At 34.5% G+C, this 133,740-nt stretch overlaps 4 protein-coding genes and 2 pseudogenes across 8 annotated transcripts; 5 read left to right on the forward strand and 1 right to left on the reverse strand.

The window, feature by feature from the left end:
- Window positions 1-47,215: 47,215 nt before the first annotated feature.
- LOC143595618 (lysine-specific demethylase JMJ13-like) lies at window positions 47,216-79,256 on the forward strand (annotated as a pseudogene).
- An 11,818-nt stretch (window positions 79,257-91,074) lies between these two features.
- LOC143595619 (uncharacterized) lies at window positions 91,075-92,239 on the forward strand. The gene is made up of 3 exons (XM_077074590.1): window positions 91,075-91,149; window positions 91,580-91,689; window positions 91,774-92,239. Exons 1-3 carry the CDS (start codon window positions 91,075-91,077, stop codon window positions 92,237-92,239), a joined length of 651 nt encoding a protein of 216 aa, XP_076930705.1.
- Window positions 92,240-92,994: 755 nt separating this feature from the next.
- LOC143595621 (uncharacterized protein At1g32220, chloroplastic-like) lies at window positions 92,995-95,969 on the reverse strand. Its single transcript, XM_077074591.1, has 7 exons — window positions 95,827-95,969; window positions 94,134-94,233; window positions 93,957-94,045; window positions 93,804-93,859; window positions 93,563-93,709; window positions 93,375-93,500; window positions 92,995-93,277 (listed from the first exon to the last, which is right to left on the reverse strand). The coding sequence occupies exons 1-7, from the start codon at window positions 95,961-95,963 to the stop codon at window positions 92,997-92,999; spliced, it is 936 nt and encodes a 311-aa protein (XP_076930706.1). The 5' UTR covers window positions 95,964-95,969; the 3' UTR covers window positions 92,995-92,996.
- Window positions 95,970-98,868: 2,899 nt separating this feature from the next.
- On the forward strand, window positions 98,869-100,698 carry LOC143595622 (dolichyl-diphosphooligosaccharide--protein glycosyltransferase subunit DAD1). The gene is made up of 5 exons (XM_077074592.1): window positions 98,869-98,973; window positions 99,064-99,111; window positions 100,113-100,200; window positions 100,315-100,358; window positions 100,469-100,698. Exons 1-5 carry the CDS (start codon window positions 98,884-98,886, stop codon window positions 100,550-100,552), a joined length of 354 nt encoding a protein of 117 aa, XP_076930707.1. The 5' UTR covers window positions 98,869-98,883; the 3' UTR covers window positions 100,553-100,698.
- A 2,465-nt stretch (window positions 100,699-103,163) lies between these two features.
- On the forward strand, window positions 103,164-108,990 carry LOC143595623 (glycerol-3-phosphate acyltransferase, chloroplastic-like). Of its 4 annotated transcripts, none has more exons than XM_077074593.1 (13): window positions 103,164-103,443; window positions 105,884-105,981; window positions 106,117-106,203; window positions 106,284-106,381; window positions 106,477-106,534; window positions 106,626-106,727; window positions 106,804-106,865; window positions 106,945-107,055; window positions 107,854-107,932; window positions 108,040-108,159; window positions 108,260-108,373; window positions 108,488-108,644; window positions 108,735-108,990. In XM_077074593.1, the coding sequence occupies exons 1-12, from the start codon at window positions 103,164-103,166 to the stop codon at window positions 108,629-108,631; spliced, it is 1,353 nt and encodes a 450-aa protein (XP_076930708.1). In that variant the 3' UTR covers window positions 108,632-108,644; window positions 108,735-108,990. The 4 variants fall into 4 exon arrangements, with proteins under 4 accessions (XP_076930708.1, XP_076930712.1, XP_076930711.1 ...); XM_077074597.1 differs by having other exon boundaries at window positions 108,738-108,990; XM_077074596.1 differs by having other exon boundaries at window positions 108,741-108,990.
- A 16,600-nt stretch (window positions 108,991-125,590) lies between these two features.
- On the forward strand, window positions 125,591-131,431 carry LOC143595624 (uncharacterized; annotated as a pseudogene). Its single transcript, XR_013146554.1, has 5 exons — window positions 125,591-125,913; window positions 128,107-128,143; window positions 128,840-129,076; window positions 129,218-129,266; window positions 130,877-131,431. The product of XR_013146554.1 is annotated as an uncharacterized LOC143595624 (transcript).
- The last annotated feature ends 2,309 nt before the right edge of the window (window positions 131,432-133,740 follow it).

Below are 133,740 nucleotides of genomic sequence, written 5' to 3' on the forward strand. Positions count from 1 at the left end.
AGGTAGAGAGCCATATAGTGTAAGTGGAGAGGAGAGAGAATGGGGGGGGGGGGGGTAGTTCAGCGGAATATTGCATATTGTATATGCGAGTTTAAGGCAATATAGCGGGTAAATGAAGCAGGGCTGTTTCTAAAATTGAAAAAATATTTGGGACGAAGGCGAAAAATTTTGGCTAAAAATATTTGGGCCTTAAGTAAAGCAGCATTGTGTGGGTTTTTAAAATGGGCTTACTATGTTATGATTTGGGTTGTGTAAAAAATTTTGTATAAAAATAGGTTTAAACATGTCTCCAATAAGACTAGAACCCACAATCTTTTGATTAGGAGTCATACCCCTTTGCTACTAGTCCAAGCTAGTTATATAATTGAGTTTAAACATTAAATATTCAAATCGTTTTTTTTATAAAAATACATATAAGTTAAAAAATAAGGCCTAGCGGAATGTCGGGCTGGGGGTGTCGACCACCCAGCCCGCCTAGGACGGGCCCTGAAATGAGGTGGCGTTATGAGATTGATGGGGAAGGGCTAGGGGTATTCAAAGTCGAATATCCAGGTCTTTCGGATAATGGATTTCACTATCTAAATACGAATCCGAATTTTGAATATCCGATCGGATGGTGAATTGGACATCTGAAATATCCGAAAATATAAAATTAAAAAAATAAATAACAACTTTTAAAATATTTCGGATATCCGAAATATCCAAATAATTATCCGAAAGATCCGAAAATTATCCAAAATATCCGAAAATTATCCAAAGTATCCAAAAAGGTGTCCGAAAGATCCAAAAATCATCCGAAGTTTATAAATAATATTTAGTATTTAATAATTAAAACATGTTATCCGAACTATCCAAAAATTTTCAAATCATTATTCGAATCCGAAAATTCGAATATTCGAGATTCGGATATCGATTTTCGGATATTTCGGATACGAATACAGATTCGGATTTTTTGAACACCCCTAGAAGGGCTACATTGAGTGACCAATCCTATCCCCTTAAGAAGTGATGACATTGAATATCTTTGTAAATTGAATTTTGACGGGGTCAAGAACTCCTGATCTCGTTTAGTTCGTCCCATATTATGATTCTTCTATCTAATTGAGTATTTCATATTTGAATTTAGTTAAGGATGGTAAAACAAACCTAAATGTTGTTTTGGGTAAATATGGATACTTTTTATAATTGAAACGGGTCATAATGGATCAAAAAATTTTCAAAAAGATCAAGATGGATTTTGAAAATGCTAGTGACTTTTGGTTATGAGTTATAATAGGTTTTATTTATGGGTTAGAATGGACTAAATTAAACAGGCTCCATCCAATTTTATCTCAAACAAAACTCACAAAGCCGAATAGAAATCGAGAAATCAAAACCAAACAGAAACCGAAAACATTGAAACCGAATAGCAACCAAAACGAAAAAAAACCGAACCGAAAAAAAAAACTCTAAAAAAACGACCCTGGACCGAAACAAAACCGAGTTTTTTTTAATGAACAGAGACGATGAGAAAAACATTTTAGTTATTTTACTTTTTATGTTTTTGATTTATATTTTGATTTGTTATTTTTTTTGTTAATTTTTTTGAATTTTTTTTAGGGGTTTTGAAACTTTTGTATTTTAACCTTTATCCATCTTGACCCATATCCATCTTAATCCTATTTAAAAAACTTATCCTGACCCATACATATCCTGATCCAAACTCATTCTGACTCATAATCCAATCCAACCCAACCCAACCCAACCTAGTCATGGTCAATAACTAAAATTTTCAATTATTGACTATGGTAATGTAGTTTAGGATTTTGCTATTCACAAAAATAAAAATACATATAAAATAATTGAAATCTAAACATTATAATAAAGTTTTATCTAAAAGTGTTTTAAGGGTCGTTTCACTTAAAAATAAAAATAATACAATATAGTAAATATGGATTTCAAATTGCAAAGTAAAAGAGAACAAATTGAAATTAATATTAGTAGTTAATATTATAATTGGGTTGATTTTCCAATAAGAGAAACAAAGTCTCTAAAGGAGCCAGTTAGGCTGTATGTTATGATGAGAGGCATCGAAACCCTTTCAGAGTGTAGGCGTCATGTGGGCACCGAGGCTTCGAAGCCCTTATCCATAACGCCCTGCTATAGTTTAAAGCCCTTTGGACGTCCCCATTATATATATAAATATACATATATGTGTGTATGAGAGGAAGAGAGAGAGAGAGAGAGAGGAAGAGAGAGAGCGAGAAGCACCGGTCGTCCTCTCGGCGCCAACACCCTCCGTGCCCGCCCCCACCGCGCCCCCGGCGGTGTTCCACCTCCAACGGCGCCCTCTCTCCCCCTTGAAGGTGTCAGGGCCGGTCATTAGGCCATGGTCGACGGACTCAGGCCCGATCATCCGGTAGGCCCAAATTTTTTTAAAGAAAATTATATATATATTTTTTAAAAATTGTATTTAGACGTTAACACCACCAACGACCAACAATAAATAATCGAGAAAAGAAAAGTTGAAGAAAGCATTGTGAATTTTTTTTTCCGATGGTCGGAGACGTCATGAATTGGTTATTTGGTTATCTCTATTTTTTAGTATTTTGTGAGTAAGAAGAAGTAATAAATGTTTTTCACTATTTATTTAATGTGAAGTGGGCTTTTTAGCCACTCAAAGTCTATAACCACTATGACTATTTAATATCAATAAAGTTACCCTTTGTTTTTTACTAGAAAATTTATTCGTTTATTTATCAGTTCCTTTTTAATTTTATTTTTTTTTCATGTTTGATTGTATTAACTTTATTCGACTTTTTCTAGGTTTTCTACCATGTTAACAATATACTTGTATAATAATTTTTATTATTTACGTTAGATTTATTAAATATATTTGATATTTTCTACCTTTTGTTTTCTATCCTTTTACAAAATATATAAGCAGGGCCGGCCCATTGGGGGGGGGGCTGAGTGGTCGACGGCTACAGGTCCGACATCCCGTTAGGTCTGATTTTTTTATATAAAATATGTATTTTTTATTAAACAATATGTATATTTAGTGTTTAAACTCATTTACATAAACATTAGCAAAGAGGTTTTACTCCAAACTAAAAGGTTATGGGTTCTAGTCTCATTTGAGACATGTTTATCTTATTTTATACAAAAGTTTTTTTACACAAACTAAATTATAACCAATTAAGTCCATATCAAAATTAAATTGTTTAAACCCAACAAAATACTTATTTTATTTAAGGCCCAAAACATTTTCGCCTTTGGCGTAAAATTTTTTTGGTCTTTTCAGAGCCAGGCCTGGAAGGCGTCCATAGCGTGGAGTCTTATGGGAAGGTCTGAGGCTCTATCTTAGTTAAAGTGTATTTTAGACGTAGAAGTAGGATAAATTGTCATAAAAAAGGTATTACTATAAAAGAATTGTAGTTAAAAATTCAATAATACAAAATAGCCTTTTTCTTAAGTCTTAGTGAAAACGACATGAATATTATAAAAACCATGTTTTTTTGGCATGCAAGTTTGTTGTGAAACTCTACTTGGGAAGGAAACCATGCAACTACTCTATCTAGTCAAGTTTGGTTAAGTACAGTTTTAAAACTAAGTTACTTGATTTTTTTTATATTATTTTTTCCTAATATGTGATAACCGGTGAAACTCAACTAAACTTGACGGGGTGAGAACACCTTAAGAAACATTACACACTCGGCTTCGTCAACAACTAAAACATGATAGTATGATCTCTTGACTTACTTAAGTACTGTTTGTTTTTTAAAAAAGTCTATGTAGGGTCTTTTGTCTGTGCCGCGCATACGACACACAGGCCTTGCCATATGCAGAATGTTTGTTTTTCGAAGACGTGTCATTAAAAATGTCTGCGTGAACTCTTTTTGGTACAGACTTGGCTCGTCCACTTCTAAGATATCCTAATGTTTGCATAGGGTTAAACACACCACCTACCAAGACCAACTGTCCACCACCACCCACTGTCCGCCATCACCACAACCTTCTACCACAACCTACTTTCTCGCTGGTTGGATTTACTCATTCACATAATTCGTAAAATCAGAGTTAATTAAAACATTTCGCGGAATATAAAGTCAATCATTCTTACATAACTTAAATACTTTGTCCTTGAACTGAAATAACATAAGTCTTAACATAAATATAAATAACGCACGATTCTTCTTTTCTTCGATGCCAGTCTTCTTTTATTTGCCAAGTGTCCCACTTTAAGCAACCTGCCTCATTCAACTCACATGCGTGCATACTAAAAGTCAGCTACGCTGAGTGAGTTCTAGTTAATTAACATACATTGCATTCACTTATTTATTAATACGCGTCCGAAGATACGTATTAATTAGTTACCTATTCTTCTAACATTCATACATACATACATTCTTCCATACTTTATATGTCTTTCTATAATTAATATCTGCGCGTCCTTTCTATATTTTAAAGAGCCTTTCATCCCATAAACTTTGCAGATATTAGTAGGGTCCGCCACCCGTTATTCTTCGCAGATATTAGTAGGGTCCGCACCCCGTATTCTTCGCAGATATTAGTAGGGTCCGCACCCCGTATTCTTCGCAGATATTAGTAGGGTCCGCAACCCTCTATTCTTCGCAGATATTAGTAGGGTCCGCAACCCTTTACTTACTGTTCAACCATACAATCATACATTCGTTCGTTTCATACCTTTATCCTTCAATTATAATATACTTAATTATAACTACGGCATACTAAATTAATAAATTCATATCATTCACATTCATACGCAAACATATACCTAATATACACTTACCATTTAAGTTAAGTGTATAAACCTAAACACATCATAGTATGCACACAGCCTCGAAAACATAACACATAAAGGGGGCTAGAACTCACCTGGATTCTGTTACGTTCACCGTTTATGGTAATTCCCTTCCTGAGTTGTGCGCGGCTAACTGTTTAACATATATATTCATTAATTAACCACGTACTAACATAATTAATTAGATTTGTATTTATTAAACTAGCGTACTTGATAAGCTAGGCTCGTTTGTTTGGGCTAACAAATCTAACGAAATAACTTTATTTAACGACAATCTTTATTCTGCGTTCATATCCTCCCATTATATATATATATATATATATATATGTATATATATGTATGTATATATATTTCTCTTCTTCATTAATACATGTTTATTTCCTTTAATATATTATTGAGAGTGTGTGTGTGTGTATAATATATATATATATATATATATATACAAATATATTCATTTTCTTTAATTGATTATTTATCTTAAAAATATATCGGGTTATACGGAGGTGACGAGGTTGGTTGGTTTGGTTCATGTTGTTGGATTATCTTGGATTAACTAGGAATAGCCCAGTTCACATCGCATGACTCAGTTCGCTTCGTATGGCCTTAGTTCGCTTCGCATGGACCTAGTCTGTTTTGCATAGCCTTCTTCGCATAAAAAGAATTCACATGAAAGTTGGGTTTCGAACCTGTAACGACCGTTAATTTCTGACAAAAGGTTTAATCTTGTAGTGTTATGTACACATTTCGGGCTTGGACCCGGCATTCTCCCGGGAGCTCCTTGCAAACCTCGTAAATGTTCTCACTTAACTTTCCACCCAAGTTGCTACATACTTCAATTTGGAGGGACTTGGATGTAACTATTTTATATCATAAAACAAAAGAAAACTCAAACCCTAAACCTATTTGCAGCCGTCGGACCTGGACCCCCTGCTCGTTTTTCTTCTGCCTAGCCAAGTTTCAGCCGTGAAAACTACAATTCAAGGTCGGTTTTATGATTCCCAATGTCTTTTACACCTTAATTGATCATATTAACGCGCTTATTGGTCATTAAGATTGAGTTTTGATGATAACAGCTTGCTGACAGATTCGTATACGTTTATTGTAGGGTCTGTAACACGATGTTAATCCACTGTTTTTGATCGATTATTGATTCCATAATGTTCTACTTTGAGTCTAGTTTCCAAAAAGGTATAATACGTAATTTTTGGACGAGATTTGAATACTTTTTATGATTTTATAAAATCGAGTGTCAAACCTGATGCGGGACGACGGATTCTGGTCCGTCTTCCCGACATCATAACCTTTTTTCGACAAGTCTAAATTGGTTGGTTCCACTTCTGGAAGTTAATATTTTGAGTTAGGAACCAAACCCAATTGGAATCGTTTAATTTGGCTAGGTAATGAATTTTATAAAAATAAAACCATTTTGTTGCGCAGATGAAATAGCTGCACATACCTTTCTGTATTGGAAGAATTTTTATGATTTTTGGGTCTAATAGAAAATATAATAAAAATATTTTTATAAACCTAAGACATTTTTTAAAGTCTGGTAAAAATTTAATAATTTAATTCAAAGGTTATCCTATGTAATTAAATGCATCTTCGCATGCTAAAATTTGCACGTTTTACTCGTTATTAATCAACAAGTTCGTTTTAGGCTTAACCGGTGGCTGCCCTTTCTCGCATCTTTCGGGGCTGTTATAATTGAAGTTCGTACTCCGTCATATTCTTAGGTATGTTACTTACAATATACTAAAATTTCATGGCCAATGGAGGTGTTTAGGTCGGTCAATCGATTTTAGTTCGAAAACTAGGGTTTATCGGGTGTAGGATTGGCAATTGTTGAGTTTGATGCGTTAAACGATCGGATGACCGACCGAATCAGTTTGTACAGCCCTATGTGGGTTTAAGGGCTGTGGGAAAATTATATTTTTGATGCACGGGGCTGTTGGGGTAGTGCTTCGTCAATCGAGTCGGCGGTGCGTGAATTTTCGTTTAAACGTTAAAGTAAGAGTTGTAAAAAGGAACCGTCAACCCTATCAACTCGGGTGACATAACCTTGATGAATGAAAATATTTAAAATGGAATTTGGTCCATTCGGGGCTGATTCGTTTAACAAATGGTTTTAAGGCTTATTTCGCGCGCATTCGACCCGATTTGATTATCGTTGGGCCTTAGGCCAAGTTGTTGGGCCTTGGGCCAAAGTGTTGGGCCAAAGTGGTTGGGACTTGGGCCAAAGTGTTGGGCCTTGGGTCAAGTTGTTGGGCCTTGGGCCAAAGTGTTGGGCCTTGGGCCAAAGTATTGGGCCTTGGGCCAAGTGGTTGGGCCTTGGGCCAAGTTGTTGGGCTTGAACGGCCCATTAGGCTAGAGTGTTCTTACAGTCTAGTTTAGTAACGCGTTGTGTATAATTTACAGGCCCTTGCCTATGATTGTGACTTAGGGATTTCCTAGCTCATTGTAGGTGTTCGGTTGATTCAGGTGAGTTCATGATGCCCTTTTTACTCTTTTACGTTTTGGGCTAGCATACACACTGAAATACAAATTTAAACGATTTTACTCATTACAGTGAATTGAATAGTTTTACATGGTCTCACTCGTGATGGTGCATTTTGAAAGCTATATTTGAATTATTTTATATGCCTTAGGATATTTTAGACTCGTTCATGGTCTTGTGTCCTTATGGTTACATACATTATTGATGGTCTAGACTCGAGGATGTTAGTAGACTTGGTAGTAATTGAATATGAGTAGACCTATTTGTGTTTGCATGCACTGATGTTACGTGTTGGGTTGTACGTGTGCTCGACCCTGATGTTATTACTTGGATGAGATGTTACGTGTTTGGGTTGTGCGTGTGCTCGACCCTGATGTTATTACTTGGATGAGATGTTACGTGTTTGAGTTGCACGTGTGCTCGACCCTGATGTTATTATTTGGACGGTATTTATAGGGATATAAATATATGGATGTATATAGATGTCTAAGTACGAATACTTAGTGTTGATGATGGCCTAACTGTTCATATCTCGTATTATATTTTAAACTCTTGGAATGTTTTATAATCCAGTGTTTATATTTAAACTCTTGGAATGTTTTAAAATCTCGTTTTTATATTTAAACTCTTGGAATGTTTTATAATCTAGTTTTTATATTTAAACTCTTGGAATGTTTTATAATCCAGTTTTTATATTTAAACTCTTGGAATGTTTTATAATCCAGTTTTTATATTTAAACTCTTGGAATGTTTTATAATCTCGTTTTTATATTTAAACTCTTGGAATGTTTTATAATCCAGTTTTTATATTTAAACTCTTGGAATGTTTTATAAGCCAGTTTTTATATTTAAACTCTTGGAATGTTTTATAATCTCGTTTTTATATTTAAACTCTTGGAATGTTTTATAATCCCGTTTTGATATTTAAACTCTTGAAATGTTTTTAAACGAATTTATATAGGCTTGCTAGCATAAGGTAGGCCTTGGGATGTTAAATATATATATATATATATGTATATACATTATTGCTTGGCCTATATTTGGCGATGTTGTAGTCGTTTCGACTACTGATGTTGTGTATGCCTACTTTGTGTTTGCATGCACTGATGTTACGTGTTTGGGTTGTACGTTTGCTCGACCCTGATGTTGAGCCGTGATCGGGTCAAATATATTACTTGGGGAAGACCCGGGGTGAGGAGGCCCGTATCACGTGCTTGGATGTATGAACCGTGGTCGGGTCAAATATATTACTTGGGGAAGACCCGGGGTGAGGAGGCCCGTATCACGTGTTTGGATATTAAACTGCGACCGAGTCAAATATATTACTTGGGGATGACCCGGGTTGAGGAGGCTCGTGTTGCGTGATTTTGTTTTATTAAACTGTGACCGAGTCAAATATATTACTCGGGGATGACCCGGGGTGAGGAGGCTCGTGTTGCATGATTTTAACGGTTTTGTTAAACCGCGGCCGGGTCAAATATATTACTCGGGGAAGACCCGGGGTGAGGAGGCCCGTGCTGTGTGAAAAGATGTTTAATGTTTTATTCACTTATGATTTGGTTAAGAAATGCTATTTATGATTTTATGGTCTCATGATTTTCCACTACATTTCATACTTATGGAATTTAAATTTTTAATGAATGTCGTTTATGAAAACTTGAACTCACTCAGCTTAAGCTGACTTTGTGTGTATGTTAGATTGACTTTCAGGTTAAGAAGTGGATGCTACCGCTTGGACAAGCTGGATGCTACTCGGGAGGTTGAAGGCATTTCTGGTCGAGGAATTCAAATAAAACAAATATTTTATTTACATTTGATTTTGGACACCTGTACCCGTGTTTGGGATATTTAAATACTTACACTTTTTCCGCTGTTATATACTCTAAACTTGTTTTAAATAAAACGAATCGATTGGTTTTAAATTTTTGTGAATTTGTGGACGTGATTACCAACTGTAGGATTCCCGGGATTCAGGGTCTTACAGAACCCATGACCTCTCGCACCTACCTAAGTGGCTTACCCACTCCACCACTTGCCTTGGATGCTTTCCATGTTATTGTTATTATTATTATCCTAGCTTTTCGTTACTGCTACTGCTGTTCATTATTATTTTTAGTAGTAATGTTATTATAATAACATATGTGTCGCCTTCCATCATACATCATTGCTTCTTTTCATTATTATTGTTACTCGTTTTACTATTATTCGGGAATAATGAGGGCTGCTACTGTTCTATTATTATTATTATTAATTCCATTACTATTAACACTAATAATCTAAACTTGGTTAGATTCAAGTTTTAAATCTTTTATACTATATTTATAAAGAGCCGAATTTTCGATAGATCTATAAATATGAACGAGCCGAACTTAACGAATGAGTTAAACAAATTCGACTCCTAAAGTTCATCATTTAACATCAAGTTTATATTTTTATCAACCCTTAGGCCTCGATCTAAGGTTTTACCAATTTTCATGAAGAACCGACATCAAAAGAACCACCTTTATACTACAAACGTACCTCTAAGCGTAATCCGGTTTAGAGTTTTGGTCTTGACACGAGCTAGATCTTGATTCTTCTTTTTGTTTGGATGCGAAAATCACTAAAACGACTTGGATCTCGTTCTCGGGTTTCAAGGTAGGGAGAGTGTGTGTGTGTTAGTAAAAATGGAAGGGTATGAAATTATGAGATCTAGGGTTTTAGGAAAAGTTTAAGGGGTACTTATACCCTTAGCTCATGGACCTTAGGCCCATTAATTTACTAAGTCCATGTTTTATTGTTAAGTCCATATCCATTAAGCCTACCATCTCTCATTTTAATTTATTTACTTATTATACGGAATTTAAATAACAAAGTTAATTTAAATATTACTTTATTTATTACTTCAGAAAGTCGGACGTTACACACCACCTACTGTCCACCACAACCCACCACCCACCATCCGCCCGCCGCCACCATTCATCACCACCACCCCCACCATCCGCCACCCACCACCACCATCCACTACCCCTATCACCATACAACATCACCGCTCACCACCACCCACTACCACGGTTCGTACACCACCACTAGTTTATTTTAGCAATATACAGACGTTAAAAAAACAGTCTTATTCTTGCAAACTGCAGACGTTTGGTTCACCTCTTCTTCTACAGATGTGGTCCGCATACTGAATACATTTACCTCTGAAATACAAACAACACCTCAGTCTGACACTTCGTAACAACAATGACACCTCCAAGTCTCCAACAACTTGTGTTCGACGATTCATCGGGAGATTTAATCTAACTTGTTGAAGTTAATACAATTATATAAATTATACAAGCCTTAATTACAAATGCTTATAGTCGCCTCATACCACCACTTTTTGACCATTTATAATCATCTTCTAACACATCTATTTCGGTTGTTAGGACAACATAGTACACTTTTAACGCTTATGATTAATCTTACACCCTCTACCCAGGCCTATCCTTATTCATCAGGTAAATATGTTTACTTGTGTCTTCTAAATATGTAAGGCCCCCGCCTCGGGTGCCCTACTTTCTCGCTCGTTGGATTTACTCATTCACATAATTCGTAAAATCAGAGTTAATTAAAACATTTCGCGGAACATAAACGTCAAGCATTCTTACATAACATAAGTACTTGTCTTAAAATAACAAAACATAAGTCTTAAACATAGAATATAATAACACATGTCTCTTCTTTCTTTCGATGTCAATCTTCCTTTATTCGCCACGTGTTCCCTCAAGCCACCTGTCTCATCCTACTCACCTACGTGCATACTAAAAGTCAGCTACGCTGAGTGAATTCTAGTTAATCAATTTAACATACAATACATTCACGTCCATACTTATACGCGTCCGAAGATACGTATTTTGTACTTTACTTACTATTACTCATTCATATATATACTCTACGTACATACGTACGTATTTACACACCTTCCTTACTACTTTCCTAAGGTATACCGTATACTATCCTACTTCTACTATCTCGGATATTATTAGGGTCTGGTCCCTCAATCTCAGATATTTGCAAGGGTCTGGTCCCTTCTATCCCAGATATTAATAGGGTCCGGTCCCTCTAATCTCAGATATTATGAGGGTCTGGTCCCTACTATCTCAGATTTTATTAAGGTCCGGTCCCTTCTATCACAATCTCAGATATTATTAGGGTCTGGTCCCTGCTACCTCAAATATTATTAGGGTCTGGTCCCTGCTACCTCAAATATTATTAGGGTCTGGTCCATTTGTCTCGTTTAACCATACGACCATACCTTTCTCGTCAACTATCCATACGTTCATTCCATACTTTTATTATCGTACGTGCATACTTTACCTGCTTCATGTATATACACAATATACACATATATATTTCCATACGCTCATTTTATACTTTCATTATCGTATATACATATTTTCCTGTCTCATGTATATATATAATATACATATATACATATACACATTCTATCATATAAACATTATGTAATAATAGCAGTCAATGCACAATCATACACGTATCCTACACTTATCACTTAGGATAAGTGTTTCAACTATCACATAGGAGTATGCACACAGCCCCGAAAAACGTCATAGAGAAAGGGGCTAGAACTCACCTGGATCCTGTTGCGTTCACTGTTAATAGTAATTCCTTTATTCAACTGAGCTCGACTAACTGTTAATAACGTACACGTATTAATCCTCTATATTTGTTTATTATTTATTTTCTTGAGTTAACGGGGTTAACCGTTAAATTAACGGAACCGACATGTATTCATCTTTAACCGTTCTTATTAATCTAATATACTTATCCTTATTTTATTAACGAACCGACTTCATTAATTTGCATTCTTAGGGATCTTTATATATGTATATATATATATATATACACACACACTCCTTTCATTATTATTAGTTTACGTTCTCAATGCGTCTAAGAGTTAATGTTTCCTTAAGCGAGTTCGGGTTCGTTAACCATTCACACTTTCCTTATTATCCTTATATTATTATATCTATATTATTATTATTATTAATAGTATTATTTATTATTAATAACATCTTATTATTATTTAGATTTATTAAATATTTATTGTTATTATTATTATTATTATAATAGTACATAAGCATTCTCATCCACTCCTCCCCTAATCCCCCCAACCCCTTCATCTCTCTCTTTCCTTACACTCCCACCCATCGCCGCCACTTCCCATTCCCGGCCACACCTCCGTCGCCTCCATGGCTCAGAAGCACAGGGTTCGCACGGGTGGGCATCGCACAGGTTTCTCGCATCAAGATTTTCGCATAACCGGTTTCGCTTGGACTCGTTTCGCGCGAAATGGGTGTTTCGCAAGAGATGGCTTCGCGCGAAAGGTTTCTCCATCTCGCTTCGCACGAATCCCAATCTCACAGATTGTTTCGCACGGGTTTCGCATGCCGTGCGAAGCTTTGATTTTCGCATAGGGTTTCGTGTCCGATTCCAGTGTCTGTTTTCTGGTCATCGGAGATCCGCCTTGACCGGAAACCTTGGTCCCGTTCAAGTCGGGTTTTATACCTTTCATGTCTCGTTCATATCTGTATATGTATGTGTATATATGTATTTTAATATTTTGTTTGTTTGACCAAGATCTAGTTTTAATTTGGTTCAATCGACACTTGTTTGTTGCGGCCTGATTTGGGTTCAAATACTGTTAATTTTAGGTTGGTGAGAGCCGGTTCGTCTCGGTTCCATTTCCATACTTCATTCTCGTTTATTATTAAGAACGAGACGAGATAAAGAAAGAAAGATAAAACTTTAGACGTTTAAACATACCTTGAATGTTGGATGGATTAGAACTTGAATGGACAAAAAGGGTGAAATGGGTACAGTGGGGTTTTTTTGTTGTTGTTGTGTATGGATAGTAATGATTGGAATGATAATGGTGAAATGATAAGGATAATTTTAGGGTTTAAATAGGTAAAGCTCAAAAGCTTTTAGGCCCATAACTGTCCTTAAGTCCATTAGCCTCTCTTAACTTATCCATGTTCCTAAAATATTAAATTAACTTAATTGACGTCTTTCTACACGACAACTAAAATAATCCCGAAATATTTTTTTTAATTATTTATCGAAACTGGGATGTTACAAAATAAGTTGGAAGTTTTACAACGGGGTTCTATTAGTTATGGAATGTTCTAACATTTCTTTATAAACATTTGTGCAAAGCAACATATCCTAGTATCACATACATTGTGGTCCTAAGGTATTGTAATTAAGCATCTTGCATGGAGTAGCTCCAACTATTGTCAGGGTTATAAGTTTTAACAATACAAAACCAGACGCTCCATGATATGTAAAAATTACGGAAAATATAACCCATAGGCCATATGATTTTCTATATGTATCACTGTTAGTAGGATGGCCAACCTTACATCAATCTACATAGTAAAAGCATAATGCTCTCAACATGGCCAACCTTACATCAATCTACATAGTAAAAGCATAATGCTCTCAACTGCATGCTTTAAATATGGAACACGATAACTCAAATTACATGAGAGCTTATAATTTGTGTTATTTTTTAGAAAGTAAAATTTTTTTATACGCTTTTTAATTAGAAAGCTTATTATTGATTTTTCCATTCATGGCGTACCAACATACAAAGAATAGGGGCAGCTACCCTACACACAGAAATTAAAAATTATTGTTACTTATGCCCGAAAGTCCCAATTGTCCACTATGAAAATAAATCTTAAGTCATCCACTACCGGTCGCTACCTCAAACGTGTAGAAGAGGTGAAGAAAGTTGAAAGGTATGACATGGCATATTGGCATATGTTATGATATTGTTGAATATCATTTGTCTAGTGGGATTAAGAAACAATATGAAAAATAACTAACCAAGGTAGAGATAGAAGGATGGGAAATATCAATGTGGCCAATCAACCTAAAAGTTATGTGGCAACTGACAACAGTAAGACTACAATAATCTTGACCAGATTAATGCAAAAAGATCAACTCAAGTCATGGCCCTCTTGCGCCATTTTAGAAACATCACTATCCATAATACTAGGTCAATATGAATATAGTTGGATCACAAAAGTTTATTTTGTTTTTAAATAACACATCTTTATCAATCACATGAAAATATTTTTAATTGTCTCAAACAATTACAAGGGACAAGTGGCAAGATGAACACGTTTAATTAAGGACCACTTTATCATAGAGCAACTTTTAAATTTAAGCCAACTTAAAAAAAAATCTTATAAACCTTCCTCCTTTATTCGACTTAGATAATCAATGATACAAAAAAATGGTTTATAGCTGGGGGACGCTAGATAAAATATTAATAATTTCTATAAAATTTTGATTTTTGGGGCTTACAAAAGTTACTTTCTTTTGTTCCGGAGTTGATAGTTAATTTAATGACAGAGACAAGGTTTCTTAAACAATTATAAATTCTGAGTTCTAGTCTCAAAAGGTGTAAAAAAATGCAATTAAAAAAATATTGCCTTTTTCTATATATATTTAAATTTATAATCTTTTAAACTAAGCCCTAACATTATAATACTTTACTTAAACTTATGTTAGTGTCGTATTGTTCATGCATTTAAAAATAGCAATAAGGAGATTCCAGCATTAAATTAATAATACAGGGTTCAAACAAGTGTAGTTATTTGTATCCAATCATTATGTAAATGAGCTTTAGTTTAATTGCTATATAATGGAAAGTGAAGACTTGAATTAAAGATAGTAAAATTTTAAATTACCAGGTTTTATCGTGAAAATGTGGGGTAATCTTTTGTCATTAGGTTACCCTAATAACCATAATTTACTTATTGATTATTAAAAAAAAGTTTGTATCCAATCATTAACTTTGAGATGGGAGAAATATAAAAAAAATTAGATGGATAATATTGTTTAATTTGGATGAGGTGGGTTAGTAGCACTTGCTTACATTGTTTTCAGCACCATGCTTTTCCACTTTTAACGTGGTGTTTATTTTTGCTTAAAATATTTGCAGGAGGCTTACGTCTGTGGGGGTGCAGATATAAGTTTCTGAATACTATTTGTTTTTTTTAAATAAGATCTGTAAACTGCTTTTATGGTCTTAAAAAAGAAGCTATTGTTTAACTTCTTCACACATCTTCACATCCTACCAACAGCCAATGTCCAACACCACCACCACCCATCATGCGCCGCCACCGCCACCACCGTCCACCACCACCCACCGTCCGCCGCCACCACCACCCACCGTCCGCCACCGTCCATCACCGCTACCACCCACCGTCCACTACCACCACCCACTACTACTACCATCCACGACCACCGTCCATCACCACTACCACCCACCCGTCGGCCACAACCATCATCCACTACCACCACCCACAGTCCGCCACCACCACTCACCACCACCACCTACCATCCGCCACCAACACCATCCACCACCCACCACCACCGTCCACCACCACCACCACCCACCTGTCAGCCACAACCATCGTCCATTACCACCACCCACCGTCCGCCACCACCACCCACCACCACCACTTACCATCCGCCACCAACACCATCGACCACCCACCACCATTACCGTCCATAACCACCACTACCCACCACCCACCACCACCACCCACCCACCGTTCGCCACCACCACCACCTACCATCCTCCACCACCCACCACCACCACCGTCCACCACCCACCCGTCGGCCACAACCATCGTCCACTACCACCACCCACCGTCCACCACCACCACCCACCACCTGTAACACCCCGACCGATGGCGGATTATACATCGGGGCGCCACATATTGTTTCATTACTCGTGACACTATTTGGTGTCAATATTTATTAATACACATTTATCGCGCACAGCGCAACGCAATCACAAGATAACATAAATCAATATATTATAATTCAAAATATTCAATTAACATAAACTTGTCTTGTTACATTTTAATCTAGGTCCAAAATAAAAGCAAACATCCTATGTGTCCTCAAGCTCCGAATGCAGCTACTGCGAACCTGAACATGTGTTAAAATAAAACGTCAACACTTGCGTGTCGGTGAGAGATCAAGTTTAATAGATATAAATAGATAATAATAGATCTGCGCGCAACATGTGTAAATCTGGTGTTTAACAAGGGTGTAATTAGATTGTGATCAAGCCTAAATAGATCATAGCTCATAGTTCAATCCGTGCTCCCAATTGAGCACAAAAACAAGAAATCATCTGTGCACGTGTAAACAAAAGAAAACCGTAAACGATAGGTCTCCCGTGTTCATCTAATGGATCCATGAAAACTTCGGAATAGGCCGAACAAAGCGGTTAATGATTCACACATACAAATAAACAGCCAAGTAAACGTCCCTACACATGGGATACTGCGCGACGAAAGTTCATAAACAAGTTTAAGACTCAAGTTTGTACGAACACATGAACATCCCAAAACGTTAAAAATAAAAAGGGATTAGGTACGAGATTACTCACATGTAAACGGTGCGTTGAAAGCTAAAGCAAGAACCAACTTTTAAACAAGCACAAGTTAACCTATAAATAAGAGTTTATTGGTTTAACGATTGGTTTTAAGTCCTGAATATATGTAACCATTAGTAATATGTATCTTAAACAAATTATTATATATATATATATTACCGGAAATGCAGGGAGGACAGAGGAGAAAACGGAGGCAAAGAGAGGAGAGGCGGCTGAGGAACAACGGCAGAGAGCAAGGAGAAGGAAATTAAGTGTTTGTGTGTGTAGTGTTTAAGTATAAAGAAAGTAGCATTATATATAGGAAAACCCTAGGGAACACAATCCCTAGAAAAGGGGAAAAGATCTTCTACAGAATCAAGCAAAAGATATCAAAAAGCAAAAGATCAGAAAAGTAAAAGATATCAAAAGATATGGTAGCTGCAGGGGACAAGGGAAAAAGGCTGACAGGAACAGAATAAAGCAAAGGAGGTGTCAGGTAAAGGTTCTGGAAAAGCAGATCTCAAAAGATAATGTCAGTCACTTTTTCTGCCAACCAATAGGGTTGGTGCGCATGCTGCGCCGAAAGTGGCTTTTCAGACATAAGGCAGGTTAGGTCAACAGCACAGAAGATAAGATATCACAAAGCAAACGGGCTGGATAAAACAGAAGAAAAGACTTGAGGTTTAGCGCGAGAAGACTCGAGCGCACGCGCGAGGGCGAAGGCAGACCGAATAATTCCTAGCGCGCCGCGGGAAGAACTACAATCCTCAGCGCGCCGCGGGAAGAACTACAATCCTCAGCGCGCCGCGGGAAGAATTACAATTCTTAGCGCGCCGCGGGAAGAATTACAATTCTTAGCGCGCCGCGGGGAGAACTCCAGTACTTAGCGCGATGCGGGAACATTTCGCCTAGAAACAGCTGGTCTTCACGCAGGCTTCCTTGTAAGGAGTCTGGCGCGTGGAGCTGCGCAGACATCCTTAGGCGGAAAGAACCAAAGGACAAGCAAGGAGTTAAGAGAAAAAGGGGGGTTCAAGGCGTAAGGGTTAAGCAGAGGGGCGGGACGGCGACAAGAGAGAAAGAGGCGGAACGGCGGAAAGAAAGAGAGAAGAAGGCGGGAAGGAAATTATTATTAGTAATATACAAATATATATGATTTATTAAATGTTAAATTACAAATGTTATTAATCAAATTTTAAATCATAAAAAGAATCGGATTCGAAAACGGGTACCTGGGTCGGGTCGGATAGGGCAGTTGTCACACCACCACCACCACCATCCATCACCACCACCACCCACCCATCGGCCACAACCATCGTCCACTGCCACCACCCACCGTCTGCCACCACCCACCACCACCACCTACCATCCGCCACCAACACCGTCGACCACCCACCACCATAACCGTCCATCACCACCACCCATCGTCCACCGCCCACCACCAACTATTTTACTAGTCTACAAACGTTAAATGACTTCTATCTACTGTGATATGTATGATAGGTAACTAATTTTCAGCTTATGCAAACGATACCCAGTTTATAAAACAAACAACATTATATTTTCATATTGCAGACCTTCAGACCACATCTTCAGTTGCAGACATGAAATAAGATGAAATCAGATTGCAGACAGTTTTTGTCTTAAAAAACAAACAACACCTTAAATGTCATTGTTTTTAATATTGTTTCCCAGTTAATATTATTAAATTTTCCAGAAGCAAAGAACACGACATATAAACAGATGTATGAACATTTAGAAACAAAAGAGGGGGAACATGCTATGTTTAAGATTGCCAAAGTCAGGGAGCGTAGAAGGTAAGATCTATGAAGTTTATAAAGGATACGGATGGGCATGTACTGGTTAAGGAGCAGGATATCAAGCTAAGATGGCAAACCTACTTCCAAGAAGAATATGACTACACAACCTCTCAATGACAGCAACCGAATAATTGCTACTGCCGACGGATCACACGGGAAGAGGTGCAGATTGCACTCAGGAGGATGGGAAGAGCTAAGGCGGTCGGCCCAGACAACATATCCATCGAGGTGTGGAAGTGTCTGGGAGAAGATGAAGCCATGTGGTTAGTTACTTTGTTCAATATTATCCTCAAATCTGGTAAGATGCCAGACCAATGGAGGAGCAGTGTCGTAGTCCCTATCTATAAGAACAAAGGAGACGCCCAATGTTGTGGTAATTACCGAGGAATCAAGCTACTAAGCCATACCATGAAGCTATGGGAAAGAGTGATTGAGGTTAGACTTAGACGAGAAACTCAGGTTACGGTAAACCAATTTGGCTTCATGCCGGGGCGTTCCACCACAAAGGTAATACACATCATAAGAAGATTGATTGAAAAGTACAGGGAGAAGAAGAGCAACCTTCATATGGTTTTTATTGACCTAGAAAAGGCGTACGACAACGTGCCACGCTAAGTGCTTTGGGAAGGCTTGGAGGGTAGAGGGGCCAGAGGAAATATTTAGAGATAATTATGGATATGTATGCCAGAAGCGCTACAAGTGTTTGTGTGCCCGTGGGGGGTACTAACCTCTTCCTCGTGGAGGTAGGCCTTCATCAGGGGTCAGCATTGAGCCCGTTTCTCTTTGCAGTAGTCTTGGACGAGCTGTCAAAGTCGATTCAGGAAACACTTCCGTGGTACATGATGTTCACAGACGATATTGTGTTAGTTGCTGAAAGAAAAATAGATCTTAACATGAGACTAGATGAGTGGCGAACAACCTTAGAGAGAAAGGGTTTAAGGATTAGTCGCTCTAAAACGGAGTACTTACACTGTGATTTTGGTGGAGTAAATGATAATGATGACATCTAGATCACCATTGAAGGGAAAGTAGTTCCACAAGTAACAAAGTTCAAGTATCTAGGATCATTTATCCAAAGTGACGGGGAGTTAGACAATGATGTGGCCCATCGACTTCAGGTAGGATGGTGTAGATGGAGAGCAGCCACATGTATATTGTGCGACTGGAGATTCCCAACTAAACTAAAGGGAAAGTTCTATAGGGTCGCAGTTAGATCTGCAATGTTATATGGAACAGATTGTTGGGCCATCAAGAAGGCACAAACACGGAAGATGGAGGTAGCAGAGATGAGAATTGATATAATGCCAAATATATATAAATCCCTTGTAAATTTTAATTAATATTTTATTAGTTGTTGTTTGGTTTTTATTAGAATTTGTATATTACTAACATATTTGAATAATGTAGGTTCTGGGATTTGTTCATGGTTAAAAAGGGCGAAAAAAGAGCTAAAACAAGCCAAACCGGTGAACCGGAGCATCAGAATTGAACCGGACCGCATCAGAATTGAACGGACCGCATCAGGAAATGAATCGGACCGGTCAGCCACTCCTAGCCCACGGCACCGCGCGATCGGGGGGCAAAATCCCGCCACGCGGTGCTCTGGGCACCAAGTTTCTCGAATTTTCTTCGTTTTTTTATCAGTTTTGGGCCCAGAAAACCTATATAAACACTCCTAAACTTAATCCTGAGCATACCCTGCGAACCAGAGCCGAATTTGGAGTTTCCTGGAGCTTAGGATTGCGATATTTTGCGGGTTTGAAGGCAAGGAATCAGCCGGTGAAGTGCCAATCGATCAAGAACGAATACTACGGGTTTTATCACCTATTTTCTTACGTTTACATTATTTTTCACCATGATTTCCTTTAAGTTTGTTTTATTTGATTTTATAATGATAGGCTAAACATTATAGACTGCCTGGGTTTATGATGAACCTATTTTGACGTTGTGTTTTGATTTGGGATTTATTTATCATTATGGTTTTATGATTTAGTAAAAGGTTTAATTTTATTTAATTGATGCATATGGATATTTAGGATTGTTTGATTGATTGTTATTATTCCATTGTTGCCTTGATTATTGTTTGTCATCATGATAGGTTGCTATTAGGTAATCTATTTTGTGTTTTTAACTATTTTATGATTGATATGCATTAAGATCATAGGAATAATAATTATTAATTATTAAATAATTAGGTAACCGTAAGGAAACTTGATTTTTAATACTAGTGTGCGTTACAACTTCTTAGAAACTCATATGTGTCTCTTGAGAATGGTCAGGGATCCTGTTTGGGTTTTCTCTTAAGTGTCTATTTTACGATACAGTCTATAACTTAATATTTTCCCGGTTAATTCACAACTCAAATTTAGGGGATTCTAGCCTAGGTAATTTTCTCGTCATCATCTGATTTAATCAAACTTTTGTTTTAGTTTATTGTACTTGTTTTTCTTAATTAGATTTTAATTAGTTTCTAGAACACCCCTCCCCCCAATAATAATAAATAAATAGTCGTGTTTGTAGTTGACTCTAATTAGCTAGTTGACGTAATTTAACGAGTTCTATGGGTTCGATTTCCGAACTTAATTAGCTGTACTAGAGTCGACCGGTTCACTTGCCGGTTAGCAGTTTTAGTTTAGTTAAGAGTCTAGAATTTATTACTTATTGTTTAAATTAGCATAATTTAGGGGATTCTAGCCTAGGTAGTTTTCTCGTCATCATCTGATTTAATCAAACTTTTGTTTTAGTTTATTGTACTTGTTTTTCTTAATTAGATTTTAATTAGTTTCTAGAACACCCCCCCCCCCCCCAATAATAATAAATAAATAGTCGTGTTTGTAGTTGACTCTAATTAGCTAGTTGACGTAATTTAACGAGTTCTATGGGTTCGATTTCCGAACTTACTTAGCTGTACTAGAGTCGACCGGTTCACTTGCCGGTTAGCAGTTTTAGTTTAGTTAAGAGTCTAGAATTTATTACTTATTGTTTAAATTAGCATAATTTTAGTTAATAATAAATTTATAACTACTTTTAGCACATCAAGAATGCTACACTGGATGTGTGGGCACACCAGATTAGACCGAATAAGAAACAATGTGTTTCGGGAGAGATTAGGGGTAGCTAACATATCCGACAAAATAAGAGAGTGGAGATTGAGATGGTTTGGTCATGTGAAGAGAAGACATTACGAATCCTATTAGATCCGTAGAAAACATTATTATAGAGGGGAGGAGGGGTATTATAAAACCGGGTATTTGAATACCCTATTTTCGGATATTGAAAAAACCCTATTTTTGGGTTTTTTTTCGGGTATAGATTGGATTTTTTTAAGGTGTTACAATTTTTTGGGGTATTTTCGGGTATTTTCAGGTATTTTTCGAGTAATTTCGAGTGTAGACAGGGTATTTGAAAAACCCGGTTTCGGGTATTGGAAAATCCCGGTTCTGGGTATGTAACCGGTTCCGGGTTTCTGGTATTATCGGGTATAAATCGGTCCCGGTTCTGGGTACGGGTTTTGGTACTACATTGCATACCCTATCCGTACCCTACGGGTAGGGTCGGGTACGGGTTCGGGTATAAAAAACCCTGGTATAAAAAAAACCGGTTCCAGGTATTTTTTTCGGGTTCGGGTTTTTTGTGCACCTCTACTTATAGCTTTGCTATTGATGGGATTTTCCACTGGGTATGATTGATTGATTGAAATTTTATACTTTGTTTTTAATATTATTAACTTTTATACGTTGTTTACATGTAGCAATAAATCAATAATAAAGTTGGAATGTACCATTAAAAATTTGTAATTCCAACTTTCCAGAAACAATATAATATCAGTTAATAATACGATGTAACAAATGAAATGAACGTTAGCAATCAACCAAAATTTAGTTAGTTCACGACTTAGTTTGTGATGTAGTTGTGTATGACGTTGAAGACAAGGACTTTGCCGAATGACTGGCAGAGGTGAAGGAGATGGTGAGTTATACACCAGAGTTCTTGCTTCCAATTGATTGTTCTTCACCATTTTGTCATATGCATCATTCAACCTCTATTGTTCTTGTTGGTACCACTCGTCCGGGGTTAACACAGCTTTTCCAGATCTAGAATGATGACGAACTCGCGTCTCGTCACCTTCAAACCTAGGGAACTCTCCGGCTCTGTCTTCCAGAACCGGAGTTCGAGTGTTCCTGCGAGATTCTACCAAAGTTCGTCTAGCTTCAAAGATCGGTTCTTCGAGAACTTTGATCCATCTCCCTTTCGCCGGAGTGACTATCGGCAGTTGTGGGTGACTCATCGTTTCAGATCACAAAAACTTCAAAAACTTCCAAAAAAACCACAAGATCCAGCTAAAAACCGGATTGCGCCAATGAAGAAGCACATAATCGAACTGGATAGTCCGAATCTACGTTTCCCCAAGTGTGATTATACTGACTGCCTGATGAACCAGATTCCAGTTAATTGCCTGGAAAATCGAACACCGTGAGTCTCGTCACAAGAAGGACAATATGAGGGGTCTTCCCGTAACCACCCTCCGACGTAAGAATAAGTCATGTACTGTGTGTAATAAGTACGAGATACAAGTAAATTGCTCTGATTGTGTGAGAGTGAATGAGTACCTCATTGAGATGATTCGAGTATTTATAGCCGAGTGTAGTGGGAAGGTGATTGGTGGAGTTGTCACTGCCAAGATATTCCATATCTGCCTGAATGGACAAGTGCCGAGCGTTTATAGGATGTGACGGCCTGTCCACATTAGGGATGGTTACCAGGTGTCGTCCTTCCATTGGCTGATGTTGCTATCAGGGAATGTTGAGAAAATCTTCTAGAAGTTGTTTGTTATAACTGCTCTTCCATATCACGTGGGGACCTTCACGTGTGGGGTCCTTTGTGTGTCCCGCGGGTTCCTTTCGCGGATTGTGTTGGAGACCTGTGAGGTGTATTTCTTGGTTCACGGGTGGCACTACAAAAAAGAGCGGTATCTGGGACTGAAAAATCAGTCACTGATACTAACGAATTAATCCCTTTTTTCCAGTCCCAATCCCTTATTTCTAGTCCTAGATAGTAGTTTTAGTGACTGAAAATCAGTCCCCATTGCGTGGCGTCAACGGGGACTAACATTCAGTGTCCAATGCACATAAATTCAGTCCTTAAACTGATCAATGGTACCTCGTAATTCAGTCTCCAATACGTATCTTCTGTGAGTAAAAATCAGTCCCTAGTATTATGATATTTCAGTCTCAATTGCATTTATTTAGGGACTAAAAATCAGTCTTCTAAGTCATGTCTATTTGTCTCTAATGCGTTTTATTATATTCGTAACTCTGTACCAGATCAGTCCCTAAAAAGATGTATGAGAGACCAGTGTTTAGTCTCTAATATCACAAATTTCTATCTCTAATAAAGTGTTTTAGTAACTAAAAATTGTTCTCTAATAATATCTCATTTTAGTCCTTAATATGTTTTTTTTAGTGACTGAAAATTAATCTCAAATGCATTGCCATTTTAGTCTCGAATATCTTTTATATAAACTAAAATTCAGTCTCTAATAACAAAATTTATCAGTCTCCAATACGTTTAATCAAATTCTGAAAATCAATCTCTAATACGCTCATTCAGTAACTATAAATCATTTAACTGTCAATATCACAATTGTAATGCTAAACCAACAATATCATAACTTTGAAACGCTAGACATAAAAAAGAAACAAAACCTGGTTCAGTATTTCCAAACATTAAAATGCTAGTAAATAAAACAAGTAATAAACCATAAAGAATAAGTCTTAACTAACACGCTTGCTAGATCAGGTCTTCGCTACCACTTTCATTGAGTTGTCCACTCGATCCATTTCCTCCATTACTTGCAGATGTAGCTACAACGTTCTCAAAATCTGGAAACTTTGAACTCATGAACATTGACATTTTTTCGTACAGCTCATTAATTTGTCTAAGTTTCTCCTGGTTCTGTTCCAGTTCCTCCTTGAGTGCAACAACCTGATTTTGAAGATTTTCGGTCTCACTTGAAGGTGGTTGAGACGAATTCGATATCATCCAGTGATCCTTTTTCCTCAGTACCGGTCCAACGCCTACCTCCCATGCAGATTTTGTTGTTTGCTTTTTAGCACACACACTTTTAATTGCCTTTTTCTCTAGCTCACGTTTCATATCAGCAATTATAATCATCCCTTCTGAAGTTAACTTAGCCATAGCCTCCTCTTTATGGTGAAGAATATTTTCCTAACAAAAGAAATGGTACGAAAAACAGTTAAAACTAATCGTAACTAGGGGTGTTCATGGTTCGCTTTAAAACTATGAACGCCTTAGTTTACGATTTTCACGGTTTGGGCTTTATCGGGTCTTGATATATAATGCATAAAATAAAAAAAGTAAATTATCAGCTGCCAACAAGAATGCGTATTGTGTGCAGCTGCACATCAGCTCATACAGTAGCGACATCAAACCATAAAAGAGTAACTACCTTACATATTCAATACGCGTGTGATTGTTTAACCATCCATTTTTGTTAGATTTGAAATGCAAGTTGTAATAAGCTTCAAATGGGGTAGGTGCTACTTGAGTCTCGTGATTTGTCTACGATAATAGAAAGCGTAATAGTAGAGAATACAGCCCCATGATAGTTTAAAAAACTGTAACTTGTAAGGTTTAAATCTTACCATCTGGAATACATGATTAGCTATTGAGCGAGAGCCTCCTCTCCTTGTAATAACTTGTTACTTCTGTTAACTTCCATTTCTTATTGTATTTCTATATAACAATATTTACCAAACATGTTAGAACTAGGGATGACAAAATAGCCCGAGCCCGACGGGTATACCCGAAACCCGAAACAAATGGGATGGGTATACCCGAAACCCGATGGGTATGGGCCGGGTATGGGATTAGGATTTAAAAATTTTCGCGGGTATGGGATTAGATGATACCCGGTCCGATTACCCGAAAACACATACCCCTTTACCCGAACCAATAATTACTTTAAAAAATGCATTTACTTGGCAAATATAGTAAGCAATGACTACATTAATAATTACTTTATGCCTACCATTTACCCTACCAACAGCAGTTACACCACATACACCACCGACGACAACCCTTGCCCAACAGTATTCCCAACAATTACGGGTATGGGATTAGCAATACCCGGCCCGTTGCCATCCCTAGTTAGAACTCACAACCTAAGAAAATAAGTTATGATACGTATTTTGAGCTAAGCAAATGCTCCTCTAATGAACGTCGGATCGACCTTGTTCGTGATTTTAGTCCAGCTCTTATCCAAATTCATTGCAAAATTCTACTTAACAGCAAACATACATAAACAAGAATTTAACATATTAACTAAAATGATGTTGGGTTGTAAAAAAAATCAAGAACGTGGTCTAAAGATTTTGTCAAAAAGTTTAGAATTTAGAACAATACACAAACAAGTTGTATATACATACGTACAGACATGAAGCCAATTATATACATACACAAATTCACAAATAATAAGATGCAAAACTAAGTATATTAATCAAACTGAAGGATGGTTAAGGTTTAAAAATTGAGCCATAAAAGTCAACTTCGTGTAACTTCCAACAAAAAACCAAAATTATAGCAGGTTACAGGTCATCATATTTAGTTAACTCAAAATTGTAAAAAAGGGTTATATATACTACATGGGTTAAAAGTTGGAATTTAAACAGAATATCACCACAAAAATAATAGGGTCAGACTCTATTTCTTTCTTTCTTTCTTAAGTTTCATGATCAAACTAGAATAACCATCACACTGGTGGATTTAAGGAAAAAATCTAGTTTGATAAGTTGGAAATTACTTATAAGCAACTGTTGTTTTAGTTTAGTTTGGGCTGAATCTGTTATAAAGAAGGTTCAAGTCTCCTTCTTTTGGTCCAGACTTGTGGTTTTTATACAACAAATCTGGAAAATCCAATCACAGGGGCAGTTTGGTCTTTTCATGCTGATTAAATTGGGCCAGTTATGCAAAAGTCAATTATCGAGCCAAAGTCAAACTATGAGGAAAAGTCATAAGCAGTTCTCGAATAATGTCAAACTTATGTTTTATACTATATTTTCATGCTGATTAAATTGGGCCAGTCATATGAACAATGGTATGCGTGGCTTTATAATAATGTCAATAAGTGTTCTCGAATGCAGTTCGGGAATTTTCGGAGAATTCATGTGCAGGAGCAGTTTGGTTATATAGTTATGATGGATCAATGGCAACCTTTGAGGCAAAATTATAGACATTATAAGAGTGTTCATAATCTGTTAAATGGGCAGGGGTATTTTGTGGAAATACTGGAAATTGTTTGCTTATGATTTTGTGGTTTCTAACACAAACATTTGCAATCTTTATACTTTCTGCTAAAACTAAAACTAGAAAAATGAAGTTCAAGTTGATCTAGTGATTCACATGGTTATAAAAGATCATTTCTAACAGTATATTCACATATCATTGTATAAAAACCAAGCACACTGTTTATCATTCATGGCACCAAATAGGGGTGCAAACGAGCCGAGCCGAGCCCGAGCTCGACAAGGCTCCAGCTAGGCTCGCTTAACTTACATAGCTCGAGCTCGGCTCGTTTCGAGCTCTATTTTCAAAGCTCGAGCTAGAGCTCGGCTCGTTAACTATTTATCAATTATTTTTTAGATAACTATAATTATTTTTATATATTTTTTTCTACTATAATTTTATGCATAAAAATATATATATTATTTAGTTATTTTTATTAATTTTTTCATAACATTATATATATTAATTAATAATTATTAAATATATATTTTAAAAAAATATATAGATGACAAGCTCGTTTAGGCTCGCGAGCTGGCTCGAGCTCGATAAGTGAAGCTCAGGCTCGGGCTTGGTTATTAAACGAGCTTACTTTTAGGCTCGAGCTCAGGCACAGGCTCGATCGAGCTTTTTAACGAGCCGATCTCGAGTAGCTCGGCTCGTTTGCACCCCTAGCACCAAATAGTTAGAACAAGTTTGTTATTCGATCATCATACACAAATGCATAGGTATCCGATACACTACATGAACAGAAACAGTCAAAATTCTGGCTTGAGAGACCTCCAAAATTATCTTATGTCTAAACAGTGTTTTTCCTTTACTATATGTCATCATAACAATATGAACATAACAGCTAACGATGGGTTATAAAACAATTATACTTTCAAGTTACAAATCTGGACTAGAACGCCTCGCAAATTGAGAACCAAACTAAAACAAATGTCAAATAATAACAATCTTAAGGAAATCAGATTTGACTAATTTATTATATTTACACGAATCAACAAATTAACCTAAAATCTAATTAAAGCCAATTGGTACCTCAAATACGACCTGCAACACCGGTTGTTCTTCGCACAGATGAGGGAGTTCAAAGCAGATTTCAGAGCGCGCGTAATTGAGGGACGATTAATTTGGAAGGAACGTGGGTTTATACAAGGGATTGAGAAGTTAATTTTAGTTAACGTTGATAGGTCTAAATAGATAAGCTATTCATTCAATTTTTTGTTTTTTTACTTATAATATCTAAATTACTAGGATTATTATTGTAGTATGATTTTAATACTTCATTATTATTGTTGATTATTATTGAAAGTTTTATTAAACTATTATTATTATTGAGAATACAAGTCTCCAAAACTAAAGATTTAGCTATCTATCGCTTCAGACCCTGCCCGGATATGGACCCGGACGTCTTAACAGGTCAAAGGTCAGACCGACCCGGGAGAGCGGACCGGTGTTTGACCCGGATGACATCATAATAATTTAAATATATATTTACACACACACACACACCCATATATATATATATATAATTCATTTACATATAAAAATATTAATAACCAAAAATAATAATAATAACAAACTTTAATGTTTACTTATGTTTTATACATTGTTTTTTAAATATATATGATTTATGTTTGATCAATAAGGACATCAATGAAGGTTGGTTGGTTGGCTCATGGAGTAACCATTAAAGCTTCTGTCTCTTAAATGACCCAAGTTTGAATCCGACATACACATTTCATTTTAGATTTAATAAAAAATGGGTTTTCGCCGGGTCAACCGGGCCGACCACCACCCGCAAAACCCGGCTGGGTTTTAAGAAACGTCCCAAATACATTGACTCGGCCCGGTATAGGGACCGGATCCTGGTCGGGCCAGTCCGGGTTTCAAAACACTGCTTTCTACAACTTGTTTGTCTGCTTAAATACAGCGTATGAGTTATGTTAAATAAGGCGCCAACCTCTCGGACACTTTTGTTGAGTCCAAAATGATAATAGCTCATAGACATGCATGATGGCGAGATCTTAACATGTCATATTTGATTAACTATGACCATGACTTATCATGAATTACTCATAGATAGGCATAATGGCCGTATAAAATCACGTTAGATCTTAAAATGTTGAAATTTGATTAATTATCCACTTCTTTGCCAATTATGTTTATAATAGCTCGTCATCATTGACCCTATTAAACAATACTTGGCCCTAGTTAATCATTAGTAACCCGATTAACCATTCATGAGCAAATAATCATAATCGACCATATTTTAATATCATTAACTCTAATTGACTATCAACAACCTGCTAGTTGGCCATCAAGCATTTTTTTTTTTTGAACATACAAGCTTTCCTCATACTATTTACATTATACTGCCAATGCCAGGAATCGAACCCTGAACCTCTCACCAAAAGGCCAAAGCCTTTACCATCCCACCAAAGTGGTGATGGCGGCCATCAATCATTTTACTTGGCCATATTGATGAGTTTATTGTCCAAAATGGTTTTGGACAAAAGTTATTTACCAAAATGGGTTGTTAAAAAATATTTACTAAAGTAGATTTTTTTTTTTTTTTTGTAAATTCACAATTCATTTGGTAGATAATTAGCTTTAATAAATCTAATAATTTCTTTATTTATGTTACCATATCAAATTTTAGATTATTCTCATGATACAAATCATCTAGGTGTGACAGAAATAAAAGACGTCAAATGTTAGCTTTAATTAATATCAATAATTAATAAATGACCATGGGAAATGAATTAGAGTTATTTTTTTATCAAAACGGGCAGAGAGAAAAAAATAATTACCAAAATACTTTATTAGAGACTGAAGATTAGTTGTCATACGAATAATTTTCATTATCAGTTTGGGATTGAAATTCAGTCTCCAATAAGTTTCTCGCATAAACCTAATATTGTCCAATTAATTAGTAACTGATAAATCAGTCCCAAATACCATGTATTTGAGACTAATATAGCAGTCCCTAAAAGTTTAAACACAAAACGATTGATGTGACGATGATGTTTGGAAAATGAAGATCAGTCCCTAATATTCGGCGGTTAATAGAGACTACATATTAGTCCCAAATTACTTCATCAAAAATTAAATTTAGAGATTGAAAATCAGTCCCGAAAAAGGTACATTACATGATTTCTAAGACTGATTCTTAGCCCCTAATATTTTTCCTTATATTGTAGAATATGCTCCCAACAAATAGAGACTAAGAATCAGTCCTTGATCTTTCCATACACAAAATACGTCAAATATTGAATATCAATTCCTAATTTGATATGTGTTGGAAATATTAAGAACTGATTTTCAGTCTCTAATATGTTCCTTTCACGTTAGAGACTGAAGATTAGTCATCAAAATTTTGTGCCACTTTTTAGTGTCTATTTATGACTAAAATTTAGTCTCAAATAATGTACGCGACTGATTATCAGCCCCTAACATTAGTCGCAAAAAAATCAGTGCCCAATAGTAATGGTAACTGATAAATCAGTCCCAGATACTAAGCTTTAATGCCCTACATCTATAATTACGGTGTATGCTTTTGAATATATGACCGTTATATATATGTGAATTATTTTTTGTCTTCAACCATGATGAAACTTCCAAAGCAACACTTCTCCCGACTCTTATTCGTTCATCACCCAACTCTTCTTGATTGGCAGCTGCCATAAGACGCAGTGGCAATGTTGTTGTCTGAGTCCTCCTTCTTGTAGTTGAATGACTCGGTTATCTCAAAGGGCATACGTTAGGAGAGTACAATTTCATGGAAAGTCCGAAATCTTGACAAACTAAATGGGAACCCAACAAGCAAATATTCATATATGTTGACAAATTTGAAATTTCATGAGTCGATAGGAGCGGACAACAAATTTCACCATTTATCCTATAGTGTTTAACTATTTATTTAAATCATGATTGCCGGTTAATACTTCACTAAGGATCTATCTTTATGACAAGCTTTAATTTTCAGTTTAGCGAGAGAAAAGGACCTATCTTTGCAAACTTTCGATTTCAATTTACTGAATATTTATTTTTTCACTCTGAAAAATAGAAGGTTTATATGTTTAACAAACATTAGTTTTCAACTTAGGGATTATTTAGTGTGGGTTAAGTTATTCTACGACTAGGAACAAAAATGAAAAGGTTGAGAAGAATTTATAGCCACACAAAAAAACCTATAAAAAATCATTACTCAAAATTTAATTGAAAAATGAAAAAGTAAAAACATAAAAATGTTTCTACCATCTTCCTCGTTAGAAAAAAAAAGGCACAATGTTAAGGGAAAAATTTCATTGTGCCTTTTTGTGTATCATTGTGTTTTGTGTTTATTTTCGTCATTGATTGTGTTTTTTCCTTGACGTTGTGTCTTTTTTTCTTAATATTGTGTTATATTACTCAGCATTGTGTTATATTTTGTTCGACGCTGTGTTATATTTTGCGATCTATAGTGTCTTTTTTTAGTTATAATTGTGTCTTTTGTTCATTTTTGTCATTGTGTCTTTTGCCGGGTTTTTTTTTCTTTTTCTTTTGAACGGGAATAATAGAGGAAACATTCGAGTTTTTATTTTTTTTTATTTTTTATTTATATTTTAAGTTATGATTTTTTTTTTTAATTTTTTACTAAGAGGGTTTTTTTTTAACCACAAATTATGTTCACACTCCTCATTTTTATCTTTCTTGTATTTTAACCTTTCCCATTTAATGTTTCCAATGAAGATCGAAATAAAACAAAAGTATTTAGGGAGTTGCATAGACGCTTATATTGAGGGGTATAAGTAGTCTAAGCGCTCTTTCCAGCCGGTGGTAGACGGAAACTCAACGATTGGATGGCTAATGATTAGGCCGTTCAAACCGCTCGCCGCTCGAACTCGCTCATCGCTCGCTCAGAAATTGCTCAAAAAATGCTCGTTCGTTTTTTCGCTCGATTGTAAACGAGCCGTTCTGGTCTGTTCGGTTGTAAACGAGCCAAGCAACGAGCAAAGGTCTGCTCGGTTCGGTTCCGCTCGAATATTTTTAATTTATTTTATATATAATTATATATTAACAAATATATAAATATATAGACAACACACGTAAAATATAAGTATACAATTTTTTAAACCCTTTTAAATTTTAACTATTTCGTCAATTTTATACTTTTGTTAGTTCGATTTAAGTTTTCAAAATACTAAAAGGTTTGTTTACATGTTCATTATATCTCACTTCGAACTTTTTTCTCCTAAAAATTTACAACATATTATACGTTTGTTTAAAAATTACTAATTTGTTTACAAAAAAAAATCATTTACAGCATTCAAACTTGTTTTTTATTGAAAATTTTAAAGTGAAAAAGAAATTAAAAAATGCTCGAAATCACTCGATGTTCGATCAAAAAATGCTCGATTCAATTTTGGCTCGTTTCATTTTTCGCTCGGTTCGAATTCCAGCCGTTCGGTTCGGTTCGGTTCGATTGTATACGAGCCAAGCAACGAGCAAGCCTTCACTTGGTTCGGCTCGGTTCGTGAACAGCCCTACTGATAATGCTGTCCTCATCTCTTCAAGTGGAACTTATTAACAACACAATTCCACTTCCACCAGGCTCCATAAAATGTAGGGCCAAAAGAGGAGCTTTCCAAACTGGTTAAATACGCAAGTAAAATGGCAAATCCTTATCTCTCAACAAACCAATGTGTTGATCAAATCAAAATTCATTCGGAGGATTTCACTACATATAACATGTATTTTCTATACATTTAAATCTAGCTGGTTCGGTTTATTACAACATCTATGTTGGTGTATCTAATGCAAACTAGTGCTTTACCAGTCCGTTAGACGGGAGCATCGATGCGGGAATGTGGCGCCCACATTAATGCCACAAGCTAAACATCTTAAATCATTATAAGCCCTAACAATTTCAAATCGGATCCATGCAATTGTTGTGGGGTGGTCGTTGAGATTCTTTCTTTTTCTCGCAATCTAAATATCTAATATGTACTGCAAAGAATAAAAAACAATATTCCTATCTTAGCGGTTAGCCCCGCTTTCCTACACGTTCAATAACATATATTCAGCAATCATATATAATACATCAATTTTAAAAAAAATAGAAAGACAAAAAAGTTGACTTGGGAACCTAACATAACCCAACCCGTTTTCACCCATAAAAAATATCTGATTCAACACGAGCCAATTTGAGCAAATAGATAGCTTTGATTTGATTTGTTACTAAAAGAATACACTATATATTTAGAATAAAAGTACAATTTGTTTCCCTTATGAGTGAAAGGACGACCGACTTCATTAAAATAAATGTAAAGCAATAAATCAGAATAATCATAACAATATTAATAACATAATATTTGCATGAAAAGATAGCATTTTCCATCACTGCACAACAAATCAACTAAATTATATTAATTTATAAATACATAAAATAGATTTCACAAACATAGCAGAACACCTGAATAAATTCTACCCAACAGTCAAGAAACAAAATAGAAAATAGTAGGTTTAAGCTCCGATATGCTTTCAATAAGCTTTCAAATGCACATTTTGTGTTCTCCAAAACCTTTCAAATGCATTACAATCATGGCAGCTGGCAATTTGTTCTGATTTGAATGTTCGATGTCATGAATATCATAAGAAATGCAAAGCGATTGTCCTCTTTCATACATTTTTTCGTGTTTAGTATTTCTCTGCTTCTGCAATAGAAAAAGTGAAGTTTGTTAAGTGTGAAATGAGTTTTAACTAAATAGTAAAATACTACAGAAAATGTATATGTAGCAAATGCAAAACAAATGATAAATGGGTAGTTAATATTTAATAACAATTTGATATCTGGCATAAGCAGCAGCAGCAGCAGCCAGATATAAGCCTATTACACATCATGCAGCAGTCAGCACCAATATTTCGTGATATAAAAGAAGATTATGATAGTGTGAAAGATGAGAAATAAAGAAAAAAATCACAACTTCACAGAATAAAGGAGTTTTAAAATCTCAATATATATTACACCACAAGTGAAGTGTCTTATGTAATATACTAGTAGGCTGACTCGCCACGATGCGACGGGGTCAAGTTTAAATTTTTTTCGTTTGGCCTACATTTTAGGTAATAGATACATATCAAAATGACAAAGTTTTGTAGTTAATTGTTGTAGAAGATGGGGCGTGGGGATATTTGTAGCATTATATGCAATCCGGATATCGGTGACAATGTTGTAGTCAACTGTTATTGTCCGAAAAAGTTTTGTAGTTAATTGTTGTAGAAGATGGGGACATTGTAAACCATATATAGTAAAAATATTAGATATTCTTCTCGTAACAATACTTAGCGTAGGAATTACACACTAATTAGTGGCTGACAAAAGGGTAATCAAACATCCTTGGGCAAAACGTTCAAAGACATGCGTTTACACATTCATGTACAAAACAATATCAATATGACAAGCAATCAAATTCTGTACACGAAAAAAAAATTCAGGACCTTGTATGATAGGTTTTTAAAACCAAAATACATACACACATTCATGGTAACTATTTATCTCCATGTTATGATTAATACGGTTTTTCTTTAAACAACCAAGTAAAATAAAAGAAAAGAAGATACCGTAGTTTACCACAATAGCAACCGACACAGATGCGTGGTTGCCCTTCCATCCAATATGCTAGAGCCGAAACTTCAATATGCTTCTTGATTTGCATGCCATCAGCCCATCCAGAAGGGGCTGCACTTTTGACTTAAACCAACACCTAGTTTCTCCTTTATAACACCACCAATTGGAGCAGTAGAGAGTAGGAGAGGGACAACCTTGTGCATTCCTATAAGCAATTGACTTAATACAAAACAAAGTAAACATTAATTTGCTCGATAAAAAGATTAAAGGATCAAAACTGAGTTTCATAGCTTTTGGTCCGCCATCCAGATTTGTGGGTGCACTTAAACACATACTTGGGTAACTCATATTTTGCCTCTGCAGCTGCGTGAAGTGCATCCCAAATTTCTGATTTAAAAAATGTTATTTAGAAATCAGAATAATTAAAAATTAAGTAAATGCCATATTCAACATTTTAATCATTTTAAAGCTCTTAGTTAATGAAGTATTTTTTTCGGTAACCTTGAAAAAGGATTAGAGATAACCATGGGACCTACCTTTTCAACCACCATAAGATTCAACAATATCCCTGAGTTGTCATGCATGCGTTTAAGCTGCTTCCCGGTAATTTGTTCAGAATGCTTCCATGGTTATGTATTAAAATTTTTTTAATAGGTTCTGCAATAAAAAAGAAACCAAAGTACCACATGCATAGTTAAACAAAATCTAGCATTATGCATACGCAAACAACAATCAAACACTTCAAAATTCCTAGTAAAGTTAGACCATCAAGCCACGCCATTAAGCAACTCATTTTGCACGGATTATAATTGATAGAAAGTCATTAAGCAAGAAAACTTAACTGAACATCATAAAAGCCATTAATAACTACCTACTAAAATATCAAATAAATCAAAGAAATACTCAAATTGAGTTGGTACCAGTAAGCAACTCATTATGCAGACAAAAAATGCATGGGCTTAGAAATGATGGCCCGGTTTTCTTAAGCAGTGCAGTACTAATTACTCTTTTATCCGGCCAAAATAAAGCTTATGCCATCTTATATATGTTTACTTGTTCTATTTCTTGATGTCATGCCCACTGAATTTGGTATGTGGCAGAGTTCTAGATAATATGCACCAGAACTTGGGTGGAAAGAAGAATATCAGTGCCATAAGCTAAAGTCAAAGGACTCAAGAAGATAGCTATCAATTGAACGCCAACAACTACGCAACTTACAAATTAGATTCGTATAACAGACATGCATAAAAAATGTAAAATGAAATGGTACTAACACATCATGAATGACCAGTTGATCGCCAACAATGAGGCATATTAAACATACAATTCGTATAGCAGACAAGGAGTCAAAATCTAACACGAAAGATAACAGAAATTACCTTTGGAAAGTACAGGCATGTTTAGCAGCCGCCCCTTCAAAGAAGAAACACACAACCAGTCATTGAGTTAAAATGGAGACAGTAAAAAAGATTACAATCTAGGGCTCCAAATAATAGAACTGAAACACACATGCATTATGATATCTAAAAAAGCTCAATTAGCAATAAAAACTTTAACATATTTATTTTGTTAAATGTAACATTTAGGAAAAAACCCATATTTATTTTGGGTTAAGTTGTCAACTTTAAAAGTTGAAGGATTAAAAATAATTTCAAAAGCAAGTAAGGGAATAATAAGATATGAAAAAACAAAGCATTCTTATGTTAAGGAAATAAGAAAATTCCATCCCACACGGAAAGATGGAAGAAAAGGGAAGCATTTCCCGTGGGTATAAATAAGGAATTGAATTTTCATCCCACATGGAAACAAATAAAGAAATGGAAACTCTCTATAAGGAAGCAAGTTTCCATAGAAATGTTTTAATGTGACTAACCACTTTCCATAGTCCTAGCGGATGGGGTGCAAAGCACCCGACACGCACGCGCACGGACCCGGACTCGGGCGTAATATGGCGTTTTGATGGCGCACGCTCGCATCGCCGCGAGCCACATAAGGGCCGCTTTAGTAATTTTGGAAGATGGAAGTATGATCAAGAAGTGGCAAGTTATCAAAGATGAAGGACCAAAAGTGAAAAATCTGATTCCAGGACCCATCGCTCTACGCGATGAGCCCAGGAACAGCATCATTGCGCTACGCGATGCTCTTCCCTAGAAATCAGAAAAGAAAGGGGGCGCCGCGCTGCGCGATGACCAAGGGATATGGGGCATCGCGCTACGCGATGACCCCATTAAGCAACCGGTGCCACGTGTCCAGCCACGTGTCAATACGTAGCAGTATCTGACGGGCGACCCGTAGGAAAGCAACTAAGTGATATAAAAGATATAATTACGCTTACGGGATTAAGTTAATTCCATGGAATTAGTTGACTACGGTTGCTCGTGTGTTTGTAGGTTTAAGGAGCCAGAGAGCGGTGTTACGAGAACAAGGGCGAAAACGGTGAAGGAAACAGAGCTGGAACGCGAGAGATACGAAGAAATCAAGTCGCGGAAATAAGCTCCACCGTGGCCCACGGTCTAAACCGTGGGCCACGGTCCACCTCTAAATACCCGTACGAGGTAGGGGTTCTGATTAAATTATTATTTTATTGTTATTATAATAGCTTAGACCATAGTCAGGGGTATATAGCCCGAACCTTGATTACTGATAAGCATAATATAACTTTTCATGCAAAGGTTATAGTTAAATAGTATTTCTTAATGATTAAGAAATATACTATTCATCCACACTGGTTATAGTTAAAGTAATGTTTCTTCTTGAAGAAGAAACCTGGTATAAATGTTTCTTCCTAAAGAAGAAACCTGATATATAATTAATAAATAAACAAAGGGACTAAAGGTCCACATGTTTTGTACAAATAAATGATTTGTCAAGGTTATGGTTATACAAAACAGACTACGAGGTCTGAAGCTAGATCACTGATCTAGGTATTTATACAAATGTTATACTCGTACTATAGGTCCGAGGTAATAGTCAATCAATCAATCTGAAAGCTGAAAACAAGAACAGGAATCAGTAACATAAACTGATTTACAGACAGGGGTTAGTAACCGAAACTGATCAAATATACAGGAATCAGTGTCAGAAACTGATTTGCAATCATAAAAGGTGAATACGCCCCGACTTTTTACAACTCTTTTAGAGTCTGAACTGTTTACATAGGATTTACGAATCCTTAAAACGTTGTGTTACAATAATGAGAAACGGGCATACTCAAATTAAGAGTATACATGTGTCTGGATCCATACATACATGGTGACTCGGATTTCCCCGAGGCCATGCATATCATCAAACACGCCTCTGGTAGTCTACGGGACTGATCAGAGAAATGATATTGTGTATATGATTAATTGTACATGTACTTAGGGTAATTGTAACTCAATTGAGTTGGGTGCCTAATGAGTATTATCACAAAGGTATTGTTATTGTTTACACATTGGTATGGTGACTCGGATTTCCCCGAGGCCATGCATATCATCAAACACGCCTCTGGTAGTCTACGGGACTGATCAGAGAAATGATATTGTGTATATGATTAATTGTACATGTACTTAGGGTAATTGTAACCCAATTGAGTTGGGTGCCTAATGAGTATTATCACAAAGGTATTGTTATTGTTTACACATTGGTATTATTGAGTCAGCGTTATTCACCGGCTGTGTGCTGACGTATTTTCCCCCCCATATTTCAGGGAAACTGTATAAGAATAGAACTGACATGCATGACTGATAGAAGATTGGAGACATAGTAATTAGAGATGATCTGATGGCTCAGATATTTATTCAGAATGTTATTAAAGAATTATATTTTCAAAAGGCAGATATTTGAAATATTAAAACGGGTGTTCAACTCCCGAGATTTTAATATAATAATATTTTATCTGAAAAACATTTTATAAATGAATATTATATTTACAAGACTTCCGCTAAAAACCCGCAACTCTGATATATTTTCAAAACCGGATACCAACTAACGAGCGTCACACCCAGGCCCTTAGTCGGGGTGTGACAAAAACCATCAATAAATTTCCCTAGAAATAAATCTCAGTTAGCAAAGTTCATTAAATTGAACAAGCCAACATGACAATAACATTAATAAATTGCCCATTAGCACAGTAACATACACTTAAATCCAAACGACCAAATAGATTTTGAACCTGTAGATCTCACGTAACTATTCGCCTGTTACCACGGTAACATACACTACAATCCAATAAATCAAACAAGTTTCAAACTTGTTAATCAGAAGTAACTCGTGAAGGTCAAATGAGTGCAGAGACACTGTTCTCAACTTCATTTCATACGGATTTTAAGAACAATCGATTATCTATAATGCAAAGGGAAATCAAAATTAAAACAATCGGAATTCAATCAAAATTAAAAAAGAGAGGAAATCAACACATACAAAAGAAACTCTAATAAAAATGAAAAAAAATAAAGAATTAGGGTTCATACAAAGAAGACGAAGTCGGGAACGGTAACAAAAGACAACGATCACTCCATACCTACAATCATAAACACGATGTACACATTAAGCAAGCTAATCAAAACCGCATAAACTACAGGAAACAAAAATTATGCCGCCAATTTACCTCCGACGAACACAATAAATTAAATGGGCACAATGCATGAACATAATAGTGAATCAGTGCTGAGTAAGAACGAACGACAGATGGTTTCAACAGGAAACGACATGCGCAAAGTAAGTGGCCACAAATGAACGACAGGTCGTTTCAACAGGGCTGATTTTGATTTGAGTTATATAGATCTAGGGTTGGGAGGTTACCCACGTCGACCTAAAAAGGGGTGATGAAACCTCCCTCCCATAACTCCCATGGAAATTGTAATTTTTGTGAACTTAGCGAACGGCCAATATTCAATCTTTGATTCTAATCCTTATCAGATGGTTAATATTCAATCTTAGTTGTCCTTATCAGACGGTTAATATTCAATCTTAGATTTACATCAGACGGGCAGGATTGAAACTCACTCTACGATAACCTATTAATATAATATTATGATTTAACAGTGAGTTATTATAACTATTTGACCTCATCATAATTTCTATACAAGATTTCTTTTAAGTGTATAAAATAGTTTGTCATAAATCTCATAATTTCTATACAAAATTAAAATAAGTGTATAAAATAGTTGCAAGTGCAGCATAATAGGTGTCAATCGTGGGCTAAAATTTTCTTTTACTAAAAGAAAATTGGATTTTAATAATCTCAATTTTGATCCATTGGCCGCCGTTAAACCAAACTTAAGAAATATATTCTAACAATCACAGCTTTCAACCTATTTTCCTCCACTAAACATTTTTCTAATAGAGTTTAACCCCGTTAGTTTTTTCATGACGTGGACGATGACATGAATGATGTTAGATCCATCACCATTTCTTAAGTCGGATTTAAAGTCGGGATTATTAAAGCCATTGCTGGCCAATAGATAATAAAAAGTTAGAAAGTTGTTTAAAATTCTAAACCAGAACTGTAATTTCATAGTTTCTTTTAGGCCATGTGATTATCAAATGCAACAATAGGTTGGGTTTAGTACCTGTCACTTTTCATGTGTAGCAGAGGAAAACCAATCCACACACCCTTTAACATTAGGTTTTATACGATATTATAGCCCCTAAACGATCGTATGCAGGGTGTGTGGATAACCAAAGGGTGTATGAATAACATATCCCTTTTTTTTTTCTTCACTGGTTTTATCGGTTTAAGGCTTCAATTTTATTAGGTCGAATAAACAAATCCGGGTTAGATAAAGTTTATCACACAATAAAAATATAATATAATAATAAAAAAGAACCCCTTTAAATATTAAAAATAAAAAACACATAATATAAAGGAAAATTCTCAAAATAGCCCTTTTAGAGAGAGAGTCCCCAAAATAGTCATTTTTTTCAAAATTTTTTAAGATTTGGACTTTCCAGACACATTGGAAAAAGATAATAATTTAGGAGTAGCATGCCAAATTTCTAAAGAAAGTTAGGGAAGAGACCAGATTTGGGAAAATAATGAAGGGAAAGTTCAATTTTTTTTAAAATCTTGGAGTAAAAGTTCAGATTTTTAGTAAACTTTTTTTCTCAAAACCCGTTTTCAGAGACTGTTTTTTTATATTTCCTACCTTTCTCGTCCGTATTTTCAAATTCTAGAAAAAAGAGATTTTGAAATCTCGTCTTGAGAGACGAGATTCTACCACCACCACCCACCGTTCGCCTTCTACCACCGCCACCACCACCACCACCACCCACCCACCCACCCATCGTCCGCCACTACCATCGATCACCACCCACCACCACCATCCACCGTCCTCTACCACCACCGTCTACCACCCACCGGGGAAACAATAGTATTTGACTGAAAAAACACGGGGAAACAGAAGCGAAAGGTTAGTTTCGTTCCAAGTCAAATAGTGGATGCATGCGTCAACATTCAACACCCTTCCTTACAAACCCTTCATATATTTTTCTTTTCCGAATCACAAATCACACACAACACAGTAAACTTCATTCTTTCTTTCTCCGATCAGCAATAATAATAATAATGGGGAAATACATTGAGATGGTAGTGGTGTAAGTTGGGTGGGTGGAGGGGGTGGATGGTGGTGGTGGTAGAATCTCATCTCTCAAGATGGGATTTCAAAATCTATTTTTCCTAAAATTTGAAAATATGGACGGAAAATGTAGGAAACATAAAAAAACAGTCTCTCAAGACGGTTTTTTGAGAAAAAAATTTAGTAAAAATCTGAACGTTTACACGAAGATTTCAAAAAAATTTGGACTTTTCCTTCATTATTTTCCCAAATCTGGTATCCTCCCTAACTTTCTTTAGAAATTTGGCCTATTACCCCTAAATTATTATCTTTTCCCAATGCGTCTGGCAAGTCCAAATCTTAAAAAAATTTGAGGAAAAAAGGGCTATTTTGGAGACTCTCTCTCTAAAATGGACTATTTTGGGAATTTTCCCTACTATAAATACAATGATATTTACTAATTAAAAAAAAACCCACCAACAATTGTAACTATGAAAATAAAGAATACGAGTAGATAGGTGTTTGGGACCAAGTACCGGTAACATATCGACAAATTCTATATGTTATTTGGTACCCATGTTTCAAAAATTAAGTTTTGGTGTTTACGATATGGCACCGATCTCGTCCCTGCATGTACGTTTATGATTCGATTACCGTTATATTACTAACGCCTATGATCCGATTACCGTTATATTACTAACGCCTATGATCCGATTACCGTTATACATGCTTCAAATTAATTACAATAATAGAGTAATAAAAAAATAGAAGTAAAAATATGAATGATATGATATTTAAACACTCTCTCTTACAAAAACATAGCACGATCCTAACACGTTATAGGGTTTGAGGTTTAATTTAAATAGGTTTGGTTTAGTTTAGTTTGGGGTGGACCCACGAGTAAGTTTAGGTAAACGGGTTGAGTTTGGCCAACTTTGAGTTCATGAGTTGACTCATTTGCATTCTTAAATTAAAAAAAGTAGTTTGTCTTATTTATATGTGGCAACCGATTAAAAGAAAAATTCACCGTTGTGGGTCGTGTAAGTTATAAATTAACGAAAGAATGCAAACGAGAACAAATAAATTTAAATAAAAAACAAAGTAAACCCATAACAAAAGATAAATATATTGAATTTTTATTGGTTAGACTTAGACTTTATTTGAAATACAAATGTACCTATCATTTTCTTTCTTTTGCACAAAAGTAACAAGACAAGGGGATCCCGGATCTTCAGGAACTATCGCTATCCCTCTTTGCATTAGGTAACTATTACAAATAAATGATAAGTATAAAATTTATGAACTATTAGCTAGTTCGTTTATAAAATCAAAGACTTGCTTTATACTAGGCTAAAACATCTTGGTTTATTGTGAAACTAGCTTTTGAATCCGTGTATTACACGAGATTTGTCAAATGATAAAATAAGATCCATTATTTCAATTGTGATTATCAAAATACTTATAAAGTAATTAATGTAACTTTAATAGAAAAAACAAACGGGGTTAACGAAAAGTACTTAAATAGCATAATTTTAATGGAAATGTCAGGTGTTGATTTGCAAAAATTTAAAAAATGTACTAAAATTACGTAGTTGGTTAAATCTTAGGTATAAAAATGACAATTCAATAATGTATAAAATCCACACTATGTTATAACCCACTTGACAAAATAGTTTTGACCCATAACCCATGGATAATTAGAATGAATTAGATGAGAGATTAGAAATTAGAAGAAATATAGGCTTGACACCTAAACTTCAACATTTTTTTTATTAGTATTTTAAGATAAGATATCTAAACCAATAAACAACTAATAAAGAAGCAACAAATAATGTGTTATACATTCGATAGGAAAGTAAAGGCATGAGTAGGTTGCATATGAGATGTCTCTTTGTGACTTTGTGTAAGTGTGTTACAATTAATTTAGCCAATCAACGTAACTAATAAACAATAAATGTTTTATTAAAAGTTTGCATTTTGATAGATTTTCAAGTTTCAATACTGGGTTTATATTTATAAAAAATTAAAAAGTCACTTAGAAGTCAGAAGTCAGAAGTCAGAAGTCAGAAGTCAAGCGTTTACACTTCGGTTTAAAACCATCAAATCGTTTTAACTCATCAATGGGTTGGTTTTACGTGGGTTATTTTTTTTTTCTTTTATGTTCGGTCGGTAACGAAACCATAACAAAACTAATTTATTTCTTCAAACTTGGTCAGTATACCGACTATGAGTCGGTTGGTCCTGACACCAACAAAGCATGTATATTCAATCCAATTTTAATTGAAAACTAAGATTCCTATTGCTGCAAAGTTGGTATAGCGGTAAGAGACTTGCTCTTCTTTAGTGGAGACGTAAGTTTGATTCTCACTTAGGCTAGTTTGAAGGATATCTAGGTGAAGGGACGAATCAGAGCTTTAATCCCGGGTTCGAACCCAACAAGGAGCAAGGGTTTACGGATTTTATCTAATTCCCGCCCATCAGGGGGCAACGGTCTCACGGCGCTCGAGAAGTCGACCTTGGGCATAGCCCCAAAAGAGTAGATTTACACGTGAAATTCTTTGCCATTAAAAAAAATTATAAATTGAAAACATAATAATAAGTAAAACATAATTAAATCTAAATGCCATAATTGAAACATAGTTAAGTTTAAATATAAATTCTTTGTCTTTAGGTTTAATAATATTCTGCGGTTAAAAAAAACATAGTTAGATTTATATATTACAATCAAAACAAAATTAATTTAAAGAACTATTTGTAAAAAATACAAAGATTTGTAGAAAAAAAAGTTTTCCAAATATTTTAACTAGTTTTTATCCAATGTATTACGCATTTTTCATTTCTAGTATTTTTATTTATAATATTGTGAATGTATTTTTTTTTTATTATTTTAGTTTATTTATTGTAAGAAGTTAATAATATACGTAAACCTATTTTGATTCATTTATGTTGGGTTATGTTCATTTTTGAATAAAACATTGAATAAACTATGTATTTAATTTTATATTTGTTCGTTTATGTTCATTTGTTATAATTTGAATATTATTTTTTGAAAATTTTTATTTAAGTTGAACACAAAAGAAAAAAATTAACCCGCTTAGAAATTATTCGGGTTTCATGAGACCTATAAAGCGATACTATTATATGTTCAAACTTTTCCTGAAGGAAAAAAAAAAACTTTAGTTGTACTATTGTCAGTGATTCAGAGTCTTGTTTCAGATCATTTTCTTCTTTGTTTTACTTGATTGATTCTGAGCACAAACTTAATAAACCCTTCACTTCCCTATTCTCCATCTATGCTTCTCTCTTTCATTCCTGACCGTCGTCACTCACCCACCTCCAACCCTCTTCTGATGCGACCTCCATCTTGATCCTTGCACCGTTTTCAGTGTTTCCTATTCTTGGCCTTCATTCTACGTGTAGTCTTCTGGTATGTTAAACGGGTCTGGTTCGTCTCGGAAGCTACGACCCTCAGGGGTCCCTTTAGGTATTTGTTTGTTTATTTTGAACAATGCATTGTGTATTATTTGCTTGTTTGTACCTATTTTGAACAATTTGTGTTTTGTTTGTTGGATTGGAAAGGGACCCTAGATTCTTGAGATATTGAAAGTTTATTTTTAAACAGTTTTTTTTCTAGATTTTCGGATTCGGATATCCGGTTTTGAACACCCCTAGTTAAAACACTAAAATAACAAGATGCCGTTAAACAAAAGATAAAGATACTTGTAGCTAATTAGTATTTTATAAAATGGCATAGCGACAGTTAGGTTAAAATGTCTTTGAAGTTAATTCTTCAGATTTAACGTGAAACAAAATATTATTTTAATAATAAAACATTAAAACTGTAGTGATCTTTATGTGTGTTTAGGGTTTGATCATGTGATTGTGTACATGGCAGGTTTAGGCATTGTGATTACGTTTGTGAGGACAATGATGATCTCCCTATCTTACAATTATTTTGGGCGTGGTACTTTGTGGAAAGAGTTGACAAGATTGTTGTTAGTTTGTTGGAATCGGTGGTCTCGGAAATTAGAAATTTTACACGTGTGTACAAAGTTCCTGTTAATTTTTTTTTATGTTAGGGAGAATAGAATATATTTTCCTCTAAAGTTACAAAACTGATTGATACTCTCTTGTTTGGTTAGAATTCTAAGGGTAACTATTAGATAGTATTATTAGATTAGGGTTTTATCAGTAAGAGCTCACGCCCATTAGGTTAGTTAGGGTTTTGTTATGATGTCTATATATTGAAACTTAATCATTCAAATCAACCAATATTTTACCATTATATAACAATAACTTATTTGGTCGCGTCACATCTAGTTTCTTATAATTCCTTTGATATATTGATACTTCATTTTTCAAATCATTTAAAGATTTTCGATTTCTTGCTAAAGGAGATTTAAGAAATCAATGTGAATGTTGCATAGAGTCTAACAGTAACAGTAATGATTGAATATCATGCAGGCATGTTAGGTAAAAGCGTTAGTTAACCGATCGTTTATATAAAGTTTTCATTAAAATTTGTTCATTGGATTTGTGATCTCCCAATAATATATAAATTTTAGCATTCTTGTTATGAAAACACAGTGATGCTTATAGAAAGATTGCTAAAGGGCCAACTACATAACCATTTCTAGTGTAATTCCATCACCTTTATTCGTTTTCAATTGTATCAGCTAGGTTAAAAGCCATTTTCAAAATATATGGGCCGTCTAAAAACCAGCGGTTTGATGCTAAAACTGTATTTAAAAAAGAAGGCGCCCAAAAATACCACGCCCAAAATAGTGTCTGCTTGCAGTATAACAGGTTTTTAAAACAACTTATGGTGTTGGTTTAAGTATGCAAACTTAGAGTTTATTTTTTAGGTTTAGTTTTCGTACCGTAGCGAATAGCGAACTTATTTATCATGACGACACACGCAGACTTTGATTTAATATGTCATATTGTCTACAGTTCTAGTACTAAAACACCCAAGTGGCATGGTACCGAACAAATCAAATCAAAAAGAACATACCATTTTTTGAAAACCCTAATCTTGTTTCTTGCTCACACTCTTTGTTCCTTGTCAATGGCCTCCTCTAGCATCAAACGGTTGTTGCTCAAAACAGGCAGAGTTCTTAACTCTTAATCAATAATCAGCAGAGTTAACTGAAAATTGAAGGCCCTAAATCTTGTTATATTGTTTATAGTCAATTTCAAGGTAAAATTGCACTAGACTACTACTTATAGGTTGATTCTCCACAATCAAAAACCGTCCAACAATTACCCTCGTTGTATTAAGGGTTCAACGGTTTTTGACAAAAAAAATGGTAATTGATTAATTTTTAATTTCTTTTCTAAAACTAATTGACTAATTGTTGCTAATTTCTTGTTTTGATATCCTACTGGCTTAAGTCATTTTCAAGAAATTTAGTTTCCATTTTTGTTAGAGTAGCTTACATGGACTCCTTAACACTAGTGAACTTGTTCACACCTAACTTGTATTTGGGGTTAATTATTTTGGTCTAACTTTTGTTATCTTGTTACTAGCTTACGCTGCTTTTGAGAATGACAGTACGTCTGATGTGATAATTAACTCATAGAAATTGACGGTTATGATGCGTATATTCGATATGATAATTAACTCGTTGAAATTGACAGTTATGATGTTTTATGACACTATTTATATGATGGTTTGTTTATGCTATTAGAACCATAAAGCGATGATAATAAGATGTGTATGCTTAAGTTATGCGTCTTTTTGTTTTCTTAGTAATGTATATGATCCTATATGTATTTATTTGTGCTGACATATGAAAAATGCATTGTGCTACCCGTTTCATTGCTAGTATAATGTTTTGTTTGTGTTGTTTTTTGTTTTTAAAATAATACCTGTGTGTAATTTAAGTCAAGTGTCAACAACAACAAAGGAAAGTTCATAGCATCCTAATCTGTTGTTATGTGTTTTGAGTAGGGGTGCAAACGAGCCTATTCAGTACCAACTCGGTGCCGGTACCGAATTTGCCCACCCCTAACAAGCGAAATGTTCGATTTTATCTTGTGTGATTTACTCGTTTCAACTTTATCAACAAAGTCATATTTAAAAAATATGGGTCGTAAAAAGTATCAAAAACCGACGGTTCGAAGTTAAAACAATATTTGTTATTTAAAAAAAAAAAGACGCCCAAAAATATCAGGCTCAACATATCGTCTGCATGGGGTATAGCCGGTAAAACAACTGATGATGTTGGTTTAAGTATGTAAACTTGATGAGTTTATTTTTTAGGTTTAGTTTCGGTATCGTAGCAAATACCAAGCTTATTTATCATGATGACACACAAAAACTTTGATTTAATATGTCATATTAGTTGTTCTAGTACTAAAACTCCCAAGTGGCTTGGTACCGTACAAATCAATCACAACATTTGAAAACCCTAATCCTGTTTCTTGCTCACACTCCCCTGTTCCTTGTCAATGGCCTCCTCTAGCATCAAACAATTGTTGCTCAAAATTGGTAGAGCTCTTAACTTAACTGTAAATCAATAATCGGCAAAGTTAACTGTACTTGAAGGCCCTAAATCTCGTTATATTATTTATAGTCAATTTCAAGTTAAAATCGCACCAACTACTACTTATAGGTTGATTCTTGTTTTGATTATTATGTTTTGTTAGTAAATTACTAAGAAAGCTACGTCATGGTGTGTAAGCATCCAAAACCTTGGTGCATTTGGGCCGAATATTTAATTAAGTATGCTGAAAATGATTGCTTATTTTTTGGAGGATTCATCACTCCTTGATACTTGATTCATTTGTTTATTATTTATTTATTTGTTTTTTTTTTTTACTTTTTGTGTTGCAGACTTTTACAAAAACATATGAGGAAGGGAACTTGGGCATTGGTCTATTAATTCTAAAAAGGGGGATGATTCCAAGAAAGATGATAACTCTAAGATTGACAAGTTGAATCAAGATGTTAATTGGCTTTCTAAAGCACTTAAGGTGGAATCAAGCCACCCCAAAGGTTTGTGTGCGTGTATGTGTGTGAGTTTTGTCTTTTTTTTTTTCCAACCTAGTAATAACATCCCGTTGCTTATTTTATTTTTATATACAGTTGATAATCAAGAAGAACAAACCGAGCGGTGGGGTCGATTTTCTCACATAATTACAAGCAACAAAAAAAGCAAGGAAGGGATTCCGGAGTGGAACATGAGCAACCTAACCATCGCCTTGTATCTTCTCTACAATCAAAAAGCATCCAACATTCAACCTCGTTGTATTAAGGGTTCAACGATATCTGACAAAAAAATGGTAATTAATTAATTGTTGCTAATTTCTTTTCTAAAACTTATTGACTAATTGTTGCTAATTTCCTATTTTGATATCTTACTGCCTTAAGTCGCTTTCAATAAATTTTTACATGGACTCCTTAACACTAGTGAACTTGTTCACTCCTAACTTGTATTTGTGTTAATTATTTTGGTCTACCTTTTGTTATGTTGTTACAAGCTTATGTTGCTTTTGAGAATGACAATACATCTGCTTTGATAATTAACTCATCGAAATTGACGGTTATGATGCTTTATGACATTGTTTATGTGTTGGTTTGTTTATGCTATTAGAACCATAAAGCGTTGATAATAAACACGTATGCTTAAGTTATGCACCTCTTAGTGTTCTTAGTAATGTAGATGGTCCTATATGTATTTATTTGTGCTGATATATAAAAATGCATTGTGCTACCCATTCGTTGCTAGTATAATGTTTTGTTTGTGTTGTTTTTTGTTTTGTTTTTTTTTAAATATTACCTGTGTGTAATTTAAGTCAAGTGTCAACAACAACAAAGGAAAGTTCATAGCATCCTAATCTGTTGTTATGTGTTTTGAGTAGGGGTGCAAACGAGCTGAGCTCGACTAGGCTCGAACTCGACTTGTTTAACTTACACAGCTCGAGCTCGGCTTGTTTACTATTTATTAATTATTATTTTTATTTTTTTATATAATTATAATTATTTTTATATATTTTTTTCTATTATAATTTTATGTATAAAATAATATATATTAGTTATTTTTATTTATTTTTTCATAATGTTATATATATATATATATATATATTAAGTAATTATATTAAATATATACTTTAAAAAGTTATATAAATGACAGGCTCGTTTAGGTTCGCGAGCCGGCTTGGGCTCAATAAGTGAAGCTCGAGCTCAGGCTCGTTTATTAAATGAGCTTACTTTTATGCTCGAGCTCTGGCTCGGGCTTGATTAAACTTGGATCGATCGAGCTTTTTAACGAGCCGATCTTGAGTAGCTCACGAGTAGCTCGGCTCGTTTGCACCCCTAGTTTTGAGTATTGTGTGCTAATAGTAATGATGTATTAGACTAAACTTAATGTGTTTATAATAGTTTTTTTTTAAGTTAAGCCTTTTTCTCTTTGTTGTTTTTATTTTAATGATGTGTTGCACTAAACATAATGTGTTGGCATAAATTCAGTTACTTAACTCTACTGCATCTGACTTTTGAAAGAAATTGTGTTGTGTAAGTTACATGTTGATATGATTCGTGCTCTTTAAGTTTATGTTAGTGCTGCTGCTTATGTAAAAAATCGTATCTTGTGTTCCTAAGCATAGTTGTGTTCTTTTAGTTTACTAAAATTTACTCCACAGTGTTGGTGTTGGTGCTTTAGTTGTCATTTAAGTTTTTTGTTAATAGTTATTGTTAATAGTTATTTGATTTTGGTAGATATGTGCTAGTTAGTTTCTATGTTGCTGCTAATATGATTTGAGCTCATTATGTTGCATGTTGGTGTTGCTAATTGATTTTTTTAATATGTGTAGGTTGAGGAGATGATATACAATCTAGACTTAGCAATATGGGCATACTACAATAATCCCAATTATGAGGCCCAAGACGGTATGCCCAGTGAAATTCAGATTGTAAAACTTGTGCCACGTTCGGGCCCACTCCGACCAGCTTACTTTATCGTGATTGATACTTACAACAAGCTTGTCATTGTCGGGTTTAGAAGGACAAGTACCTTTTCTGATTTCATTACCGACATAGTAGCTATAAGTGAGACTAGTGGCCCAACTCATTTTGGGATTGCCCAGGCTGCACGCTGGTTTTTGGATCATGAGATGGAATCCCTTAGACACTTACCTCGAGGAGAATGAGGTTGTTAATTTCTTCTTTTTTAGTATAATGGTTACATTTGTTTGGGGATCTATCAATCACATATTTTATTTTTGGATAGTTTGCTATTATGACTTGGTTATTTAGTTATTTACGTATTATTTTAAATTTTGTTATTTTTAAAAGAACATTTCATGTCCCAAAAATTGTCAATTTGAAGTATTCTGTTCTTTCATTTCTCTAATGAGCAAAGAGATGTGGTTTCACTATTCAACAAATTTCATAGGATTTGTATATTTCTATTCTTTTCATTTCATGCTTATCAAACTTGAAAATGCTGGATTTTTTGTTGAATTTGTTAATAAGGTGACTTTTGTTCGTGAATTCCATCTCTCCTACTCGGTTGTGTCACACGATTCGGTCGCTCTCTTTGAATCACCCAACCTGAATCATTAGGGTTTGTGTAACATCTGTAGATGGATCTTGCCTCTTTCCTTATATTTATAATTTATTTCAACCTATCTTTAACCACTATTCACCAAGCTTGTTTAAATCCTTGTTTAATTAACATGTTTTACTCGTGTAAATTGATGACATCCGTATTTTTCAACTATTACCTAACATATTAGTTTTCTTAATAAAGACACTTGATAGATTTTAAGCATTTGAATGCAATTCTAGAATCGGTATCACACATTTGACCAAAGATCATTTATCCCCATGGTATCCGGATGTGAAATACGAGAACCCTACCTTTGAAGACTAAGAGTTCAAGTCATGTAGTAAGCATGTTAGATGGATTTAGTGGTATAGCCATTAAGAAATTTAACACATTTAACCTATATCTTATTTATAAAAGGTTTTCATTAAAATTTGTTCATTGACCCTTTAAAGATTACACACAACCCAAAGTGACCAACTTCTAAGCGGATTTGTGATCTTTCTTGTAATAGGGATTTAAGGTGAGGCTGACCGGACATTCACTAGGTGGTGGGATTGTCATGGTGTTGGCAATAGTGATCCGCCAAAAAACAAGAGAAACAGTCGTTGGGTATGGAACACCACCTTGTGTTTCAACAACACTCACCGAGAACTGCACTGATTATGTTAACACACTTTGCATGCAGGTTGGTATATGAAGGTTTCGTTTTAACTTATGTGTTGCAAAATATTAAATATGGGGATGGCAATGGGTCGGTTTAGGTATTTCTAAACCCATACCCGATTATTAAAGTACATCCCAAACCCATCGGATATTTGGCGGGATTTTATCCGTTCCACGGGTTTCGGGTTAGTGTATCACTGTATCTACTGGGTAACATATTGCCATATTCTTCTACAATCAATATTTGTTTCACAAGGATCTAATATATATTACATCAAAAAAGGAAGTTACATCAAAAAATAAAAAAAAATAGAGTATACAAGTTGTAACGTCCGTAAATTCCGATAAAAAGATTTATCCTTGTAGTGATTGCGTACACCATCGGGCTTGACCCGACTTTTTCCCGAGAGCTCCTGGCTACCCTCGTAAATGTTCTCACTTAACTTTCCACCCAAGTTGCTACATACTTCAATTTGGAGGGACTTGGATGTAACTATTTTATATCATAAAACAAAAGAAAACTCTAACCCTAAACCTATTTGCAGCCGTCGGACCTGGACCCCCCCTGCTCGTTTTTCTTCTGCCTAGCCAAGTTTCAGCCGTGAAAACTTCAATTCAAGGTCGGTTTTATGATTTCCCATGTCTTTTACACCTTAATTGATCATATTAACGCGCTTATTGGTCGTTAAGATTGAGTTTTGATGATAACAGTTTGCTGACAGATTCGTATACGTTTATTGTAGGGTCGGTAACGCGATGTTAATCCACTGTTTTTGATCGATTCTTGATTCCATGATGTTCTACTTTGAGTCTAGTTTCCAGAAAGGTATAATACGTAATTTTTGGACGAGATTTGAATGGTTTTTATGAATTTATAAAATCGAGTGTCAAAGCTGATGCGGGATGACGGATTCTGGTCTGTCTTCCCGACATCATAACCTTTTTTCGACAAGTCTAAATTGGTTGGTTCCACTTCTGGAAGTTAATATTTTGAGTTAGGAACCAAACCCAATTGGAATCGTTTAATTTAGCTAGGTAATGAATTTTATAAAAATAAAACCATTTTGTTGCGCAGCTGAAATAGCTGCACATACCTTTCTGTGTTAGAAGAATTTTTATGATTTTTGTGTCCACTAGAAAAATATAATAAAAATATTTTTATAAACTTAAGATATTTATGCAACACTGGTAAAAGTTTAATAATTTAATTCCATGGTTTTCCTATGTAATAAAATACATCTTTGCATGCTAAAATCTGCATGTTATATTCGTATTGATCGATAAGTTCGTTTTAGGCTTAACCGGTGGCTGCCCTTTCTCGCATCTTTCGGGGCTGTTATAATTGAAGTTCGTACTCCGTCATATTCTTAGGTATGTCACTTACAATATACTAAAATTTCATGGCCAATGGAGGTGTTTAGGTCGGTCAATCGATTTTAGTTCGAAAACTAGGGTTTATCGGGTGTAGGATTGGCAATTATTGAGTTTGATGCGTTAAACGATCGGATGACCGACCGAATCAGTTTGTACAGCGCTAGGGGGGTTTAAGGGCTGTGGGAAAATTATATTTTTGATGCACGGGGCTGTTGGGGTTAGTGCTTCGTCAATCGAGTCGGCGGTGCGTGAATTTTCGTTTAACCGTTAAAGTAAGAGTTGTAAAAAGGAACCGTCAACCCTATCAACTCGGGTGACATAATCTTGATGAATGAAAAGATTTAAAATGGAATTTGGTCCATTCGGGGCTGATTCGTTTAACAAATGGTTTTAAGGTTTATTTCGCGCGCATTCGACCCGATTTGATTATCGTTGGGCCTTAGGCCAAGTTGTTGGGCCTTGGACCAAAGTGTTGGGCCTTGGGCCAAGTTGTTGGGCTTGAACGGCCCATTAGGCTAGAGTGTTCTTACAGCCTAGTTTAGTAACGCGTTATGTATAATTTACAGGCCCTTGCTTGTGATTGTGCACTTAGGGATTTCCTAGCTCATTGCAGGTGTTCGGTTGATTCGGGTGAGTTCATGATGTCCTTTTTACTCTTTTACGTTTTGGGCTAGCATACACACCGAAATACAATTTTAAACGATTTTACTCGTCACAGTGAATTGAATATTTTTACATGGTCTTACTCGTGATGGTGCATTTTGAAAGCTATATTTGAATTATTTTATATGCCTTAGGATATTTTAGACTCATTCATGGTCTTGTGTCCTTAAGGTTACATACATTATTGATGGTCTAGACTCGAGAATGTTAGTGGACTTGGCAGTAATTGAATATGAGTAGACCTATTTGTGTTTGCATGCACTGATGTTACGTGTTGGGTTGTACGTGTGCTCGACCTTGATGTTATTACTTGGATGAGATGTTACGTGTTTGGGTTGTACATGTGCTCGACCCTGATGTTATTAGTTGGATGAGATGTTACCTGTTTTGGTTGTACGTGTGCTCGACCCTGATGCTATTATTTGGACGGTATTTATAGGGATATAAATATATGGATGTATATAGATGTCTAAGTATGAATACTTAGTGTTGATGATGGCCTAACTGTTTGTATCCCATATATATTTAAACTCTTAGAATGTTTTATAATCCCGTTTTTATATTTAAACTCTGGGAATGTTTTATAATCTCATTTTTATATTTAAACTCTTAGAGTGTTTTATAATCCCGTTTTTATATTTAAACTCTGGGAATGTTTTATAACCCCATTTTTATATTTAAACTCTTAGAATGTTTTATAATCCCGTTTTTATATGTAAACTCTTGGAATGTTTTATAATCCCGTTTTTATATTTAAACTCTGTGAATGTTTTATAATCCCATTTTTATATTTAAACTCTTAGAATGTTTTATAATGCCGTTTTTATATGTAAACGCTTGGAATGTTTTATAATCCCGTTTTTATATTTAAACTCTGTGAATGTTTTATAATCTCATTTTTATATTTAAACTCTTAGAATGTTTTATAATCCCGTTTTTTTATATTTAAACTCTTGGAATGTCTTATAATCTCGTTTTTATATTTAAACTCTTGGAATGGTTTATAATCCCGTTTTGATATTTAAACTCTTGAAATGTTTTTAAACGAATTTATATAGGCTTGCTAGGAATGGTAGGCCTTGGGATGTTAAATATAAATATATATATATATATATATATATATATATATATATATATATACATATATATATACACACATTATTGCTTGGCCTATATTTGGCGATGTTGTAGTCTTTTCGACTACTGATGTTGTGTATGCCTACTTTGTGTTTGCATGCACTGATGTTACGTGTTTGGGTTGTACGTTTGCTCGACCCTGATGTTGAGCCGTGATCGGGTCAAATATATTACTTGGGGAAGACCCGGGGTGAGGAGGCCCGTATCACGTGCTTGGATGTATGAGCCGGGATCGGGTCAAATATATTACTTGGGGAAGACCCGGGGTGAGGAGGCCCGTATCTCGTGCTTGGATGTATAAGCTGTGACCGAGTCAAATATATTACTCGGGTTTGACTCATGGTGGGGAGGCTCGTGTCACATGCTTAGGTCTTACCGTGTCCGGGTCAAATATATTACTCGACTCTTGACTCGGGGTGGGGAGGCCCGTGTACGTGTGTTCGACGATGATTGTATTACTTGATGAATTATATATAATTTATTTTATTTATACCTTCTCTATTGTGTATAACTATAGCTTTGAAATAAAGTATGAATTATTGTTTATGAAAACTTGAACTCACTCAGCTCAAGCTGACTTTGTGTGTATGTTAGATTGACTTTCAGGTTGAGGATTAGAGATTTCCGCTTGAACGTGCTAGAGACTACTCGGACGGTTGAAGGCACATCTAGTCGAATAATTAATAACGCAAACTGTTTCTTTTAAATTATTACCATAAGTATTTAAATTTTGGATTTTGGTCACCTTCCCGGGTTTTGGGAATTTTGATGTTATCTATTCCGCTGTTTACTACTCTGAAACGATTTTAATGAGATGCAGATTTCAAATAAAACGAATATTTTATTTACAATTGATTTTGGACACCTGTACCCGTGTTTTGGGATTTTTGATACTTAAACTTTTCCGCTGTTATTTACTCTGAACTTGTTTTAAATACAAAGAATCGTTTGGTTTTAAATTTTTGTGAATTTGTGGACGTAATTACCAACTGTAGGATTCCCGGGATTCGGGGTCTTACACAAGTAAATCATTATTATGATAATATTTGGTGTTAATATTCATAGGAAAAGCATATTGGAGGAAGAAGACATTGGCAATATACTATATATTTTCAAGAAGGCAGAGCTCGTCATCTCTTCTCTTAACAACGAAGCTGAGGAGCTAGTTGATTTTTTAAGGTTTGGAAGCGAGCCTGAATCTAATGGTAAGTTGATAAAAGCACAGTCACATAAATCACTAGGGTTTTTAAAAAGTTTGTGGTTTGCTCGATAAAAGTTCGAAAAAAAGCTCGAAACTGAACGAGTTGGCTCGGCACGTTGGTTCGTTTATATTAAACCCTAAAGTTTAGTATACACATACAAAAAATAAGAAAAAGTCAAAATAATGCATATATTATACCCACTTAATCTTTGAAATATTATAAAGAAATAACAAAATACAATGTTATTATAAGTTTTACATAAAATATATGTTAAAAAATAATATATTTATTGTTTATAAATTGAGCATTTAAACGAGCTAAGCTCGATTTCGATTTTTCAATTTAATAAGGTAAATGTGGCTAGCCCAAGCTCGCCTGGCTTAGCTCAATTACAACCCTATGTTTTACACGCATTTCGGGTTGAGCCACATTCCCGAGAACACACGGTCCATAAAGTTATATTATATTGTTGAATAATACAATGTAATTGATTACAATCTTTTGAAAGAAGGTTTGATTCCTAACAGTTGTTCTTTGCAAAACAGATTCTACACGTGAGATGTCAAATCTAACACCTAAAATATTTACTCATTTGAAGACGAAATCTAGGCAACATTTTCAAAAGTTTCTGCTTTCAACAAACTCATTTGAAGACCACATATGTGATAACTATCATGATGGTTTGGGCATCCTTAAAAGTATGTGAGTTGCAAATGATGGGCCCATTATTTTCTAGTCAAACCGGTAGCAATTGCATCATCAAAACATATCATTTTGGTTCATAACATTTTGGTTCTAATAGGGGTTTTCCCTTGTGTTGGGTTTGGGGAGTAGTGGTTTTACGGTCGGCAGGCTGTTTTAAAAGCTGCTTCAAGTAATGTGACTAAACATAAGAATGTGTGTCTTGACAACCAACATGTATTTATAAATTTTATATATGACACTTTTGGTTTCTTCGCGTATGAAGCAGTGGAGCTACTTACTTGAGTCCAACGGGTCATGCATAGTAATGTTTCGACTCCAAAATCCATGAATGTATTTTTTTAAAGATTAGGATTTGCAATTCAAAATGTGCTAACGGCGTAACTTATTATTATTTTAAAATTTGAAGAATTGGCATCAACAAAATCCAAAAGGAAATGTTTGCTTAAAGTTATGTGAGTTGCAAATGAATGACCCAATACTTTTAGCTTAGCAATGAAATTATCAAAACATAACATTTTGTTTCGCATGTAGCAATGACATTATCAAAACATAAAATTTAAAAAGTTTGTTTCACATTTGTGGCACATACATATTGTATTCAAAACATAACATTTTGTTTCCTGTATGAGAAATTGGCAAATGGTTCGTTTCTGAAACCACAAGGACTCAACCAGTTCAAAAAAATTTTCGAGGACTCATTGTGCCACCGCCTTAAAACCACAGGGATTCAAAAAGTAAATTTATCTTAGCTAAAACCACTACACATAGTTTTAATAACAAAGCATGAATAGATATGGTAGTTGCATAGTTTCCTTTCCAAGTAGAGTTTCGTAACAAACTTGCATGCAAAAAAAAAACATGATTTTTAGTATTCATGTCGTCATTGGCTAAGACTTAAGAAAAAGGCTCTTTTGTATTATCACATTTTTAACTTCAATTCTTTTGTAGTGATACCCTTTTTTTTCTCTCAAGTGCAACACTAGTATATCTTATTGTAAAGTTTTAAATGCCCCGAGATATGATGAAGCTTAAGCTTAACGAGCTGGAGTTTGTAAAGCATGTTTCAAAACATGTTCCGAACCAAAACCTGATCCACACCGACCACGTTAAACTCGTCTTGTGTCGAAACCCGTTTGCTGAACCTATGCGCAACCCATGTGTAGTTAATTAACGTCTCAAATGGATGAGTGTTATCCTAAATGTTAAAAACAGCAGAGTTTCCAAATCAAGGTTATGAATTAAAAGTGTTTTTCTTTTTCTTTTTCTTTTTTAATTTTCAGAAGATCTAATTTTATATTTTGTGTAAAACACAAATGCTATCATTTATAAATTATCTCATATTCTCTCTCATAAGGTGGCGTTTTACAACACCATTTAATTGTTCGGCTCACAACTGTTCGGAACCCGTATAGTGCACATTCCTGCAAGTTTTCTTGTTTATATTGATTAAAGAAGCATTTATTCACATCTTCTCGTCTTTATAATTCACTCAATTTCTCATAGTTTACTCTCTAAATCTCCCATATTTTATAAAAAGAAATGTATCAACGACTCAACGCTATATTTTCTTAGGAGGTGGATGAGACGGTGATAATCGAAGTTGTTCAAGTGAGAGTAAAATTTTAGTTGAGAGTGGCCAAGCATCACGACTAGAACCGCTTAGATGATGACCACCACTAGAACAGGATAGCGTGGCGGCTTATAACCGTTTGATAAAAAGATTATTTATTAAAATACCTTTTGTATGATCATGCTATGTTCCGATGTAATTTTCATATGAGTCGCCAACTAATTTCGAGCGAAGGAAGAACGAAATCCGTGCCAACGAGTTGGCTTTTTTTTTAATTGTTTTAGTATCTTTATTTTTTTATTTTTTATTTTTTTACTTTCTTTTTATTTCAGGTACCCTTTGTTTTTTTTTCTTATTTCAATTATCATTTTTTCCTATGTGCATGTACCTTTTATCTTAGTAAAATGTTGTGGTTTTATTATTTAAAATAATATGTTTATTTATTTAATATCAAAAAGTTAAGTAAATTAAAATTGATTGAGTTATAATTGCAATTAGTTAAAACCACTACGCTTGATTTAAAAGAGGTTTTAGTGAATTAATTGTTGCTTACATAACACTTAGCTGTCATTTTAACTAGATAATTAGCTAAAGAAAAAATTACTATTTGTGTCCCTGTGGTTTTAAGGTGGAGGCACAATGAGTCCCTGAAAATTTTTTTGAACCAGTTGAGTTCTCGTGGTTTCAGAAACGAACCATTTAAGTTCCTGCCATTACTTAACTTTCAGAGTAAAACTTTCATTTTACTGAAACCACAGGGACTCAAATTGTTCGTTTCTGAAACCACAGGGACTCAAATTGTTCGTTTCTGAAAACCCTATGTAACATCGTTTTTTTTTGTTACATGTAATATATATTGTAACATTTAATACAAAACATCGAAACATAAAAAAAATGTTTTGCTATTTTTTAACATATTTTTACTAATTTTTATATATGTTTTCAGGAGAGGGAAAAGGTTAAATTTATATTTACATTTTTTATTCACTTTAATTGTGGACCACATAATTTAAACATTAATTAAAAACATGTGGTTGAAAATGAGTTTCTAGAGTTTTTACAACTCAAGTGGATTTTCATTTTATATATATATATATATATATATATATATATAATGTAAAATTCTTTTCGTTACAAAGAAATCAATATATGGTAATATCTTAAATGTGCTCACCAATTAAAGCCCGTTAAGCCACTGGCGAACTAGGGGGGCTAGCAAAAGAATAGGAAATGGAGTAGTGGTATTTAACTATAACTTGCCAGCCACATAAGCAATTCTAGCGCCTCAAAAATATGCACTACGTGTAGTCTAAGTAACGTATTTCACAGTTTTAAAACTAAGGTACTTAATTATTTGTATATATATATTTTTCTAATCTGAGATTACTGGTGAAAGTCAACCGAAATGGATGGGGTGAGAACTAGTGGCGGAACCAGAAATTTTTTTATATGGGTTTGAGAATTTTCGACGCTTGGATTTTTTTCCAGTGTCAAAATTTTCGGGCCAAGACGAGTCGGGCCAGGTCGAATAATTAAAATGTAATTTCACTATCATAACAAAAGTACATTATGAACACTTAATAAACTACAAAGTCATTTAAATAAAAAGATATTACATATTTTAATTGTCCCCTGCGCATTTTATTTTTTTGAAAACAATTCATAACATCTTCAATCGCGAGTAAAAAATAACTCTCTTTTCAATATAATAAATGCAAGTATAATTCATATTTACGTAAATATGTCTTCACGAAAAGCCACTAGGTTGAAGCGTTCGTTGTGGGTCGATTGTTGTTGAAGTTCGATCGGCGATATCGATTAGGCAATTGGTTGGTCGTTAGTTTCTTTGTTTATTTATTTATTTATTTAGGTGTTGTGTGTAATTATGTTATTATTTTATTGCCCATTTATAATGTTTTGTTTAGTAAGTTTTATAGTTTTTAAAGCCTCATATATTTATGAAAAAAAATTGATTACTAAAAAGATTTTAACAAAATTTTCATAATCAATGGGTTCGTATATCTGTTACCGGGTTTCGCTCACCGAAAAACAATAGGTTCGCTCATTAACTTGATACTATAGGCCATATATAAAACCGAAAAAGGACCGGGTTCGGCCGAACCCGACGGCAGTAGCTATAGTGTGGCCCTGCCATTGGTGAGAACACCGTAAGAAACATTACACACTCGACTTTATTAATGATTAAAACATTATCGTATAATTGACTCACTAAGTTTGACACTTCGTAACAACGACACCTCCAACAACTTGTGTTTGACGAGTCACTATGAGATTTAATCTAACTTGGTGAAGTTAACACAATTATATAAATTATACAAGTCTTAATTACATGTGCTCATACCGGCCACCACTTGTTGACCACTTATAATCATCTTCTAACACATCTATATTGGTTGTTACTTGTTAGGACAACATAGCACACTTTAACGCTTTATGACTAATCTTGCACCCTTTACCTCGGCACCACCACCACCCACCCGTCGGCCACAACCATCATCCACTACCACCACCCACCGTCCACCACCACCACCACCACCACCTGCCATCCGCCACCAACACCATACACCACCCACCACCACCGTCCATCAGCACCACCACCACCCACCACCACCACCCCACCCGTCCCGTCGGGCACAACCATCGTCCACTACCACCACCCACCGTCCGCCACCAACACCGTCGACCACCCATCACCATCAACGTCCATCACCACCACCACCACCACCGTTCACTGCCACCACCAACTATTTTACCAGTCTACAGACGTTAAATGATTTCTATCTACTGTGATATGTATGATGGGTAACTAATTTTCAGCTTATTCATACGATACCGGTTTATATAACAAACCGTATTATATTTTAAAATTGCAGACCTTCAGACCACATCTTCAGTTGCAAACATGAAAATCAAATGAAATCAGATTGCAGACAGTTTTTGTCTTCCAAAACAGACGGCACCTAAATCATTTAAAATTTTACAACGACGTGGTTCAGTCAGTTGCGGAATATTCTAACATTTTTTATAAACGTTTGTGCAAAGTAGCATATCCTAGTATCACATACGTTGGTGTCCTAAGGTATTGTAATTAAGTACCTTGTATGGAGTACCTCCAACTATTGTCAGTCGCTCTACGATTTGTAAAAAATTACGTGAAATATACCCATATTTTCTAAAAAAATTAAAATTAGTTGTTACTTATATCTGAAAATCCCAATTGCGCACCATGAAAATAAATCTTTGAGTATTCCACCACCAGTCACTACCTCAAACGTGTAGAAGAGGTGAAGAAAATTAAAAGGTATGACATGGCATATGTTATGATATTGCTGAATATCATTTGTCTCTTGTTGGGATAAGAAACAATATGAAAAATAACTAGCCAGGGTAGATTAAGCAAGGATGGGAAATATCAATGTGGCCAATCAACCTAAAAGTTATGTGACAACTGACAACAGTAAGACTACAATAATCTTGACCAGTTTAGTGTAAAAAGATCAAGTCAAGTCATGGCCCTCTTGCACCATTTTAGAAACATCACTATCCATAATACTAGGTCAATATAACAGTCAATATGAATATAGTTAGATAACAAAAGTTTATTTTTGAAATAACACATTTCTTATAAATCACATGAAAATATTTTTAGTTGTCTCGAACAAGTACAAGGGACAAGTGGCAAGATGAACACGTTCAGTTAAGAACCACTTTATCATAGAGCAAATTTTAAATTTAAGCCAACTTAAAGAAAATCGTATAAACCTTCATCCTTTATTCGGTTTAGATAATCAATGATAAAAAAAATGGTTTATAGTTGGGGAAGCTAGATAAAATATTAACAATTTATATAAAATTTTGATTTTTTTGGCTTACAAATGCTGCTTTCTTTTGTTCCGGGGTTGATTGTTCAGTGACAGAGACGAAGTTTCTTAAACACTTAAAAAATTCTGGATTCTAGCTAGTCTCAAAAAGTATAAAAAAATGCAATTAAAAAAACAATTGATTTATATATTTATATATAAATTTATAATCTTTTAACTAAACCCTAACATTTAATATTTTACTTAAACTTATGTTAGTGTCGTATTGTTCATACATTTAAAAATAGCAAAAAGGAGATTCCAACGTTAAATTAATAACACAGGGTTCAAACAAGTGTAGTTATTTGTATCCAATCATTTAGCTTAATTGTTATATAATGGGAAGTGAAAACTTGAATTAGAGACAGTAAAGATTTAAGTTTGAATTTGTTCACAACCGGGTTTTATCGTATTGGGTCTTTAAACAGTGAATTTTCTTTAAAACAGAAGATTGTGAGTTTGGACTACCCAACGTTATATGTTGCAATCATGAAAATATGAGGCGATCTTTTGTCATTAGATTATCCTAATAACCACGATTTACTCATGGATTGTTAAGAGAAAGTTTAAAAAATCCAATCATTAGATTGGACATGGGAGAAATATATAAAGTAAATAAAGAAAAAAGAAATTAGATGGATAATATTGTTTAATTTGGGTGAGGTGGGTTAGTAGCACTTGTTTACATTGTTTTCAGCACCATGCTTTTCCAGTTTTAAATGTCATTGTTTTTAATATTATTAACTTTTATACTTTGTTTTTAATATTATTAACTTTTATACGTTGGTTATTCAAAACTTTACATGTAGCAATAAATCAGTAATAAAGTTGGAATGTACCTTTAAAAATTTGTAATTCCAACTTTTCAGAAACAATATTCTTATCAATTAATAAAAAATGGTGTAACAAATGAAATGAACGTTAGAAATCAACCGAAATTAGTTAGTTCACAACATAGTTCGTGATGTAGTTGCATATGACGCTGCAGACAAGGTGTTAGCCACACAACTTAAGGCCATCAAAACGGTGATCAAAGTGTGACGGGTCAAAGAAGCTGAGAAGAAACAAAAACCATGCACAAAAACAGGATAGTAACATTTCAATATGGAATTAATAGCCGAAGATAAGTTGTTGACGAAAGATGAGAAACAGGAGAGTTGTACATGAAAAAAAAAAATATTGCTAGAACTTGATAACCCGTGAGCAAATGATAGAAAATCAAGGCATCTGGGCCCAGTGGCGGATCCAGGAATTTTTTTTAGGTGGTTCCCTTTTAATTTATAAGGTGGTTCCTACGCGTCTTCTATATATCCGTACACTATTATTTCGAAACTCGGGTGGTTCCGGGAAACCACCCGTTTGTATGCTGGATCCGCCAGTGCCTGGGCCACGGACTCATGGGTCCTAGGATTGAGATGGTCTTATAGGAAGAGAGAAAATAAGTGTTTTTAAATGATAGATGTAAATTTGATATGACAGGTGGTTAACTTGTCATATTTATGGGTATATTCATCCCCTTTTAAATTGCAACGTGGATGATCTAAGGAAATTAAAATAAGCGTGACACTTATACAAATGTTGGTTCAATAGTGCCAAACACTACTTTCCAAAGGTAAATTCAAAGTTTTGGACCGGCTACATCCTTCTATTTCATTTTTACATTCATGAGGACGAGGTTGGTGGATATCGAGGGGTCAGGAATTTTATGGATCGTATGCAGCATTGCAACGGTTGCAAATCATAATTTTATTTTTATATAACAAAAGTAAGAGAACTATGCATTAGTCTTTTTTATATTATGTATTCAAGTTTGTATCATATAATATTCTTTTTTATCTTTCATTTTTTTACTTTTAGTCCTTATACTTTTCATAGTTTACAAGCATGTCACAAAATATTATTTTAGTTTTAGCCGTCAACATTTTTTCATTTGTAACTTTGGTCCCCTGTATTTTTCATCTTTTACAAATTTTCTGTTTAACGTTTATGTTTGAATTTAACAAGTTAACGCGCTGCAACGCACGTGTGTGGTTGAAGGTTTTTATGTCTATTTTCCCGTTTAACGGCCCCATTGCAACGCGTAGATGTTAAGTTGACTTAGTTATGTTTTTTCTATATTTTATGTTTCGGTCTAATTTTTGTGTGTTGACACGATGCAACGAGTGTCTGTGGTTCAACTTTTTATGTCTACTTTTTGTTCAGTTTTCTTAATGGTTAGCGTTAGTTACTGGCTACGGGAGAGGGGATGGCAAACGAAGACGGTGGTGGTGGTAACTTCATGCTTTCGAGTGGAGTGGATATGTAAATACACGATGCAAACGAAGACGGTGGTGGTGGTAACTTCATGATTTTGAGTGGAGTGGATATGTAAATACACGATTTTACACATCCGCAGCAACGCAGGGGGTGTAAATACTAGTTATGCATAAAACCCAATTGTGGGTGAACTGTAAATATGGTCAAAGTCGATATATTGGACTACTGGTTGGTGAATCTATAAACAAAACAATTGTTTATGATGTATAATACGAATTAAATATGTTATAAGTATAGCTATTCTCACTTTGGTTGGTTGATTAGGACTTAGGAGTTATACCTTAGGTTTATTTAAGTGTTTCATCCGTTAGACGTCGTGGGCTCGAATCCCACTCACATGCCTTATTTCCCGGGTTTAAGCCTTGATGAAGCACCACTAGGTGGAATAGACCTCACATCAACGAACCCTCTAAGAGTTTTCTAGGAGTTTAGCCAAGTGTTCATTTTTGTATAGTTATGATTAAGTTGCCTAAACACTGCATATTATGCTATATATAAAAATTTATAACTATAGATATATAAAATTTATTATATATATAAGCAAAATGATTACAAGAGAGGGCTCGAGATTTAAAATTGAGCTTGACTAGCTGAACTTAAGCTTTGTTTAGTTAAATGAGTCATGCTCGATAGCTTGAGTTTGACGAGCTCAAGTTCCACTCGATTTATTTGGATGCTTATATATTTATTTAATTTCTAAAAAGTGGTATTAGGGTAAAAGTAAGACCACTTTTTTAACGCATATTAACATGTCACGTTATTATACTTGGAAAAACCAGTGAAAATCACTTGTAACACACTCGCTATTCAAATATTGTACGTATGCTTATTACCCAAAAAGAAAAAAATAAATTGTTCATTATGTAACAAGATAGTTGTGTTATGTTTTGTATTCCAATGTATTGAAATCATTTTATGGAGTCAGATATTTTAGCGTCGAGACAAAATCTTTCAAACACGTAAAAGTCACGGGTCTGAATCCTACGGACTACAACGAAATTTGCCTTAAAAAATAATATTTAGTGACGAAATCACTTTCCATGGAAGACGATAAAACTATTGACCAAAAAGAAAGTCTTTATATGTATATAAACAAACCATCACTTTCTCTTTATAGTACAAAATGATAGTGAATTCAATATATAATTCAGACGTTTAAAATATAGCTAAATTGTATAAAACAGGTATAAATTTAAACTATTATTTTCTTGAGGTTTAAATTAACTTTTCCTTTTAACAATTAAGGATAGTTGTTTTATGCATATTAAAGTGGTTTTTACATTATATCAAGGCGTAATGTCAAGTGTATTAAAGGGACTTTTACATAACATAGTCAATGCGACACAATATATAGATAACTAATGTTTCTAAAAGTTGGCGTAGGAGCATCTATGGGTCGTATTGGGCTCGTGCATGTATGCAGATTACGCTTGGGGATGAATCTGATAGGACTGTACGAGGAGATAGCAGGTCATGTGGGTGTGGGGCGGTGTAATAAAATGGCGGGATGCACGAGCTTGGGCATTGCCAAACAAGGCTAGGAGTTGAGGATGTGGAGGATTTCGTCTCAGTCTTTTATTAATTTAAAACTATTTAAATTTTGATTGTCATGTGTATCTTAGTTTTGTTTCCTTTTTTTGTTTTCTTTTCTTTTTTTTTTTAATATGTTGTCCTCATTATAAGACGGGATCTAGTGTTTCTTGGGTTTTCATTAAGCATTGAACTCTTTCGTATCAGAGGCTCGCTCAAAGCTTTTGACTCAGAATCGTTTGGTTTCAACGTTGTGTTCGTGATGACATTTGTTTGCATTTTCGTCTGCATAAAATCCACAATATAATCGTTGGTTATTATTATCCTCAACAATTGCCACCACTTCCATTTACCATTAATTCAACCGTCACCCCTAAAGCAAATCCAATATTTTTTTACCGAACCATCAAAATTTTGAGGACCATTAAACTCATTCACAAGATCACTACAAGATGTATGATCTATCACAACTCACATAACTTTTTCCCTTAAATCTAATCCCTATATACAAGAACAAGAAAGGCGAAGCTAATGCACACAACAAAATATGATCAAACCACATATTAATGTTTATCTTCTAAGTAAAAAATCCGATGATTGGCGATTATATACTACCTAAATTTTCAAATTTATAAATTTTTTGAAATCGGAATATTGCATGATTAAATTTTATTTTTCTGAACGACTAATTTGTTTACCCTATGTCTCAAGTAAGATTAGAGTCTATTGAAGGTGGTACACATTTTTCACTATACAAAGCTCATGACTGTGTGTTGCATGATGAAATGATCGTAATGTCATGTACTTTGTATTTGTATGGTTACAATCATATTAAAATGGAATTTTATAATTACAAAATGATATTCTTATTATTTGTTAACAATTGCCATTAAATTAAAATATGTAGTGCGCTTATTTATATCCAGTTATCCACCGTGAATTATTGAGATACCAACTTGCTCAAGTTTTTTTTTCTTTTTTATTTAATATATGAATATAACCTCAACTCTTCTGTTTTCAAAATAAAGTTTTTATTATCTATTTTTAAAATGAAAGGTTGGTAAGCATGCATGCATGAAGCAACGGATCAGTTTAAAATAAAGTTTATATTAAAACGTAGATAAAAATAAAACGTCGTAACAAGTAATAAAAATATTTAATTAGGAAAAAGTCAAAAAAATAAATGAAAACAAGAAGTAAGCCCGTGGTATATAAAAAGGGCACCGTTTATACCGAACGTAAATTTTAATATATTTTATATAATTATAGAAGAAAAAATATTTAATTGGTGAGATTTCATTCCCTTTATTAGTAATACTAACTTAAAACATTAGTACATTATTACGAGTGCAAGTCAACCCTCCATGTGCAAATAAAGAAATGAACTTTATTTATTCAATTTATTTATGGTTTATTGGATTTTAATAATCACTATTTAATGGTATTGGACGATAATAATTCATATTCATTTTATTGTCACCAGCGGTCCTAAATTTAAAAAAGTTGGCCCCCAATAGTCACTCGTTAAAAAGGACTTAACGTCGTTATACTTTTTTTTTGAATTTCAAGCTAATGTTTTAGGGCTTTGATGGGAACAAAAATACGAGTTGACTAATGTAAAACTTTGTTTGAAACGACGCTCTAAAATGATGAAACAATGCTTCGATTTGGATCTTTGAACTTACAATTAACAAAAATCAAGCCGTTTGGATCAACGTTTCGAGCTAAGTTTTACACCAATCGACTCGTATCCTTCTTCCGATCAAAAACCCTAAAACATTAGTTGAAATTCGGATAAAAGTATAACGTCGTTAAGTCATTTTTAACGGGGGACCATTGGAGGCCAACTTTTTTAAATTTGGGACCGCCAATGGCTATAAAATGAATAGGGATAATTATCAGCCAATACCATTAAATAGGGATTATTAAAATCCAATAAACTTTTATTTATTTATTTATTTTGACGGATGAAGCGGAATACAACTAAGTTATATCATGCTCCCAATTATTTTTATGAAACTAAAATGGTCAGATTATAAAAACTTTTAAGCTTTTAGTTAAGTACTTGTCAAGTAAATCAAGTTTTTATCCAGCTCAAATATTTAATGGCAATAAGTAAAAACAAACGAGTAGTGTCGGATGGGTAACATGCCAAAACACGTTCTTGTCAAAACAGAACAATTTAAGTAGCATTTTTCTTTAAGCTCAACAAGATCAACAACATAAAGCGGGTGAGCAAAAAAGATAAAAAGGATTGAGAATAATTACATGACTACTCACATGCTTGTTTAAATTATCATTATTAACATACTTCTCTATTCACAATTCACAATGATAAAATAGCATCGACAAAGTTTTGGTGTTGTGCAAGGGAACGAAAAACAACGCGTCTACTATTACGATACCACTATCAGCTAGATTGATGTCATTAAGTAACACACAACAGAATGAGAATTTGTATAAATCAAAATATTTTAAAAGCAGAAGATAAGTTAATGTAGTTGTTTGGAGGTTGTCGCCTTGTTGGTGGCTCTCATTTTAGTTCTTATTAATTACATTCTTCACCTATTCAATAATAGATTGCTACATGATCCCTAGGCGCAACAATGCAAGATCAACAACATCCTTAGTTTATATTGTACTATACTTAGGGGACAAGACATAAGTTAAGCATATATTTCCCTCCATCAGTAGAAAGTTACAAACTACCGAGATCAAGCCATCCATTGCCTATTCATCAGAACGCATAAGGTGCATCCCCGTCGTGTGTTTCATCAGATTCGGGATCCTACAAGCCTAGTAAATTGTCAAAATTATGCACACAAATATGAACTAGTAGAATGCATATATTATATACATAAAATGAAAAAAATAAAAATAAAATAAATTAAAAATTGATAATGAATAGTGAAGTTTACCATGGGTTTTAACAACCAAAGAAAGCATGGCTATATCACCGCGATCTTCAAACAAATATTTTGAGCCTTAAGTTTATTAGCTTTAAGTTAACTCAGCAAGTTATTAAGTTACATAAGTAGGTTGAATGATAAAAATAAAACCAATCTATTAATTGTTGCTTATTTGTTATTTCGTTATCTTGTTGTCTAATATCTTTTTTTCAAAAAAAGAAAGAAAAGAAAAATTAGTTGCCAAAAGTTGTTTGCATCGACCCCTTACACTAGTGAATTAGTTAACACCTAAAGTTTATTGGTGTTATTGATTTAGAAAATAATTGCAATTTGGATAATTTGGGAGCAATTGTTAGGAAAAGTGACACAATGCAAACAACACATCATCAGAATAAACACGTGAAAACGAAAGCGGAAATAAATAAAGCAATAATCATGGCACGGGCTTTTACTCTATATAATTGTTTAAATCCTAATAACGAACATACAATATGAATCTTAAAAAACATTCATGTAATCAACTCTATAATTAACGTTTTGTTATTTCATCTTTAGCAACATTACTTGTTTGCATAAATATAATAATAAAATTACATTTTAAGTTTATCTATTTCACAACAATAAAGCATTATGTCTGGTTCAACCACCAAAGTACCAAACTACAAAATAAAATACAACTAGAACAAAATAATCATAATAAATCTAGTAGTATTACAAAAGTTTATGAATTAAATAATAAATAATAATAATAAGAAAATAAAGTAGTGGCGTGGATGCCTATGTTAATGTTACCCTTTTGATATATGCCGCGAAAAAAACAAAACCCACCCGCCAGTTAATATACACCCAACTAGAAACTGACAGACACCCTCATCGTCTGCCACGTGTCTAACGACGATGCAGATCCTTTCATTTCTGAGTTGTCCGTCTTACCACGTTTAGGGAACCCACCGTTTCCAGGATAAGCATCTTGAAAAGTCGAAAATACCCCTCTAACTTAAAACACTTTAGTCTATTAGGGTAGGCGGGGACCACAGGTACCATAATCGGGTAAGGTCAATGTTTTAAAAACCGGTTTATAAGAGCGTTCGTTCTTCAAATTTATGTAAGTGTATTCTCAAGTTTTTAGAGTATGATTTTGAGTGGTCGTGAGTAGAGCAGAGAGAAAAATTTAGTGTTCATGGTTAAATTTAAAGAAACATTGTGTACACTCTAAATTTTTTTAACATTTTTTAAAGTGGTTGTGAGTAGAGGAAAGAGAAAAGGTAATGTTAAAGACGTAAAAAATATTATTTAATTTAAAAGATGAGAGAAAATGCACTGATTTTTTGTGTAATTTTAGAGATGGCGATGGAGAATAAATTGGGAATGTTCTAAAAAGAATTCTCTAACATATTCCTTAAAAATGTGTGAGGGAAATTTATAAATTATATAGTATGGTTATAAGTGGTTTTGAGTTATGGAGAGAGAAAATTTTATACGAAAAAAATTAAATTTGGGGTTTTACTATTCACACCGTATAATATTTTAATTTTTCATAAAGTGGTTGTGAGTGAAGGAGAAAGAAATGATAACGATAAAAGTATAAATGCGTATTATTTAATTGAAAATGAAATAGAAACTGTATCGATTTTTAGTGTAATTATATGATATATATGGATATATGGTGGGAATTGAATGTGAATGCTTTAACGACTGATAATATTGGTTACCGGTTGCTGCTCATTATCTCTGTATATTTTAGCACGGTTAGCTGTGTGAACTTTTTATAGCTTGAACCGTCAAAATTACTGGTAATACTGGTTTGTATCGCCGTATCAATATAAACCCAAGGTAAAATTTTGGATTTAGACTTTAGATCAAAGACTTTTAACGATCATCCACGAACCATTTATTTCGTGATTTTAAGTTTTAACCAATGTTATAAAAGTAGGTTTACAAGGCCGAGTACTTCCTGAATACTTGCTACAAAGTATGTTGCCGATACGAGTTTCTTTAATTCCGCATAGTTACTAAGAATTGATCAATGGTCGTCAACCTCGGTCAGAATCACATCTAGTCGGTGAACTTGGGTTGATTATGATTTATAAAAATAAAGCATAATTCGTATTTCTATAATATTAAAGGGCAAATACCATTTTTTTTAACTAATGATTAGTAGTTTTTAGAATAATTTATCATTTAAAATTGTATCTCTCTTATTTATACTGATATTCACCAATTTTTTAATATAAATATTAGTAAACTTATAATATTTGACGTATATATAATATCCAAAAATTAATTTTCTTTATATTTACCATGTCCGAGTACTTCGAGTACACCCAACTCCCTAGTTGGCCGAATAGGATCCGCCTAGCGACTTTTGTAACCTTGGTTTTAACCTAGCGGTCTTTGATTAATTTACCATCAAATCAAATTGCTCCCAATGTTGCCATCAAATGACTTTTGAATTAATTTTTAATTTTATTTTTTTATTAGGAATTAACTTTTGGTTATTTTTTATTGTGAAATCATGAAATTTTAAATTGTTTTATAGGTTTAAATGATCAACTCGGTGGAACTGTCCAACACAACCAGTTGTATCGTTTTTATGTTCAAGCTAGTAAGGTTAAAAAAACGGTTTTCAAAATACTGGGTAAGCTAATGGGTTGGTGTAATGGAGCACCCCTCCACCTTAAATTTACTTATGTATTTTCCTAATTTATAAAACTATCTAATCTAATTATAAAACTATCTAATCTTATCTAAGTTTTAATATAGTCGTTTGCTATTGTATGTCATTTCTTTTAAAATTACTGGTATACTTTGAAAAAGAGTTGATTGATATTATATGTCCTTTTCCATTTCCATGTATTATATTATACTTGGTGATGCGCCATTTAAACATTTATTATATTGATGATGTAAACGGGACAGTCTTTTTCTAAAGTAAATAAAATATATTGTTGAATATATGTTGACGACAAAGTAAATAAAATAGATTGGTCATAGGTAGAGTTAATGAATATATTGTCGATGATGAGTCATTTCTTTAACAAAACAACCTTGAATAACATGACATCCTCTTTCCATAATAAGTTGATATAGTTATTTTGGTAACTTCATTGTATGAAAATGTGAATTTCTTATAGCCTGGATGTTCTTCCCGAATCCTGTAAGGTTGTAAAGTTCATTTTTCTTATTAAAATATTTCGCATATCGTGAAATCAATAACCATATAAGGCAGGATAACTTTCATATAGCAAAAGTCATTTTTTTTGGATGATTTGAAGTGTAACTCGATGCTGAAATTTGACCAGACAAATTCTTTACATAGGTAACCAACACGCTTATTAAAGTGAAACGTCACAACGTTTCACAAACAATTATGACACTTAAGTGTAACTATTACAATATTACGAGTTACAGCCATTCGGTATCAAACTCAATAGCCACCAAAATTCTAATATCCTAACAAAGTACAAGATGTAGTATGTTAGCATCTTTATTGCTACTCAACTCCTTGGATAATGGTAGACAAGTAGCTGTCGTTGAACTAAGTTGCTATCGTAAAACAAAGTCACTGTTGACCTTCAACGACCACCGACCCTTAGTCACCAAGTTGTTACCAAGTGATAGCAACTTGTTACTTAATTATAGTAACTTAAATATCTTTTCATGCAACTTTTCACTATGCATATCAATTTAATACTTTTTTTTGTAGAATACAACTAAGACACAATCTGATTATTTTCACACATAGCCGGGCAATGCAGCCCTAACTGGGGCGTTTCCCCTCATACAGCCATACCCCATAATGGGTCAAACCCTTGACCCTATTAGGGCCGTTGCACGGTGTTATGATCATAATAATGCTTTAACTTATGTTAATGACATAACATAACCTTCATACTGGAGCAGAGATAGATGTATTGCATTTACTTCGGAAAAATATGTAAGAACTCGGCAAAAAAATACTCAGATAAAGCAAATTATAAAGTGTCAAATCAACATAATGTAAATAACTGATAGCAAAAATTGATCAAGATAATCAAAATTGATATAGACAAAAAAAAAAAAAAAAAAAACGGCACCAAAATACAATCCTAACCAATGAACGATGATCTGGTTTTGGTTATACCTCATTCCTAAACTGAACCAAGTCGTACAAACTTTTTTAAACGTTTATTGTTGGACTTAACATAAATTCATCATATTGGTTTAAAGGTTTCATGTTAAAGTTCATCTATAAGTGATTAATAGTATATTTATGTCCAAAGTTACATGTCAGAGGTCATTAACAAGTGACTAATATTATATTTAGGCCTAAAGTTACATGTCGAAGTTCATTATAATGAAACACATTTTTTTCAAACCTAACTATATAAACCAAGATGTAAATCCGGCAAGGATCGACAACCGAACCAAGACTATATGTAAAATTGAAAAAACCCATGCACAACTCTAGTTCTGACAACGTATTAACTTTACTTTGGTAAAGTGATTATTTCCAATCATTTTTGCCATGTTATTAGTTTCTTAATACAACATGAGTACAACCTTACACTGTATGGTGTTAAAGTTGATAAAACTACATTTGATATTTACACGTGTCTTTGCATGGTAAGTCAATGACATGGCAATATGAATGAATGTAAGGGTCAAGCAATAGATGTGTGACTAATAAGTGTTAAGAAAAGAATATTAAACAATATACTGACTATAGCACTAAAGAATGCAGTAGAAGAGTAAGTATACGTGTGTCACAACAAGTTACACATGTTGAATCAAATGGTTGTTTGCGTCAAGCATAACGTATCTCCATTGTATAGCTGGTATTTCAACTCATTGTTATGCTCTCGGCTTATGATAAGGAAAAACGGCGTAATACCAACATGTATAAAGTGACATGTGAGGTTAGACAAAGCAACCATCGTAATAATTTGTCAAAAACACTAAATCAGGTGTCTTTTGTTGTGTATGATCACGAGTATGCATTTGCAATGTTTTATCAAATTATTTGGTGAAAATATAAATAACACCAAACTTCTACTCATCCCTAACCAATAACCGTTATCAGTTTATCTCACAAACAAACTTAATGCACACAATCTCTACCAATATACGATTTCAGGGGATAAGTTGTTGTAGCCTAACTATAAATGTTATTTTTTTATATTTATTTTATAATGAATAATATGCTTCCCTTGTTGGAGGGTATTTTGGGAATAAAAACCCCAAGCATCAAAACGACGCGTTTCGAGGCGGCAACAAAGGGTGCGTTTGGTTGAACAAGCCTAACAACTAACCACCCATTTCCTTTATTATTATTATTATTATTATTATTATTATTATTCACTTTCTTATTCATATTTTCAGAAAATAAAAAGTATTAATTAAAAATTAAAAATCATAATAAAGTGCTTACAACCTACAATATTATTCGCGATAGGCTTTAACTCAATTGGTATCAGACTTTTTTAAAAATTTTCATTCAAATAAAAGAATTTGATTACAATAAAGAGATAGGTAAACAGACAACAATAAAGAGACAGGTAAACGGACAACAATTGAGAATTGAAGAATTGGGCTAGAGACCGTAAGGTCTCAAGTTCAAATCCGATTCCAACCGAGTTTTATCGGTGTAGGATTTCAAGCGACGGACATTTTTCCGAAACAGGAGAAAGTGGACTTGGATTACTCAGTGCTGTCAGCGATTGCAGACGTATCTTTTACCATTAAGTTACCCAGATAGCTAGACTGTATTCGTTATCTATTCCACTAAAAAAAAGGTAAGCATTAATTAAAAGTAAAAAATAATAATAATAATAAAGTGCTTACAAGTTACAATATTATCAATTATGGCAAAAAATAATTTATATATATACACATGTAACCTGTCTTCTCTCTCTTCTTTTTTCTTTTTCAGTTTCCTCTTTCATTCTCTCTCTCTCTCCGCCAGAAAACTGCTCTTGTGTCGCCGGTAAACCGCTTATTTACCGGAATAAGTTCCACTTCGGTTAACAATTCGTGACGTCAGCAACAATACGCACCGGTAACAGCTGCCGGTGTCGGTTTTCAAAGCTTTAACTGTCCGATCTCCGCGCTACGAGAGAATGTGGCGGTGATACGTCACGAGATTCGTAATTTCCGGTTTAATTTTGCCGGTTTTTGTTGTTCGGTTTAGGTTTCGGTGAAGTTAGAGAAGACGGAGACGTCCGGTGAGTTCGTTCGGAATGAGATTGTATGATGACGTCATAATTATGTTTATTTTATTTAATTTTATTTATGTTCTGTATTTACGTTGAGATCTCTATCAATGTAGTTTTAATTGCAGTTTATGAATTATTTGTTGTTTAAAATGTGATTGATAATAATAATACTGTTCACTTGCTTTTCATCTGTTCAATATTGTTAGGAATTCGTTAGGTTAACTGTTTATAAATTGTACAGTAATTAGAATGGTGATTTGCTAGGGTATGGTTTTAATTGCAGTTTATGAATTATTTGTTTATTTATTTATTTATTTATTTAAAATTGTTATTATTGGCCTAACATGTGATAATAATACTGTTCACTTGTTTTTAATCCGTTCAGTATTTGTTAGAAATTAGTTAGGTTAACTGTTCATAGGGGGTTGACTTTGTTAGGTTGGATTTTAGTTCTTTATGCAAGGTGTTTTTTTGTGACAATAATAATAATAATAATTCCTTTTACACTTCATCGTGTCAGAGTTGAAGATTGAATTTGAATTCATGGAAGTCAATTATAGTTGACGGATTTGCTACATAACTGTTCAGAAGTCTTGAACAGTTATAACTGATTAACTGCCTTCTTGTACAGTGCAATTTTGACATGGAAATCTGACTTATAATATTATATACAAAGTTTTTGAATATCGTTGTTATTTTACACAATCTAGTGGCTATTGCGGTTTGTGAATTATGTATGCAGTTAAAATGTTATTGACCTTCTAATACGTGATAATAATATCGTTCACTTGTTTTTCATATGTTCAGTATTTGTTAGGAAATCGTTAGGTTAACTGTTCAAAGAATTTGTTAATAACTGTTGGAACAGTTAGTAACTGACTTATAATATGGTTTTGACAGGTGGAAGGAAGGGTTTGTCTCTCCAGAGAGGACACCTTACAATACCTGAAGCATAAGAGGCTTTGTGTCTAATCTAATGACTCGAAGTGGAGGAGATGCATTAAGAAGTTCTGCATCTTTTGGTGATAGAATATACAAGAATCCGGATCCATGTGGGAGAGAGAATAGTTTAAAACTCAAGGCTGAAAAGTTTGGTTTAGATGATCTTGATTTGACAGATAAAGTTCCAGAGTGCCCTGTATACTTTCCAAGTAAAGAAGAGTTTGAGGATCCTTTAGTTTATCTTCAAAAGATAGCCCCAGAAGCTTCAAAATTTGGTACTACTTCAACTCTTTTAAAAGATTTAAAGGGTTATCTTTTAAATATTTGTATTTTCAGGTATATGCAAGATTGTTTCGCCTTTGAGTGCTTCGGTTCCTGCTGGTACAGTTTTGACAAAAGAGAAACCTGGTTTTAAGTTTACTACACGAGTGCAACCTCTTCGTCTTGCTGACTGGAATACTGATGATAAAGTCACATTCTACATGAGTGGAAGGTGGGTAGCCTTTCATGTTAGCTGATATATTATTCTTATTAAGCTTGATTAATGGTTTTTATTCAACAGAAATTATACGTTCCATGATTATGAGAAACTGGCGAACAAGGTTTTTGCACGGAGATATTACAGTACCGGGTGTCTTCCTGTTTCCTACATGGAAAAAGAATTCTGGCATGAAATAGCGTGTGGAAAAACAGAAAGTGTTGAATATGCATGTGATGTTGATGGCAGTGCCTTTTCTTCTTCTCCCACTGATCAACTTGCAAGTAGCAAATGGAATTTAAAGGTTTTCATTTTGTTTCAACTTTTTGATTCTTTTAAATAATCGTTGTTGCATGTTTCTTACTTTACATTGTTTTTGTTTCTTTTCTGAATTCAGAAAGTCTCAAGACTGTCCCGTTCTACTCTACGTCTGCTTGAAACAACAATTCCGGTATGCATAACTTCAGATAAGACTTCTAAATATTTTTTTTTATATCCATTTAGTCATATTTTGTATTTTGCAGGGAGTTACTGAGCCTATGCTTTACATTGGGATGCTATTTAGCATGTTTGCTTGGCATGTAGAAGATCATTACTTATATAGGTATTTGATCTTGTTAAATAATATCCTTATATAATTTATCCACATCTGCCTCATGATATTTTTACATTTTGCAGCATGAATTATCATCATTGTGGAGCTGCTAAAACATGGTATGGTATTCCTGGTCATGCGGCTCTGGATTTTGAAAAGGTGGTTCGAGAACAAGTGTACACTAATGACATTTTATCAGTTGATGGGGAAGATGGTGCTTTTGATGTTCTTTTAGGAAAAACAACCCTATTTCCTCCAAACATATTATCACAACACAATGTTCCAGTTTATAAAGCTGTTCAGAAACCGGGAGACTTCGTGGTAACGTTCCCACGAGCATATCATGCTGGATTTAGTCACGGTATACTAATTTTTATAATCACTAAAATTCCCAATCTACAATATTTACTAATTTTTGATTCTAATGCTTGTATCATTTGCATATTTTAGGTTTTAATTGTACTGAGGCTGTGAATTTTGCAATTGGTGATTGGTTCTTGTTGGGATCAATAGCAAGTAATCGTTATGCGCTTTTAAACCGTGTACCTTTTCTTCCTCATGAGGAACTTTTATGCAAAGAAGCCATGATTCTGCATTCAAGTATGGAATATGAAGATCAATGCTTTGAAGATGGACTATCTCGTAGACACATTAAAGCAGCTTTTGTGAATTTGATTCGTTTCCAACATCGTATTCGTTGGTGTTTAATGAAATTAAAAGGGTACATGGGTGCTGCCACACATTCTCATGGAACCATTCTCTGCAGTGTTTGCAAACGCGATTGTTATGCAGCTTATATTAACTGCAGTTGTTATCTACACCCTGTCTGCCTTCGCCATGGTATATTGAGCTTTTACCTTTCTGTTTTACTTATTATAAAAATATATATATTTAATATGAAATAGAAATTATTAAAAAAATAGAAATTAAATAAAGAATATGTCCGTTTAGGCTGCTTTTAGCTCAATAAGTGAACCTTGGTCTCGGGCTCGTTTATTAAGGAACCTTATTTTTAGGTTCGAGCTCGAGTTGAGCTTTTAGGGAGCCGGTCTTGGAACAGTTCACAGAGTTAGGAACATTTTTTTGTCCATTTTCAAAATCATATAGGCATCAAATAAAGAAGTTATTACAATATTTATCTGAACATATGGATAAAGGATGTAGAAAGTTGCTTGTTAATTTGTAAATGGTAAAAAAAAAAAAAGAAAAGCCTAATAGTATCTTTGATGTGGATATATATTATTCTCTAAATCATAATATTGTTTAATTTTCCATTTCAGAGTTTAAGCAACTTAACCTACCTTGTGGAGACAAATTTACAATCTCTGTAAGGGACAATATACTAGACTTGGAAGATGTAGCCAAGAGATTTGAGCAGGAAAAAGATATTATAAATGAGGCTCAAATCCAATCTAAAGTTGCTACCGACATGATTCTACTATCTAAACTGCACCCACTAACCGAACACGAAGCATACAGTCCATATTGCAAAATCCTTTTCGGACTTGACATGAACAAGTTTGAGCCTAGCTACAGCCTTAAGCGGTGTGGTTATGAGATTCTGGATGCTTCTACAGTCTGTTCTTCATCAGAAAGCTTATCTTTAACTAACCATGTAAGATTACACTTATTAATAATGACTATTGTGAAACACACATCACATGGCATTTGGGATCTAATGAGAATGAGTTTTGGTATAGCAGGTACATGGTGATAGTAACTATACTGTAGATGCTAGAAATACGTGTCAAGAAAATGATGATTCTGACCCGGTAATGTTTCGGGTCAAACGTCGTTCCTCTTTAAAGTCAGAGCCCAGAAATGCAGATGATTCTATTCCTCCAGGTTTTGAAAATCAGGTAATGATCATTTTTAGCAATAAACTGAAAAAACTGAACCCAAACAAAAACAGATGGCTTGGTTTTATGTTTTCGTAAAAAACGAATTTTCAGTTCGGTTTTGGTTTTGAATGTGATTAAAACCAAAAAAGAAAAAAAAACCGAAGCGAACCAAATTTATGGATTTTCATTTTTAGTTTTGAATGCTAAGTAATCCATAAGAATTTAATAAATAGTGTAACTCAAATATTTTTAGCCCAAATGCATAATAATAAATTGATTATTAATCATCAAAAATGGTTGAGTCCAAAACAAGTCAAAATCTAGTTTCTATAATGCATTTGTTTTAGATTTTCGATTACTGAATGATGCTTGTTCGTGTAGGGGCTAAAACGGTTGAAGCGAATACAACCCAAAGGAAGATCTCGGCCCCATTCAGCATCAGAGTGTTCCATTTACTCTAAAGAAGCCGATCAAAGTGTATCAACCAAAGCAACCACCACTCACATCTCAATTAAGTTCAAAAGAACGGGAAATGAAGAAGCCGTGAGTGAATACAAAGATTATAATTTGAACCACGAACTGGGAATAACAGCACCGGAACCACAGCCTCTAGAAAAAGGTCCAAGACGAATTAAAATCAAAGGCCCGTCAATTACAGGGTCGGAGAACACATCGTGTTGACTACTGATTTCTTAGAGCGTTGACTTTTCTAACTAGGATCCACATTGGGTTTCTAAGTTCTAACAAAGTGGAAGCAGTAGAAAATTGACCTCACACAAATTTTTAGGTGAAAGAAAAGTATTATTTTTTTGTGCAGGCCTCAAATTGGGGTGTGATTGGCATGGTGGTGAATTTGTAACGGTTCTTGGTCCGGGTCCGGGTCCGTTTTAAGGGATCCGGTTGGAGATTCTTCTTTTCTTTTCTTTCGTTTTCAGCAAAATTTGGAGGTAAGTAGTCATGATCATTTTAACAGTCTCTTTTAATGTACATCTTTTTATTAACTGTTTAGTTTTTGTGAGATGAAAAGTGTCACAAAGTCTGCTTCTTTCATTCTTTTTTCAGCAATAAAATACAGATATTGTTTTTAACCACTTTGTTCTAAAGTACCCATTTTTTAATGTCTTGTTACTTTACAAATTAAAGCGTATTGGTAAAGGTTGTACTTTATGCTTTATTGGTTGTAATCGATGCCAAACAAATGCACGTGTCGAATAGAAAATAATGAAGATTCTTGGATGACAATGGGCATAGGATTTGATTGATATGTATTCCAATGCTTATGAATCGAATTTGATGATCGTATGTGAGCATCCTTCAAGTGGGGTCCAGTAACTTGATGGATGGTGATTTTTAAAAAAATATATATATGTATAGTTGAATGTGATTCTTTGGTTTAAAGAGAAGTAAGAATGATTCTTTGGGTTGTAGAAAAGAAAGGATCCTGTTAAAGAGTGACAGTTGTGCCAAAATTATAGAAGATAATGCAAGTACACATTTTATATTTGAGAAACCATTATACAAAAATAAAATCTATCTGCCTTATGTTAAGGTAGATTCTATGTAGGTATTTCTGGTCTTTTGGTTATTAACAAAACTGTGTTTTTCGTTAAAGGCCAAAACTGGTTAATCTCAATAACTGGTTTCGACTACTAACCTAACTGGTTTTTGAGTGGAATACTCCTAACATATCTAACCGGTTAAACTAATTAACCTATTGAAATTAACCTTATTACTGGTTGCTATAAACCTCCAAGTCAGCCTATGGTTAATTTCATAACCGAACCGGTTTCACCTATATTGGTAATAACCGGTTTCAGGTCAGCAGATTGAATAGTGGGTCCGTGCTGGGTTTAGTTAAGTTCATTGGATAACGGATTAATTGTGAGGTTGGGTTGAGCTCATATGTGAATTTTGGATCATACCTAGTTGAAAGGATAACATATTAGTGGTAAGGTTGGGTTGAGTTCATTTGTCTAAACGACAACTTAGACCTTCAACTATAAAGGAGGGGCCCATACCTTGCATGTCTTTCAACAGACCCGTGACTATTATGCGGTAATATAACCACCTTATTAAAATGACTGGGAACTATTTTTTCGAACGAAAACTCACTCTTTAATCCTACTCTTAGATTGCAGCTATATGTCACCACGGGACTCTCTTTGGTACATTAAAATGACTGGAAATACTAGCCTACTAGGAGTATTCACTTAGTTAAATTAAATTCTATGCAATCACTTTTGCTAAAAATAAATTTGGTTAATATCACACGTTTTGTGCATGGGTAAAAACTAAAAAGCTATTTGCCTATTAATGTTTTCCAAAGTTTTTCAGAAACTTTTTAAAACAACACCCCAAGTTATGGGTGATGCCATGATGGTATGCAAAGTCAACAACACTATCTAAACACCCTTGATACTAGAGGCGGATACATGAATTTTTTGTACGGTGGCACAATACAGAGCGCCAGAGCAGCAAGGCGCTCGCTTCGACACGAGGGGAGGCGGATGAGAAGTCGAGCCTTGTCTCATGTCTGGGAGCCAGAAGGCTGATTGACAATGGCACAATGCATTAAAAAAAATCAGAAGTAGGCAATTAGGATTAGATTTTAATTGTTTTGGGCCTTGAGATTGAGATTTTGAATAGTTACCTCATGATTGATACAAGATTGGACAGTGGGCCTTGGCCCACCCTTCTAGCAATCTAAACCCGTCTATGGTTCTATGCTCTTGATACCACTTGCTATTTGGCCATAAGAGAAGAAAACTTGAAACATGATTAAAAAAGGAGTAAAGAAAATTATATTACTCTTCTTTGAGTCATGGTCAGGTTTTGCTTTTCTTATGTTTGATTAATTATAACTTTTTCTACAAATCGTGTCCAAATAGTGATTATAGGGGCCATGTTTTAAGAGCTTTAGTTTCCAAAGCTTTAGCTCTAACTCAGAAAAGGAAGCAAGAACTAAATGATGAAAACACAATATGCTCCCATTTGGGTTGAGATGAACCCAAGCCAAAAATCTGAATTTATTTCTCTATATATCGAGAATATATTTAAATTTGTTTAGAATTATTTTCTTTTACATATATGCACTTTTAAGCAGGACAATCACCAACCCTAATTTTACTAGCAAATCACATCTTTTTTTGGGCAATCATAGGAATTGAACCCTAACCATTTAAAAAACCAAACTGATCCAACAACTTGTAACCGTCAGGCCTAAGTCCCTTTGATCGCATAGCATCTGAATTACATTTTTAGCCCGTTTAATTCGTAGAATACGTTAGGATTAGAATATGAATTCAAGCAAATATTCATAGTTTTGTTGAGGAAGTTGTGAATGGCAAACCATTAGCTTCAGAATCAGAAGAAGCTGTTACAGACTGTTGGTACTTAAGTATGTGCGTTTCTCCAGTTGAGATTTTTCTAAATCCATTTCAAATTATGTTCTAATATACAACACCTCAATTCTTAATTATTCATAAATTCAACAATCATATGATTGCATCATACATAGCAACAATATTTAGCATATCTAACGCAAAAACTATAAAAATAATCCCAACACTGTCACCACAAAACAATTCACAAAACACTACCCCACCAACCAGTCTCACGACCAACATTAATCCCATGTCTCAGAGTAAATCAAATCAGTTGGTGTCAGGATTTGATCCAAGGACCCATCTCACTATCACGAGGACTCAATTTCGCAACTTACGATCACCACCATTACCATTACGGGTTCGAACAAACCCTAACCCTTCACCGGCAACATTATTCGTAAACTCAACCATTGGCATTCTTTCCAACCCCTCTTCCTTCACACCACCCATACCCTTTCATATACGCCATTGCAAAGTCTTCCACCTTAACATCATCAAACTCTCCTAATCCATCATCGTCTGGCAGCCTTTGCAAATCACTTTTTAGTTTCATTAGCATCAAATGATCAATGGAAGATGTTGGGTTAGCATGAGAAGTGATGGGTTGGGTTTGTGGGGTCCATTGGTTGGGGATTATTAAGGGTGGTTTGGTTGGGGTGTTGGATGGGTCAAAGTGTGTGATGAATTCTTGGTTTGTGGGTTCATCTGAGGAAGAAGAATGAAGAAACACTAAGTGACCCGGTGCAGATTATAGATAATCTGGGGGTTAAGTAATGTTTCCCACGAGAATGAGGTCCAACAGAGACGGTTGTTCTTCAGGGGACCTGCAAAACAAACACCGTAAGCTCGTCACTGAGAAGGGGGGGTTCCTCCTTGTGACCACCCTCCGGCGTGAGAATCAGACTAGATTGCTCTGAATATAAGTGTATATTAAGAGATTGCTAGATAACAGGATAGCAGATGATCTTACCATTCCAAGATGTTGGAGTATTTATAGCCGAAGGTAGGTTTCCTAGAAGGTACAGCCGGCTGAATAGTATTCCTGTTCTACCAACAGTGGACTATGCATAGGCCATACTGGTTGGTGGATAGGTTACGGCCAACAGTAACAAAGTCGGCTGCACTATTCCACCAACTGTAGATTATGCACGTCCCACCTACTGTGGATTATACGCCGGCCATGCTGGTTGGTGAATAGGTTACGGCCAACAGTAACACTATTCCACAAACTGTAGGCTGCGCACGCCCCGAAGTAAGGGTTGGTGAGTAGGCAGCGGCTAATAGTGACAAACAGTACTAGAGGGTGCTCCTCCTCGTACTGTTGTCGGTGAGCTGTCACCCTGTGATAGGCTCATGGGCTGTTCTGGTCAGATTGTCTGTCCTATCCATACCTTGGTAGGTATAGTACAGAAGATCTTTCAGAATCATACGGACTGGCTCATTTTGGCGGGATTGTTCCCGCCTTGCTCATTCCTTCATGTGACTACTGAAGTATCTATTGTCTTGTGCGTGTAGCCCTGCTGTCTGCGGGTAGCCTTCCCTGATGGCTTGTATCCGCAACTGCGGGAACAGGCGGGGTACTTCACCATTGGGAGGCTTTCCCTGCGTGTACAGCTTGCGTACTGCGCGTAAGGTTCTCTGAGCATGGTGGGTCCTGCGGGAGCAGATGGCCTTTGCGCAGACGTCCCTGTTAAAGGTGAGTCTTGCGGGACCAACTGGGCTCTGCTGGGACCTACCTCTTCAAGTCCAAAACGATCAATGGAAGATGTTGGGTTAGCATGAGAAGTGATGGGTTGGGTTTGTGGGGTCCATTGGTTGGGGATTATTAAGGGTGGTTTGGTTGGGGTGTTGGATGGGTCAAAGTGTGTGATGAATTCTTGGTTTGTGGGTTCATCTGAGGAAGAAGAAGATGAGGGTTTGGATGAGTTCTTTGATGATGACAAAGAGAAGGATACTTTCATCATGTGTTTGGAACAGGACAAAGATATGGTTGTGTTGATAGGTTAAAAGGTGACTCGCATATGTTTTGTTGATGTGGTGGTATTCTTCTCACACATGTATCCACAGACTTCTATTGAGATATTAAAGGAAAAAAACACGGTTTGGGCCTGGTAAACCGATTTGTGAACCAGTCTGCTTAACCATAAAACCGCTTTGGGTCTGATCCAAACTGATTTGAAAAGCATGCCAAAAAAAACAATGGAAAATTTCTAAAATAAGCATTTATTAAAACAAATTTCTAGTTTTAGGTACCATTTGCAAAAAATTCTAAAAATAGGCATTATAAACTAGTTGTGACGAATAGTTTATAGAAACCAATTAGAACTTCCCACGTGCCCTTAAACTAACTGTAACGAGCACGTTCACTAATCATCTATCGTCACGACTAAATAAGTTTCATGTCTCGTAATCAATGCCCATGAGTAATGTATAAGTCCTTTAGTTGTGACGAGTAGATATTGAAGAGGTAGGTCCCAGCAGAGCCCAGTTGGACCTGCAAGACTCACCTTGAAGAGGGACGTCTGCGCGAAGACCAACTGGTTCCGCAGGACCCACCATGCTCAGAGAGATGAAGACCTTACGCGCAGTACGCCAGCTGCTCCCGCAGGAAAAGCCTCCCAATGGTAAAGTACCCCGCCTGTTCCCGCAGCTGCGGATACAAGCCATCAGGGAAGGCTACCCGCACTAATAGTAAGGCTACACGCACAAGGCACTAACTCTCAATAATTCAGTAATGTCACCTGAAGAAGGAATGAGCAAGGCGGGAATACTCCCGCCCAAATGAGTCAGTCCGTACGCTTCTGGAAGATCTTTTGTACTATACCTGCCAAGGTATGGACAAAATAGACAAGATCTGACCAAAGCAGCCCATGAACCAATCACAGGGTGACAGCTCACCGACAACAGTACGAGGAGGAGCACGCTCTAGTACAAAATGTCACTATCAGCCGCTGCCTACCCACCAACCCTCATCGTGGCACGTACATAGCCTGTAGTTGGTGGAAAATGAATAGTACACAGCCGGCCATATCACTATCAGCCGCTGCCTACCCACCAACTACCAGCGTGGCACGTACGTAGCCCACAGTTGGTGGAAAAGGAATATTATACAGCTGGCTGTACCTGCTTGGAAACCTACCTTCGGCTATAAATACTCCAACACCTTGGAACGGTATGAGGATCTCAGATTATCTTATATCATCATATATCATCTGATATTATCTTATCATCTCTAGCTATTTCTCTTAATATACACTTATATTCAGAGCAATCTAGTCTGATTCTCACGCCGGAGGGTGGTCACAAGGAGGAACCCCCCCCCCTTCTCAGTGACGAGCTCACGGTGTCTGTTTTGCAGGTTGAGAAGAATAACCATCTTTGCCGGACCTAACCCTCGTGGGAAACATCTACTTAACCCTAAGATTATCCTTAATCTGCCGGGGTCACTTAGTGTTTCTTCATTGGCGCCATCCGTGGGACAAAGCTAGAACTAATTCTTTTTCAGTTTTTTCAAAACCTCTGGAAAGATGGTTAAGGTTACTCCGATGCCAAGGCCAACGAGTGACCAAGAAACTCCGGTAACCACAACCCCAGCTACTGGGGGGAACACCGGCGAGTACACAATTTTTACGAACACTACCCCGGTTACCCAAGCCGGGGCAAGTGCAGTAAACAATCCTTCACTGGGATTCACCGATACCCAGTTGGAGAGACAACAGACGAGGCTCCCCCGCCAAACACTTGATCAAGTTAAAGCGTGGGCGGAAGCACGTCAGAAGGAATTCCAAGCTGAGTTGGATGAACGTTTACGTTCACTCCAACAGGCTAATGACGAGTTCGGAAACACTCGACAACAGCTCAACATGAGTAATGAGTGCGAGTATGATGAAGATTGGGAAGAATCTGACAGTGACGCAAACTTGCGCCATAGGGCGAAAGGGAAGCGTAAACAAGCAGATTTCCACAGAAGAAATTTTGGAGAAACCTTTAAACCAAAAAACGCGGGTGGAAACCCACGTGACTTCTCTAAAACCTTCAGACCAACTGTTGCAAATGCGGGAACGTCCAAATTTGCAAGGGACATTGCGGAAGCAATTGCCCCGAAAAGTGCCAAACAAATGTCCAACATAGGCACATATGATGGTATATCTGACCCAGACGATCATTTGAACAGATTCATAGCGGGGGCAACCGTCAGCAATTGGACGGAACCCACGTGGTGTTACATGTTCCAAATGACGCTTGTTGGGGCAGCCAGAGCGTGGTTTGACCGTCTACCGGTCCACCACATCTACGATTGGGCAGACTTCCAGCAGAAGTTCAGCCAACACTTCAGTCAACAAAGAAAGTATACCGAAGAGCAATGGACGATCCTCAACTGCATCCGAGAGGAAGATGAGTTTTTACTAGACTTCATCACGCGCTTCAATTCAAAGAAGCTAAGTCTGGGCACTATTAGCGAAGATCTTGTTCGCGCTGCTTTCATCCAGGGCGCGGAAGACCCAGAGCTCATCCGCACCTTGACGGGTAAAGATGGCATGCCATCCACGTGGGATGCCATCATGACAGCAGCTAAACGCTTCGCGGAAACGGAAAAGCAACTGGGTAGAGATCTTCCCCAGAGCACAAACCTCTACACTCAAAAAACAAGAGAAAACAACGTCCTTACCGCCCGACAAAACAAAAAGAGGAAGCTTGGTATTTGGCAGTCAAGGGTAAACTTTGACACCTCATCCGGCTCGCACCCTCGGTTAGGCGGAAGGGATAACATGCAGTCGTCGAACCGGAACTCCAGATGGACGCCACTCACCAAAAGCATCACCGAGATATTTGCCACCGAAAGGCTCCCATGGCCAGAGGCTCCAATAATCCGACAACGTCTAAACGCTGATCAAAGCAAATCCTGTGACTTCCACAGGACAAAAGGCCACACCACGGAGGAATGCGTATCCTTGAAGGACGTCGTCGAAGCATTTGTCAGAGATGGGAAACTCACACACCTCGTGGCGTAATGGACGCTAAGCAGGCTAATGCGTGTAGAACCCCAGTTGGGGAAAACACGAATGAAACTGCAGCTTCAATGTTGGAGACTACATACTGCGTAAACAACGAGATTCCGAACCAGGCGCATATCGGCTCGAAAGGCTTGATGGCACCCCCATCCCAAGAACATGGAAGGGAGCTCAATTACACAGGCTGCATGTAGATCAATTCCAAACTTGTAAAGAAAATGCCTAGAGCCACTTCTAATGGAAATGATTCTCCTTATCACATTGACGCTGATAGTCTTACATTTACTTATGATCTGACCACACTGATATGCCGGTATTCACCGCATAAATAAGTGGAAAAGTAAGTCGTTGCGTGTGGAAGGCGGCAAAACCTGCATAAACACAAAAAACGGTAAAAATTTCTAAGGAAAAGATGAGGAAAACCTTCACGCAGGTCACTTATGGGTGAAGTTTGGTCATCCCACTAAATGTAAGTGACGGTCCTACCCGCACAATCATGATAGAGGAAACTGAACATTAACCTATTGACAACCACGCATCGAAAGGTTAACTTATTCAAAACACTTAGAAAATTTCTAAGGAAAAGATGAGGAAAATCTTCACGCAGGTCAGATATAGGTAAAGTTTAGCCATCCTACTAAGTGAAAGTGACGGTCTTACCCGCACAATCACGAAAGAGGAAGCAAAACTTTAACCTATTATCTGCCACGTTGAAAGGTTAACTTATCCAAAGTACTCAAGAAATTGCTAAGTTAAACTAATTTAATGCGGAGAGAGGAAAGCGCAGGAGCAATGAGAAGATGACACGTGGAAAGCAAGCTGGCAACAGCTGTCGACAGGACGCGCGCCCGAAAACTCGCGCCCACGCGCCTGAAAAAGCGTCTGGAATGGCCATATAATGTCACGTCGCCATAACTTCCTGCATGTCCTGAAACTTTCAGAAGAAACCGTCGGAAGACGCTAACGTCCCTTCAACAGTTTGGACTGTTCTTATCCTTTCACCAACTCTTCGAATTTCAAAAAGATTCAAAGATTCAAAAATAAGAGGGAATATACCCCCTTACCTTGGAAAGCGAGAAACCATAAGACGAGTGCGGGTACAGTGTCAAGGCGAAACCCTTCACATACTTAGCACTTGCAGGGAATCGAAGCTAACAAGATACCTTGGTAACCAAGAAACCGTAAGACAAGTGCGGGTACAGTGTCAAGGCGAAACCCTTCACATACTTAGCACCTGCAGGGAATTGAAGCCAAGAATACCTTGGAAATCAAGAAACTATAAAGACGAGTGCGGGTACAGTGTCAAGGCGAAACCCTTCACATACTTAGCACTTGCAGGGAATTGAAACCAAGAAGGATCTTCTGGGCCATGCTTGTGGAAAGGGAAATAACATCCCCGCATAGCGGGAACGTTGAGAACTAGATTGTTTGAAGCTCCAAGATGGAATTGGTTGTTTAACATAATTGATCACTATGTCTAAAACTACCAAAACCTCGTGGAGAATCTACACAAGTGAAACTCAACGCTCCTGACTTGCGAGGAGGTTACACACCTACCCGCATCATACCCAAAGATCAAGCAGAAAAGTCGGGAATTTCTGCACGTGACATTAGGAAAACCGCGGGAAGAATCCCCACGGAGAACCTTAAAACTAAAAACCCTTTTCAAAACCCCTTGCTTAAGTCCAAAAGTTCACCTCACTTATTAACAATTCATGAGAAGAACAATGGACTGGGGGGACTTGAAGAGGTAGGTCCCAGCAGAGCCCAGTTGGACCCGCAAGACTCACCTTGAAGAGGGACGTCTGCGCGAAGACCAGCTGGTTCCGCAGGACCCACCATGCTCAGAGAGATGAAGACCATACGCGCAGTACGCCAGCTGTTCTCGCAGGAAAAGCCTCCCAATGGTAAAGTACCCCGCCTGTTCCCGCAGCTGCGGATACAAGTCATCAGGGAAGGCTACCCGCACTAATAGTAAGGCTACACGCACAAGGCACTAACTCTCAATAATTCAGTAATGTCACCTGAAGAAGGAATGAGCAAGGCGGGAATACTCCCGCCCAAATGAGCCAGTCCGTACGCTTCTGGAAGATCTTTTGTACTATACCTGCCAAGGTATGGACAAAATAGACAAGATCTGACCAAAGCAGCCCATGAACCAATCACATGGTGACAGCTCACCGACAACAGTACGAGGAGGAGCACGCTCTAGTACAAAATGTCACTATCAGCCGCTGCCTACCCACCAACCCTCATCGTGGCACGTACATAGCCTGTAGTTGGTGGAAAAGGAATAGTACACAGGCGGCCATGTCACTATCAGCCGCTGCCTACCCACCAACTACCAGCGTGGCACGTACGTAGCCCACAGTTGGTGGAAAAGGAATATTATACAGCTGGCTGTACCTGCTTGGAAACCTACCTTCGGCTATAAATACTCCAACACCTTGGAACGGTATGAGGATCTCAGATTATCTTATATCATCATATATCATCTTATCATCTCTAGCTATTTCTCTTAATATACACTTATATTCAGAGCAATCTAGCCTGATTCTCACGCCGGAGGGTGGTCACAAGGAGGAACCCCCCCTTCTCAATGACGAGCTCACAGTGTCTGTTTTGCAGGTTGAGAAGAATAACCATCTTTGCCGGACCTAACCCTCGTGGGAAACATCTACTTAACCCTAAGATTATCCTTAATCTGCCGGGGTCACTTAGTGTTTCTTCAGATATAATTGGCTATCTATATAAGGTGTTCTTCGGATAATTCAAATCGAAGCAATTGGATGTCTATTTCGGGCTTGTGAGTCGAAACATTTTGTTTTAAGATTAAAGCTCTTAATCCGCTAGACTCACCCAATATATAACTTCTGTCGCAACTAAAGAACTTATAAATTATTCGTGGGCGTTGATTAAGAGACATGAAACTTCTTTAGTCGTGACGAGTAAATGATTAGTGAACGTACTCGTTATGGTTAGTTTAAGGACACGCGGCAAGTTCTAATTGGTTTCTACAAACTACTCGTCACGACTAGTTTATAATACCTATTTCTGGAATTTTTTACAAATGATACCTATAACTAGAAATTTGTTTTCATAAATACCTATTTTGGGAATTTTCCCATTAATTATTTATATACACTTTATAATTATAAGTGTAAACATGTAAATTTATTTTTTATTATGGCATGTCTCAAAATTTCATGGGGGTCGTTGTCGTTCTTGAAATTTCATTAGGGTCAGTCGAGATTTTAACACATATAGACTACTAAATTTTTTTCCACATGAGTCGGCGAACACCCCTACTCAAAGAGTAGGTCCGCCATTGAATACATTAGTATATTCTTTGATGTCCGTAATTGGTATCTAAGGGTTTTTGGTACTTGGACGCGTACTAACCAATAAAAAGTTAACAATTAAGCTATAAAAATTGAAAATGAGTCAAGCTTGAGCTTGAATTTCGTATAAAAAGTTTGTTTAGACCCTTCAAACTTTATAGAGCCTTGTGCACCTGCATGTTTTTAATTCTTTTGGACTTATATCTATAAATTTCACACAACATAATCGAGCTCGAGCGAAGCCATGCCTAATTTATGAATCTCGAGCCAAACTTAGGCTTGTGTAAAGTTTTCTCAAACTAATAAGAAAAATATACATAAACAAAACTTCTATAAACACTTGGATTAAGTTATCTCTTTATTGGATCTTTAAATTTAAATAACTTTATGCCGAACTCCGGTCACCAAAGTAGATGAAGGTAAAAACTTTTGCATATAATATTATATATAAAATTATCCCATGTAAATGCCTTCAAACTCGTTAAGACAAATAACACGTGTGTCTTGTAAGAGGAAATCACCCGGGCGTTGAGGTGGTGAGTCTACGGGAATTCAATCGGTTTACGTCATGTTTGTTATGATACCGGAACTTAAAAAAACTGATATTCGGTCGGTTTTCGTTACGTTCGTTACAGTGACTAAACTTAAAAAAATAAAAACAAAATTTACGGACCAGTTTGGCGCCGCCGGTTACACCAAACTTCTTTTTGTTATATCCAATAGAACCTTGCGGCAGGGCATAGTTGCAGGAAACAGTAGAATGGCGAAAAAAGGTGAAGTATGGGACGATTCTGCCCTTGTGAAAGCCCTAGATGACGCTATTTCCAAATACAAGGTCTCTCTCTATTTCATACGAAGCCATTTCTATGCGTATGTCGTTCCAATTGAAACTCGCATCACGTTATACAGTAGCAGCAGTGTAATGAATTAGGGGAATAGATGATTAATGCCCGAACAGGAAACAGCCTCCTACTTCTTATTTTCATCGCTTAGATTAGATTTGCTCAAATTATTTGATTAGGTTTTGCGATATTTATGCGGTATGCTGTTTATATGTATATATGTATGACAGTTGATAGTTTGCAGATTCATCTCTTTATGTATGTAGACAGAGATATGATGCTAGAAATATTTTATATGTGTTGGTTTACCTGTTTGAACAGTTATGTTATATCCTTAATAATTGGCATTTGGCATAGTTTAAACATGAACTGTAACTATAGTATAGGATGAGAGGCTTTTCAAATGGGTGTCTCTTTTTACAGATAATGCATGACAAAGTAGGTGACAACGGTTCTCTTAACGAAGAAAGAATTACAGATCACACGAAAGAAAGTGCACCAAATGTCGTCAGTGAAAACAATGAAGCTAAAAGGTATGTGTGTGTATAGTTAGTTGTATGCATACATCAAACTGTCTTTAAAGCTTATCGTAAGTGATTGTGGTTCTTTGTGTATAGTGCAAATGTGGAGACAGATAACATCACAGTAACTGAAAAGTGTGCTTCTGAAGTCGTTTCACAACATGCGGTTCCAACAAATGGACACCAGATTCAAGATGCAGACTGTAGTAATGCCAATACAGGAAGTGCAGAACATTATAATCTTTTACTCAACCAATACAATGCTGTTGAGGAACAAAGACAAAAACTTTTAGAACAGCTTTATCAATATGGCCATTGGGACCCACAAGCTTATAGTTACGGTTATGGTTATGGTGCTGGTTATGATTCTCAATACCAAACTGTTTCTGCACCTCAAACATCTGGACCGCCTATGTGTACGTGTCAACCCACTGTGTGTCCATACTCAACTTCATTAGCTCAAAATGGAAATTCAGTTTCTGTAGAAGATGATGGTTTTATTAAAGCAGCAAAGGGAGCAATTGACAAAGCCATCCATTCATTTGATAAAGGCAAATATTAATTATGTTTTTGTTTTTAAACATATTTTGTGTTATCAATTATAGAGTTGCATAATTTCTTGTTTTTACTTTTTAAATTGCAGAGGGAAAGAATGAGCAAGAAGGAGAGACGACGTCTCAGACAGATCTTTCAGTTGTTTTGAATGCTTGGTTTTCTGCAGGGTTTCATACTGGCAAGTAAGTTGTTTAAGACTTTAAGTGCTCCTTTTATTTCAAATTAATCTGAAAATTAAAAAAAAGATTGTGAAATGGTCAACTTGACCACCAAAGCCAACACATGTAACCTTGAGTTCTTATTTGCAGGTCTCTCTCGGAGCAGGCTTCTGCAAAGAAATGATGTACTCTCAAAATGTAAATCAGACTTGGGATCTTGTTTGGTGTTATATATAAGCTTGCATGATTATAAAGAAGATTGTTGTTAATCAAGCTATGATATAACTTAAATGGTGCAGTTTTGCGTGTTGGGCATCATCTGTTTAAGTTTGTGTACATTATTTAATATATGTTGGTACTTGGTACTGGTTCTTTCTTTCAAGTTGTATGGTGGTTTTAGAAAGATATATCAATTCAGGCTTTATCTTTTCTCAAAATTTATCATGTTTAGTAAACAAATATTTATAAAGTTTACTAAATGATAAGAGGTGAAGCTAATGGCATCTTTGTATTGCATTCTTTCCAGTTGTTACAACTTCATAAAACATGATAGAATACATGCATATATAATTATTCTCATATACTCATAACTTTTGACACATGAGCTCACACTTTAACCCCGGCTGCAGCTTCCTTGATTTGGTTAATTGTAAAAACTCCAAAGCAATCATCATCTTTGACCGCGTTTATTGCAGCTAGTGCCACATCATCCACACTAACAGGTGGTGCCAATATCAGGTCCGATGCTGGTAAAGCACTTAATGGTTTAGTGTAGTTTGAGGTGGCATCAAGAAGTTTTTCCACCGGTTCGCCTATTAAATTCAGCGGTATCTCAATCTGGCCCACCTTTCTTTTCCCATATATGAATCCAGGCCTTAGAACTACACCTGCATATGTAAAATGCCATATATGCCCACAAAGTTATAAACAGTTAAACAGCACCACAACAAATAGTCAAATGTGAAAAGATTCTATGTGAATTACCAGAACTCGCGTATTTGGAAAGAACTTCAGATTCAGCTTTTCTTTTTCCCGCGAAGTATCCAGATGAAAGTAAAAACGATGGTAAGTTATAGTCGTGCACTGATATCAACACAAACTTTGGAATTCCTGAAAGAAAATGGAAGTTAGTTAAACGGGTCATTGGTCAAACGTCAACTAAAGAATGTTACCATATTCCTTGGCAGCATTTACTGCAATGATATTTGCTTCGCCATTAATTCGTTGCATTTGCTCCTCGCTACCGAACCCTCCTAGAGTTGAAATAACTGCAGTGGCGCCTGGAAGTACTTCGTCCCAATTTACATAGAAAACATCCCCTGAAACAAACAAACAAAAAAACATTAAAACGGAAGGTGGTGTTGAGGGTATTTTAGGCATTGTACTTGTGACGGGCAAATCTCACTAGCGTACCTGTGATCCAAGTCACTTGATCTTCCCATGAATCCAAGGTACTTGGCCGTCCCGACCTGAATAAAATGATCAAAAGAGCTTTTTACAATGATTCGGGTTGATCATTGAATTTAATCTAATTTAATAAGTAATTAATATATTAAATTGGTGCACCTGCTTAGGCTAATGACTTCAATACCCCTAGATGCTGCAGCCTTGCATATAGCAGAACCAACAAAGCCACTGCCTCCCAACACTACAAGCTGATAGAAAGAAAAATTTGGATATTATTGATGTTTAGAAAAATTTACAAAATGAAATGAAATAAATAGTCTATGTGAATGTTTAGACCTTCTCAGGCTTGATATATGCTTCAACATCTATAGTGCGAGAATTGGTGTCCTTTATGCCAGCGTCAGCATAGCTGCACTTGATACCAAACCTTGAAAAACTGCAGAAAAAACAATCTAAAATCAGACTAAACTACATAAAAAAATTGTTTTGACTTTTTGTATAGGTTAAAACATCTAATTTGGACATTGGCATACTTAAGCGATTATTAAAAACTTTTGAATAGCCGAATACAAAGTTTTCAGGTCAACCAGGGTCATATTGACTTGCACAAAAAGTCAACCAGGTGACAGGCAGCTTTTGAGGAAGTTAACACCTAAAAATTATGGATAAAGGAGCAGTGTTTTTATGCCTATTTTAATATATGGAAAATCACTGTATGTTAGTTATTACGGTTTTTCACTTACTGATACATTAATAATTGTGATTTTATTTTAAAAGGTTCATGAATTAATTTCCATATCATTTACCGAAATTTGGCAGAATTGTAACTGTACACACAAATGGTGTGAGAAAACTAAGATCACGCCTTTAACTTCTGTTCCTCACGATTTTAGCACGTAATTGTTTATATTTTAGGCAAGATGTACATGAGGGACACGCAAGAGGTAAAAATACCATTCAATGCCCTACATGTGCATCCGGTCAATAGTTATGCCAAAAGTAGCAATTTTTGCATGTCGCTGAACAATCAAAAAACGGCTTGTTTACAACACAAAGCAAACTATTGTGCTTCAAAGAATCATTCATTTTATAAGCATGTGATATTCAAGACCATTTATCTTGTTTTAAATCAAAATGGTTTTGATGTAAGCCCATTATGAACTAAAACAAATCCCCAATTTAAAGAAATTTGGATTCAAGTTGCATCAACATTCACACCAAAACAACAAATCTACAATAAAAGATTAAATTCACATTTATTAACATGAAAACAGTTAGCCTTATGACATCCTCACTAAATCTTACACACAATCCACATGATAACCAGTTCAATAAAAGGCCATAAAAAATTCACTGTTTTCAATAAAACATCAAACTTCAGGTTATTTACACCAGGTTGCACCAACAGAACTCGTTATTTGATGAAGATCCTATGGACTTAACACAATCCATCACAAATTAAAAAAAACAAAAAAAAAAAAAACAGTGTCAGATTACACCAAATTCACACTTCAAACTCATAAGTATTTTAGAAGTGCAAATACTAGTTAACCGGTTTTTGGAATATTGGTTACTAACCGTAACCAGTTATCGGACAAATAATCAAAACCAGTTAAGTTATTTCCAATAACTGGTTTTTAGTGGAAAATCCCTAACCTATGTAACCGGTTCGGTTCGGTTCGTTTCGGTTACTAACTGTAATAACCTATAAAAATTAACCTTAAACCCATTGAAACTAACCTTACTAATACTGACCAATTTTCGGTTAACCAGTTACTTAAATGGTTACAAATCGGTTTCCACGGTGCCGGTTTTGGTTCGGTTTCAGTTAATCTGTTTGGTTTACGATTATAAGATCAGCTATCTTTCTCTAGATACGACAATTAGTGGATTAAAATAAACCTAGAAAACACACTTATCTTATTATTTAACAGAGACCGTCAGAATTGAGTTGAATTAGGGGTAATTAACAACTGGATTAGAACAGATATAATATAATATAATATAATATAGGGATGCGAAAGCTGACCGATTGGTGTGAGTTGAGAAATGCGAACGGAAAGCAGAAGAAGAGAATAGAGGTGTTGAAGGCAAAGATAATAAAGAAGAAGAAGAAGGTGGTGGTCTGGAAATGGTAGCAGCGTGCGATAGCCATGAGCAAGACATCTTCCTTGTTTCCAATACCACCAGAAGTTGAGTTCTATACAGTGACTGGTGGAGTATGAATTGCTTCTTTTTATTCTATGGTTTTGAAATTATGTTTTTGGTTTTTTTAATTATTTGCGGGTCTCCGAGAATCACTTTTTCAGGTTTGTTACGAGTAATAAAGATGCCCTTAAAATCACGTTCTCAATTATGTAATAGATAATTTAATAATTTTATTAATATATGGTTGCTTTACAAAAGCCTAAAATGGAACAAATAATAATAGTAATAATAATAATAAACAAGTTATTAAATTTACTTACCCTTAATTACATAGTCAATAACTCTTTCTATTCAACCAACAAGTCACATTGCAAGCTTTTGTTTTAAAATAAAGTTATATATAAAATATAAATATTTTTATAAAATAATTATGATATCTCAAAAAGAGTGAATCTGGGTCTGTCAACCTACTCACCCTTCCTTTGGGTCAGGCCTGTACATGTCACATGAGAAAGTGAATATAGCCATAGGTCGTATGCTAGACGGAAAATGGTCATACGAGTAGTACGATAGAGCCATACCACTTGTATCATGTGTTAGGCTGGTGTCAGATGGCTGATATGGCCACGGACAAAATTATATGGTATAATGTAATGTATTTGGCTGACGTTAAATGACCACTAACAAATTCCTACTATCCGTATGATGCAATGCATTTGCACAAAAGTGAGAGTTGTTGCCGCAAAGAAAGTCATATGGCAGGTTTGACAAAATTTTCACCTATGTCATTGTATATGACATCACATGGTGTATCTATTGTGGGACCCTTTGTAAAATGAAAAGATAGATAGTGTTGTACACTTATTTTAAGTTGGATATATACAAGTCATTAGCATCTTATCTTGTGAGTGTTGTTTGACGTACAAGTGTGTTTTCTGTTTATGATCGATGTTCATCGGTTTTAGGTCATAAAAACTAACATGGAATCAACTCTAACCAGTATGTTGGGCCATGATGAGCACATTTCTTTGGGGAAATCACCAAGATACACATTTTTTTACTTAATTAATTGCATAAATAGGTATTGACTTTTATGCTTTTTAAAAATGTCCATAATGACAAATAAGCAAGATCGTCGGCAACAACATAGCCGACACATAATGAAGGAAATCGAGCTCCGACTGCAAGCCTATCGGTATATAGGTTTTTAGGTGACACTTTATATGTGGCATCGTTGGCTATGTTTTAGTTCTGCCAACATAGGTCTAGCCACCCTTAAATACGTGTTATGTTGTGGTTAGAGAAATGAAAGTAAATCATATTTTACAATAACAGATATATTAAAAAGAAAGAAAGTATGAGTTATCATTCATTTGTTAAAAAAATACCACTTTTACTTAATTCGTGATTTTGTGTCAAAAATCAATAAATGTATTTATTATTGATTAAAAATATAAGTTATTTAATCCTATTCATTTGTGACTTGTGAGTATACATAAAATCAGATATAAAGAAAAAAAAACAGATAAATAAATAAAGTAACATACTCACATGCTTGTTTTATAACATACTTAATTGTTTAACTTAACCAACTAGTTTATAACTTGAATAATAGTCTTTTAGTTGTATACTATATAGCATTAATGAACATGTAGATGTCTTACCCTATTTGGCTATTTGTATATGACATTTCCTGCTGCAAAAAAAGGGTATCACTAACACAACTACATTATCAACAACTACTTCATATGGTCCATCCGATCGGGTACTAATAGCAACAAATGTTGTATCAAATTAAAAGTGATGTGTCCTGACATATCACATAAAGTAATAATAAATACCACGTCATGTTTCAATTTCATGGATCATAATAACTCACGAGTGTACCACGTAACAAGTAATGAACCCATCAAACTAAATGCTAGCTAGCGAATATGGTAAGACATAAAACTAAGTAAAATGTCATATTTATTATTTAACAAAGACAAGCTACAACTTATGTCATTAGAGTAGCATTAATGAAAGGTGAGAGAAAGAGAGCATAAACATAAAAGAGAGGGTGAGACGAGGGTTATTATTCATCCATCATTAAAGGTATATAAGATCAAGTGTTATGGTTTAGTTATTCTGACACATCAGATTCGTAGCGACGCAAAAGTAAAACACCATTTCATGGTGGGTGCCAAGGGTTTGAGCCCCCTTGGGCGTGAGTGTGTTAATGAGCTCAAGGGCAAGATGCGTGGAAATGTGTGTGCATTGAAGTGAAGAGTTGATTCACTACACATAGTATAAAGGGTTTATTACGGTTTTCAAGGATGATTAATATCCTAGGTGTAACTAAAGCACACATATTTATTGTTTTCATGTATCTTCTCACAAGAATGTCATGCAACCAGGTTTTTTGATAAAGAAGTTGCATGAATGACCAACAAAATATGAACTCTAATTCAAGTATCACGCATAAACAAATAATTGGAATCCACGATTTATAGCTTTTTTTTTTATTTCTTTTAACACGGTGTTTAATATTTAAGACTAATTAATAAAAATATTTATGAAATAATATATAGATTATTTTATTCATATAGATTTTATGTTAGTAATTGATGGTGTATTTCGCCCATTTTATAGTTAGGCTTTATTTGAATAAAAAATTGATTTGTTATAAAAATATTGGTGTATTTTATTTTGTAACTCGTATGTTAGTTGCTCTCTAGCTTCTAGTAATGTAGAATACACAACAATAGAAGATAAAAAAAATCTGATGGCCCATGCAGGTCTCGAACCTGCGACCTTCGCGTTATTAGCACGACGCTCTAACCAACTGAGCTTTTTAACTCTGATGATGCATTTTATTCCAAAAAAGGTTTCTGGAATTGACTGATATATCCAGACAGACTCCACGCAGAGACAGAAGGTGAGAGAGAAACAATCTGAAATGGCGAGATCTGGTACGACGAAAGATGACGCGCACGCTCTCTTTCACTCCCTCCGATCTGCTTATTCCGCTACTCCGACTAATCTCAAGGTACCTACTACACCCTTTTCCTTTTCATTATTATTATTATTATTATTATTTCTGTTTTGTGCCCTAATTGATTCTGTTTATCTTATCCAGATCATAGATCTGTACGTGGTGTTTGCTGTCCTCACCGCTCTAGTTCAGGTACTAGACAACTTCCTTATCATTTTGAATTTGAATGAAAACTATGTTATTTTATTATTGGACGGTAGGTGATGGTTACTTTGAATTGTTAATGTAGCTCGGTAGCTGTTATTTTAGGTTTAAGATTTCATTATGCTTTGCTTGCAAATCGGTAAATTTTCATCTTTATTTTGGTGTAAATGCTTTTTAGGTATTTTTGATTGTCTTCTTCTTTGCGATCAACAAAACTTGAACCAGTTCTTAGGATGTATGTATGACTCAAGTTACTGCAGACTTGTGATATGCAAAGGTTTTCTGTTTGTGTCTCGGTGTTTTGATTAATCAATATCCGAAACTTTATTGTGTTTCTATCAGTTTTGAGTTATATTGATTCTGATCCATCAATTTGTGATTTTGAGTTTATATTGTACTTATACACCAACAGTCTTTAAGGAGCTTATAGCTTACTGATGTTGGTTCTTGCTTGAGTGCTACTTGACTTAGTAAAATCAGTTTATAATATATAATCTTGGAAATGAACAGTGTAACACATAGTTTATTGTTTGTCACTTTGACAAATACTCTAGACATATGTCTTTGATTCCTCTAATGACAAGAAATGTAAATGTAAGCATGTCACAACTGCATGTCTGGTTTAAGTTTGCCTATTCTTTCAATTATTGTTATGATTGTGTGAAGTAGTTTGGAAATGGTTCATGTGTAGTGTGTAGTTTAAAGTTTTGATCTTTTCGCTGCTCTGCATGTGGTAATGATGATGATCGTACTGCTAAGTGCTAAGGGGCCGATAAACATCAACCGACATAATGAAAATGGTATACGACAAAGATGAAAAATTTTATATGTCTGTTTCACGTAGAGTTTTTTTGGTTAACTGACTACTTGCTAAGTTGCTAAATAGTAATTACTGCTATGCTATACTCGCTCACGTAATACTCATCGAAATAATAAATTTCATGAAACAACCTTGAAATGAAGCTTTTTTGTGTTTTGTTTATCACCAGGTGATTTACATGGCAATAGTTGGGTCGTTTCCATTCAACTCTTTTCTCTCTGGTGTGCTTTCTTGTGTGGGGACCGCAGTCCTAGCTGGTAAGCTTGATCTAAACTTGTTAGTTTTGGACATATGCTTTTCATTTTCAGTCCAACACATTGTCTTGCTAACTCATTTTTAACATTTGTTTATGCTTGCCATTTTGGCTATAGTTTGTCTTCGTATCCAAGTGAACAAAGAAAACAAGGAATTCAAGGTATGTTGATTATTCTTGCATAGACCTCTATCTGATTAAACATGTGTGGCTTACTAGCTTAAACTTCTATCCGGTTGCATGCGATGCTAATTTGTTAAACACATTTGCAGGATTTACCTCCAGAACGCGCTTTTGCTGATTTTGTTCTGTGCAATTTGGTGCTGCATCTGGTTATTATGAATTTCCTTGGTTAGGTTGCGTTTTTGGACATGTTATATGACTGAATTTTAATGGTGAGATTAACATAGATCTCATGAGTATGGATCTGTAATGCCTAGTAGCGAATTCTGTATTGGCAATAGATAATTATTTTCTTATATTGCAATATGTGGTTCAGTTCTATTCGGTGGTTATTGATCTGGCCTGCTTTGTGTCATGCCAAATATACAAATTCGGTTTTCAATAACTAGGTTTAGGGTTGTTCACGGGCCAAGTCAGGGCGAGTTTGGCTGGGTTAAAAACTCGTCCAAAATAATATAGGTTCTGTTTTAAAATAAACAATTGGCTCAACTTGGTTTCGGCTTGGTTAAATTGTTAGAACATGAAGATTAGGCATTGATCCAAATTGGATGAAATAATATTAGAGTGTTGACTTAAAAGATTGAATGTCTTTTACTTGGCTATAAATTGTTAGTAGTCGGGACTAATTAAGCAAGCAAACAACCTTGGTTTGAGCTCTGCCCGGTAACAATCCGAGCCAATTTTGTGAGTTTCGAGAGACGAGCTTGGACCGTTGTTTTAGTTGTGTTGCTCAACAAACATTCTGATATTGTACATGACGTGATGATAATTTGAACATTTTGTATCTAGTTATAAAAGTAAAGACTTTTTAAAGAAGTGAATAAGAGAATTGTATTCAGTCCTTTTGTGGAAAAATTTGATGCGTGAAGATATTTTTTTTAGGAAAGAAAGTGAAATGATATTTTTTTTCTGAAACTTAAGAAAAAAAGTCAATGGTAAAGAACAGTCTAAGCATTTGTGGAAATAGATGGCCGAGAAAGTGACTGGAGAATGTGATAAAAGGAGTTAACACCATGTGGTTGTCACTAACTTTCATTCAAAAACGCTAAATGGTTTACTTAAAAATACAATTATTATTTAATTTTTCTTTCAAATAATGCGAAAGAATGAAACTGATTGGTTGGAAAACGAGTGGCCCCACCTCTTTGCTTTTGATGCCGTTTAGGGACTAACGCCCAAAGAGGTTCATCACGCTTTGAAGCCCTCTTTTTGAGATTGTGTAATGGTTTAACATGAGTTTAGTGGTGATGTGACAAGGGGAGTGATTGATGAGTGAAGCCCATCACATCTTCACAGGATTTCACTACACCTGGTCTAAAGTAGGTATGAGCAAATTTGGTATCGGTAACGAAATCGGTACTGAATCAGTACAAAAGTTTTGAGTTTTGGTATCGATATGGTACGGTACAGTACCACTATTTCCCGAATTTTACCTTAAATACCGGTACCGAACCAAAACTTTTGGTACCGGCATCAAGAATTTGCGATTTTCGGGATCAGAATTTTCGATACCGGTACCGGTACATTACCGATCTCATCCCTAGTCTAAATGTTATTTATATTCAATTGTTTAATAATAAGTATCAAAATTTACCATGATTACAATAAGGTCAAGTCATTCATAAGTTAAAACTCATTTATTAAACGGGCTTGAGTATGAGCTTTATAATAAAACTTGATTAAGCTTGTGATTGTAGTCTAAACAAATCTTTTATTTATATAAATGTTATAATATATACATGATGCAATAAAATCTATAATTACAATAGTGTTTATCATCTATATATGCATAAAATAATCACAATTTATATAATAACAATTAACAAAAGTGGGAGAACTATACATTAATATGTTGTATATTGTACATTCAAGTTTGTACCATGTACTATTCTTTTTTTTATCTGGCTTTCATTATTTACTTTTGGTCCCTACACTTTTCATAGTTTACAACAAATATGTCATAAAATATTTTTTAATTTTAGTCAACATTTTTTCACTTTCAACTTTAGTCTCTTATACTAGTCATCTTTTACAATTTTTTTGTTTAACGTTTACATTTGAATTTAACGAGTTCCCGCGCTGCAACGCATGTGTGGTTGAATGTTTTATGTCTATTTTCCTGTTTAACGGCTCCATCGCAACGCTTAGATGCTAAGTTGGCTTAGTTATGTTTTTCTATATTTAATGTCTCGGTCTAATTTTTGTGTGTTAACACGATGTAACGAGTGTCTGTGGTTCGACATTTTTATGTCTACTTTTTGTTCAGTTTTCTTAATAGTTAAGGTTAGTTATTGGTTGCGGGAGAGGGGATGACGAATGAAGACGGTGGTGGTGATAACTTCATGCTTTCAAATAAAATGAATATGTAAATACACGGTTTTACGCATTCGTTGCAACACGAGGATGTAAATACTCATGCTGAGTGACCCGAGCCAATCCCAAACATTGATTTTTGAAAATGTAAAAGTTTCTGAATTATCACTTCACACAATCCCAAACACAATAAGATAAAGGAAAAGAGACCCAAAATAAATAAAAAATAATAATAAAAAAAAACAAACAAGAAAAAGGGTTAACTAACGGTTAGCCAGTTAGTTTCCCTAGCCAGCCAACATCCATTACCAGGCGGTGTCAGTCAGTCATCCAAAATATCCAATCTCCATCCTCCTTTTATTTTATTATTATTATTATTATTCGTTTTCGATTATAAAGTTTATAACCATCTCCGCCATTACTCCACCGTCCACAGCCACTAGTGTAATAACACCGTCAACAATATACACTATGTCTATCATCTCTTCTTCGCCTACACTCTTCTTCTCCACCGCAAACCCTAGGGTTTCTGTTTCACCTTCACCTACTTCTTCTACTACCACTTCTTCATCCGTTCGCTCGCGCTCAATTATCCGGCATTTTCCGTACTTAGCGTTTTCTAGGGCTGCGAATGCCGCCGCCGAGACGTCATTTGAAGACAAGAAGTGGTCGTCATCCTCCGCTACGCGACCGGTTACCGGATCCGACTTCGATTACTCGCATTCAGTTGTCGATGCGCTAACCGAACACGGTACGCTGTTTAGTTAATGCTTACGTTACTAATTCAATTACTGTGATACCGTATGGTAGGCATGTGCACTTGATTTTGTTGTTATTAATTTAATTGATCAGATAAGTGACTGTAGATGAGTTTTATTAGATTGATTGATGATTTGTTGTGATATTCGTTCGTTAGCGTTCACGATAGCTGATTTCATCTATTGAGCTACTGAGATACTGTATATAGGCATGTGCACTTGATTTTGTTGTGTTTTAATTGATGAAATAAGTGACTGCAGATGAATATTAAGAGACTGATTGATGATTTAATGTGATATTCATTCGTTATCGTTTTTTGATTGAGCTTCAGTAGGTTTTATCTGAACGCGGTAGGTGATTTCGTCAATGTTCGTGCAATGAATTTATTAATTGAATTAGTGTGATACCGTATGGAGGCATGTGCACTTCATTTTGTTGTAATTTAATTGATGAAATAAGTGACTGCAGATGAATATTAAGAGATTGATTGATGATTTGATGTGATATTTGTTCGTTATCGTTTTTTGATTGAGTTTCAGTAGGTTTTATCCGAACGCGTAGGTGATTTCGTCAATGTATGATTATAATGAAATGAGTTTGAATTCAGTGATTGAGTGAGAGTTAAATTGTTAAAATACTTATTAGGTTTGACATGCTTGTAGATGAATAGTGAATAGATTTGAGTTCTGCAGGTTTCATCGATGCTCTATCCGAACACGGTACGCGATTTTGTCAATGTTTTGTGCAACGAATTTACTTAATTTATTAAGTGAATGCCTGTACTGTGATGCCGTATGCAGGCTCTGCACTTGATTAGTTGATTTTGTTGCAATTCAGTTGATGAAAATAGTGACTGTAGATGAATACTAAAAGATTGATTGATGATTGAGTTTCAGTAGGTTTTATCCTTTGTTTTCGATTGTAACGAAAGTTTGAATTGAGTGATTGAGTGATAGCTAATTTCTCAGAATACTTATTAGGTTTGACATGCTTGCATTGTAGATGAATAGTGAATATCTGCCCTAGTTTTGAGACAGACAAGAAGGAAATTCATAATAACTGGATAGGAAATAAGTTGTTATTTGCTTTTCTTGTGGTGGCTAGAGCGGCATGCATTCATGTTGGAGTCTATGCGCTGTGTGAATTACATTCTTGAATGATCCGTTAGCTACTAGTTGTTGTCAAAGTTTTCTGAACTGATTTGTAATAGGATAAATGGTTTTGACAGCTTGCTTAATGTTTTGGATGATTTCTTAAGTGAATGACTGTGTAGCTTATCTATATTTATTTTGTTTTGTTTCAGTATGTTTGAACCATCTACATTTAGTAATGTTTGTTGAATATATTTGCTGCATCGTTTTGTCGTATGGATGATTTGTACGTTGATTATGTTTGCTATTACTGTCTGAGGAGGTTGAACCGTCAATATAACTTATCTTGTTGTTGGATACTTGGATCTTTAATCATTCTCAGTGTTATCACCCAGCACTTTGATTGTGGTGCTCTGGTTATTCATGACCTTACTGGTTTTGAAATACCTGTTGTTTGTCTATCCTTATATGGCAGTATGAGTGTATGATATATTAGTGTTCCTTAAATATAAGGTGCGCGTCGAAGAGAGAAGTATATTTTTTGATACAATTTTAATTAATGCATTTATGACACTAGAATTCTTTCCGTTACGTAAGCAATCGACAATTTTGGTACTTTGTAATGGGCGGCGCCCGTGTTTTTCTATTTTTTATTTGGTCCAATCATCCTCATTAACACATCATAAAGCTCTAGAATATCCATAACTTATGTAATAATAGTTCTTTATCCCTTCTGTGAAAGTTAAGACAGCCAAGCAATTCATTTTGAAAAATATAACTATATTCTGCAGTCAATTGATTTTTACCATTTGCCTTTTGAGAAGCTGAGTCCTATATACACTTTTAAGTAGGCTGTTCACTTGTTCAGTAGCAACCGTTTCAAATTTTGTTTAAATCATATAAGTTATGCCATCATATAAAGTCATCACATTTGGGAGTAACATGGTAGACAAATGCAAAAAATGGCAATCTCAGTTGTGATGCTTCTACATTTTTTGATTCTATCTGATCCATGCAACAAATTGTTGGATATGTTGTCTCGTTATATTTACATGCACCCTAAGGAACCCTAGTGGCTGAGTGACGCGATAGTTTATTACTTACATGTTTTGGAACTGATATTTGTGCGTTTACTTTATCGTTTCCACACAACGCTACTTGTTATTCTCTACTCTCAAGTTATTTTTAACAAGAACAAAAAGTATTTATATGATTTAATATATATATATAATCCATGATTTTAGTAAGATCTCGCTTCCGTTTACCTCTAAAAATACCTTATTTTTTGCATATGCATGCTAAAATCTATCTAATGTGTGCTAGTTATACAATTTCTTGCAGATCTTCTTTCTGGAATTAAAAGAGAGGTAGACGCTGGAACACTGCCAAAACATATCGCTAACTCAATGGAGGAACTCTACCATAACTACAAAAATGCTGTGATTATTTTTCTTGGTCTCATCCTTATTTTTTGAAGTGTGTGAAACATTGAATAGCATCTGCCATCTGATTAAGAGGCTGATTTATATAAATGTGTATATTTTTTTAACTGTCAACATTCTTTCCTAATCCAGGTTTTCCAAAGTGGAGATCCCCTTGCAGAAGATATTGTATTGTCAAACATGCGTGTAGCACTTGATCGTATGTCCTTGGCTGTGAAGGTTTGCTTGGATGATGCATATTTCGTAACAATTCATGTTAATCATGTTTCTCCTCTCTAAATACGTTGATTAATTTGCAGGAGCCTTTTGAATTTTCACCATATCATGAAGCCATTCGGGAACCGTTTAATTACTATCTGTTTGGTCAAAATTATATTCGCCCTTTGATCAACTTCAGGTAAGTTAAACACTTCACAGTCTTAATGTTGATTCTCATTATTCTCTTTATGCAAGTGTCATTGTTATTCTTAACCATACATATTTGGCTATCAGGGAATCCTATGTTGGCAATGTCTCCATTTTCAGTGAAATGGAAGAACATCTCAAGAAGGTACCTGGTTTCTTGTGGTTCTTTTGTCTGAATTCTTAATTTCTTTTTTCAAAGATCCTAATATTTTCTTGTGGTTCATTCAAACTACCAGGGTGAAAATGCGATTTTGATTTCAAACCACCAGTCAGAAGCAGATCCAGCTGTTATAGCCTTGTTGCTTGAAACAACCAATCCCTACATTTCTGAGAACATAGTAAGCTCTCTATAAATTGGTGCCACATGTTATGAAAATGTTCAGTTGAGTTTAGTATCTGATTACTGTAATGCAGATCTATGTGGCAGGGGACAGGGTTATAACAGATCCTCTTTGTAAGCCTTTCAGCATGGGAAGGTTCTTATTTATTTTAATTTCTACATAACAATCATGACTTAATAATATCATTGTGTTCTAATATGAACTTACACTATAGGAACTTGTTGTGCGTGTATTCAAAGAAACATATGAATGATGTTCCTGAGCTTGCTGATATGAAAAGGAGAGCAAATACAAGAAGTTTAAAAGAGATGGCTTTGCTTTTGAGGTAGCTAATATCCCTTTCTTAAAAGAACTAAATTTATGTTGGAACTTTCGTGTGGTTATAAAGTCGTAATTGTTGTCATCTGATTTATCTCGTTCTTTAAATGCTTACGTGTAGATAAATTTCTCACATAGTTAAATGTGCTTTGATCAAATCAAGTATGCAGCTATGCATGTATCTTTATGATTTCATAGTGTATGATACCTAGGGGTCAGTGTGGGTCGATTTTGGCTCAAACCGAATGTAAGTTGAGTTTTTGAAAACCATTCGGTTTTTTGTTTGGGTTCAGTTCAGTCTCAGTTTTTGTGGGTTTACAATTCGGGGTTAAAGTTTTTAAGCAGAAGAAAATAATTAGCTAAAAATAATGAATTTGGGTTTAAGTCTATTAGACAGTTAATAAATAAGTGTTGTACATCTGGGCTAAAATATTCGGGTCATGATTTATAAATTTTTTGTAAGTTACTTAAATACAAAATTAGAAGTGAAAATCCATAAATTTGGTTTAGTTCGGTTTTTTCGGTTTTCATTGCATGCAAGACCAAAACCGAACAAGAAGTTTGGTTAATACAAAAACTTAAATCCAAACTGTAGGTTTTTGTTTAGATTTGGTTATTTCGGTTATGAATCGGTTTCTCGGTTTCATGCATACTCGTAATGCTACCTTCCAAATTTTGTGTTTCTTTTTAATTAGCTACCTTTTTTAAATATTCTTTTATCTTTTTTGATCATGTGTTATTCAAACAACTTCAATGCTGCTTAATCTTATTAATTAGTTTAATAGTTTTAGCTTTTGAATTCTAGGGGTGGATCAAAAATAATATGGATTGCACCAAGTGGTGGAAGGGACAGGCCAGATCCCGTCACAAATCAATGGTTTCCAGTAAGACATCTTCCTTCTATAACATGGATACCATGTGTTTTGTTACAAGTTATTGTTTTACTAGATTTGGTAATCTCGTGTTTATAACTACATTTTGTTGTGTTTAGGCACCATTTGATGCCAGTTCTCTGGACAACATGAGAAGGCTTGTGGACCATGCTGGTGTGGTGGGTCATATATACCCTTTAGCGATACTATGCCATGACATCATGCCCCCTCCTCCTCAGGTGTGTTTTGTCGGTTTGGTGTCCCTTTTTCTTCTGTTACTCATATGTCGTAACTCAATTACATTTAATATTAAAAAAAATAAAAAAAATCCTTGAATAGGTTGAGAAAGAAATAGGAGAGAAGAGGCTGGTCTCGTTTCATGGCACTGGAATATCAATTGCACCTGAAATTAATTTCCAAACAGCCACTGCTTCTTGTGGATCCCCCGAGGAGGTTAGTGTTAAATATTTTTGCATGTTTTTCACTTTTCTTCTATGTTGAAAGTGAAAAAAATACACATGTATGTAGATTGTTACAGTTGGAACGTTATAAATATATTGCTTGCAGGCCAAGGCAACTTATTCACAGATACTTTATGATTCGGTGTGTCAACAGTACAGCGTGCTACAGTCTGCCATAAACGGAGGAAAAGGCTTAGAAGCATCAACATCGAGTGTCTCATTGTCGCAGCCGTTGCAATCTCTTGACTAGTTTATGTTTTCAGGTATGAATCATTTTAAAAGTCTGGATAATGAGGAATTGGATTTGTTAAATGACTTGTTTGATTGTTTGTTTGTTTGTTTTGTGAATGCAGCAGCAGGTGAAGAATTTTATTCTTTTTTTTTACATGAGGCTAGGTGTATAGATACCAAATCATAGAAGATCTTCTGCAAGCAAATTCTATCAGCAACAGGAAAAAAAAAAGTGTTGTTTTTAAGTTATCTCTTTAGTTTTCATGAAGAAGATATATAGTATGTGTAATGAAATGATTTGAGGGATGGGCATGTACAGTTATGTTAGCTTGTAAAGGACCATCAAGCAGTAGATACTAGATAAACACAGACATCATGTTGGGCCTTTATTGGTTTTAATTCTGGCTGCCTAAAATCTGAATAGGTAGTAGGTTGATGATACTGGGCTAAACTATATAGGAGTAGATTTTAGAGGTTTTGTGTTGAAGTAAAATTTAATTCAGTTTTTTTTTAAAATAAGGACCATCGGTTAGTTGAAGAAGTAAATTTGAGCAGTGATATTTTACTTATTAGTACGAAAAGCCATAAATTTTTTAAAGCATAATTCTCTTAAATGCTTGACGGGGTACTCCTACGTCTTTCTTTATAGGTACTTCATAAGTTTTTATTTATACAAAAACGAAGCACAGCTAAATTTTATTAATAAACATATAAAATTTTTAAATGGTTGTATCTATAACAAAACAATATTTTAAAAAATGTAGTTTTTATAATAACATTTTACTAGTAATTCTTCTTTAAATGTTAGCAGGCCACCAAACTTGACACATGATTATAAATGGCTCCTTTTATCTTGATCTGTTTAGACTTTAGACTCGTTAGCAACCACCGTCGGTTGCATTGATGGTCTTGCTTATAAAGTTAGTAACAAAGTTTTAAGTAGGTGTCCTATTATTATTATTATTATTATTATTATTATTATTATTATTATTATTATTATTATTATGTTGATGTTCTTGCTGTTGTATATGTTACCTTTAAAGAGACAAGGTTGGTTTGTCAAATCCGTAACTGAACAAGGTAGGACATGGATAGGTCTTGATGAATTATTAAATGCATTCACAAATGATATGTTTCAAAAATTTTTAATGTTTATTTACGAAAATTACACAGCATGCAAATGATGTATTTCAAATTGTAGTTTGGAACAATTGGGTCCCTATAAAGGTGGGTGTGGTGGCGTGGAACAATTGGGTTCCTATGAAGGCGGGCGTGGTTGCGTAGAGGGCAGTTTTGGACCGACTCCCATCTCATGTTGCTTTTGTTAGGAGCAGGGGCGAAGCAAAGTGAGGGCCAGGGGTAGCACCGCCCCCCTCCCCTCACAGTTTTTTTTTTGCGTGATTTTGGGTTGGTATCGTGAGAGGAGAAAAATGTTTTAAACTGTAATTTCTTTTTATGCGTTTTTGCTTTTTGTAGCATCTGCATGTTGGTGGATTATTGGGGGCAGTTGTAGTGACTTGCTACATCCTTTGTTTGATTGTTTTACGATAATAGTTTGTTGGTCTTTCTAAAAAAAATGTAGTTTAATAATGCAAACACAACTAATTGGCAATTTCACTGAGAACACTCCTAAGTGTCATTTTCGATGACAAGTGCAATCATACTCTAATGCATAGAAGTAACTTCTTATGCATCAAACTTTTATTTATGTATTTTTTAGTACTTTACCACGTTTTAGTTGTGATAAAATCACGCAATCATTCATTAGTGGCAGATGGAGTTACTTTTCTGCTGGATTTGGTTGTCTTTAACAAATTGCTATTGTGGATTGTTGTCGACCAATTAGTTATTATTTGATTATTAAAATCTAGTTTGCTTTTCTTTTATAAGTTTTTAATATATAAAGTTGTTATTATGTATGAACACAATTTACAACAACCATACTCAGTAAATCTCATAATAGCTAGTTATCGGTATGGTCTGAGAATATGGAATGCAGACAAACATTAACTCTATTACTAATGATAGTGAGGCTAATACAAATTACATATACCTAAATGAAAATGATCCAATAAAACGAGGTTTTTTAAGAAAAACGGTTAGTTTTATTAAAATAATAAATATAGTTAAAACATTAATTAAAAATAAATAAGTCAAACCTAGCTGCACATTATCATGTAGAAAAATTACTCAAAAATTACTCTTTTGAGTTGTTTATATTTTTTCACATCTTGGTCATATATTTTATCGGGTATTAGATCATGTGTAGCTATAACGTTCTATGATAGAGCGTTTTATGACACGTGGCGTCCTAGTCAACAAGAGATATTTTGTAAAACGTGATGTGGTAAAATGCCTCTCAAATCATTGCTCAATAATTACTTTGACCAACTCTCCCCTTATCAACTCCCCCTTCACACCCTCGTGTACACAAAGTTGACCACCAAAACGTCTGGGGTTGAAATGAAGTTGAATCGACACCATTTCAAAAGGTTAGAGACATAGAATGTCGTAGCTTTTGGTTTGTGAAACGAATGAGACTTTGCCTTTCTGTTAGTAACCACCTCCCAATGTTCCTCTTCACTATCTTCGGCTGCTCTCCTTCGTCTCTCCGGTTGTCTATGGCAACCGTGTAGAGAGAAAGATAATATTGAGCAAGTTTTGGTGCTGATTCAACTTCGTTAACTTTCATTGTAAATGGCGGTTCGTTTTGTTTTTGTTTCTTTTTTTGGACTACTTGCCTCTTATAAGTATCTTTCCTTTTGTTTTAATAAAATCGGCTCTTCGGAAAAAAACAAAACTATCTTTACTATAACTATAATATAATTATAAAACCATAACAATAAAATTATCAAAATCATGTTAAATTTTATTGTCACTTTAAGGGTGTGTTCGTTTCACAGAATTCGTGGGAATTTAAAGAAATTGGAATTAAAATCCCTTGACATGGCGTATTAATCTTAATTCCATTTTGGTGTGTTCGGTTGTCAAGGAATTTGAATTCAATTCCTTCAAATTCCTTTAATAAAGGGATTCTAAATCATTCCAAGATGTGGAGGATTTCAAGTGAATTAGCTGGAATCTTTTCTCAAGGTTTTTTTTAACGAGAACAATGAATAAAACATTTTAGTATTTTTATTTTTTTTGTTTTCGATTTATATTTTGAGTTATGAATTTTTTATTATTATTTTTGAATATTTTTTGAGGGGTTTTGATCTTAATAGAAAACCCCTAAAAAAATTCCAAAAAAAAAAAATCATAATGCAAAATATAAATAAAAACAAAAAAAAAGTCTAAAAACACTAAAATGTTTCCGCCGTTATCCTCGTAAAAAAAGCCGATTTCAATTCATTTGTCAAACGAACATATAAACAATGCAATTGAATTTCAATTTTTTCAAATTCCAATTCCTATTGGAATGTTCAGATTCCAAATGCAATTCCTTTCGATTCCAAATCCTATGCAAATTTCAATTTCAATTTCAATTTCAATTCCATTCTATTCTGTGAAATGAACGCGTCCGAAAAGCATAAATAAGAAGTGAAAAAAGTTTTTCTAAGCTACACAAAAATTCTTAACAAGTGTTTCTTAATACTTAGTCTATGTGTTGTGGTTGTAGCCATCATCAAGACTCATCCTATCATATTGCGTCTAACCCTTAACCCATTGTTATTCGCGTCACCGTTCGCTTGACACTCGTTGTGGTATATGTGAGTGAATGACTCAATTTATCCGTTGAAGTCATCTTTCGCTGGACCACAATACATAGCCTTATTGCTTGTATTTTGTATATGTTGGAAACAATGAAACATAATAACAAAAGGAGAAAATCTATTACCCAAGGACTTGTTTTGAGTCACAACGTGCAAAGCGTAAAGACAATCAACTTTTCGGTTTTCAATAGATTCAAATCACAAAAATTACTTCATTTTTCTTTTTTTACCATTTTCTCCTATCACAAACGAATGGCAAGATGCTGTACACCAACACTACACCAAGTGCATCGAAATCTATTACAAGTTACGATTTCAATTAACAACAAACTTTTCACTCTAAAGTTTTCGTCTTTGCTCTATGCCTCTATAGTCTATACGTAGCATATGAAGTTTGAGCTCTTGATCTCCTCGATAATTTTTGAAGGCTTCTTCTGATTAAAAATCACATCGTTTTAGACCTTCCATATAGAACAACACAAATACACAATGCTAGAAAGATTAACAGTTAGAAGCATTTTTAAGGTATGTATAAGTTTAACACTAGTGTGTTTGTGTTTCTATATTAAAAATGTCACACCCCGACCAAAGGTGGCGGAACATGCCGAGGTGTAACGATTGTCCATAAGCACATGACACTAATTAAAGTGACAGTATTTAATAAACTCATTTCATTTCGTAACATCGAAAATGTCACATAACAATTATCCATAAAATAACCATAAACAAAATATCACAAAATATGGCAAATTTGATATTGTTCATTTTTACTAATATCCTAAGGTCTTTGATGTCGTTTTCTTCACAATCATAAATCAACCAAAATGCAAACCTGCAACATTTCATAAAATAAAGTTTGTCAACACAAAGGTTGGTGAGCAATTCATAAGTTTAATCATATTAGTATATAATAAAGATAGCCACAAAACTTGCATACGAAACGATAAATAAAAGTGGTAATTTGGATAAATAGATATCGCTAAACACATTAGCGACACCTAGCTATAAGGGGATGATGCCAAATAGTCTAGGATTTTATAGTTATCGTTAATTGCATTACGTTAACGACACCTTGCTATAAGGGGATGCCAAATAGTCTAGGATTTTATAATTCCACCAACCAAAAGCGATAAACACATAGGCATATAAGCATAGAACACCAAATCGAGCAATTATTTAGGTAAAGTATACAACTATGTTTGTGGTTTAAGATTCAAATATAAAGCATTTGTTGAATAAGTATGAAATGTCATCCCTAAAATAAAAGATGGAAAATGGGGTATGAAGTACTCACCTTCAAGTAGTAAACTTGAAAGATGATTATTTGGAGATTTGTCGGAACGACGAGTTTAACGCACAATGCCTAAAAAGAAAAGAAGTCTTGAATTTAGAAAGGTTGTCTTGAAGGTCTTTAAACAAAATAAATGTTGAGAAATGTAAATAATTAAAGTTTAAGGTTTAAAATGTAACTATTTAAGAATTTATAATAATAACCCTTTAAAAATGTAAGTTTGCTCAAAACCGGGTTAAAGTATCTAACCTTAATGTTTACTCAACCTATGTTAAGTAATAAGGTGGGTAAAATGCAAGAATGCAAACCCCTTTGGAATAAAGATACTAAATCGGGTTTTTTTTATCGAGTGTTCGGGTTGTTGGTTCGGGTCTTGATAATTGGTCAAACCCAAAGTCAACTTTTCAAAATATTGAATGTTATGAGATAACTCAATAAAATTTAATAAGACTTAAACAAGTATGTAGTTCTATTGTTTTAGAACTAACAACGCACGTTAAGCGAGTGTTTGGTTTTGTCGGTCCAAACTTTGTTATGAGATCAAGTTGGATCCAACATTTCCAAGTACTTAAGAAAATATTTAAAAATCAATTTGTAACTATTTTTAAAGAAATATACAAGTCTTGATGGCTAAAAAAAAACACACTTGTGTGTCTTAAGCGAGTAAGAATCAGTTGGGTTCGGTTTCCATCTCACAACAAGTTCATAAATGGTTTCCACATGTCCAAATACTAAAGAACTTGTATAATAATGTACAAATAAAAATACTTTAATTTTTATAACCAAAAGTTAACAATAAAGTCTTTAAACAAAAGTTCGGTTTTCGGTTCGGATCGTGTTTCGGGTTAAGACCGAGGTAAGATTCTACAAACCCATAACCATAGAATTTGTAAAAATGATTTTAGAAACTTAGATCTAACAATAAGTATGTTTAAACAATTATTTAACAAAACTAGTAACAAAGTTCGGTTTACGGTTTATAGCTATTTACGGTTAAATCGAAGCATAGACTCTTAAAAACTCATAACCATGGAACTTGTAAACATGACCAACAAACTAAAAAAAGCCAGATTAATATGTATGAACAAGTTATATAGATGTATATATATCAAGGACACGAAGTCCTCCATGAAGCCTTGCCTTATGAGGTCCGAATGCTCACCGACCGGAATCGGAGAAGTAACTACCAAAGGTAAACAAGGGGTGTATATTATATATATGTTGCACAACCATAAACAAGTATTAATAAGGCTACATAAACTAATTAAGATGAAAGACTAAAACTTTCAAGAACACTTAAGAAGATAACCTTGAATCTTTGATGTTTGAGGGAGTTTTTTTTTTGGAGTTGTAGCAAGGGAAAATGAAGAGGAAAGGTGGTGTATATATAAGGTAATGTTGGTGGTCAAATATGGGTGTGAGACACAAGAGTTTTCATGCAAAATGGATCAAGACAAAAACACAAAAAATAATAATAATAATAAATAATAAATAAATAAAAATAATAATAGGATGTTTTCAAGACCCAACAAGTGTGAAACAATATTGTAACATAAATCCATCATTTTGATTATAACATAAGCTTCGGTTTACAAATCGGGTCGGTTTACATAATAAACAAATACAAACAATACCCGAAATTGACGAATGTCAAAAAAAAAAAACACTTATTGCATAGTCTCATTATTACGTAATTAGTTTCATGTATAGATGGAAGCATTATCCAATATTTTGTTTATTAGTTGCCAAATAATTAACATATTATTAATGAATAAAAAAACATATTTTGGATCAAAATAAATGGCACTTAATTATTATAATTTTAATTTAATAGTTAGATAAACTCTTTAACGTTCAAAGAAAGAAAAAGAAAACTCTTTAAACTTGTGTCAATAAGTATGCTTGTCTTGACTTTTAATACTTTTGTGTTTGGTGTATTGGTTGTGTGTCCCGACGTTCAACTTTTTTGTGTCCTCAAGAGTCGAGACAAAATACATATAAAACGGAATACATTTTTTTTATATTTTCTATAGTTTTCATGTTAATACATACAAAACGGATAGGTACAATAACTTTTACTTTTATACACGTGCGCATATATATATACACACAAATATATATTTATACTTTTCACCATTTCCTAAAAGCAATTGCTCATTCTCGATTTAACTCCATGTCTCGGTTTTAAGTCATTGTATGTATTTTTTATATTGTTTTGTCACACATTTTGTTTCTCAAAGAAATACCCATGTGTCATTTCCCATATTCTTTACTTTTGTGGATCCTTTAAATAAATAATAAAGCATGTAGATCTTAATATATATAAATGAAACTTTTAAAAACTTTTTTGTTGCTCCCTACTTCTTCTTAAGTCACCAGATTGCTTTATTTGTAAATGAAGACTTCTCATGTGTTTGAGCCGAATTCACAGATATGGGTCTCATCAAACCCAAATAGCCCTTAAATGTGCTATAACATTTTATTAAATTAGAAATTAATCTCATGAAATATTTGATATGAAAATCCTATAAAAGATAAACTAAAAATTATTATTCGATTTAAAAAAAGATACATTTATAATTAAGAAACAATTTTATAGTAAAAAAAGAATAAGCGTGTCATAGGTCTCACCAAACCCAAATAGTTTTTAGACCGGGTTATAGCATCTCATTATTTCTGAAACTCTTTCATCATCAAACTAAAAGTATATTATTAAATTTATTACAATAAATAAAATTAAAATCCAAAATATATATATATATATATATATTAAAAATGAATAATGTAACACAACTCCTAATACAGAAGGGATAAAGTTAATAGTAAATAAATAAATAATAAAGCTACAGTTAAAATTTCTTTTTATCATGTTTTATGGTATGCAAAATTTGTCCACATTTAAAAATATATATTACCATCAACTAAATGCAAAGAAAATTATTCAGGGTTTATGACTTTATGGCATGCTTTAACTATGCAATTTGTAAATAAAAAATCATTTGACTACCGTATTTGTTTATTAAAATAAGGCTCTGGTTATTCACACACCTTTTGACTTATACACACCCCTTTTCAAGTGGGTTTCATACGATCGTATAACGCCTATATGATTGTATGTAGGGTGTGTGGATAACTAAATGGTATACCAATAACATATCCCTAAAATAAACTGCGAATGTTACTATTTGTGAAATTTATGAGGAAACAGTGGATGCATGTACGATAATGGCGTGCTGAGTCTGTTGACATACATATGGCAGTAAGACTTAAAGTTACCAGGGCCCACTGCATCAAACGTCTTTGATAATCAACCTCACGCCTTGACGCAATCCGACGTGTCGCCAGAATTTGGGTATTAGAGGCAACTGGACCCACAAAACATGTTCCATGGTACACTCTACGGCAAAAGGTCACTCAAGCTCGCGATCATAGACAACGCTGGTAATCTAGCCTGCCATCAAGTCTATGGGAAACTCACTACTTGAAGGCCCCTTTGGCCTTTATGGTAAAACTTTGTCTCGCACATAACATTTTGACACGAACAACTCAAACTAGTGGTCTCCGTTAGAGAAGGTTCCCAGGGTATCGCTAAAACATTACTCCTTTAGTTTCACTAAAATATATTAGTGTGATTTTAATTAGTCGTCTTTCAACTTGGTTGTAAAAATAATAAATAAATAAATAAAATCGAAAAAAACTCTGAAACGAAACTGTATGTGTGACCAGACAAAATAAAATTCGGTTTTCATTTTGTTCTTAACCGTATCTAAATTATGAATTTTGTTATTGATTTCTCGAATCTTTTTTATTCGGATAAGCGACCCAAATTCAATTGAATAACCTGATTAATAACCGGTTTATCGGGTAACCAAAGCAACCAAGTCGGTTCAATATGTTGAGTTTATCGTTTGAGTTTCGGTTAAGGAAAACAAAAAGAAAAAAAGAAAAGAAATCTAAAACCGAAAAAACCTAAATCGAAACCGATGAACACACATCATTTCAACCTTAGTACATGCATGTTTAAAACAAATGGGTTTTAGAGTGTTGTGTAATCTTTGAATATGAATATTCTAAATGAACCAGAAAGTAGTGTAGAGGATACATTTGTTAGAATAAATATATATTTTATATATATATTTTATATATGGCCCTTATAATTATTTATCTTATTATTGATCATTGACCTAAATAACCTTATGTTTATAACTGGTAAATCCTTGATGGACGGAATTACCCTTACTAACATTAATAGGGTTTCCCCTTGGGTGTATATATAGAGAGCTTATTAGAGAGGTTAATAACTAATGATGAATAATAACACCATAAGAATCATCCCCTACCTCTCTCTCTCAAATCGTGTTCATCAAGAACACCTAATCTCCATCCTAACCATACACCCTAAAGGGGAACTCGATCAGATTAAGAAGATGTCAATCTCAAACATCACTGGACTATCAGGTATTACATATTTCCTTGTTTACATTATATCATCGATTATAGAAACTGATCAACATGTGGTATCAGAGCATGATGTTGATTAATCAGTTTCTTCGATGTCCATAAAAACTGGAATTAAAATAGGAAACGAGTTTTTGATTAAAACCCTTATGTTTACGGTTTTGATCATCATCATAAAACTGATTGGATCTGATGTTCGTATTACTTCTAACGAATTGTTAGGTCTGATTAAAACCTGTTCATTATAAAAACCTGATTATTTTCGAAATCTGTTTTACAAAACTTTCAGATTTCGATTCCAGTATTAAATCTGATAATATAATCGAAAACAGTTTCGTAAAATTCTTGAAACTGTTCTTGTTTTTTTCGAAGATGTTCTTGAAGAACATCATAATTTTCGAAAACTAACCTTAATTAGGATTAACTTGGGAAAATGAAATCTGTTAAAGAGATAATATTATCTCTAAGTTTAATTTCAAAATCTTTTAAATAAAATAAAAGATATAATTTTGAAATCTTATTAAAATTAGAGATAATCTAAAACTTTAAATAAATAATATTATCTCTAAGTTTAATTTCAAAATCTTTAATATAAAATAAAAGATATAATTTTGAAATCTTATTAAAATTAGAGATAATCTAAAACTTTAAAGAGATAATATTATCTCTAAGTTTAATTTCAAAATCTTTTAAATAAGATAAAAGATATAATTTTGAAATCTTATTAAATTTTGAGATAATCTAAAACTTTATAACAGAATCTCCCAAATCCCTTAAAATTAGGAAAAGGTTATCAGGTTGATTATTCTTTTCGAATTCTGCTAATGTTGCGAATCAAGGCATCTATTCACAACAACTGGACTCTAATCGCAACAAATGAAATGTTGCGAAATCGCATGATGTTGCGAGAATTACATATTATCTTGCGAGTAACATGTTGCGAATGTCCACTAATTATGTTGCGATCAGAACCTAGCATCACAGAATGTTGCGAAGGGACATATGTTGCGAAAAGTCACTAATGTTGCGAACCTTAAGATGTTGCGAGTATTACTTAAGATGTTGCGACGAGCTAATTTTGCAAGATGTTGCGAGTATTACCTATTGATGTTGCGATCAGCCCATAAAATCACAGGATGTTGCGAGTACTCTTAATCGCAACAATTATGTTGCGAGTGCTTTAAATCGCAACAATGCTGATTACATCACAACAACTCCATTCGCAACATCTCTCATAACAACATCATTCGCAACATCTCTTATAAAACATCAATCGCAACATTACTTATGACTGCACTGTTCGCAACATCTAAAATCCCCTAACCAAATTTGCAACATCACTTCGAAGAAATCGCAACTTTACTTATATCTTACATGTTGCGAAATGATCAGAAACCCTTATATATAACCTAACTGATTAAGGGGCCCTGCTCCGTTAAATTACTTAACTTAAATAACACTTATAGTTCACTTCTGCCCAACGGTGATGTGTAACCTAATATTGTTATTTAAGTCTAATTAAGTATGTCACTTAAAAGTGTATGTCCTAACATTATCAGACATTCGCATGACTTTAGTTTTGCTTAACTTAAACAACACTTCATGAGTTCACTTCTGCCCATGGTGATGTGGTAGCTTAACAAAGTTGTTTTAGTCTAACTAAGCATAGTCATCTAAAAGATGAGTATCCTAAAATTGCTAGATACTCAAATGACATTAACTTTGCCTTAAATACCTTAAATGTCTCAATTCTGCCCAACGGTGATTTGTTACATTTATGTATTGCAAACTTACCTTGTGCATAACAACTTGATTGTTCCAATTCTGCCCAACGGTGATTTGTTACAATTATTTTCGCACAAGAATTTTATACTTAGATAATACATTTTCTGCCTAACGGTGATCTATTTTATTTAAGTATAATAAAATTAATTTTGGTGTTATACTTAAAATTATCACATCTTCATAATGATCCTTACATTAATGATCCTTCATTAATGATCCTAATTTCAGTCTGCCTTATTAGATTACCCATAACATAAATCACTCTAAAATTCTTCTATAAAGTTTGAATCTCAAACCTAAATCATCCACTCTTATTACAAAACCTAAGAAGAGTTTTGCTTCTAAAAGGGTCTTATAAAATTTGCCCTTTTGAGTCTTGATTATCCTTAAAGACTTGAAATTCTTACTGCTCATTCTGATAAAAGTATTACAGAAAAACACTTGAGCATAATCAGTGGGATAAATAAATATGTCTCTTATGATAATCAAGAACTCCTTACATGATTCCTATCAGGTGAGCAATTACGGATTCTAAAATTCCTAAGACTAACGTTTTTTTTTTTCTATGGAAATAATAGAATCAAAACAATTCCTAAGATGCATGCAAAACACTCTAATTCTAAATAAAAAGGTTAATTGGCATTTGTGAATACATCCTAATATTTAATTCCATGACCCATAAACTGAGAGCTTATACATGGAACTTAATGAAGTCTTTTCAGTGTATTACTTTTCCACCAGTACAATTAGATGCCTTAAGAATCAACTATAACACTCAGAAGTACTAAAGGAAACTGAGTGTGTTGCTAGCAATATATGTACAGGAAAAGGAATGCCTAAAATTGAAAATCAAATGTTATTCACCTTATTACCACTAAACCTTAAAAGAGGATAGTTCTAAAGTCTTGAAACAAAATACAAGTACTGCTTCCAGCTCTAAGTTCTCAAAGGGAAAGTCTCACTGCAAAATCATGCCATTAGACTAGGCACGAGCAAAGAGACTATCCATACCTCAAGGGAACAGTTGGCTAAGAAAGGTAGTTACCAATTAATGATATTTAACTCCACTAATATTAATATCCCTATTAACACATGTTAGTTGAGTTTAGTTTTATACGTTTCCTTATCAGAAATCGATAATAATTAAGATGAGAGTCAGTGACTCATTTAATGTTAAGGTTGTAAGAACCATAAAAGCTGTTTTGTATTAAGCTTTATGATACCTTAAACATTCTAGAGTTTACTCAGAATTTAGTATCAATACTAAAGCTACATTTTGACAGTTATAAGGTTTTAAATGACCAAAACAAAGTCACTACTAACTAAAACTATCATATTATCGGTCGTTATTATCTGAATAGAAACCTTATAAGATAAAACTAAGCGATGCTACAAATTTCACAACCTTTTGTTATCATAGAAATGAGAATTTAACAAAAGATAAATGAGACTTACGTACTTCATCCATTAAGACCAAAATTTTCATGAGAAATCATGACTCGGTTGACAAAGGATGAATTGCCATTAAATCTCATTCTTAGTGATTTGAAAGCATGTGTTAAATGCCCTAAATATAAACTGGATAAAGGGAGTAAGTGAGGTCCACCATAAGTTAAAATTCACTGCTATTAGTGGAGCTTAGAAGAATATCAACTTGTATCTAATCTGTTTCCTACTTGACAAGTTCTTTAAAGAAATCAATTCATATATACTTATCAGTATTCCTTCTAAATATGTCCTTAAAATTTCTTATGAAATATGGACAATAAGGAAATCAAGTCTAAACTGTATGAAAGTTTCCTATGACATGAATCGCCAAAACTTGTATGGAGTTTTAGAGGCCTAAAAGATCAGTGGGAGCACTGAGTGTCCTTATATGCAAGAGATGGGGGAGAAACAACTTAATCTACCTCATAAAACATCCCTTGTATAAGACACTGCTCCATTATATCTTGTCTCCTTAACATTTAATGCTACTCCTAACAAATTTTGTTGGATACCTAAATATGGGAAAACTTAGATTTCTTACCAAGACTAATTAATATAATCCTCAATTAGAATTTATTGGTCTTCTGATGTTGACCCTAAGCATGCTGAATTCTTACATATTTCTAAGGTCAGTAGGAGCAGTAAAAGTCCTTATCATAACTTGGCTAAGTACAAGACGCGGGGGGAGAGATTGTCGCTTACTTTAACTCCGATTACACCTCTTGTACACCATACTGCACCAACTCTTACATACTTAGAAACTAATATTGCTCCTAATATACCTGAAAATATGAAACTCCTTATAAACCCAATAATCAACTCAGGAGGTCATCTAGGTCTCAAAGGCCTACTAACTTTGATGATTATGTATCCTACCTGACTAAAGATTAAATGGATTTTGGAAGGTTTAATGATCCTACCTCTTCTAATTAAACCATTAGTATCAATCAATCTTCTAAAATAGTATAACGTTTGGGATTTGGTTGAATTACCTAAAAGGTAGTCATTACTAAACTAAATCTGAATGAATAACGTTAATACACTAAAGGTATGATTGATTGATAAAGGTATACTCAAGAGGGAATAAATTATCAAAGAACCTAGTTCCTTGTCTTACAAAAGGTTACATTGAGGATCATCACTGTTCTAGTAGCTTATAATAATTTAGAGCTACATTACATGAACATTAAAACAACTTTCCCTAACACTGGCCTACATGTTCGTAAAATAACCTGTAAGTTCTAAACTGAAGGTTAAGAACACTTAGTTTGTAAGTCAATAAAATCCATGTATGGGTTGATGCAAGAATCAATAATGAAATCATAATGCAACTCTCTTCATCAAGAACTAAGTGGATTGATTTACCTACCTCAAGATGAGTGGGAGCAACTAATGTAAACTTGTCCTTATATAGATGACATTCTTTTGACAAGTATATGTTACATGAGTCAAAGTATTGTTAACGCATATCTTGACCTAATCAATCTCGGAGATACCTCTTATTTAATAGTTATCAAAATACACCTAGATAGACTCATTAGTTTTATATGTTTTACATGAAACGGGTCCTTACACTTGTAACATACAATATTGCTCTCCTTTAGAATAGGATAAATGAGATTATTTCCTTATGCATCATTAATTAGATGCCTTAAGAAGGTTCAAATCTATACTCGTTTAGATATTGGTCACATTGCTAAACACTAGACTAATTATTTCTATTGTGAAGCATCTGATAAAATATCACAATATCTCTAAGAAACGAGACACAATAATTTAAAGAAGAAGAAGTGAGAACTAAAAAAAAAAACGGTTGACTACTAATATTCTAACTTTGTCAACTTCTGGGTATATCCTTATGTCAGCAGACATTACTATCTCATGAAGGAGTCCTAACTAACTGATAACAACGACCTAAGTTATAATGACATAATATGTTGCTGATCATAACGCAACGTGTCACTAAATGTTGTTGGAAAACTTTATCAATTGACTCATAATTTATTAACTTCATATAAATCCAATATTGAAGACTTATTGTGATAAAGTCAGCTACCCTTATTTCTTTAACAGTAACAGTTCAAGCGGAGCTGCATTAGAATTCGATACAAGTCTAAATTATTGTTCGCTTATGACTTAAGAACAAATAGAGGAAACTAAACTTTTGTATCGAATGCATTCATGATATGCTTATGGATCCACTAATTAAAGGTCTGTCACCCATAAGTCTCCTAAATGGCCAATAATAGAGACGGGTTTTACCAATGACCAAGCGCAACTGCGTATCGTACTATGAATGATTAAGTATTAATTTTTCCTCATACGTTGAAAATTTGTTTTGTCTCTAAATACGTTCATGCATGCCTAAAGACGTATAGACACTAATTATACAAATCAACGGTAAGGGCTTATTTGTCAATTTGATCATAAAGTTAGGTTTTAAATTTGAGTTGTAGTATGATTAATGGGGGTCCTGAGTCGAATATTGATTCAACGACTGTATTTCTCTGCTGCAATTTGGGTTTAGAACTAAAATGAGTATTAACCTCTGATCAGACTAATCTAATGCTCATAATAAATAATTACTAGGCCAAGTGGGAGAATGTTAGAATAAATATATATTTTATATATATATTTTATATATGGCCCTTATAATTATTTATCTTATTATTGATCATTGACCTAAATAACCTTATGTTTATAACTGGTAAATCCTTGATGGACGGAATTACCCTTACTAACATTAATAGGGTTTCCCCTTGGGTGTATATATAGAGAGCTTATTAGAGAGGTTAATAACTAATGATGAATAATAACACCATAAGAATCATCCCCTACCTCTCTCTCTCAAATCGTGTTCATCAAGAACACCTAATCTCCATCCTAACCATACACCCTAAAGGGGAACTCGATCAGATTAAGAAGATGTCAATCTCAAACATCACTGGACTATCAGGTATTACATATTTCCTTGTTTACATTATATCATCGATTATAGAAACTGATCAACAACATTAGCTAGTTATATATTTTATATTTATATTTTTTTTTTCGTTTTTGTTGAAGCAACCCCTACAATGTCCAACACCTTTTGATGAAGCTTAATTTACTGTAATTAAAACTCCACTCAGTCCAAACATCAGTCATGGACAAACACATGCATGACAAAAGCGTGTTCCATCACCATGACACCAAGTTACTATGATATATAGATAGCACAAGTCCAACTTAATTTAGACGACTCTACCTATCAAGTTGATCAAAACCAAACGATGACAGTTGTGGTGGCGGATAAGGCGATGCTGGCCGGTGTTGGTCATGTGGTAATTATTGGCGGGTGTGGGTGGGGTTGGCAATGGTGCGGTGGTGGCTGGGATGGTAGTGGCAGCGGTGGTGAGGTGGAGTCGGTGATGGTTAGGCGGTGATGGTCGTGGTGGTGTCGAAAAAATAGCGTTAAAAGTGATTCCATTATTACCAATGAAACATTCTTTTTCTACTAATACAAAATGGTTCATTACATTTTGCCTATGAAACACTATCTAATCCTTACCCAAACTTCTCACCTTATAAGACTTAATTTGTTTTTTGAACATCATTTAAAACTAACTCTAATACCAGACTGAATCTTTTTGAGATGAGATGTCAACAATCCATACTGATTTTGACGCTCAAACACCATAAAAAACAATGATTTCATATCCGGTCAAAATCTTGGCTAGTTGACCAAATTGTGTAACTCAAGCAGTCATATAAATGAGAAAACATATCACTGTAGAAAACTTCTTAAGTTAGGTTTCAAACTCAAAATCATAAAATCTTAAGTATTAAATGTTACACTATAATATAGGCTCATTTCCTCATATGAGATTTCATTAAAAAAAACAAATTGGAAATAAATAATCACATCTTTTATGTATCGGCCGATAATAATCTCATATTTAAAAATCACTATCAACAGTCCAACTATTTTTGTCTCAATGTACTTCCATAAAAAACACTTAACGTCATTAAGTTTTATTAGTTAAATCGGAGGATTATCTACGAATCATTATAGCTCACGTCTTTCGACTTATATTATGTCCCCGCCTCTCTCTCTCTCCCTCGTCTATACACACGCATCGCATATATACTATATGCCCATCTCTCCCGTTCCAAGAAACCTTTAAAAACCCAACTCAAAACTACTTTACATGTAAATTAATAAAACCATAACCATTTATTTATTCATGAGTTGGGGTGGTGAATGGGTTGCATCATCTCTCATCTTGCCAACAAGTTTGCATTCTTTCCACCATCACCACCAACCTACCAGATCACCACACCTCACGACGCCAAGCCGGTGGCTGTCTACACCTCCTCCACCGAGCCTCTCGATGACGGTGGCGGGTGCTCACTTGATGTATTGTTGCTGGACACTAAAAGGGGTAACAAGATTGTAGCTTTTTATCTAAAGAACCCATATGCAAGACTCACCTTGTTGTATTCTCATGGCAATGCTGCTGACTTGGGTCAACTGTTTGACTTGTTTGTGCAGCTCAAAGCTAATCTTAGAGTCAATATTATGGGGTTAGTTAGTTTTCTTGTTCTTGAAATTTATGATTTTATTTTTATAGCGGTTTTTTTATCAAGCTTTGATTTTTATGTACATTTTCTTCTCTAGTACTTCTTCAATCTTTAGGGGAAGTGTATTATACAAAACATTAAAAATAGAATAATAATTATTTTTCTGTCTTTAATCTTTTTTCGGTATTCAAAGATTTTAAAACAGAACAAGAAAAATATTACTAATTCTTGTCTCTTTGAATTAAAACAATGTTTATTTATATTAATTGCACATGTGTAAGTTGTCACCCACAAATTTTTTTAATATTATATATATTCTTTTACATTAAAATATTAAAGTAGAAAACAATTACCAACAAGTTGTGTCGCAAACCCGTTATGAATTGCAAACTAAGTCTTTTATAAACCAACATTGCTTTATCTTGGAGTTATAAGTCATAACATTATTACGTATAACCCATTGAACTTCGCTAAATAGCTCCACGTGTATATAGGTAAACAATATAAAAGCTATAATAAACATATGAACATTTGAGTTTAACCATTCTTATGTGAAAATATAAATTTATGTACTTTATGTCATAAATGCAAAATTTTATAAAGTATGAACCATTGTTAAAAAAAATTAAACGGCTTTCTTTGTTTGTTTTAATAGTTTAGTGTTTTTTGTAACCAAACTTGGTCTTAATCTCTATGTGCTTTCTTTTTGTATATCTTGTCCAAATTCATGATTTTTACTTATATATGTTTTGTGTGCATATTTTTCTTGGACTTGCATCGATATGAATGCATTAAATAGTTGTAGTGCGAAGTGTGAACTGTCTTCTCTCTCGAGGGTTGGTGAATTGCACAAGTCCCCTTTTTCTGCCAAAGTTATTACCTTTCTTCTCTCTCTATGTTACGTGTACCTTTTGGTGTTAAAAAGTTACAAGATTTTAAGGTTTTCTGTTACCATATTCTAAAATTGTTGTCACAAGATTTCCTTAGCATTTTCTAATGTTTAATTCTTTGTCAACATAATCATTTATCCATAGAAAATTATTGATTTTAGTGACATAGTTCACACTTTATGTTTCCATTATGTTTGAAGTTAGTGGCTAAGTTACTTGTATGTTCCATACTATGTTTCCATTATCTCATTTCTTTTAAAGTTTTGCTACTTGTTTAAAATACATGTATTCGTGTGATTAATTAAGAGTAAAAAATACTTGACGATTATACTGATATATGATAATTGTGTCGGCAATCAATGTTTGCCGCTAATTTCATAGGTTTGGTAATTTATTCTAAGTTTAAGTAATTTAATATACCAAAACTGAGTTTGAGAATTTAATAAAATATGAATTTATAATGATTTGTAAGTAAGGGTAGAAAGTATAAACAACAAAAGTAAAGTAAAAAAGGGAAAGCTCTTAAACTTGCTTTTTTTAAAGTTTTCACCTTTTGCCTGTAAAGTCTTTAGTATTTACTGACCAGTTATATGAATAAAGAAGGAGCAAAAAACCATGAGATTGCTGATGTATCTTGATATAGATAGTGGCCTTTGTGCAGACAGAGTGCTATCCTGCCAAACCAAATGGGGCCATAAAATTTCCAAACATTCTTTTTTTTTATCCTTCAATTTTATTTTTTATTTTATAATTTGGTTCACCAGAAAGATTTGAGCTTTATATCAAAGAACTTAATAATTGCATTTTGAAGTAACAAATAATCAGTTTGGCAGTTTGGATAAACTAATTATGATTCTGCTTTTGTCATTGCTCATAGTCAAAATAATGTGATTATTTTTCCTATTGAGGACGTATGTAAACCATAACCTTTTAAAATATATATACTGATTATTAAAACCGACAAGACAGGTGGCACTAAGAAAATATATTATTGAGATACTTGTCTCAAAATTGCATTAAAAACTGTCTTTATTTGCTTCCAACATTTTCTTGTTATGTAGATTTTTACTTTATTCTCTAGTCTTTTCATAAATAGTAGTAATGCACTTCCTAAAAATTTGGCTTTTTAAAAGTTTAGGCTAATTTTGATTATTGCTAATTAATTATGGTACAACTTGATAATCAAAAGTTAGCTAGTGACAGTCAATTTGTGAGTATGAGAGTTCAATTTGGCTTCTTCTTTTGCCCATTCAAAGGTGTCACACAATGATTGATGTTTGTATATGTTGTTGTTTTTTTAAAACAGGTATGATTACTCGGGCTACGGGGTGTCTACCGGCAAGGTATTAAAATTGGAATTTTGCTTTCGGGTTTCAATTAATTTGAGAACGTGCGGAACAAAATAAATCATCCGTTTTTTCAATGCCAAAAACTTTTAAATAAAAGAATACGATTGAAATGCAATGCTTATCTTTCACAAAATTCAATTTTTTTATACATATATGAGCAAGATATTTACATAACTTGCATATGTATAAGCCATGTATAGAAATACATATGTGTAGGTAAACGATTAAAAATTATAAAACCATATAAACAAATTAGTTCAATAGTTTTTTATGCCCATGACGTACACATTTATTTCATTTTGTTCTCGCAATAATTTAGTATTTTAATGAAATTCACCTACACACTTAAATATTATTTATAATATATGTAATTAACACGACAAATTTCAATCGGTAACCTAGAGTTAAGCTTGCATGGGTAACGGGTCAGGGTAATCCAAAGATGGATGACCTAGAGTCTCCACCTTGGTAGCCAAAAACAAACTGGCAAAACAGACTATATTGGTTGGTATGTGTGAAGGCCAAAAGTTGCATATCATATCTACTTGAGCTTAATGATCCATAGCAGTGTAGCTACTTGAAAACAAAGTGACGAATATTGAGTTTCAAACTTCATATGTTTACTCATTTTATTAAACTATTTTTTCTGCATTAAAGTTGAAAATAGTTTGCATTGTCTTTGTTATATAGCCAAGTGAGAGCAATACATATGCAGACATAGAGGCAGTATACGAGTGTCTTCAAACGGAGTATGGAGTTAGCCAGGAAGACTTAATTTTGTATGGACAGTCGGTCGGAAGTGGGCCCACGCTGCACTTGGCGGCTAAGCTGCCGAGGTTAAGAGGAGTGGTTCTTCATAGCGCCATTCTTTCTGGCCTTCGTGTCGTTTGTCATGTCAAGTGCACACTTTGCTTTGATATATACAAGGTGAAAGATGATTCATCCCCTTTAATTTTGTTAGCATTTTAGTTTGCAAAAAGTGGATTTAGTGTTGAAATGTTGGTGACATGCGTTTTTAAGTCACTTTCAATAATGGCATATTAATTTGTTTGGTGGAATATTTCGCAGAATGTTAACAAGATTCGGAAGGTGAAATGTCCCCACGCTTGTAATACATGTAAGTTTTTTTTTTCCTTTATATCAATAAATATTGACATGGACAGCTAGATGTTAAAAGGCTTTTAACCTTTTGTGGAAAACACTAGTGCCATCTCCGAGGATTTAAATACCTCAGCCGAGCCGAAATAAAAAATACCCATAACCTTAATAAGTAATGGAATATATAAACTAATTTTTTTTAAACAACGCTTAATGTTATAAACAATAAACATAGTGAAATATATTATTAAAATCAAATACCGTAATAAATAACAATTAACCGACAATTCGTGAAGCTCTCCTAGCATTGGGGGAAGAAAACACATAGCTTGGTCATTAGTGGTTGGCTTGGTCAACCGCGGAAGAGCCTGGTGGTTAACGACGAACCAACAACGGTGGTCGACTGAGTTGGTCGTTGTTCAGGTTTTGTTCATCATTCGCAAAGAAGGAACCAAGGAGGAATCTCAATCGGCCGATATTTCGTTTATTTTGCGTTGGGTTTTTTAATTTTATTTTATTTTTGGTTTTTAGTTTTAGTTTAGGGCCCAATAATTTAAACGTGATTAAAGAGTAAAGAAAAATTTTTTGGCACAATAATTATAACATGGTAAAGATCAAATCATCTTTTATAAGTTTTATATTTTTTTAAATGTATATATATAAAATATAAAAAAAAGAGTTGGCCGCCAAAAATTACGTGCCCGCACGACGGTCCAACCGGTATTACCCTCCAACCGGCCCTGGAAAACACTAGGTTCATATCTGAACCTTGACATGGGATAAATTATTTATTGGTGTAGTTTAAAAGTAGTCGGTGGTTCAAAAAAAAAATCTTGAAAAGTATTCACTATTAGTAGTTTTTGTTGTTGCATTGATTCCTTTAGCCATATCTTAAGTTATCTAGATATCTATACTTTACATGTAAACTGAAAGTGTCATGTAGTTTGGGCCTCCGTGGAAACAATCTCTTTACTTTACATGTAAACTGAAAGTGTCATGTAGTTGGGCCTCCGTGGAAACAATCTCTTTATCCATTGGGATACATATACTTAGGGGTGCATGAGATTCTAAAACCAAAAATTCTGTCTTTAAATTTTGAAAAACCTTTTTGGTTTTCGGTTTGGGCTTAGATTCATTTTTTTAGGGCTTTAATTTAATCTAGAAGTTTTAAGCCGAGAAAACAATTGGCCCAAAATAATTAGTTTGGGCCTAACTCTTTTTGTTAATTAATTATTAATCAATATTTATACATTTCGGCTAAAATACTTTGTTACACTACTATTTATTAAATTCCTATTACTTAGCATTCAAAATTAAAACTCAAATCCATACATTAAGTTTCGGTTTGATTTTTTCGGCTTATTCCATGCAAAAGTGCAAACCAAACCGAAAACTCGATTACTTGAAAGCATAAAACCACACCGTTGAGTTTTGTTTGGGGTATGTTATTCTTCGCTTGGTTTTTCTGTTATGGATTGTCTTTTTTTTATTTAATTTTTCTGATACATTACTAATAGCTATGATATGAGTGGATTTTACTGGATACGCCTGTTTGTTTTAAAGCAAAGCAGAGTGATTTCTTGCTTGATTTGTTATTTCACATTGTTTCTTGATGAAAACAAATGACAGGGAACCGAAGACGATGTAGTGAATTGGCGACATGGTAACGAACTATGGAAAATGGCTAAGGACCCATACGAACCATTGTGGATCAAAGGAGGTGGCCACTGCAAACCTAGAACTATACCCTGAGTACATCCGCCACCTTTCTCGGTTCATCCATGAAATGGAAACCATCACCACAAAGACCCTACTCTCAAAGATCAATCCCGCTCTTCGCTTACCAAATAAATCAAAACCCGACACTCAGTCTTGTACTAATCCATGTAGTTGTTGTCGTATAAAACCCTGGCTGCCCGTCTGTTTAAAATGTGCAAGACCTCGCTGCCCGAAATGCTCAAATTGTTTTCAAAGCAAACTGTTGTGTACTGAAGTTACCAAAATGTCCTGCTTGTTTGAGATTTGGATGCTTCAAGTGTTTCATGCAACTGTTTAAAGTGTTCATGTTGGTGATATAGAGGACATTGGATAAAATGTAGCTTAAGTACTCTTTGTATAGATTTGTTGTCACTTAAAAAACTTGGGTTATCTTGATATTTAATTTCGAGGAAAAATTGTTGTTTCGGTTTCCCGGTTTTAGTTACCTAGGTTCGATTTGTTTTATGGTTTAGTTTTCAGTTTTACATTGGGGCTTAAAAATGTGAGAGCATGATAAAATGAAACCAAAACAGTAGATATAATCTTTTTTATGATTTAACAAATGAAAACAACACATTGTTAAACTTAAAATGAAAACTTCAGATTATTAAACAAAAATAGATTGATATCAAAAAGTACAAATAAGAAAATCACATAATAAGTTCGATGAAATAAAATAAAATGAATACAAAGTTGAAACAGCATGGTTTGAACAGGCCCCGAGTTTAGGACTTTAGGCCCATTTTTGTATTGGGTGCATGGATGGGCTTGATGGCTTGGCCTAATAAAAACAGCTAGTTGTACCAGTGGACCATATTAAATCAATTATTTTTTTGAGAGTTTGTTTCGTATATAAAAACTAGGTTATATATCGTGTAATACTTGGGATGAATAAAAAAACCCCATGTTTCAAATGATAAGGGCTATTAAGTTAAAGAGCATCTATAAAGACTAAATTAGCTGTCGAGAGTGCAAATTTTAAAAAGACAAATCATAAACACCTGTGATAAAAAAAACACGTATACAAATCATTACATTTGCAATTAGAAATTGCAATGTCATTAATGCAACTAAACACATACCGGGGAAACATGTATCAATGCCTCATTAAGTGAACCACTGATTTTCTTGCAAAAAACGTTAGTCTTGTACTCATATTTAATTATGTTCTTGTATTTATTCATCGTCTATATTTATTAGTGTTGAATTATATGTTACTTATTGAATAATATTATCTTTGTATGCGTAATTATATGATCATATGTTCATTTCATCATAATCATGTTTAATCGTTAATATGACACGTTGTACCGGAATGCCTAGATTAATATTTTATAACATGTAATAAAATACTTTCTTATTATTGTTATTTTTATCCCAAGTATTTTAATTAATCTTGAAATATAAATAAAAGAGCATCCTAGAATCTTCTAAATTAACATTGTTCCTCAAGTTAGTTTTATCTTATTCTATTAATTTGAAAAAAAGAAAAAAAATATATAATTAAGTGTCATTTTAGTATCTGTGGTCTGTCCAATTATGCAACTTTAGTACCGTCTTTGAATTTATTGCAATGGCTACCTCATTTTTCTAAAACTTACAATTTTAGTACTTTTTTCTAACCTCGTCTATTTTGTCCATTAAGTCAGGGGCAAATTAGTAATTTCGATTATTTTATTTATTTTCTCTTTTAGCTAAGTGCCATTTTCATACATGTGGTTTGTGCATTTACGCAACTTTGGTACCTTTTTTTGAATTTATTGCAACTAGATACTCTGATTAGTTTTGGATAGACAGAAAAACCAAGAGAGGCATTACATATTACAATTAAAAAGATCATCTCTAACCCTAAATGAATAGATCAACCCCCCTCCTTGCGCTCATTGATCCTTCAAAACCCTAACCATTGTTCATCTTCAAGTTCAATGAATTACGATATACTGTTTTGTTCATGTGATTCATCAACTGTTATTTATCTACAAGTTCAATTAATGTTATAGTAAGAGGTGCGAAGTTGTGTGATTATTATTTGGCTTGATCCTCCGATGTGTTAAAGAGCTACTTTTATTATACTCGTATAGACCCTATACGAGTCGTATAGATATTCTTGTTCGTATAGACCCTATACGAGCCGTATATGGTCTATACGACTCATATAGACAACATGTCAGCTGTACTTTGGCCAGATATTTATAATTATTTTATGGTCTATACGAGCCGTATAGATGGTATACGACCCGTACAGGCTAGGTATCAGTTTTTCTTGCTCCAAATGTAATAATTTTATGGCAGTTATATTTCAAAAGCTTAGATAGCTCACATGGGCGTCAACCAAATAGATTGCATGACCACAAAAAAAGTCCTTACCCCAAAACAGCTCATATTGTTCGTATGTTTTGATGTATATAGCAAAATATTTACTTTTAAATTACGTGTTTCTATTTTGTAAACAACTCGGATGTTATTTTTAATATTTTGTAATTTTAAAAAATCTAAAAAATATACTATAAATTCAACTTGTTTTATAAAAAATCTAAAAAAAATACTATATTTTGTAATTTTATGAAATGTATCCGTGGACTTTATTGCTTACCAGATAACGTTTCTATAAATTCAACTTGTTTTATTAATTGAACAAAAAATGTGTCGAGTGACACAAAGATAGTCCAATGTGAAGGTGCATAAAAAAAACCGGTTAACCAAACTGATTTGAAAACCAATGTGCAATGTGGGCG

Source organism: Bidens hawaiensis, unplaced genomic scaffold (assembly GCF_021521415.1).
Source record: "Bidens hawaiensis isolate Kalapana, Puna unplaced genomic scaffold, B.hawaiensis_p1.1 tig00045388_1, whole genome shotgun sequence".
In the NCBI taxonomy this organism is placed as follows: Eukaryota; Viridiplantae; Streptophyta; class Magnoliopsida; order Asterales; family Asteraceae; genus Bidens; species Bidens hawaiensis.

Coding starts and splice junctions, on each gene's coding strand:
- LOC143595622 (XM_077074592.1), top strand. CDS start 98,884: ATGGCGAGATCTGGTACGACGAAAGATGACGCGCACGCTCTCTTTCAC. Junction 100,201..100,314: donor GGGGACCGCAGTCCTAGCTG/GTAAGCTTGATC, acceptor TTTTGGCTATAG/TTTGTCTTCGTATCCAAGTG. Junction 100,359..100,468: donor AAGAAAACAAGGAATTCAAG/GTATGTTGATTA, acceptor ACACATTTGCAG/GATTTACCTCCAGAACGCGC.
- LOC143595621 (XM_077074591.1), bottom strand. CDS start 95,963: ATGTCTTGCTCATGGCTATCGCACGCTGCTACCATTTCCAGACCACCA. Junction 93,501..93,562: donor AAATGCTGCCAAGGAATATG/GTAACATTCTTT, acceptor ATTTTCTTTCAG/GAATTCCAAAGTTTGTGTTG. Junction 93,278..93,374: donor TTCCAAATACGCGAGTTCTG/GTAATTCACATA, acceptor TTACATATGCAG/GTGTAGTTCTAAGGCCTGGA.
- LOC143595619 (XM_077074590.1), top strand. CDS start 91,075: ATGGCGAAAAAAGGTGAAGTATGGGACGATTCTGCCCTTGTGAAAGCC. Junction 91,150..91,579: donor ACGCTATTTCCAAATACAAG/GTCTCTCTCTAT, acceptor CTCTTTTTACAG/ATAATGCATGACAAAGTAGG. Junction 91,690..91,773: donor GAAAACAATGAAGCTAAAAG/GTATGTGTGTGT, acceptor CTTTGTGTATAG/TGCAAATGTGGAGACAGATA.
- LOC143595623 (XM_077074593.1), top strand. CDS start 103,164: ATGTCTATCATCTCTTCTTCGCCTACACTCTTCTTCTCCACCGCAAAC. Junction 106,728..106,803: donor CCTACATTTCTGAGAACATA/GTAAGCTCTCTA, acceptor ACTGTAATGCAG/ATCTATGTGGCAGGGGACAG. Junction 107,056..107,853: donor GAGATGGCTTTGCTTTTGAG/GTAGCTAATATC, acceptor TTTGAATTCTAG/GGGTGGATCAAAAATAATAT.